Raw genomic sequence first — 144179 nt, 5'->3', positions numbered from 1 at the left:
TTAACAGGCAATTTATTGGTTACTGCAAACCTTAGCCTCTGCCTTTGTTTTCATCTTCTGAGTCTTCCAGCAAGCCCTGTGGCATTTCAGCAGTTTTAGAAGAAGTGGTGACGGGCTAAATCCAGAGAGAGCTTTCCCTGCCTTGAAGAATGGAAGAATGGAAAGCAAATCCTATCCCTGCAAGGCCCCTCTGTGCCAAACACATCTTCTGCTGGTGCCATTGGCTTCAGATGATCCTTCACACTGGGGTGACACTAATGTGGAATGTGCCATGCTGCATATTCAGGGGAACCTTTAGCTGCTCTGGACTGGCAGGGCTCAGCTGAGGATTTTTCCCAGCAAATATCTCAAGTATGAAAAATACATTCAATTAAATGGAGAGTAACTTACCAGCAAGGTGATATCTTAGTTAAAAATTGGGGTGATGAATAGATTGCTGCTTGAAAAAAATGTATCATATAATTAGGCCTTCTAAAAATCTAGAATGAAATAAAAAACCACAAGGTCAGAAATGAAAATACTATGTCATTCCTTTGTAATCAGAAAGGATATTTATAAATAAGAAAATTTTCCTAATCATTGCTCCAGCTGATGCAAAAAAAACCCGACCAAGAATTGTGATAGGAAGGTAATGCTGGACAAAAAATTATCTCCAAGAATACATAAATGTAAAAATATATTTCAGCCTTCTGCCATTTAAATTTCATTTTATTTCAGGAATGGATAAACAAGGCCAACACCCTAAACTCTGATTCTGGTTTCTTGGTCTCAAATAATCTTCAAAATAATTCCCTGCATTTTGGACTTGTGCAACATTTCTTTTAGTAATAGGAGACAATGGACAGCTCAGGTGATTACGTGATATGAGTTTTTTCAGTTATATAGGAAAATATAATTGTGATCATGAGAATGAGGTTGAGCACATAAATTGTTTTATTTCTTTTACTAAAGAAAGCTTTATGGTCCATTTCAGCCTTCAGGTGGCTAAAAAATCAAAGTATCTTCTTCAACCCTATCCAGCAGACCAGGCAAACACATGGTCTTAAAGTTCATTTGGCTTGTTTTTGATCAAAGATGGGAGAGTATTTTGGAGTCAGGGAAAACAGAAACCTCTTCCTTTGTCTTCCCTAATGATGTTAGTGCTGTGGGACCACAACAGAGATGAAGACAGTCCCTACTGAAAGGCAGAATATTTTTATCACCACTTGCATTTTTTTTAACTTCATTCTTTGTATTTCCAAATTATTCAGAACAGCTGAATCTATGCTACACTTGGGAATTAAAGCTAAAGGAAACAATAAAAATCAAACATGATGCTTCCAAATCCTGAAAGCTAAAAGAAGCTAAAAGAAAGATAGTGTGCTAGCAGGGGATTTGCACTTACAGAGCTAAAAGCCACGTGAGTGAAGAGAACATGGGCAGATTGGGGCTGGAGAGAAGAAGTTCTATTTCTGCATGGGTTTCTCTGCCACAAAAGGAGACATTGCACTATGCCACGTTGTGTGATGAATATGCATGTATATATACATAAGCAAATTAGTCACACATAAGTAAATTCATTCATATATCATGTTTGGCTGGTGAAGGAAGCTGAGGGAAAGCTTTGCATTAATGAAAGTCCATATTTTGCTTCTGAGCAGTTACCAGCTGGAAGCTGATGATCTCTGTAATATTTTGAACCAACTGCAAAAGACCCACGAAATTTCCCCTCAGGCCTTTTGAGATAGAATTTCAAGAGACAGGTTTTTCTTTTTGAAAAGTCTTAATGTTCCTTTTTTGACTGGTAAGAGGCAGAGTGAGTGAAAGGGCCCAAAATTCTTGCTCCTGAAGTGATCCATTTAGCTCAATACCCAGGCTCTCTATCCCTATAGTGAATTGTTGTTTAGAAAGGCACCTTTCAGCTGCTGCAGATGTGAGCTCTGTCAATTATCAGCCTTAAATGGTTGGGTTTACACATTTTTGTCTCCAGCAAATTCTACTATAAACTTCTTTACCTCTTCCTTAATGGCTTCCTAATGTATCTTAGTGAAAGATGGATATCCCATACTCTCTTTTAAACACCTCATTCCTTAGATATTTTATCTTGACAGTTCTGCCTTCCACAGCTGGCAATCTCCCAACCACAGAAGCACGTTTTTGTCTCCTGCAGGCCTACCATGAACTAAATGTTATCGTGGCAATTTTATACTCGGGGTTATCGTCGTGCGGCACCGCAACTGCCACTTGTCATCTTCCTCCACAGAGCACAGGGATGGCAGTAGAACAGAGAGATTTGTAATGCTGCTGCACAAGCCCCAAGACACTTGATACGAAGATGCTTGGATAGTCAGGATCAAATTAGCACACATTAAACAGCTCACCCCAGGCTGGCTCACTAACGTAAAGCAATGGCTGTCGGGTGCCAAGCCAGATGTTCCAGATGGGCACTCAGTGCAAGTGCACACACCACATCAGGAGCTTTTCAGTGCTCACAGAGGGGCTGGTAACCTCCATATTTACCTGCTTCCTGGGAGAAAATAGATTCTTGATTCAAGCAAAGCAGTAATTAAAGAAATGCTTCAAAAAAGATATGTAACACACTTAGCATTCAGAGTAGTAACACATCTCTCTGCCTATTCCATGTGGCTGAATTTGCTTTCATTTTGCAAAAATTAGAAGAGTGGTATGAAAATTTGCCTTCAGTTCCAGTTACCAGAGTTTTATAGAGAATAATTTCTGTACGTGCTTTAAATTGTGTGCTGAAAGCAATGCATGCTAGCATGCACTGTGTTGTGATGCCCAGTGTGACCTTATTGATGACATGCTAAAACTGAACATTTTAACTCAAGATTCACTAGATACTTGAAGAACAACTTGGTTTTGAGGTGTTTCTTGGTCTGTTTTTCTTTTTTAAATTTTCTAAGTGATTATGATGAAATCAATATTTTTAGTATTTTGAGAGTGATATATGGTACTTGCTGAAGCTGGGACTTCACCATTTCTCCCCCATACAGTGTGTCTCAGGTAGCACCTCAAAACAACTCTTTATCTCTATTTTTAAGTAAACCAAACAGAAGCAAAAATGTGTTTATGAAAAGTGTTATAAATGTACATTGCAAAATCCTATACTAGATGAAAAATAATATAAGAAAGGAAAACTGTGGAGCTACAAAAATGTAATTCACAACCATAATGGGTCTGCTGGCCCTGCTGGCCCCTAATAAAAGGTATGAGTCTAAGAGGGGGAGAACATTGAAATCAGTGCTGCTCAGGGAGATGTGCTTCAGCTCTGAAATGCTGACAGTTCAGAAAGACTTCATTTTTCCTCATCAGTGCCAAGCTTTAAAGTTTCCAATTTTGGTTTTATCAAGAAATCAAATCATCATCCATTTTTTTCCAAAAGGCCATCATTTCTGAAAAAGACCTCATGATTTTGTGTACTCCACTGGACAAAATACTAGAAATTTCTTGAGTTTATCTTTCCATGCCTCTTTGTTGAGAAGAGGGGTAATGCAGCCAGCTTATACCTATATGAGTAGCTCACACTATAATGATATGTTCATAAGGAAATTGAATCTCAGTAAGAATCCTCATCCTCTGACCATGCAGTTTGACAAAGGTGATCAGTTTCATAAACATGTACTAGCTGGATACATTACCAAGCTTAATGGAAATACACCCATATCTTATCTGCTGACAATTTGATATAAGCTTAAGGCAGTGCAAATGCTTGTCTTCCCCCAGAGAGAATAGATATAATTGCACCACTGGCAAAATTTAAAAAAATGCATCTTGTATGTATTTGTGTATATTTGAGAAAAGAAATGCTATTTTTCCCCTGAAGGAATGGGAAATAACCTGCCCTTCTAAAGGAAATAAATGCATTTTTTAATCTATGCTGTGTTAAGGTAGCTGGAAGTTTCACAAAGCTTATCTTTTTATAAAATCCAAAATCCTGAGCTTTCAGCATCAGGCACATGTGTTTTAGGCATTATTTAAGAACAGCCATTCTGCAGACTTTAAATCAGGTACAAAGATAAAGATAAAATTTTATCAGGTACAAAGATAAAGGCGATATTCCTGCTTTTGCAATATTTGTCACTTTCTCTGAGAAGCATGGCTGCAAATGACAGAGTCCAGTTTCATATGTCCTCATGCTGGGCATACCATTAAGGGTCTGGCTGCAGCCCCCAATTTGCATGTCAGAGCAATGGGAAAGCATGCCAAGCAGTTTGGTTTTAAAAAGCCAGATTACAGGCTGCTTGTGGAAAAAAACACCTCCCCCACCTTGCCAGAGAAAGAAATTCAGCAGCTTGGGGATGGAGAATGGATCAATTGCCAGAAATTAGGCTGCCAACTCGCTTCCCCATGTTCTTTCTCATTATTGCTCAAATAACCATTTGTACTCACACCAGATGCTTGTTAATCAAGGCCAATTAGTCTGTTTTGCTCAGAAAATTTCCAACCGGCAAGACAAATAGTTCAAATAGCACAGAGGTCAACCAAAGCAGGAGCACCGGTGACAGTTTCATATGTGCTTAGCCAAATAGAAAGCAGACATGGCAAGGGCATGCATGTACAGTTCCCACGTGGATTGCATTGTGTATTTACCCCAGGGTAACACGTGAGGCTTGCTCTGGTTAGGCAGAAAGCTCAGACAGCCATTCAGCTGCTTCAGGTGCTTGTCTGCATGTTGATTTAGACTAATATCCTATGCTGATTTCATAATCTAAGTTGCCCAAAATGTCAAGGTAAATAAGGCTTAAGGGCAATAATATTAAACAAGATCTTCAGGGGTCCTTTCCCAGCTGGGTATGCTGAGAGCCAGGTCAGCCCAGCCACTGCAGCCAGCCATCCATCTGCATCCTGCCTGGGGATTGCTCTCTCCCCCTCTCTGCAATCCCATGGCAACCATCCAACAACCTGACAGCTTTAAATCTTCTCTGGCATATGTCAAAGCAGGTTGAGGAGCCAGCAGGCTTGCTCTACAGCTCAGGCTTTCTAAAATTTGTTTTTTAAGTGACATATGGTAACAGAAAGTAATGTGATCAGGTGATATCGCTTTGCAGATCCATCATGGCAAGAGGGGGCAAGGAAACACAACAAGAATCCCCAACATCAGACAGGAGGGGAATGTAGTCTGGATTGTGCAAAGATGTGCAGCATGTCTCAAAATTTTCTATTTCCTAAATGCTCTCTCTTTCTGGAGTTCTAGATATGAGAAAAGGAAGGGTGGGGATTTACTACAGCATTTCTTGTTTCCTACCTGTTATAAGACTGTGGTACTGAAGTTTCTGTTGGGGGGAGCTTTGCAAACACAGACTTAAAACATATCCAACATTATTCCTGTTTTTATTTGAAATTGCCAATAATAAGAGTAATTTTCTCAGAATTTATCTATGAGTTTCAATTTCATACACTCACAATATATTCATGCTTGAAAATTATTTCTGACTGATAAAAGGATGTTAATACTTTATTTTATCACCCCATGCATTTTCTATTCTATTAAATCAGTAGAGCCATACATGGCAATCTCAGTTAATTCCAATATAACTCACAGGTATTTAGTAATTTCTTTTGGTTGATGTAAGCTCATTAATGCACCTTTGTTTTGGCCCATGGCTCTCTCTCTCACTTTGCAGAGAGATTGGATTCAGTGTTTATGTCTGTGTACTCTCATGCCCTTGTTTTCAACACAGCAAAAAATTTCTTTCCTAAGCAGACCAGGACCACCCAAAGTAATTTCATTCAAGAACTGGGCTGTCTTCAAACATCAGTGGCCTCTCAAGATAAAAGGTCAGCATGTTAATTCACCACAGCCCAGATTCCAAATCTTTCCCCTTCTAGAAATGAAAGGCATTTTTAAGAAGACCTCCTGTGCGTGAAGTTGTTTGCATTTTTGTCCAATGGGATTGTTTGGACAGGGCTGTCAGAGACTTACCGAGCACAGAGAACACAAAACAAAGACATGTTGCCCTGCTGCTCTCTGGGGCTGCCAGGGGTTTGCTCCTGCTCTGGTGCACACACAGGCACTGGATGTCATGTGGGGCACTCCAAGGGATGCAAAAGTGTCCAGGTGATTTGTTATCCCCACGTGGCTCCAACACTGGTGTTCCAAGGGCAGCTCCTGATGGCATTGCAGAGGGCCAGCCCCCAGGGAGGCCCTGTGGCTGGCTGCAGCAGGATCAACCTCAGCAGGGTGGTGGCACAGGGAGGAAGGGCTGTAGGTTGTGTGTTGCCATCTCCTCTCTGCCCTCATGGGGATGCCCCAGTGAAGTGCCCCAGGGATGTGAGAGATGCTGGCCATGGTGCAGGGCACGGGCTGGGAGCAAGGCACTGCTCCTCCCTCCTGCCCCTGTGCCACCCAAAGCCCAGCCCCACGTGCGGGCAGCAGCAAAACCGAGCAGATGGAGAGGAATAAAAATGTGTTGTGCCTATAATTCTGATTTATTTGTTTGTTCAAGGGAAAGGAATGAATATTCAGAAGTGGCTGGTAAAGGTGTTTGCCCTGTCACAATGCACGTACACCTTTGCACCAACCAGTATTTATGAATGGACTCGCCCCAGGGAAGCTGGTGGTGAAGCGACCCTGATGTCTCATTATGGGTGAAAAGTGAAGAATTTGTAGATTAGTTCATGAAATATATCTCATAAAGCATAGATATTCATGTCTACAAGAACTTTGTAAGAGATAAGAGTCCATATGTTGCAAGATGTAAATAATCCTTTCCAAAATTCAGCAACATGTATCGATGTAAAACATGAAGTTGAGTGCTCATTGAAGATGACTTTTAGAAGATTTATCCTAAGCTGCTATTTTTTTTCCTCATCAGACTCTTTGAGAGCTATAGCATTAAATCTTAAATTACTATGTGCAATGCAAAATTCTTGCAACCTTGGGGTTTTACTCCATTTCCCTTTTTCTTTTTAATTTTTGAGATTCCAGCTGTAAAAATCTTACATCTAATCAAGAGTGTATCATCATATGCTTCCCAGAAACTGGGCTGAGGCACAAATTAATTGCTCAGCATTGCAAGAAATGTGCCCTACTTAACTTTTTGCTGAATTCCCTTCTTACAGAATAAATGTGATTTTGCACCCCACTTTTCTAAAAGCTGATAGTTTAAATGTTTGTAAAATTAGTAAGTTCAAAAAGATAACATGTACAAAGAGATGTACTAGTTTCCAAGTCCATATAAGGACACATAAGACTTAAAATATCTACTTTATAATTTCCTGGGTATTTCATTTGTGAACTGCAGTTTTTCCATGAACTAAATGGAAAGCTTATTCATAGAATTAGAAATAATTGTAATCTTAGTGAGAGAGAGGAAGAGAGAAGTAAATTACATCCAAACTCCCTTAAAGGTTGGAAGACTGTAATTTAATCTTGTAATCTGATAAACCAAGACAAATGAGGCAATTGGCAAACAGGTATTTTAATCAAAATACCTCTAGAAAACCACACAAATAACAAACACATGCCAGATCTGAAAGACACATTAATTTCAAAGTGCTGATTTAAGAAAATCTGGCCAGTATGTGACTGACTGAATTACCTCCATATTTCTGTACTTCATGTGCATAGTATTTTCAATTTTAGATCAAGAACATCACCTTTAAAAATGGCAAAGGCAATATCCTAGCATAGTCACAGCAGAAAGACAGTCTCTGTTACATGCCAGAGTCATTAACCTAATAATTTTTTCATGGCTGTAAGTTAACCCCTGCAAGCTTTTGCTTTCAGCAGCTGCTGCATATTAAAACCTTCCTCGATTTGACTAAGCCTTTGAATAGTTTCATTCTGTAACGGGCAAATTTCTATACCGAGCTTGTAGTCAGCATTTTATGAAACAGTTCCTATTGTTATGAAAATGTTTCCCTGCCTTTTTGTTATGTGCTTTTCTTTCTAAAGCCGGCTGTTGCTGTCTTTGCATTTTTCTGTTCAAAGGTCAGGTCAAAGGTACTGAATGGTTGACCATGGCTATGTGGAGTGTAAGTGAACCCAAGAATGGCCTTTCTGATTGATCATCTATTGAAACAGTGAGAGTGTTATGCCTTTGGATTAAAACGTAACCCAGGGCACTGGAAAGCTGGAGCTACTGGCTGGTTGTGAAATATGCATAGAGAACTTTCTATTGCTTGCAGTGTTTGATGTGGATCTGAAATTCCATGTGAACCATCCAGGTCTTCTTCCCATAACCTCTGTGAATGGCTTTCCCTTTGCTTCACATCTCATTATAAAATGATGTCTGTAATGCACTACACTGGCAAGGAGTTACTGTATCTGCACAAAGAAGGAGTTACATGCGAAATGCTCTTTTCAACACTACCTCCTAATTTAAGGCAATTAAGAATAAAACCTGGCAACCTCAAGCCTTCCTCTTAACCAGGGCTTTTCTGAAGAGATTGGCTTAGAAGCTGGTTTGAGAGCTGACTACATTTTTGTAGTCATGACATGATATTCCTTTTAGAAACTTGTCCTTGTAAAAAATAAATCTATTTTGCATTTCATGCATGTGACAGTAGCTGCTCTTAATTTTTGCTCTTGAGTTTTAATGTAGTACATTGCAGCAGTTGTACAACAAAGAGAAAATTTGGTATAACCTGAGAACATGAAGCAGAATAAAGATCACTGCTAATGTTCACTCCCACCTTCTGCTGTGTCATTACTTCTGCAGTTAAGTAGTTGTAAAATAGCATCTGTGACACCAGTACCTGTGCTTGTGCATTACAATACCACTTAATGAGACCTTCTTTGGTGTAGCAACTGCTGTTTTGAACAGTTTCTTTTACTTTTGAAGACAGAGCAGGGACAGCATCAATTTCAAATTATTTATTTCAAATGCTTAAAGTGTCTCCAGCCAATTCCAAGCAGCTGGGTCTGGGACTCAGTGAGATAACAGGGCATTCCTCACAGAATCTGCTGACATTTCATTGTAACAGCCAAGATGACACCCCAAACCCCACATGCCATCTACTGAATATTAAAACAATATGGGATGGATCCCTGGAAAGCAAGGGGGCACTCTCTCTCCTCTTGAAGCCAAACTATGAAAAAATACTTGGTCTTTAATACTTTCATCTCATTGTCTAGATGCCAGCTTTACTGGTATGGGGCTTCAGAGTCATGGCTTGACAATCTCAGTTGCTGAGTCCAGTTATGCCACAGTAGGATTTTAGGACCTGCCTAAGCAGATGTCCAAACCCTCTGAAAAATTATTTTGGTAGCCTTTATTTATTGCATTGCAGACCCCTTGTAACAAGGCAAAAGGCACGACACCTCATTCTGGTTTATTGACATTTCAGATTGTGTCTTCTCCCTTAACAGGAGGATATATATAACAGAGAGCATTGTAGGGTTGGGCTGCATGTGTTTGTGAACAGCAGGAACATCTCTGGATGATAACCAGCATGATGAAAGCTTCATAATGACTTAAAGATGACTCTTCTACACAAGCAGGTCACAACCATACCTTGGAGTGGTCTCTACAAGTTACCACTTGCTTCCAATCAGATCCTGGCATCAGCTCCAACCAGCCAATTACTCCTTTTCCAAACAAGCTCTCTCAACAAAAAGCATTGGTGCCATTCATTGGTCCATGTGACAATTAGGAACCAGGAGGGCCTCAGTGACTCACAGTTCTGTAACTGAGTTCTTGGTACTCCAAGGACACAAAGGATGTCATTATGACAGTAAACAACACATTTCACTTCAGAAAGCCTTTGGATTAAGAACAAGCTGTGAATTTGGTGGTCATTACTTTTAGATCAGAACAGATCACTATGACTTGACCTTTGATTTTATCTGTGTTGCTGCAGCTGGGAGAAAAGTAACAATGCAGTTTTTAATTAGAAGACCATAATCAGAGAGAAAAGGACATTGCCAGCTGCAATCTATGCCTGTCAAGTAATCTGAGTTTGAAAAAGCCCATGAGTATGAGTGGTAGTGCCTGCAAGGGGTACAGCAAACAGAGTACATTATGCTATGCAGTTCCTTATCTGACATTCTTCTGGACAAACTGTGGCATAATTCTGTGCCTTAATGTTCTTAGTTTCTTGTGAAAAAAGGGCAAAGAAAAGCCTTTCTCAGCTTCCTTGAGGCAGACTGACTCGCAGCATTAGAGCCTCATTTGCCCTGGCCAAGCATAAATTGCCCCATTACACTGCACCTCCTCTGCCCTCTGGCAGTGGATTAAGCAACTTCAGCCAGGTTATGGCTCCAGTTACTCATGTGTGTGTCACAGCACAACACAAACAACATCCTTCTTACCCAGGCCCTGTGTGTGCATGGGCAGTTATTAGGGCAGGGCCGTGGCCCCATTATCTGGATGGTATCTGTGGACATTGTTAGAGACAGCCCCAACTAAGAGAGCCCTGCAGCCCTACCTGCGCCGAGTGAAACAGTTCAAGCAGCCCAATGTTTTCCCCAGATGTGCTCCCCTGGACCAGACACTGTGCAAAAGCCCTGCTCAGCCTGGGCTGTGCAGCCCTAGAGGGGACTAATGGCATGGTTTCAGTTAAGCATGTGCTCGAACACTTTCCTGGGCAGGGGCCAGAACTATCCATGTCCTGCTGGACTGACTTAAACCCACATGGCTCCAAAGACATTTGCAAGAGTTCTGCAGAGGTAAATCAAACCCCTAGACTTGGATACAAAGTGAGCTCCATTTTCCTCACACCATCCAGATGTATCCCATAGAAGAAATAGAAATTTACAGGATTTTCCACTGATGGCTTTTTGCCCAGCTCAGTCCTTCTGTGGCTGTGAGAGCTGTGGTTAGAGCTGGACCCCAAAACTCTGGCAGGCTGTCATTCCCTCAGAATGTGCAGCTTCATCAAATAAAAAATATTTCACAGAACTGATCTATTTTGGCCAAAATAAGGTTTTGGAGGAGAAATGGTAAATATTTGTTCCCTATGTTTTCAATATTTTAAATAATTTTATTTGATGTCTCAATTAAAAAAAAATTAAAATATGTGGGCTCTAAGTTATAAATATCACTCTTCAAAAGACAGGATGCTGATTTAATGATAAATACAGCCAGTTTGGGGTAAGAAGAGAATCTCTTTCAGCATGACAGATCCAGTCATCCAATTTACTATAGAAAATTGGCAGCATTTCATATAGGTATAACTTCATCATTTTGTTACATATATTCAGAGACCCTGAGAGAGAGAGAGAGTTGTCCTTCATACAGCCAACTCACTCACCCAGCATTGAGGGCTAGGTTGATTCCCTCTCACCTCTGTCTGGAGAAAACTCTTTCAGACACAAACCCTGGAAGTCCTGATAGTTCAAGAATAAACCAACAATTCAACAGTGTCCAATACTCAGTGCAGACCTGAAGGAGGATTCCTGGTGTCTCTAAAAAGGGATGAGCACCCCAAGGGCTCCTGTCCTGGATTGAAAGAAGCTGCAGAGCACGGGAACTCTGCAATTTGCTGACTGGAGTCAGCTTAAAAAGTAACACCAAGCCAGGGAAATGGAAGACTCAGTGTCCCATCAGCCATGCCAACAAGCGACACACAAACCAGGCAAACAGAGCCCACAGTGGAGTGTACTTTCCCAGTGACACCTGTTTGGGACACAGCTTGCTTCAACAAGCCTTGTGCTTCACCACAAAACTCTCACCTAGTGCTAACTACATCTCAAGAGAAGAAAAAAAGTAATTAAGATTATTAACATACTTGCAAGTATTGCTTTGTTTTGCTTTTCTCTTATTTCTAAGACAAGTGTTTGGGGGTAAAGGAGGAGGCAATTGCAATTTGAGCAGAAGATAAAGGTCAGAGTCTCAAAATCCTTTGCCAAATGGACCTGCTGCCCTGAACACAGCTTTAATCACAGTAGGACAATGTTCTCTATTGTACCTTAGTGGGAGATCTCTGTTGGCTCAAACAGAATGGATTCTCCTAAAAGAATGAAACGACGAGATGACAGTGTTGATATTGTCTTTGAATGACCTCCAAAAGAAAATCAGGAAGTGCATACCAAACTTGATTTGAAATGTACTTGTTGTACTGACTGTGGAAAAAAAATCATCAGATGAAATATCCTGATTATATAATTCACCAATATAGAGTGAAATGGGAAATAGGAAATACATACAAACATCCCTATCCACAGGTTTATATGGTCTTTTCAATTGTCATAAAGCATAGAAGACAATGAATAGCAGGGCATTTGAAGTATACAGAAATATTTCTGCAAATCTAGAAGCAGTGAAATGTTATAAAATCCCAATTTAATAGGGTGAGAATTGCTTTTCCTTTTCAAATTGGTGTGTATAATTTTTTTTGCGGTTACTTAATCATCTTCCCATGATTATTTTTAACTAGCATTTTGCTCTCAGACATTTGATTCTTTTATCTGTATTGAAATCTTTTCAGGCTATTACCTTTACCTTTATCCTATTATATCTGATTTTTTTTAAACAAGGGTCTTTAAAGGTTAGTGTTGCTGCATACTTTCCTTTTTCAAAGTCTAGCCAGATCTGGGCACTGATCAAATGGTTCAATAGTGTCTTCTCATGACTTTTCATTTCCCCCAAGGGAAAAATAAATTCTGCCTTTGGGAACAAAAGGACAGTTCATCAGAGCTGTGAACTCAAACACTATCCAGAAGCTTCAGGAATAAAATCACACTTTGTGAGATACATCTGTAAAAGCGTGAAACTTTTTTTTTTAATTGAACCCAAGGAATTCTTTCCTAAGAAAAGACTTTTTGACTGTCAAGTTTATCACTGCATTTTTTTTTCCGTTCTTGGATCATTTATATCACTACATGCCAGAAGGGCACAGGCTATTTTCAAACATAAGGCTTTCCTTCCCTTGACAACTCAGGTGTGAGACTACAGGGCAAAGGGCTGTTTCCCTTAGCAACTCCCAGCTAGAGAAATAATAAGAGGGATGATAAAGATAAGATGAGGTAAACTAAATATAATAGGTCTCCTGGATGAAAATTTCTGAAAATACAAATAAAAGGCAAAAAGCTATCTTTTAATTAGCAGGAAGGTACAAAATGTGGCTAATTTAATTTCCAGAATGCAATAGGAAATTACTGTACTCTGGCTGCTGCTCCATATACTGCTGAAATCAAACCTGATCTCAAGGGGCTGCCTGACAAGGTCCTTGCATTGTCACAGTTTTCATGACTGGATTCAGAGCAAGCCTGAATGGCAGGAAGGGATGCTCCCATCCACGTGTGCACACCATCAGCCCATGGCTCCCAGGCAGAGTGGAGGCAGGGCTGCACTGGGGTGCAGGGCTGCACCGGGAGGCAGAGGTGCAGTGGGAGGCAGAGCTCCTGGCTCTCCAACAGGCAATCATGTTTGCAGAGCTCTTGGAGGGTCCTGTCTTCCAGGTGTGCCCCCCTAAAGCCATGGACACCTTGAGCCCCTCTCCTGGTGCAAGGGCAGGAACCACCTCCCTGCCCCTCCACGCCAGTGTATGCCAGTATATGCCGTCTTATTATATATTGGTTTGCTGCATATCTGTAGAGAATTTCATTCTAGAACCATGCTATGCAAACAGCTGCTGCACAGGGAACTCTGACTCCTAATGGTCACAGCAGAGATCTGGGCATTCCCAGAGGTAGGGGAGTCACAACATTTGGGATGGGTGATTTATGCATGATTGTTTCTCCAAAGAGCAAATTCTTCTGCTTTACTCCCTGAGGATATGGTGGCAGAGATATTTTGCTACAGTTGCAGTCATATCCATCTGAGCTTTCCCTCAGAGTGGTCTTGACAGTCACTCCTGCTTGATCCAGCTCTAAGAGGCACCTAGTTAGTCAAGCTGAAAAGTCAAATGTATCCCAGCATGATTCCCACCTCATCAATCCAGTGTGACCCATTGGATCACATACACGCTGATGTGCCAGTAAAAGCCAGTAGAAGCACCAAGACAGAAAACAAAACACTTACTGTTATTACTCTATGAATTTGTACTTTTTGTGATCATTCACAAGCCAAATAAAGCACCATCACAAGGAATTCACATGCAAAGAAGAAACACTTGAGTAGATGAAAGCTTAGTCTGAGACAGTAAGGTGGGGAGGAATAACTGAATCTGCTTCTCCAGACTAGACAAGCTTGCTTGGAGAGTGGGATCATCATAAGGTGCCTACATCCACAGCTGTTGGTCTGAGGCATATGGGAGCACAGGCTGAGTCTGAGGGGAGCAGACCTACAGACCTCACATGCAGAGGACAGGAGCACTACATTCAAGTTCTTTCAATGGATGTTCTCCTCCTCACCCCTTTTAACTTCTGCTTCTGGGAGGGAAGAGATGACTTGGTGACTCAGTTACTGCCTAAAGCATGAGAAATACAGTGCTCAGTGTTAGTCTGTATTTTCTTGTCTATCAGCACCATTGGCAATATTTCTGCTATCAGAATGGATTTTATGTTATCTCTGTCCTGTTTGCTGACAGTACATATTCCTGTGTTTTCTCTATACTGTGGTGCCTAAATGGATTAGAACTTTGGGACACAAATTGATCAAGCCCTGCTGGAGCCCTGAGCATCTAATAATACCTCTCCTAAAGAATCCCATACACAAGTCATGCTGGAATCACATCACTCTGAACATGTAAGAGGTTCTTCAACAGAAAAATCATGATTTAGAACACAAACCTTTGTCTTTCTCTTGAATTTAAGTACACAGTTGCTGATTTTAAATAGTACTTGGATTGGTAATGAGATGAATGCTTCTAAGGTCTGATCAGGAAGGTTCAGGGTTAAAAGCTACAGCAAATAGAAATTGTGCAGGCTGCCAATTATTTCCAGCTGAGATTCCTGTGTCAGAGAAAAGGCAGGCTGGTACGCAAATAGGGATTGGTGTATTTGGAAGAGGGAGAAGGGTTTGGCTCCCAGGAGCTGGTGATTAGTCTAATATCTCTGTTTGGACTCAGGTTTGAGCTGAGTCTGCCAGAAAAAGGGGAAGACAGTTGGAGCAAATTATTTATCCTGAAACCCATCTCAGAGACCTTGGGGAATATTTTTCTGAGCTTTGTAGCAGTAGTATAGTGCTCTTGGGAGATTAGAGATTGGTTGAATAAGCTGCTCACATGTTAACTGAGAGCATTAGGCTGATTTGTCTGAAAGACCTTATAGACAGGGAAAATAAGAGAAATACTTGTCAAAGAACTGATGAAATTGGTCAATTCTGAGCCTAGTTTCAGCTGTTAAGACTATGTCATGACAGGGAAAACAGTTTCTGCAATGTCAAAGAAATACCTTGGTATTTTTATTATTTGTGAATATTTACTTGCTCTGTCCTTCAGTCTAGACTCTTTTGCTTGTGCCTCTTGTAGACACAGATTTAGGATCTTTCCAAGACTGTAAGAGGTAGAAATGAGCTCACTGCAGGGTTCACTGAACAATGGGAAAATGCTTCCCTGCCTTGCAGGATAGTAGAGGAATAATCACAGGTGCCAGATGCTACTGTGTTCACCATTTCTGTCCATAGAGCTTTCCCTCTTTCAGCTGGCACTGAATAAGCAGAAGGTGAGCAGCAGTGACCTTCAAAACCAGAGTTCCCATCCATCCTGTGGAAGTGTCCTACACTGGCACTTGCAAATCCCTACGTTTCTCAGATACAAGTCTTTACTCTCTCAGTAACATGACTGAAAATACAGTGGCCACATTTTCATATGTGCTCAATTTTAAGTGCAGTTTTTTCAATCATCTTCTCAGAATAAGTTCTCATCACATTATCATCCCATGAAAGCTCTCAGTGACACAAACCTCTCAAAAGCATACCTGTAGCTCACTTAATGTTGGCCTGGTGTAGAAGCACTCATGAGACAGGCCCAAAGCTGCAATTGCTCTAAGGAGAGGTGCTGCTGCTGCTATTCAGAGCAAACTGGTAAAGCTGATGTGTCATTTTCAAATCATTCTGGCTGACACAAGAAACTTCACAAAATAACGTTCTGAACACAGAAGTAAATTCAGTGTTATCCTTTAGGACTGCCCAGATTCATCAAAGGAACAAATGAAAATTATCACAATTGTCCTCTGATGATTTATATCTGTCCAGAGTGACATTTGCCATCTCATGGCAGCAAGATTCTGAACTGCTCCTCAGTCACGTCAAAGAGTTCTTCTCATCTGTGAAACACAGGTATGAGGATGGGAAAATGTCTCATGCATTTAAGTGCAGCATTAGTGAGTCACTGTGGTAGATTCAGGCACACTCAATAAATGGCACAGATTGCTGTTCCCATTACTTTTAAACCAGCTGACTTGTTAGAAAAAGCTGCTCCTTGGAGCTGCTTGGTCCTTTAATGTCTTCTTCCTTCCTTCTCCTCTTCACTGTAAACAAAAATAAAAATACTTCATTTACATTCTTGTAGTCTAAATTGGAAAATCCCATGCTGTAGCAAAGTAGAAAACCTGAATTTTGCAGGAAGTCCATTGTTTTAGTGGGTTGTTTTTGTGCATTGTTTCAGCAAGCCTCAAAGCACAGGAAAAGAAAGGAGCAAACAAAAAGAATGGATCTCTGGAGGTATCATGGAACTGAGCACAGAAATACAAATTCTTTCAATTCAGATTCAAGACTCTGGGACTGAAGCTGTATGTCATGTAGCTTGCCAGAATGGTGAATAATCTGAGATACTGGTAGGTGACCTGAAAGAAAAGGAAATCACTGAGGAAGTTTTGTTGCTGTTGGAATTTCTGAGAACCAGAGTCTCCACATACACATATATGTTACATAGTCCCGCTGAAATCAAATATTCGTGTGTTTGAAGTTAAAATAATGCTTTCCTGCCTTAGTGGATGGAGGCCAGTGAGCTCCACACTTTCCTAAACAATCTTGAGGCAGTTTTCTCCTCTAATTCAGTTCCCATGGCATAAGAAAAAGCTCTCATAGGTTGTCATCTCTGCTTAGCAGAGGCTTCTTTCATGGATAATGTGATGTTAAAGAAGAGATGAGTTGTCCTAGGAATACCTCAAAGCAATTAAGCTAATATGATGAGAGGAGACAGCCCTGATCTGAGGAGAGACACAACTCCCTCCACCCAGACTCTAGTGGCAAAAGAAGATAGTGTCTGTGTGTTAAGGGACATTAGACAATGAGTCATTCCTGGCAGAGAATTAAATTTCTTATTTTTGATCTACAAGGGCAAGAGCCCTCCAGGTCCAGAGGGCCTGGACAGAAAAGAAACAAGACTCGTGTCACTTAATTTTGTAGGCAGGGCAAAAAAGATTTTCCACAAATAGACTAAGATGAGGGATTTAGTCTGCAATGCTGCACACAGGAAATGGGTTCCCATACTTACTCAAAGCTGTTTCCTTATGTTATAGCAATTTTTAGGATTAATTGTTCACAACCCACAGGAAAGATGGAGAAAAATTATTCCAATAACACCAAAAAGAATTTTGAAGAAACCACACAGAAATGAAAGTCTAACCCATCCAAAGGCTGTCAGCCCATTACTGCCCATATTTGCTTTCCACTGCACCATTTAATGGATGGCAAAATACAGCATGAAGTCTGCCCTGGGACTGGAGTCACTGCAGGCAGGTCTAAGTGGGTTACTTGTCCATCCTCTCTGTGTTTCTGCTGCCCATCACAGCTGGGTTTCCATAATAACACCAGCATAGCTGCAGTACCTGCCTGTTTGCCTGATGCTGTCACTAGAAATGGAATTGTAACTGCAGTGTGAAAAGTAATCATTCTGTTCTCACCTCTGAAAGGGGTTTGCATATTAGCACGTCAGAGCCTTGCTCTTTTTGGGATCAGACTGTCAAGGAGTATCCTCCAGCTGACTGGGGAAAGCCAGGGGGGTTCTAAAGGAGCAGTCCCTGGTATGACCAGAGCTTGGTGTAATAGCAACTCCATCCCAGCTCCCCAAAACACTGGTTTAGAAGCAGCCCCTCTGATCTCACCTGATGTAGGAATCCTGCAGTACATAAAACATGTGTTGTTTTATTACTGTACACAGAAATTTATTCAGAGCTGGACTAGGCCCCATTCACTGAGGTTATCCTGCCACCAGCTTAATCTCCTCTGTAGCCCCTCTCAATTTTAATTGCTTCAACTGAATAGAACAAGAAAAGGGAAATTACAGTTCTGTTCTGCATTTGACTGGAGTGGTGACCATTACATTAAGAAAAAGGGAAATCCCACTTCTCAGTTTAGCTTTTCTTGTTCTCTTTGTGTCTTTGGTCTGTATGTGTTATATATACATATATATATACACATATATAAATACACATTATATAAATATACATATATACATATATATTTTTATATATGGGCTACTTTGTTACTTCTCAAGCAATCAGAACTGTGTCCAAATGTGTGGCAGAAAAAAAAGGCAAAGGAATTCTACCCAGAGGAGCATACTAATTTTATGTTGGCACAGCACATGCTGTGTGTGCCTGTTCACAGGGTTTTCATTACTTGTCCTACCTACCCAACTGCAAGTTTCTTTTCCCAAACCCTAGCCCTCAGAAAACCTGAGGAACAGAGTTAAGAAGTCAGATGCTAAAAATCCCAACCTAAATGTAAATCCAGTGTCTTACTGTAGATGCTTATAACAACATAAGAAAATCTCTCTCAGCCAGAAAAATTTACATTTTGTTCAGCTTCACTGCTTTTTATGCATAGGAGTTCTCTTAATGAATTCACAGTTTTGAAAAATGAGACTTTTCTTTCTCTGTGGTTGGATGGACTTTTCTCCAGAGTTAGCTAAGCAAAAAGCTTCAGATAACCAACTGAGTTTTCTTTTTCTACTTTCTAATGACTTTGGCCTGAAGTGCTTACAGGGAAAATAAAAATCTGTCAGGTGATAGTCTTAAATCAGGGAGAGGAGAAAACCAAGAGGAAGGAGCCATTAAAAAGCATGTGGGATCCACAGCAGCTTGTTCTGGTGAAGTGCAGCTGGCCATCACCTCAGAACCCACTGAGCCTCTCCTGGGCTCTAGTGCCTGCATTAATCATGTACTCGTGGTATAAAGCTTAAAACTGCATAGCATATTCCTTTTGTACCACCCAAGAGTAAATAAAGTAGGGCAAGCATATTCTAAATTTATTTGTGATCAGATTTTCTTACATAATTTTCCCATTTTTAAATACATTTAGCCTGATTCTGCTTCCCCTTCCCCTTGCTCAAAGCACAAGGGTGACATCAAAGGCCCTGAAGTTGCAAAGTCCAGTGCAACCAAGATGGAAACCATGCCTGTGCTCTCCTGGGATAAAATTTCAGTTCCAATGATGTCAGGACTTTGGGAGACAGAATTTACCATGCAGCCAATTTAAACCCCATTTCTTTCTCTGATGTAAATCCTGACTTATCCATATATAGAGCTGCTCATTCCATCACTGGATAATTTTTTTTCCAGGGTACTGTTCATAAGAAGAGTCTTAAGGAGATGAAAGAAAAAGGAAAGAGGAAGAAGTGTAGTTAAGAGGTTTCCTTCAGCTTTTTACTGGCAGATAAAAGTACAATCCTTGCTGAAACCAGCGATGATTTATTTATTGGCAAAAAAGGTCAATTAAACTTTATAGTCACTAGTATCCTGTTAAAAAAATAATAAAACTAACACATATATTAAATAATAGGTTAACATTAATGGCAAACAATGTTACCATCTGCCCTGTCAATCAAAGTGTATGCTGAAATTCTTCAGTGAACTGGAACCGCAGAAAGAAAAAGGGATACAGCATCATTATGGCAGCCCAGGCTATAAATTGCAGGCAGTAGATATATTGCTGTGAAAGCTATATCATTCCTTAGAATGAATTCAACCTTCTTGACCTACCCCTTTTCTTCAAAATTTCATCTCTCTATGTGACCACTTCTTGGACTGCTGGTACAGGTGCCTGAAGATTTTGCAGCATGTTTAAAAGGATGAGAAATGACAAATACTTTGACGAATTATCTCTCAAGCCTGGCCATTGCTGCAGCACTTCATGCATTCTGATCAGACCTCTCAGCTGTAATGAATTCGCCCTTGGAGGAGGCTGTGAGGGCAGTAAAAGTGGTTTTGCAATGGGGTGAAATCCAGTGATAGTGTTACAGCAGGCAGCACCCAAACCTTGCCTGCTTTTAGGCCCGAGCAGGAGGACCAGCAAGGAGGGAGAATGAACGACTGGGAGGACTCACAAGATCAAGGTTAACCAGACCTTTTCATGTATGGAGCTATTTTTTCTGGTTCCAAAAGAAAGAAAAAAAGCAAAAATATATATGCAAGTGAAATTCCATGTGCAATAGAAGTCTGATAAAATGTTACTTCAGGTCAATCAAAATTTTCCACTGTTATGAAATCAAAGCTCTTTGGTCCAAGTTTTCCCTTTGAAAGCTTGTCGATGTGTTTCTGTGCAAAAATAATAACAGTGGGAAAAAATCATTTCCAAATTAAAACTGAAAAGATTCCATTCCAAAAATGTTCACAAGGGCCACTTCAACCTTAAGGGAATGCTTTGTTTTGGGACAAGAAGTTCTGGAAACAAAATACTGCCAAAACTGACTTTTTTTTTTTTTTTTCTCAAAGCAGTGAATAAATGAGAAAAATAATAAAAGAGAAAAAAATGGCACTTTTCTGTTAGAAGAAACTTTGGTTTCAAAATAAATAGTTTGGCTGTGCTTTGCTGAGCTCCAGCATCATAGTCTGAACCTAAATGTCAGGAGACAACCCTCAGGTGGCATTAGCTGCTGCTAAGGTGACACTGGGGGAAGATCCTGGTCATTGCTGTTAGTTAAACTGCACTTACTGTTGAACTCAGAAATCTCATGTGGGATCAAAATGATATTTGCACCTTGGTGGATATTGCTCAGAAGGGCAATCCAAGCTGGAGCCTGTATCCTTTTCACCCTGTAGACATCCTGTCATTTGGATACGGACCCCATAAGTGATATGTGGATTTTATTTTAATTGGCCATCTTCAGTAGCAGAGAAGCAGATCTCTTTTTTGCAGGAGGCAGCTTTCTTTCCTTGTGGAGACCATGTTGAGGGTCAAATTCTGCCTATGAAAAAGCAGGTCATGATTTAAAAAAGAAGTGCTGTTTCCCTATATTTCCTGATACTCTTTTCAATATATTGATATCTAATCCTTTTCTATTTACTGGCCTGATCTGTCTAGGGAAAAGAGATGGAGCGTTATACGTGGCAGTGCCACACACAGATAGAGCATCCGATCAAGATAAATCTCCTAATTTAAGAATTATTTTGATGGGGTGGGAAAGGGCAGCTCAGTTTTGTCACCTCGGCCAGCACCCCCGACATGCACGGCTGCTCTCATTGTGGAGGAGAGCTGTGCCCATCAGCAGGGACATTACTGCCGGCGGAGCAGCTGCAGGAGCTTAGTGACCCCCTCCCACGCTTACACCGCCGGGCCATTTTAATTGCAACCCGCAGCTTAAAGTCTTCATTAAGTTTTCCCCGAGCCCTGCCTCCTGCTCTAAGATCAGCCGCTTGTCGCCCTGACCGCCGGAGCAGCGAGGAACATCTGCAGTTCAAACGTGATGCATATGCAACAGCGGGCTGCAGATTAAAGGTCAGCGGGCTCCTCCGACACCCGGGCCCGTCCCTCCCTTGCAGGGTGTCTGGTGTCCTTTGTTCGCAGCCCTAGACTTCCTGCCAGGCTTTCTGCCCGCTTGCTCAGCCCGGGTGCTGCAAGGCTGGCGGCACCTCCGGAGCTGCCCTGGCCCGGGGGCTGCCGCCGGCCAGCAATCGGGTCCTTCCCTCGGCTGCTTGTCGCAAAGCCCAGGGAGAGGATGACTGCAACAGCTGCAGTGCCGGCTCGTTCATGACAAATGGTCCTGTCACTCTTCTTATTGATTAGCAATGTTATGACATTTCCCTTCAAAAACACAGATGTGGCACGGGCAGCGACAGGAGCGCAGCTCTGGGAGGAACATAATGTTTGTGTTGTTCCCATTCTCCTCTCTGCATCTGTTCATATCCATGGCGATGCTTTCATGCACTGATTCTTTTATCAAGAAGAAGCAGTGCGGGAGAAGGTGAACCCTGTGCCTGGGTTAAAGGCAAATATGGCTTGTCACACCAGGGGACTTGAGAGTGCAGATGACAAGCGTGGCTCTTTCCCCGCTACAGCAGTGTGCAGGGAGACAGCTGGGGGCTCAGTCAGGCTGGGGACCTGGTCTAGCTGGTTTATTTAAAAGAGAGTGAAGGTGAGTTGAATCCATATGTGATTTCAGAATCTTTTTGAGAGGTCCTTGGGTCATTTTTTGTATCTTGGGATGTACTGGAAAAAAAATCATACTGATGCCTGTAAAAGGCCATTTGGAGGTACACTTACATGCAGCAGGCTATCCCAGGAGTACTGTGTCCTTTACAGACCACTATGCTTCACCTGAACACACAGCACTTTGTCCAGTCAACCTCATGGGCACACTGCTCCATGCAGAGCCCAGGCTCTGTGTCAAAGGAGGCTTACTCCTGGGATTGTTGTGGCATGCAAAGCCTGGAAGCATCTCAGCATGCCCCTCTGAAAGGCCACACCAGAGGCTGTCCATGAGCTATCCACTTTGTGGGCAGGGGAAGTTATCCAGGTGATAACTGGATATCTGTGTTTCACAGTCCTCCAGGGAAGCCATTCTTTTGTCACTTGGAGCCCCCAAAAGGGATGTTTGCGCATCAGCTGAGTTGTTCTCATGGGGGTAACCCCCAGCTGCACTCCACTTCCATGGAAATCCTTCTTCCTGCAGTAGAGAACAGTGACCGAATATCGCCAGGTGCCAGAGGCTTGGAAAGGGTAGCCAAGGAAGGAGAACACCAGGACTGAGCTTTGGCATGAGGAGGAGAGTCTCAGGCAGCAACAGTCTAAGCTAGGGCATTAGAAAGGTATAAAAGTAAATTATTTTTTAAAAAGGTGAAATATACTTTTATACCAAGTCTGAGATGTGCCATTCCACAAAGGGTTAAGCTGTGCATTTCTGGGAAATGCCTGCACTGGTGAGCTGAGGGCATCTCCATGTATCTCTGTTCCATGCTCAAATTTTCATTGTAAAGGCAAGTTCTGGTCACACTGCTCTGATCAGATTTCTCTGGAGAGAAATCCCAGCTGATATAGCAAAAAGCAATCTTTTCCTTAGTAAGGGCATAGCTGACCTCCTTGTATCTGATATTTATAGGCCAAAAGACAAGTAGAAGAGATTCTCTATTTCACTGGCATGAAAGACAGCAAGATTTTTTTTCTCTGAGCACAGAAAATATGCCCAGTTTAATCTTAAAATGGCTTAATGCTTTTCTTAATAGCCTGAAACATTTAATTCAGCTTGCAGCTTCACCTCCTTAACAGGGAAGCTAGTTAGAGGAAAAGCAGTTGCCTTCCAGCTCTAAAGGCTGTTCCTTGGAGGCCTGAATTAGGGCACCGTGCATGGTCTGCTTTAAGAGTCTTGGAAATACCTGATAAACTGACTCTATACACAGCAGTTAATGAGCTTGTTGTTGCATTTGAGGGATCTCTGTATCTTTGGAGTCAGAAAAAGCAAATTATTTCTAATAGAATTCCTTTCCTTGACCAAAACCTCTTGCAGTGCTAACACAGCTAAAATGGGCTGACCCACCAGCTTGATTTACATGAACTTGAGGCAAAGCACATTAGCATGATTGTGTAGGCATCACTGTACAGACCATGGTAATGAGAAGCATATTTGTGAATGTTCTTGTACAGCTTTCAGCACATTTTACAGCCAAAAAGAGATATAGTCTAGAGGGAAAAAAGAAAAAATCAACAAAAACATGGGTTTGACCCCCAGGCAACCTGATGTAGATTAATATGAGTTAAATGGAATGTGACCAATTTGCAAGGCATTTGGTTTGTATCTTGAGAAATTGAAGACAAGATCATTTTTCCCTGCAATCAGAGCAAGCCTTAGGCTATGAGCTCTTGTAGTCTCTACAATTGCCACAGGCTTCCTCTTTTAATATACTAGTATATCCTGGAATATTTTGTACAATTTTCATAGTCCAATGATGTGATAGATTTGCCAGTGTGATATTTCTGCTACCTTTCCTTGGGAAAACCTCCATTAGCTGTAATGTCTGCTTATAGCTTCTGTGAGTTTCATCAATTTTTGTGCAATATTTTGCCCACAGCTGTTCATTTATGCAAGAAAACAGTTGCAGTAATCGACGTCCTGTGTAGGCAGGGATTATACTGTGAGAAAAGCATTTTCCACCAAAAGGTCATAGTTGCTGAAGAAGATTGTTTCAGGCTGGTAAAATTTGGGTTCACTGTGGACCCACAGTTTTTTGTTCATATGAAAATTTTTACACATAACCAAAAAAAAAAATCTCAAAATGATGCTGTTCTCAAGGTTTTATCAATGATAAAAATTCTTTGATGTCTGAGATTTAGAGGTGGAAACTTTTCAATGCTTTACCAAACAGATTGGAAGACTATTCTCAGTGGAGTATCTGTCTCAGAGAGAGAGAGTAACTGAGGCCACAAGGAACTCAGTAGAAGTCTTCAAGTACAGCCCAGAAAGTATTCAAATACACCCCTTCCATACCCATGAAGCGAGCTGCACTTCCTCTAAAATTCATCTCCTCTATCACATCACACCACCTTCTCAGGCCAGCAGACAGCCAGGAGACCATCCCAAACATTTAAAGTTCATTTCAGTTTTCTACTCAACACTTTGCAGCTATAATTCAGGGAAAGATTTGCCTTTGATTTTCAAATGACCCAAAGAAAGTGCTCCAAAGGCACAAATCCAGCAACTAACTTCAGTATGCCCTTCAGCCTTCGATGCTTAAGAGAAAAAATATCCATGATATGTTTGGCAGTCTTCCACTTGAGTGTGTGGGCAATATCACTCAGGAACATTTGGTAGCTATAGATACAAGATGTTCTGTAATTGTTAAACTAATTTGTTTGAATAATGGGTTAGAAGGGACAAATAGAGGTTGCTTTTCACTTATTTATTATTTATTTAAGAATTAAGACACAAGGACTGAAAGATGGGCCATTCGGTAATCATGGTTTCAAGTGCAGAGGTTTGGGGCGAAGCAAATCCAAGACCAATTTGCACCTCCAGATGCCACCACCCAGCTGTCCAGTTCTGCAACCACTAACTCAGAGCAGAGAAGTAGCAGCCATGAGCCACCCTCTGCCCAGCAGTTAGCAGTAACAACCACCAGGACACTGTGCCTTGGTCTTGGCTCAGGTCCTGACTGGATGCCATGTCCCTTGCAGAGTTTTACATCACAAAATACAGAAATCTCTCCTTGGTTTTGCCGGCAGAAGAAGGGTGCGTTTCCAGTGATACTTTGAGCCATGCTTGTTGGAAAGAGGGATGTGGGATTGTGCTCTCAGCTACTGATGCCTTCTTAAATTCTGGATGCACAATGGGAGAGGAGGTTTAAGAATTTTGACTGTTCACTGCTATTGTGCCAGTGGTTATGGAGTGTGAGCCTCACAAGTAGGGCAAGGTGGCCTCAGTCTCCCTCTCTCTTCAGTGGTGCTTTTGAGAATAGGAGGAAGGTAGATTTATAATATATTCCTGTCTACAGATATAATGGAAAATGAATCTTTGTCCTTTTTAACATTCTTCACCAAGAATTTTATTGGTTTAAATATGGTTTCTTGGAAATGGATTTCCTCATGGGATCCCAGATAAGTTTGGAGGGAAAGGTGCTGTTGAAGACCATTTAGTTCAACCTCCTCTTCAAAGCAGGGTCAGATTGATAGCACAGGTTAGATGGGGCATTGTCCAGGTGAGTTTTGAAATCAGTTAGGTGGAAGAACCAGAATTTAAATAGACAAATCTTTAGATAGTGCCTTGTTCTTTATTTCTTGAGTGGCTCAAACTCAAGAAGATTCATACAACAGTATGTCGTGCTACAAGCTGCCCCTCCAACCACTTCCTCACTCGTATTTGGACTACCTGAAAGCATCTGAGTTGGAGGGGTGTATCTGACCTAATTCTCAAGGTCAGAGCCCTTTATATCATTGCTGGATTTGGGCATTCCCATCCCTCTCCTTTAGGCATTCAACCCTCTCCTTTCAAGACTTACTGCCCCTTTTTTCCCCTCCACTTTTCAGGTCACAGCCTTCAGTTCTTCAGGATAGCAGCCCTGCCCTGTGCCTGGGGAGGATGGCAGGCTGCTCATCAAGGGCATGGGTTAGGCAGGAATTTTCTTTCCCCTCCTGTTCTCTGCCCTGAGATAGTTGTGAAACTGATGGGCTATCTCTCCTCTAAGTTCAGCAACAAAGTCTCACAGCTTGTAAGAACAATTCAGCCACAATTAGTGTTGGTGTGAAGCCAGGGCCTCCCACAGATGAGTCTGCCTGGTCCAGTGCAGAAGCTACAATCCCTTTAATGATGGGAGGTTCAACTAAATTAAAGTTGACCCTCAGGCTTCTGGCAGCTAAATTCCAACAATAACCTTTCCTCCCACCCCTTCCTCTGGAAAAAAATCCTACCAAAAACAAACTACAAGTGAGATGGGGAGGAGACCTCACTGGTTTTAACCTTTAGAGGACAGTGGATGTGTCCAAATCAGACAAAAAACACGATGTCTCCTGGTGAAGTGCCATAAATAGTGCTATCTCCCAGTGTGATCTTTGAGAGAATCTGTTTTGGGGAAAGAACAGAAGAAGAGTCCTAAAAAGAGCGCGTGAAAAATGATGAAAGTTGCTTTGAAGTGAGTCTGAGAGCTGCAGTGCTTTCAGCAGCTTCCCCCTGGAAGCCCTTGAAATTCTATCTGCAATAAAAGGTACCAAAAGAAAACAGCTGGCAGGAGCTGTTAAAGTGGAAACAATACGCAGTTCAGAAGAGATAAACAGGATGGGCACAGAGCAGACTGAAAAACAAGGTATGGATCCATTCTGTGATGGAAACAGCCCTTCTGTCCTGGGTTGAGACAGTGTGACCAGGGAAAAACTGCTGGCTTTAGGAAAGTGGACTGGGAAAACCAGACTTACCACTTGGTTTTCATGGGATTGTGCATTTTGCTTTGCACTGAGGGACAGGAGCACCAGATCTGGTCCCTTGATTGTTTTTGAACAGTCCTAAACTTGCATTAAACAGATGAGGGTGTAGGGGGTGTTGTGATGAATGACACCACAAAGGTAAGGACCAGTCTCATATACTGCTAATTTTCTGGTACCAGAAAGAAGCACCAGCAGCTCAAGCAGGAGCCCCTTTCCAGTTTCAGGACACTGAGGCACTCCTCTTGCTAGCAGGGCAGGAATGCTTTGCTGCCAGCTGTAGAGATGGGTCCAGTCCTTGTGCAGCTCTGAAGGAATGCCAAGGCTGTAGCCAAACTCAAAGCCTGTAACAAAATATAAACCTTGCTTTTGTCCTCACTGATACCACTGTCTTTGGAGGCAGAAACTGGTGAACCACCAACATTGGGGTCCAAATATGATCCATCTTTTTGTGCAGTGCAAAGAGAGATTGCTAATGGACTGTACATGGACCTGAACCTGTTCTGATTTAGAGAAGTAAATCTTAGATATTGTTGTGGTTCCCAAATCAGATCTGTACAACTCTACTGAAGGGACTGAGAGCAAAATACAGATATGGACAAATAATGAGGAAGCCATGTGCAACCACATCTGTAAAAAAATCTCCCATGCTCTGATCCGCTATTCATTCTTCCCATGACATCACCCATGAAAGGTTTGCTTAGAGACCTCTGCTCACAGGGGAAGGAGTATTAATCAATACTTTTGTCCTGTCTTGCAAATGCACTTCAGATCAAACGCACTTCTAGGGGAAAACAGTAATTCAGAAATGTGGTGGGAGTGGAGCAGAGAGGAGCTGAGTCATATTTTCCATCTGCTTTGATTTTTGTTTTATGCAATTCTTATTCCCCTGTTCTAGTGTAATTATTTGTAACCATTAGATTGTCCCAGTATTAGGAAAGAAGCAGAACTGTATCCACACTGATTTTCCAGGCATGTGTTTTTTCAAGGAATATTAAAATACAAAAGAAGCAACCTCCAGTTAATTTTAGAAAGATGTGAAAATGTTGGCATCGGGTCATTGTGCAGATGACCTAAGAGATTGTGTCATGGTGTACTTACACTTTCCTCAAGAAGTCAACTTGGACAGGGCCATCCTGAAGAGAGGAAAGAACAGCCAGGATTTACATTTTCTAGATAGAAGTTAAATCTTCATTTGTAAAGGATCTGGTACCTTGCTTATGACTATAGGATAGGCAGAGAGAGAACTGTATCTGTGATAGTAAGTACCACTTTATCCTGTGGACAACTTATCTGCTTTCAGAAAGGTCCCAGATACTCAAAATGCTTTGTGGGTTTAAACCCTACAGAGGACCTGGGTCTAAAATGCCTATTTGGAAAAGATCTCACACAATTCCTGCAGCTCCAAGTACTTTTATACTCTGAGACTGCAAAAGTCTTTCCCACCTGCACCACTTTTATTCTGATTTGCAACTGATTTAGCTCCCCATAAAATCAGTGGTCATCCCTCTGCTTTCTCTGATAGATGTTGGATTGTGTGTTAAAGTAGAGAAATTCTGCCTATCTAACCCATAGGCACAGATACTGTTCAACTTGTTATTAGAAACAGAGCTTGGAATGGAAGAAAACAAAGGACTTAATATGTTCAGGAGTGGGGAGACAGAAGATGCCACCTGCAGTGAAAAGGTGATTCCAATATCTACAGGAGTACTGGGCTGGAGTACTAGACTGTATGCTATCCAATTCCATTTTCTCTTACAGCTAAATCCTGTGGAATGTAATAAAACATAACCTAATTCAATAAAATCCAAACTTAATCAAAAGGCCTTTGAGCAAGTGAATGAAATTTAATTGTGAATTACAATCTGACCATGCAGTTGTGGATCCAGTAAAGTTATAGAGATTATTCCCTGTTACATTCTGTAGGTTTTATAAGCAGGTGACTTAAGATAAGCTGCATTAGAGCACTGAGTTTCATCCTTTTCAAAATCTTCACAATTCTTTTAAGTTCTTCACTGAACTATGGACAATAATACATTTCTGCCTGAATACAGGAAGCCATCAATTTATTTGTATGCTGAAAATTAATTTTTTTTCTTTATCATGAATTTATAGCCTTCATAGAGAAACTGCATCCTTTTTACTGTTTGTGTAAGCATTTAATAATAAAAATTGTTAAGCTTTTGCATAAGGTCATGGGACATTAGAATTCTCAATAAGTTCAATATAGCAATTTTGGATTTCCTTTAACATTTCTGGAGTGTTAGTTAAGGTTTTCTTTGGTAAAAGTGCAAATTGGATTCTCACTTTAAAATTCTCATGTTCAAAATTAATTTTATATGTGATTCTGTGCTATAAGGATATGCAAATTATTTGTGTTTACATTAATGCATATGAATATTTGCTTGAAACCTGCAATACAAAGAGGAAAACAAGATGGTTCTTGACCCAATTTTCTCTATAGAAGTCTGCCTTGCTCTTCCTCACCTGCCTCTGAAGAAAATCCTTTTGTAAGTCCTTTAACTCCCATTTCAATTTTGCTTAACTGAGAAGTTCTATATTTCTGCTAACATACTTTTTCAAGACAGTGCAAGTCAAAGTGAATATAATTTACAGTGATAAATGTTATTTCAGTATAGAAAACACCATCTCTATCCTCTCTTCCACATCAGAACAAGATCTGGTTTGCACCAGAGCTGATCTCCACATCACTGCTGGTCTGTGTCAGATGTCCTTGAGACCTGGCTGTACATTGGATTTTCCATCCTTTCTGTATACAGAATCAATACTCACATGAAGAATCGAATGGTTAATTCTAACATGTGATTTTTTTTAATATTCCCCATTTGTCTACCCTGATTTTTTACTTCCCAAATATTGTTACTGTGGCCAGCCTAAAACTTAAGCCTGTGAGGGCTTCTTTTGCACACTGCAGAAATAAAATAAATGTGAGTTTCATGTGCTCAGCAAATTCTCTGCTTCTTGTGAGATGAAACTTAGTTTTCAATCTTTCTGACATTTTATTCAGGGCTCAGTAGCCTATTGAAGTTGCTGTTACTGCAAACCACAGGAACTTCATAACGCTGTTTAGAATAAGCCCCATCCTGTTCACCTCCCAGCAGATGTTGGTTTTCCATCATCTGTCACCAGGAGGGTTACCTGCAGTGCCTGAGGATAGGAGTGACCAGATCCCCACCAGCTATCCTGCAGCCACCCTATCCTGCACCGATCCCACACCTGTACTGCTCCCACCCACCCTCCCTTGAGCTGCTGCAGCACCAGGGTCTCAGGCAAAGGCAGCAAGATGGGTTTTTCTTGAATGGGAAATGATAGCATCACAGCCAAAAAGCTGTGGGAGAGTAAAAGGGGAGAACAAGGATGTGTGATCTTGTTATACTCCTGTCCTCACCTCCCTCCCTCTGATCAAATTTAGTTGGGTAAAATAATGCATGCAGTAACAGCCAAAGCTCAAGCCACACAGGGAATAACTGAGCAAATGCAAAATGATGGATTCAAAGCAGCACATAACATTTCTTAATGCAACATGCTTCCCTTTAAATCACCATTTGGGTCTTAACTCCTGGAGCAACTTCAACATACACTGCCTGTCTCCCCAGAAGTGCCCTCTGGCAGGGAACAGACTCTGTGAGCTGTGTCTTTGTCTAATTGCATTTCAGCACAGAACAGTGAGGAGAAAATAGAGAAAATGAACTAGTTAGTTCCATGGTATAAACCTGTCTGCTTTTGGAAAGAGGAGGAGAGGGAAATCCTTTCTGCTTTGCTGAACTGTCCTGTGTAGGATGTCAAACACTGCCATGCTGGCAGTGCTCAGTGAACATTGAAGGACAGGTCTCAGCTGCTCACATTTGTGCACATTCACAGGTAATGGTTAATGGGACTACAGTAATTGCATGGATATACTTGCTTGGTTTCCCCACACAGGCTGCTTGTTGATATACATTAATTGTGGGGACAAAGGAAACTATCCCAGGGCACAGGTACTTTATGCTGACTAGTTAGAAGCATTTCTTTCAAGCTGAAATTTTGCATGAATGTCCTTCGCCAATGTGTGATGAGGCTTTTCTATATCTCTGTATTTAAATTACTTTTCACACAAAAAGAAAAACACATTAAAAATCATCACGTTGAGTATCCCACTTTATGTCTTATGACATCCTGTGTCTTACCTCTCAATTACACCATCAGCTTATGGGGTTTTTTTACCTTACCTTGCAAAACATGCCCTACCCTCTGTGAGAGGCTAAAACAGCTGGGAGAGGTGGCTGCTCCACCAAAATATGCTCAGGAGGGGATTTAAGGAAAGGCACAATAATGAGAGGCAAAAGAAGCCTTTGGGAGGTGAAAATCTGCCTTGCCCAAGCAGAGTGCTTGAACTCTGTATGAGAATGAAACTGTTTTCTGAGACAAGGTTTTGCAGTAAGTACTGTTTAACAGACATGCTTAATGTGGTAGAAAAACATAGGATCATAATATTTTCTATAGAGGTGATAAAAAATAACCTTTTCTTCATCTCAGAAACAAGGACGTGCATGCAGATGAGCGTGGACTCTGGCTTCGAAAAGCATCTACCACCCTTTTTTAATCAGTGGGAGCATTCTTGAAAAAACAAAGATGGAACATGAAGCTAGCTTTATTTTTCACAATCTCCTACACTCCACTGTTCTAAATCAGAGCGGGCAAATGACAGTTGTATTAGGACTATCCTCACAAGGATGAAGGAATGGGAAGGTATCCAGCACAGCATTACTGCGACCCTGAGTCTCACAGCAATGCTCTGCTCTGCAGCTGAGCCTTGAAGTCGTCCGAGGAGAAGAGGAAGGGGGAGTGCAGTCCAGGGGGGGAAAGATGAATGATCTTGTAGCTGACCCATTCTTTGTTCATCTCTCTGGCACCACATCCTTTGCCACACAAGTCATAAAATTTCTTACCAGTAGCTGTTTTGACAGTGGCATAATAAAGCTCAGAAGGGAATGAAGAAACACATCCAGAAGTGTCAAAATAATGTAGCGTACTGTATTTGCACTAATGTTATTATATAGTGGATTATCAGTAGTTACACCAACACAAAAGAAAGTAAAACTGAAGGGTTGGGGTTTTTTTCAGAGGATCAGACATATTTTGCTTTTGCAAAGTACCTTCACGTACCTTGAGAAACAGTCTTTATTGCTAACCTAAGAAAGAATGATTTCCTTGGAAATGAACATGATTGCTATGAAAATCTCTGGCAGAATACAGGCAAGAAAAAATACAGTCTAGTATCAAAGTGGTCCGGAAAGACATGATTGAAATCATGGGTTTAATTTATTTTGAACAATTTCTCATCTGGTAACATTTTTCCATACTATTTTAATGGCTCTGATACTCTTACTCCATTCTAAAATTAACCTTCACCTTACATGAACTAAAGAAATTTCCTAACTGCATCTGCACGCAACATTGTACTGAATTGTTAGCTGCTGGTACTAATGGTATTAATTTCAAATATATTTCAATTTTCTTTGAAAAGCAACATAATGGAAACTGAAATTATATCAAATGCAATAATAATAAAGGTGAAAAAGTATGTATATGTAAATGTAGTAGTCAGAAAGTTCCCTGATATTGGTAGCAGTTGTGTCAAACTACGTAGGATCACCCTACACCCAGTAAAAGGCTATGTGCTGCTACATGACGTTGGTAGGAAACAGGAGAGGGATTGATGGTGACATGAAATGAAGTGACCTGACCAAGGCATGCTGTTAGGCGCCAGAGAGAGGAGCAGCAGAAAAAACACAGGACTTGGGAGTCCCCACTGGGTGACTTAACCATGAATGATGCTCCTTAAGCCTGCGTTCCACGCAGTCCTTCTTGTCCAGGGACACAGGACACCCGCACAGAGCTGGCAGGGTTTGAGCTCCAGCACCACGACAGCCACCCCACTGCAGCTCCAATGTGAGACCCATATTGCTCTCTCCAAGGGTAGTCAGGGTCAAGCCTTGCTGGAGCCAGGGGAGATTCATGGGAACAGCAGTGAGGATTTGCTCCAGCTCCAGGTGAGCACCAAGTACATTTGGTCAACAAGGTAACACCCAAAAAATTGCACTTGCTGCAATGTAGAGAGACCACGGCAGCAGAGTGCTTGTTGTGTCAAGCAGAAGATTGCAAGACCTGGACTCCTGGCCATCAGTGATGGCAAAATATTTTTAAATTGGCTATGGTGCCTTTGAAATGAAGGGTGTTTTCTGGAACGAAGGGACCAGGGAAGCCCTGGGAACTTGAGCAGAGATGAGTTATGAAACTCAGACACAATGGGGTTTGTGATGGAAAGAAAACAACCTGGTAGCTGCGACTCTTTCATCATTCTGTGGAAAAATAAATTCTAGAAATAAGCATAGAGTAGCCACTTTAAGGGATGGCATTTTTAAAGTTCATGTACAATTCATCCTCTGTGTCCCCAGATATCTGCCACAAGAAAATGATGGCTTCCTTGGATTTTTATTTTCCTAGTTTCTTTGAGGTTTTGGAGATTATTGGGAGAGGAGGAGGTTGGTTTTTTTAGTTGGCACTAATATCTGTTCATTTTTATACACATGGCAGAGAGCCTGAGGGGTAGGCAGACGTCTTTCAGATCATCTGTCCTATAAACTCACTGGAAATTACTCGGTCCTCCTTTGCCCAATTTTTTAATTCTCCAAATGTTGATACTAAAGGAAGACATGAAATTAGCTTCAGGGCAGGCTTAACCTTCTCAGTCCAAGAGCTCCAAAATGGATTTTTCAAGCCAAATACCCAAGTTTTATGACAAGAGATGTGCACCAGTTTGGGTTTGCCCATGTAGCTGCTCAGTCCCCGGCTGCTCGGCGGTGGTTTCCAGGGGCAGAGCCAAACCGTGCTAATTGCACAGCATTTATGGGTATGTGTGCGTGCAATGCAGAGCCCTGTGTCCTCCCCAGGCCATCACTCATGTCACACACACTACAGGCACACCCAACAGCTGTGAGGTGACCTGGAGATGGAAAGCTCACATCCCATCTCCAATCCCCAGAGCCAGATGGGCCCGTTCCCCAAATGACTTTATAAATTCTAATAACAGCTCTGGACAATGGCAGCAGGTCCCATAGGCTTTCCTGCTGACCCCAGGGAGCAGCCACAGGGATGAATACTTCAGCTGGTCCTCTGGAAAATCCCATGATACAGTGTTTGCCTCCACCCTATCCAGCTGCAGACGACATGCCAATAGGAACCTGGCAGAAGAGTGGCTGGATGGATGGGTCCCCACCCTCTGCTCCTGATGAGCAGGAGAGGACCTTTCTGACAAGTCACTGAGGGAAGGAAAATGGCCCCATTTTCCCAGGAAAGTTGCTGCCAGTCCCAGTGGGTGGCTGGTATGGCCCTTGAGGGCAGGACACCAGTGTTTCAAGTCTCCTGGTGCCCCAGGAGAGCTGTGTGTTTCCAGGTATTTGCTCACTCACACCCAGCTCCTCACTGCTCAGCTCTAATAAAAGTCACTCTTGCTCCTCTGTTTGTTTCATAAGTGTTTAAAACACAGCACCTAGTAAAAACCTGCACCCAGCTAAGCAGGACATTTGAACCTTGACCCATGTTTCTTAAAGATTTAATCTCTTTTTGGTTCACTAGCAAGGTCTGCATTAACTCAACATGATGATGTATCTGCTGCATGTTTCCAAGCACAAACCAGTAGCTGAGCTTTTTAAGACTAAAACTGAGGGAATTCACAGTGAGAGTAGCCAGCTTGCCATTTTCTTACTGTTGTTTCCTAGAATTCGTCAGAAATAAAATTATTTTGAGGAAAGAATTCTCTTCAAAAACATCCTGATATGGTGCATTTTAAATTATAATACATTATATATTTCCAGGGGTCTTAACACTTTTGTATAAAAAAAGAAAAGAAAACCAAATTATATCATCCTTATTGCACCAAAAATTTTAAGAGTGCTGCTGGGGAAAGTTCTGGTTCAGTATAAATGTTGTCATTACAAAAGGTATAAGAAATTGCTTACCACTGTGTCCTGCATGTAATTCATTATAGAGTTGCTGGCTAAAGAAGAGATAAATTGGTTTTTTTTTCTGGAAGGAAGAGAGGACACACATTGAAGAGCTGAGACATTTGCCTGGGAAAGGTTTGCAGAAAGCTGTGCACACTGACCTAAGCTTTGTAGTCAGGAAACACAGGATCTAGGATGTGATGGCAGAGGCATTGGGGGCTTTTTCTATGCTGTGGCTGATTATTTTATGCAGAGCTTCTGAAGCAAAACCTGCACAGTACTGTAATGTCACTGGCAATGAAGTAGCTCCACCATCTGGGGTTTTTTAGCATTGCCTTTCTTCCTCTATTTCTCTGGATTGTATACAGGTTTTTTGTTTTGTTTCACTTTTTTTTTGCTTGTTTGTTTGTTTCTTTCTTTTTAACAGGTAAGGCCACTTATTGGAAATAAAAGTAATTATAAGAGAAAAGTGTAAATGTGGGTAAGTGACAACATCCAGCCAGTCCTTGTGGTCTATCCAGCATAAACTTCTGCCTCTGAACTGATTTCAAAAAAAGGTTTTAAAAATCTTTGTTTTAAAAGTGTCCCACCATGTTTTTAAAACCAGTGTCTCAAGAGATATCAGTGAAGTGGAAGAAAGGATTTATTCTAAAAACGTATTTCTGAGACAATTATTGTTTACTTACATTAAGACCGAGTAGATTTATTCCTGAAATACAAGGCAGATCCAAGCAGAAAACTGAAATAATTTGGTGATAGAATTAATAAAATCACTGCCTTTGTAGCTAACAGTTGTTTTTATTATTAAGAACCTTGGCCTGAGCTCCTAACATTCTGGTTTCACATAACAATCAAGTATGTATGTGTAAATTTCAGGCAGAAGAAATTCAACTAAAATCAGCCTGGCAGCAGAAGAGTATAATCAAACCCAAACCTTGCCCACTGTGTGACTTTTTCCAGTCTCTCCCACATTAGTGTAGTTTGGGCTCATATGATGCCCCCCAAGTCTTTATTTTTTTCACATTTTCCAATCAGAGAAAACTGAGTGAAGACAAGAACTTCTCCGAGCTGATTGAGAGTTCCAAAGGCTTCTGCTGGAACTGTTTTGCCAGGCCTCTTTGCCCCTGCTGCACTGCCCAAGGCTGTGACAGAGAACTGAGCAAGGCAGGTCCAAGGGGCAGTGGCATCCCCTCTGCCATCTCCCCACAGTCCAGCTATCAGCCCTTGCACAGTTTAGGGTTAAGCAGCTTTTCCCAGTCCATCCTGCCCTTCAGTCAACATGGGCACTTCTTTACAGGGTCTGAAGTACAAAAGGTCACAAGCAGCCACTGACAGAAGGGTGAAATGTGTATGAGCAGCCTCAGACCTCTGGGGGCCTATACAGGGAGAAAGGGAGAGAGATGGTGGTGCCCTGAATGGCCTGTTTAATTTTTTTTTCACAGCAATTCCAGTTTTAAGTCCCTCTGGAGATAGAAAATGTTTATTCCTCTATCACATGAGGCTTTAAAAGAGCTTAGCTAGTACTACAGAGAGCTGGTGTTTGCTTTTTTTTTTAAATAAAACTACCAGCAGCAGCTAAAATCCTATACAGTGCCCATACCTGTTTTATAAGTGTTTTGCTGGGCTTAGCAGGAGATTTGGCATCAGAGCAGTGATGAAAGAAGTCAACATTCCTTGCTGATATCATGTCACATACAAACTCTTTCCATCCTTTCTTATATAGGAGATGTTGTAGGCATAGAGCCCCTGACAGTTCTGTTATTTTGTTATGTCTGTTCCTCCCCCAGCTCTTCTCACATATCTGCTTTCTTCTTTTATTGTTGTGGTTTTGGCACTCTTCAAGATGGGAAGAAAGCAATCCCAATAGAAAACAAAATAAAACCACTATCTTCATTTATAGGAATTGTACAAAAAGCAACAATATTCTCCATAGGACCACTTTGGAGTTTTGGGGACTTGGAGGCCTTTGTTTGCTGGTGAGGAAATGGATTTTTCACTGCAGACTGTAAGCAAGTGTCTCATTGCCTGCAGTCATAGGAATAACATGTCACAGAGCCCATGACCTCTGCACTGCTGCAGTGATCAGCTCACTGCTGTGATTGACTGAAGGACCAGGAAGCTGATGTCCTGAAATCAATGAAACTCCAGTCAGTGAGGGAAAAAAGCAGTCCAATAGCAGACACACCATTCATTCCTCTTGGATAGCAATGCCCCCTGTACTGCACCCGGTTTGGATGGAGGAGAGCAGATCCCTGCCTTCATCCACCAGCCACACTCGCTCCAAGTGAGCAGCTCTTTTTTTGCCAGAACAGAAGCATGGAGTCCAGGAAGCACCTACTTTGTCTACCAGTGTACTCTTCCCTAAGCATTTTTCTAGTCATAAGTGCTCTCAGACTCTGGTTTATATTGAGTCAACTTCCTCAAGGATTCTGGCTTATACTCAGCCAGCATCCAGCCCCAGACTCTGTCCCAGAGCAGAGGCTGCTGAAGCTCACAGAACCCAAGTCCCAAAGCCCACAGTCCCAGCCCAGCCTTCCCTGACCCCTGGCTATCAGCCACCAGGGCACTGTGAGCTTAGCCCATCAGAGGCTGCATCTACATCACCTGCAAAGGAGCCACCATCAGATCTCTTCTTCAGACACCCATTTAGCTCTGTTTCGAACCTGTCTGTAGTCCTAGCCTCCACAACAGCCCAGAGTTGTTTCATGGTTTAACTCTTTGTTGTGTGAAAATGCAGTTGTTATATTTTGTTTTAATCTTTCAACCTATTGGTGCTTTAAAAACAGGACAGAAAAAAAATCCCCGACCAACCAGTTCTTACTGCTCCTATGAAATCAAGTTGAAGAAAAGGAAGCAGCTTGATTTGAGATGAGATCAGGCTTCCAGAAGGACACTTTAAACCTTCCCAATTTAGTTTATTTAAACCCAGTGAAATGAGCTATGTAAAAATAAATTAACAAGTCTCAGCCTTTAAAGAACCAAAATTACCAGAAGCTTCTGCTACTAGAAAATTCCTCTATTACATATTTGGCAGCAAAGTGCCTGCATAGACAGATGACATGCCATTAGAGTCCATATAAGTAACCACTAGGGAAAGCACCTGCTGCAATACAGAAGATGTTGTTAGAAATGCAAAGATCTGATTGAAAAGCAATTTATATTCCAAGCAAATGCATAATAAGAGAAGACACACTACCCAGCATAGAGCTTCCTGCAGGGGAAAGTGACACACAATAGAAAGTAGTTAATCCTGTGGAAATAATTAAACAAGATCAAGGGGAAATATATTTCAGAATATGCAGTGCTTAGCCAAAACATGGCCGATTCAGCTTAATGAAAAGGCAGCTTTTCCTCTTGGTCACAGAATCCTGCAATCTAGAAAAAATCTTTAAATTGGGAAATAGAGAGAGGGATGCTGAGTCTAAATCAGCAATGATATCATGCTATTCCACTGGCTGCACCTGCCTATTGTTGAATAAAGGGAGCACTGAGAAGGAAATTCTGATTTTGTTTCAGAATAAATACCACTGCCTTCCTGTCCTAGACATCCCTGTTTCTGAGAGAAATGGAAACAGAGAGAGGAAAAGCTCTTCATTTCCTTTTTTTATACCAGTAAAAAATCCATGAAGTTGAAGTCAGCCTGTGCTTTCTGCCCTGTTTCTTTGCTGCAGTAGAAACAGTACTATTAAAATTGGCAGGAGACTGAGCCATACCCTGGAGTTGTATACAGAGAAGTGGAACAGTGATGAAGAGACCAGGTTAAGATTGCCTTATTTGTGCTTCTCTCTCTAGCCAACAGAGGGCAAAACCCAAGCTGTTAATGAACAGAGCTGAAATCTTATGAACTTTCACAAGTGGACCATTTTCTTTCTCCTGGTAGGAAAGAAATAATTGACAGCTGTGTTTAGTGATAAACCCCATGGAAAAGGAACAATTGAACTGATTCTGGGAAGATTGTGGGACTTCCTTGCATGAAGTATTGGTTGCCAATGGCTCATCCCTTTTCCTGCTCTGGAAGAGTTTTGCATCTGTGCCATATGTCCAGGGCACGTGGTCACACTGGCCTGGGATGAAACCATGTTTAATGTAAGGGGCAACTCTTGGTAGTGGTGGAGGCAGGAATAGACACAAAGATTCAAATATTGAAGCAGATACAGTTTGTTGGTGAATTCTGCACTGTACCTATGAACTAAGGCTTGAAGAAATATCGAGGTAAAGCAAGGAAACTGAGAAGTTTAATATAAAAATCTTTTTAAGGAATTTTTGTTCCCATAAATCTGCCTTTCCCTTCTTAGTCCATGCATGTTTATGTCATTTGGCAGTGTAGTCTCATGGCCAGTATTTTACTTATCCACCCCTGTCATGGAGTCCCTGAAGGGTGAAGCCACACAGCCTTGTCAGGGTGAAGCTCTGGGCCAGACTGCAGATCTGGCAAGGGAATATGTGATGTCCCCTGTGGTCCTGGGACCTAGAGCTGCACTGTGCCCTGTGAAAGCACACTGGCACAGGTGTATCTCCTTAGGAACTGAAAAGTCCCCAAGCCTGGGTGTCGGCTGAGCACAGCAGAGCAGAAGGGCTTGTGCCACGCTCAGCCCCCTGGCACTGCTCTGTGCTTGTCTGCAGGGGACTCACCTGGGCTTGTGGCTGTTTCCAAGGGCTCATGCACAGCTCACTACCACAATTCTGGAGGTCACTGGTAACATCCTGAATATTAGCTCAGAACTGAGTTTCCAATAAATGACTGCAGCTTCTTTACCTCTGAGCACTTCTGCAAACAGAAGTAAGAAATATGTTTCCAAAATGATAACAGCAAGAATCTGACTGCAATCTGCAAGTCAGATAGGAACACAAAGAGCATTTCATCTCCTCTGTGATTAAGAGTGAGCCTGACACATGGAAAACAACCAGACCACACAAACAAAGGAACGCTGGAAATAATAACCTTTAAAGAAGCACATCTGAAAAAAAAAACAACCCTCTTCCAATGTTTAAATTGGACTAGTGAGTACAGATGCCAAACGCATTTCAGGAATAGCTTGGCAATGACTGAGTACAACATTTAATTAAGTGATTATATAATCAACCCTCTGTTTTATGAAGCAATAATTCAATTCCCAAGTGAGTAAGCCATGAGGCTGAAGGTCGGGCACTTTATCACAATGAAGGAATCTAATTATTGCTGAGAAAAACATAAGGACAAAGATGTTATTGTTAAAATACTGTTTTAATTAATATAAAATTAATAACTCTTTTTAATAAGTCTTCATAGCAATGCATAGCCTGCCAGAAAGATAGCTTTCTCCATTTTCCATGTGGAAGTGGTAGTTATTTATGGCCACACAGAATGTGCTGGAAGTTAATGATGTCACACAGTCAATTTATTGGGAATAAAATTACAAGAGTCATTTTATCATGGAATTATATAGTTCTCCTCCTGGACTATAAGTAGACAAGAGACTACACTTGCACTGTAAAAGAGAGATCAGACAAGGTAACTACATTGCTGGAAAGCTTTACACTGGATTATTAACAATAATTCCACTAAACCAGACATTCTAGCCCCATTGAGCTGTGGCTTCACATATACACAATATATGATCAGGGAGATTTGATCCACAGTTGGTGAAAATACATATATTAACACTATATATAAAGTTGCAGCAGATACATGGTACAGAAAGTAAGAAATGCCCTGTACAAACAGGACACCAGAAGAAGGCAGGGTATGAATTAAATTAATTCATTCATGTTGGTGTTTTTTTACAGTTCTGTTTAGATTATTTTAGTAAAAAATTTCAGCAAATCAGAGTAGGAATTAAGCATAAAGGGCATTTTTGAAAGACATTCAGAGTAATATGGATGGAAACAATTATTACTACAAATAAAGCATCAGAACCACAGGAAAAGCAAAAGGAGAGAAGAGCAAAGGAGAATAAATTTGGGAAATCAGCTGGGTGTAGGGACAGGACAAGTTTAAAAGGAAAAGAGATGCAGTGACCAGGGTGATTAACATGTGCAATTGCAGTCTTCAGAGCTGAGTGAATAATGGCTTTAGGAGGGTGTGTAACCTCCTTTTCACTGCTATTATTGCATTTGCAATAACAATTGGTCAGGAAACCCACATGCAGACTCAGCATTTCTGGGAGGCAACAGAGAAGATATCCCACCTTCTTTGGGATCTCTGGATATAAAGGAAGAAAACTAAAAATCAAAAGAGTCAGAGCATTGAATTTAGCCCATTGCAGAAAATTCTACTTTCATTGTGGCACTAGGATATTAGGGGCTGTATTACCTGCTGGGTTCCCAGGATGGACAGCTCAGTGGAGTGCATGCCATGTAATCATTGATTCGGTGCCTTGAAATAGAGATTAAAGGGAAAGCTGCTGGGGAAAATAGCATTAATATGGACTGAGACTGGTTACTAAAATGAGGAGGAAAACTATTAGGCTGCAATAATTTCATAGGAAAGTGTTCTTAACTGAGGGAAAAAGAGTTTATGTTCCATGTAGAAGAATCCCTGCAGAACAGTTTCAGCTTATTAATACTAAATTAACCACAGCAAATGAGTACCACTATTGTCAATGACCTGGCATTTTATAAGCACATTGGGGCTCAGCTTTAAACTATTTCACACACATAAAGAAAGCAAGATGGAAGATGAAAGCCAGAAAATCCACGCAGCAGTCTCAGCTGCAGAGACTGCTGCAGAAGGGTGTTCTTAAGGCTGGGCACAGAAGTACAATGAGGTGTGCTTTGCTTCTGGAGTTTGACCACTGGAACTGAAATATGAGGCTTAAGGCAAGACAGCCCTTAACAGGGAAACCATTAGGACTATGTACAAATTGCTACACAAGGAGGAATATAATGCTTCTGAAAGAAAGGAGTCATGGAAGGCATGTAGAAGTGGGAAAGTAATAATAGAAACTGATGGTGGGGAATGACCTGGTGGATGGGACAGGTCCTTTAGAATCATACAAACAGAATCACTAAGTTTGGGCCAGAAAGATCGAGCTGTGCACCTAGCACCACTACCATGTTCACCACTAAACCATGTCCTCAAGAGCCATAGCCACACATTTTTAACTTTTGGGGATGTTGATTTAAACACTTCACTGGACAGCCTGTTTCAATGCTTCCTTCTGTGAAGAAAGTTATCCTAATATCTAATCTAAACCTCCTCTGGGGCAACTGGAGGCCATGTCCTCTCTCCCTGTCACTTTATGCCACAGCACAATGTAGGATTTCTCTGCGTTGTGTCCCAGAGAGATCTTACACAGAGCTGTCTCTGCTGTCCAAGCTGGGGCTACAGGACAAGTCCATGGGCTGGTCAGCTGGACCTTACTGGAAGTCAGGGGCATCCCAACTCCCATCACTCCAGATTTTGAAGCCATGCTGTGACTGAATTACTGTCCTGCAAGTCACAGCCTGTGGTGAGTGCTCTACCAACTTCTTCCATGCAAGTGGAGCAAGCCTGTTGGGTCACCTGGCAGGGTGATCCTACAGCCCATGGTCCAAACAGCCCATATGGTCCTGTCCCTCCATGTCTATCTGTAATGCCATATATATGTACCCTTCCTGAACCAGAGAGGTGGCTGGACAGCACGCTTCTTTTTCAGCAGAAGAACAGCTGTCACAAAAACAGCCTAGAAAAAGGTGGCAATTTATTTTCTACATGATGTGTTGTTGTAGCATTCTCTGGTGAGGCTTTCAGTGCTGAGCCAATACCCACAGCACAATCTTCTTCCTCTAGGGCCTGTTGCCACTGTTGATTAAACTCTGAGTTCAGTGAATCTAGGTCTGAAGTTCTGACATTCAAAGGATTTCAGATTTCAAACTGGCAGTCCAATAGCCAAAACAGAAATGGTAGGAGGCACAGGCAGCACAGCTGATGCTACAACTGATGCCAGTTTCCAAGGTATATTAACAAGGCAAATATTAATCCACCAAGACAAATATTAACCTACGATTCAGAGTATCAACCAACAAGCAAAGCTGTTGGTACACCAACATCAAATACCAAAGAGCATCAGATATACTTTTATGCACTTCTTTGAGTTTATTACACTGCAGCACTTTCCTTCTCAGAAGTTTTGCAGAAGTTCTGAGTTTTAACTTAGATTTTAAAATGCACTGAGCTTCCCAGATACGATGTCTAACGATGTTAACGACGGCTGGTTTCAGAAATCCCAGTAGAATTTGCATGCAATTAATGTTCTCCTCCTCTGAACAAAAACCTAGAGGTTTGCAAAACACACCATATGTTTGTCAGTTTGCCAATGAATCAAGATGTTTTTGCAGCCTTCTGAGTTTCAATAATTAATGGTAATGTCTAAAATCTAAATCACAGTCCAGGGGCACGGAACAGAACTTTTTCAATGTCCAGTGTTGTTCAGCATCATCAGAGTGAGACATTTCAGGTGAGAAACTAAAGATTTGTGCTAACTCCCATTTTTCCCTTCCCTCCCTGATCTCCCACTCCATCACCATTGCTCCTTCCAAGCATCTGACTGGATTTGTACAAAAGGTTTACTTACTATGAACAGTAATGCTATTACTGCAGCCCAGGCTTTGGTCTCAGTGTTCAGTGCTCCAGCATGATCTGCCTAGGTTGACTTGATCTTGGTGACTAAATGCTGTCTAATGATTTCCAGGTCTGAAAATATATTTTATTCTCATCAAGTAGCTTCTTATTTTCCTTAGCAGATTATTAGCAACTATTTAATAATAACAATAAATTTTGGCAAACAAAGCAAATCAGTTACACTTTACATTGTGTTCACAAGCAGGAGAGCTAATTTTTATGACCCATGTTTTTTCAACAATTTTTTTTAAATGTAACTGCTTGAAAGAGCAATATAGAAGAGAATGCTTAACATAAATTTCTCATATGCTTCTTTCTTTCACCCTTGGGTAATCTTCTGTGGTATCTTCTGCTTCCACACTTTTCCACGAGCACTCCTTCTTTGGCTGTGACTTTCCAAGTTTATTTTCTTTGAGGTGATGATTTTGTTTTTGCTGGGCTACTAAAAAATTTTTCCTTTATTGATTCCCAGCTGATCAGACCTATTCCAGTCTTTTTCCCCAGGCAGACCTAAATTTGCTGTTCAAAATGGCTAATAAAGAATCTGGAAATTCCTTAGCTATCTTTAAAATGCTGGACTGCTTCCCCTCCTTTTTCCCCTCCAGAACAGAAGTAATGCAGGAAGTATTCTAATAATAATTATAATGTCACCAGCTCTTCTACTTCAAAATGATAAACATCACTTGAATTGGGCTATTCTTAAACTTGGGTAGTATCATGCTCATTTTAATATCATGCATAAAATGGCTAATTTGTACGATAAATGGTTTTAATTTATATCTAGTGTGCCATATACATTAGCAGCTCCCAGGATCAGCATATTTTCAATTTGTTGATTTTTCTCAAGTGCACCACAATAATATTGGTGTTGTGTTGATAGGAGAGGACATGTGCTTTAGGACTTACTAGTTTTCCAGCTCTGTCCCTGCACAGAGCATGGAGTACATTAAAAATATTCAGAGTAATTCCATCAAGAATCAACATATTGCTTCTGCATGACAGAGGCATGGGATACCCCAGCACCATTTGGAACACCTTCATCCTGTTAATTTCTGGGGTAAAATCACTCCCTAACAGCATGATGTGCATAATGACATATAGAACAACATAGACTGGAACTGCCAGATTTTCTGGAAAACAGAAGGGTCCAAACCCTTCCGTGAGAACTGTGGCACAACACTAAGAGATCACAGGCATGTAATTATGTGGTCTCTCTTCCCTTTTAAAGATGACACTGTCAGCAGCAGCAATAAACATATCTGTCTTAAGCCATCTCTGCATATTTCTGGGTTTCCTATTAAATCAAGGATGGTTTGCTCGCAGTATGCCTTTTAATAAATTGATGCAGCAGCAATAACTGGAGTGCACAATACAAAAAAAAAAAGAATGTTAATGCTAGGTATGGCTTGCACCAATACAGTTTATTTCAGTTTGAAGCTGACAGCAGAAATCCTGGTACAGATAACACATAAATCTTATTAAGTCTCAATGTAAGACAATATTATTGACATACAACCTTGACTGTGGCAAACACAGGGGTTTCCTTTAAAGACTCAGTCTCTGTTTCATAAAATCTATATCCAGTCCACCTCCACGTGATCCTTTAAGCCAATTTTAGCACAAAAAGTTTAGTTTTTCTTTTTGACAGTTCACTTCCCCGCTTCATGAAAAATACCTCCCTTGCCTTAAGAAAATTATGAATTTTGAAAAAAACCAACCTACCCAACAATTACTTCTGAACTGACAAGTTTTTGTCTTTTACAAAAATGGAGCCCTTGACCAACAACTCTGTCTAGTACCCCAAATTATTTTATCTGGAAATGCTGGTGCAGTGAATCCCGAGTGCTGCAGGATAAACATCCTGTAACCCCAGGCCTCCATTTCCCATTAGAAAGCTCTCAGTTGGATGTTCCATTTCAACCTGAAAGATCAACTTCCTGCTCTTCTGCAATGCAGTGGGTCCACCAGACAGGAGACCTTGCTGTCCATGGGACTCTGGCTGGGTAGGTTGCCAGGCCTGCAGAGAAGGGTGGGGGCATGAAGAACTGGCATTAAAAGCCACAGGAAGAGCTGGGTGGAAAAATTTCAACAAAACCCATTTTCCATTGAAAATTGCTTGTTCAGGAAAAGGAATGATGATTTTGACTCACCCTGCAGGGGCTCCAGTGGAGCACCGTCTGCTTTCCTGTCAGCTCACCCCCTCCCCTCCTCTCTCTGCTAAACTTAGCAGTCATCAAAATCCTGCAGTTTGAAAAAATTTCAGTTTCCCAGACGGGGACCATGAGCTCAAAAACACTTCTGGCTACAGGTCATCAGCCAGGATTCATGGAGAGCAGATCTGGGTCCCACAGTAGGAAGCAGGGGAAGAGGTGCCTTGTGGATATCAGAGCTTGAGCTCCCCCAGTGATGCTGCCTTCTGAAAGCCTTGAAGTGAGATGTTTTTGATAGCTTTATAATTGCTTCCTTTAAGAAAATCCCTGCTGAGGGAATTTAATATGATGTTTGAGGGGTGTTTTTCAGTCTGAATTTCCCAGAGAATGGACAGTCTAGCTTTAGTCACTGGATTCAAACAGGAAAATATTTTTCAAAGTACTTTTTTTTTTTAAACTTAGTTAAGATTTATAATGTCAACCTTGTAATAATTCTCTTTCAATCACAACTGAAATTTTCCATGGGTGCAGGGAGAGAAAAAATACAAATGAATATAAAGACAAGAACTATGATAATTTCTCCTGTATGGAGAAATCTTTGGTGGTTGCCATCTGGACTTTTAGGCCATCCTTTTCTCAATCCTCTGTGCATGAGAACCACCCTTAGGATAAGGGAGCAAGACAAAACCTACATCAGAATATATGCTGGCACAAATATCCCTTGATGTCCTGGGTATCCACAAACATAACCCTGCTTTAAATTTATACTTAGATCTGACCCAGACCTTCATCTAGTTATAAAAGAAGTGAAAATAAGTGAGAAAGTTTGGAATTGCAGAAATAACCTGAGCATACTTTGGTGGCTGGTTCACAAGATCCATCTATCCACGTGCTTTGAATTCTGCAAACAACACCTCTCAAAACTTTTCCTTTATATGCCTATTGGTGTTTGAGAGTAATCAGGTACAGCTTAGCAATTTAAGCAGGAAACAAGGCAGTCTTGAGGGATAGCTGGCAGAATTAAGTGTACAACCCTTACTGACTCCCACTGCCTGATGAAGGCACAGAAATGGGCAACGGGAGGCGGATTTTCACATTGTCACGCTGAGAGGAATAGAAAACTTGCTCTCTGCACCTTAAAGGCTCAGAGAAATGTCATGACCCTGACATATGCTCTTATACATGCTAAGAACAATAACCTGTTTGTCAATGACACACACAGGACTGGACCAAGGGGCTGAGAAGTACCTCTGCACCTGGTGCTGTAAGAGGAGGCGATTGTGTCACTGTTGTGTGGTGCTGCCCATGATCAGTAAAATGGCCGTGCTGCTGCAGACACTCTCGGGAGAGGGGAGGCCAAGCTCTCTACAGGGGAGGCAGTGAAGGAATCTGTCACTGATTCATCCATGGGAGCAGCCTGATGCTCTGAGGGCAGTGAGAACAGCAGGTGAGGAGGAGGAGGCCCCCCAGAGCATCCTCCAACGGCAATGACTGCTGCCATGGCAACAGCAGCTATGTGGTAGAGGAGGAGACAGGCACCAGCTGTGGCTGGGTGATTGTTTTTTCCCTTATTTTCAGCAGAACTGCTCAGTACTGTGTGGCTAGGTTTGAAGGACAAAAGGGCAGATGCTCCTTTGCCAGCAGTGCCACCCCAGCAGCTCTTCCCACAGACTGCAGGTACCTGTACACCACTCTATGCACAGGGCAATCCCAGTCCCTATTAGACCCTGACCTCCCCTTCACTATTTTCACTCATGTAACAAAATTCCTCCTTGCTTTCTGTAGATGTGAGATAAAAAGAATCACTAAAGTGCCCCCACAGCTGTAATCAGCAGACTACAGGCACAGCATGCTCTCAGCTGCACCAGCACAGAACCCTGTATCTTCATCCCTACTCCAGATTTAGTTCCTTATAACCAAACCATTCTGCCCTGGAGATTCCTAGATCAAACCCTGCCCCTGGCATGACACCTCTGATCCTAGCTGTGATCGCCTAAGGAGTTCAGTGTGCAAGTCTCAACCAGGCTCCATCCAGTCTCAAAGACACCTGCAGAAGGTGAATTATCCACCAATAAGGGGACAACTCATATTCTGAAAATGCAAGCTCTTCGCATCAGATAGGATAAATTGCCCTCTGAGGGCAACAGAGAGACACTACTCAACCAAATTAAAGGGCAATATTCACAGCCTAATGTCTGATGGAGTGACTCTCATCTGCAGAGTAATGTTGTCTACAGACCTACTGAGTCTCATTCATCTCACACAATTTACTCCCATTTCTTGCTCCCTGCAGCTGAGTCAATGGCTCACATATTCAGGGCTGTGCTGCAGCCTCTTGTCTGCTTGGGGACCCCATACCAGCCACAACTAAATATGGCCCTGCCTCCCTGTTGCAAGATGCCAGCTTCAAAATATGTGTTTCTCCCAGACAGAAATTATCTGAGCAATGCCATTAGCAATTGTACCTATAGGGCACATTCTGAACTCCAGTTATGGTGTGATTGCCCAGAGAGTCCATTGAAACTCAAATAACCCATTTCAGTACATTTACCAATTATCATGCAAGGATGAGTAAGAAACAATTTGCTGTTTAAAATCAGCAAATGAAATCAAGACAACTTTCATCTTTATGAGTTTCATTCGATGCTCCTGTACTCCAGATGAACTCCCACCCCCAAACCAGAAGTCGTAAGTGATTAATATATATTTTTTACTGAAAGCCACCAAGGGCACTAAATTAAATCTGCAGTGCTCTCCCTCTCTCTACCACACACATAAATGGTCTGGAAGCCCGTGCAAGACCTCCTATTGGAGTGAGATTGCCAGCCAGCCTAAGAGCTATTAGTGCTGGTTAGAGAGTCGCAGAATGATTTAGCAGAATTTTAAATTATTGCTGCAGCAGCATGCTCCACACTGGAGGCTGGACACTGTTCTTGGAAGTGCATTTGGAAAAAGCTTATGATTTTAAAGTCATCTGACACATCTCTTGGTGTTTCACATTCCTTTAAGGATCCTACTCAGGCACACGCATGTTATCTTTTCAGGATTTACCACCAAACTCCTGTTTTAAATACCAAAATCATGTGTAACTCAAAGGCTGTTCATTTCAACCCTTCCTGTTGTCTGTCTATGCCAGTAGCTGCTGTGAATGTTTTCAGAAGAGTCACAGGGCTACCAGCATACCAAGACCCTTTCCAGTAATGAGTGATAGTTGTGCATCATGCAAATCACATTGACTTGCAGCCTGTGTCTGCCAAAAGTGCACACTTACTAAAAATCTATTATACTCAGGGAAGCAAACCATGAAATCTTCCAGGTCTCTCAGCATTAGCCTTTACGATAAAAAGAAAGCATATAAAATCACATAGATTTTTCTGTTCACATGGACAGTTTTTAAAGGATCATTCTCATCTGCCCAGTGGAAATTATAAATCCTGTCAGCATAGAAACTGCAGCTGCATTTGGGTCTTGAACCTTGAAATTCCTATTTTTTTCCCAGTGAAAAACAAGAGGTGTAAGAATTTGAGGGTCAGGGAGTGAGGGTGTGAGAAAAGGGACAGATGGTCATCTTTTAGATGTCTGCACAGCATAAAAACCATCTTTAAATGGAATCAGACATTTGTAGTTTCCTGTCCAAAATGGCAGATTGAAGTAAAGGCTATGAGAGATTAGGATTTTGCCCAATCCTACCAACATCAATCATCATCTTGACATGGACTTTACCTCATCTAGTAACTTAGGTTGAGAAAAAATCTTTTTTCTTTCGAATGATGAAAGAACCACCTCTTTTGGGAATGCCTTCTTATTTTCCAGAATGAATAGTAACCTCCACTTGGATTGTCTTTCAGCTTGTGCTAGAGAAAGCACTGCTAAAGGTTTTCTCTTCCTAAGCTTCAGTTTGGACAAATGTGAATCTGGGAATAAACAACAAAAGGGAAATATCAGAGTCACATGGAAGACTTATGGTTTGCCTGCAGGAACCCAGGCAGAGGTGAAAGAGAGCCTGTATACTAAAGAAAGATAATTTTTGTTCTCATTTGCCCTTGTGAGAAAATTTATATAGAACACTCCCATATCTATCTTGGTGCTTCCTTGCCTATTTTAGGACTAAATAAATGGCCAGGACTTGAAACCATAAAGTCAATTGACCAAGAACTAAAATGTCTCAAACAGACAGAAAGGCTGATGTAGATTCCTCTGATTCCATAAGCCTTGGACACTTAGTAAGGGCAAGTGGCTTTACTTGGAGTTCCTCCATGAAAATTCTGCAGACAGTAAGACCTATGCCACAAAACTTACGATTACTGAGGTTGTCACTCTGATGGAAATGAGTGTGTTTTCGGATGTCTGGTCTGGGTATTCTGTCCAACATTTGCTTTTATACCATTCCAATTCCTACCAGAACATGCCACTGTCAAATGGTGAGGTCCATTTTGTGGTCCTCTGCTGGTCCTTCTGGTGCCAGCCCATCCTCAAAGTACCTTCCACTCCTCTCTCCTGTTGTCACACCCCTGTCTCATTTCTCTACTTTGTCTTTCAGTGCTGAGGCTGTCCTTCCCTGTATGTGATCCATCAGGGTTGATCAAACACTGGCAGAATAATGATATTGGTAGGTTTGTTACAGGAAGAATAAGGAGACCAGTTTTTCAAATCTGTTTTTTCCCCCTAGCTTTATACAAAGCCCACAGGACCTGGATTGGCAGATGGTTTCCTCCTTTTTCAGTATGAAAAACCATGTGAGCTAGTCACCAACACAAATGAGCTGGGGGAGCATTTTCCTTGTGAAGTCCAGCCTCAGAGGGATGCTATGAGGTGTCACAACATCATTATGAAGTTCTTGGTAAAAGCCATATAAAAGACACTGTAAGCTGGAGCCACTGACCATTGCAGTCAACTGAAATGCTTCCAAGGGCTTTGGACCTTACAGAACACTAAGCATGGGAATACATAATTTCCCAATAAATCCCCAGTCTCTGAAAGGCATGGGATTTTTGGGAGGGAAAATTTAGAGAGTGTTATGATGAGCAGGGAGCAGTGATGTTACCTAAAGCTTCCCTGCGTGGAATCTTTAGATATCATCTGAATCATCTTTCACAGACATCAGGGTTGCACCAGAGCTTCCCCTTACCAGGTCATGCACCAAGCACAGTCTCCTCAGAGACTTTTTCAAGAGCAGAGAAGTTCCCTACATCCCAAAATCAAAGTCCTACCCTTTACTTCAAATGCACCAAAGATCCTGGCACTTGTCAGAATCATTCAAGTTCAATCCAAAATTCCATAAATTCTGCATAGTTTTTTTTTTTTCCCATTTTGGTTTCTAGTCTGGTTTGGGACTAATGTCTGGCATCCCTGCCCTGATCCAGAAAGGGTGCAAGCTTCCCTGGTCCAGTACTGCTGCACACCTGCTGACCCACAGCAGAAAACAGGCCAGGTGCCCCAGGGCTTTTCACAGTTCAAAATGTGTCTCAGGGCTGGCTTTGGCTTAGCTCCAACTTCACATTTTCTGGCTTGGCCAAGTAATTTCCTCCTTGTTCTCCTTGTTATTCTCTCCTCCTTTCCTTGATACCATGCCACAAAGTTCTTTGTCTCAAGGCCAAAGGCAACTACACAGACTCTTCTGATCCCTGACAGAAGGAATGTAATAGCCATCCCAGGGATCTCTCTGACATTAGTCAGAGGACTTACTTGTTAAAGCACACAAACATGGTTTTGGAGGAGCTGATGTGAACATGTGAACATATTTTAATCTCATGCATTAGTGAGAGTTTTGTTTTACGTTCCTGGGACTGTAGAGATGTGCCAACTTTAGGCAGGCCTGACCTAACAGTCAAAAAGAGGGGAAAATAAAAAAGTGCAACTAATTTATTTTCAAGAGGTAAGGATCAAACCTCCATAATTAAATTAACTGGCAGCTGGAAACAGGGCATAAACAGGGCTACTGTGTCTTAAAGGAGAGAATGTATTCTCTTGTGTGTCTGCTGTGGCCTATGAAGAAACTCTGCTTATATTTAACATTTTCTGAGTTAGGTTCCCTCAAATTTGAGAGGAAACAACAAGTCCTGGTCCAGGGCTCAAGATCCAGCAGGAAGATGGATGGATGAAGAAATGTGAAGAAAGGTCCATAATATAGAATACTGGGGTGGGGGGGGGGGGAATTAAAAAGAAGTCACAAGAACAAATCACCTCCAAGCTCTGAAGAAGTACTGATTTTGTAATCAGCTATAGAGAGACCAATTTCTGCCTCTCTATGCAATTGTGTTATACACACACACATATATAGATGCCAGACCATAAAAAGTGTTAATTCTGTTTCACCTAGGGCAGACTGTGTGTCTTTCAGTTAGAGACTGGATTCCACTTATGTGAAACACATAGGTACCATTTCAGTGTGTCTTTGTTCTCCCTTTCTCCATGCTTTTATTGCCAAGCACAACATCATATGGTACAGAATATCCCTTTGGCCACTTGGGGTCTGCTGTCCCAGCCGTGTCCCCTCCCAGCTCCTTGTGCCCCCAGCCCACTCTCTGGTGGGGTGCTGTGAGAAGCAGCAAGGGCCTTGAGGCTGTGCTGGCACTGCTCAGCAGCAGCTAAGTGACTTGGACACAGGACAGAAGGGGATACTCAGCAAGTTCACAGAGGATACAGAACAAGGAGGAGCTGTTCACTCCCTCCAAGGCAGAGAGACCTTGACAAATGAGAGGCCTGGGCAATCACCAACAGCATGAAGTGCAACAAGGGAAGTGCTGGATTCTGCACCTGGGATGGGGCAACCCTGGATGTTGGAAAGGGGAAGATGAAGAGCAGTGCTGTGGAAAGGGACCGGGGGTCCTGGTTGGTGGCAAGCTGAACATGACTCAGCAGTGCCCTGGCAGCCAGGAGGGCCAAGCCTGTCCTGGGGAGAGTCAGGTACAGCATCACCAGCTGGGCAAGGGTGGAGCTTGTCCTGCTCTGCCCTGCACTGGGTTGGTCTCACCTTGAATACTGTGCCCAGGTTTTGGCACCACAATATAAGAAAACTATTAGAGAGCATCCAAAGGACAGCTCTGAAGATGGTGAAGGGCCTCAATGGGAAGCTGTATGAGGAGCAGCTGAGATCGCTCTGTCTGTTCAGCCTGGAGGAGCCTGAGGGGAGACCTCACTGCAGTTACAACCTCCTTGTGAGGGGAAGAGGAGGGGCAGGCACTGATCCCTTCTCTGTGGAGACCAGTGAAGAACTCGAGGAATGGCCTGAAGTTGTGTCAGAGGAGGTTTAGGTTGGATATCAGGAAAAGGTTCTTCACCCAGAGAGTGGCTGGGCAATGGAACAGGCTCCCACATGGAAGTGATCTCAGCACTAAGCCTGACAGAGTTCAAGAAATGCTTGAACAATACTCTCAGGCACATGGTGTGACTCTTGGGGATGGTGCTGTGTGGGGCCAGGAGCTGGACTTGATGATCCTTGTGGGTCCCTTCCTGCTCACCTTATTCGGTGATTCTGTAAAACAGCCCTGTGTTGTCAACACTTTTTTTAAAATTATAAACATAAATCATAGTGCCAGACCAGCTACTGTGAAGAAAAGTAACTGTATCCCATCCAAAATCAGCACAACACAGTTCCTGAGCGAATAGAGTTTGTTTGTTTGGGTTGGGATTTTTTTTTGGAGGGGCATAACTGACTTTTACTGAGATTTTTCCTCCAGCCATACATTCGTTTTGCTTTTGTGAAACTCTTCCCCTTGATCCTCATGATTCTGTAGTCATCCAGTAATAGAAAACTGAGGTAATGTTATGTATGAGAAGAACAAAACAGTGGGAGTTTACCTGACCACTGCTCTTGAAAGTTTAAGTCAACTGTTGAAACTTTTTTCCAGTCTGGCACAATTATCATCAGCTTCTACCTCCAGCTTGTTAATATTGCATGGAACTGCTTGTGTTGCTGATACCAGCCAGCTCTGGTTCAAGCACATACAGTAGGAGGGAGGAAAGGACCAAACACAAAAGCCTTACACTCCTAGCAGTAATTTTACACCCCTCCTGAACGCCAGTGGGAAGCAGAGTCTGTGCTTCACTGCCCACCAAAGGAAGAGGGTTGTCAAGGTGAAGCCAGGTACCAGCACAGCCTCTTTCCAGGACTAGGAGAGGAAAGTCTCACAATACTGTATTTTTCTACAGAGACAGATACAAGAAGGTACAATAGATGGACCTACCACCCTCCACTTTCCCACTGAGCTACACATCCCCCAGCAGAGCTGATGGGAAATCCAGAGGGGCTACAGAGGGTTTCAGGTTGAAAAATATTTGAACAGGTATAAAATCTCTGAACTAATAAACCTGCAAAAACTGTTTCTTTTTCAGACCCTGGTCTCTTACCTCAGAAGAGTCCTTCTGAAAATCTCTTTGCTACTTTACACAGCCTGCTGCAAATATTAAGATTCTTTATTAATTTATGTATTTTTACCAGAGCACTATCAACTACAAAGCTGAGGTTTAGTTATCAGATTATTTTTTATGGGCAATGTAGTAGAGCTGTCAGCAAGAACAGGTGTGTGTGTAGGAGGATTGAAGAAAAGGCCAGGCATCTAATGCAAGAAATATTTAGGTTCTTTCCCATGAGTAAAGCCTGAAATCTCCTTGATACCTCTCAGGCAGTGCTGTTCACAAGAAACCATGTGCATACCAAACAGAGCAAAAGGCTTCAAAGGGTTGATCAGAGAGTGATGCAGCCACAGTAACTGCTGCTTACTTTTGTCTCATGCACAAATTCACAGTGGGGCTGGGAAGGGTACCTGAAAAACTGTTGCTGCTGCTCGTTTCATTAGCTAAAACATATCTCCCTTGGAAAAATAAAAAAAGGAATAGAAATGTCTTTTGCTGACATTGTCATTCCCTGCTGCCCAGTAAATAAACATAACATCTATTTGTCACCATGGAAACATCTTCCATGGTCCAAACTATGCAAAGGAGAGGTATTTGAGAAACTCAGAAGTCTGAGGAAACGAGCAAGTATCTAACCTAAAACTTCATGTAGTGTCTCTTTTCACTTTGCTAATTTTTTTTTTTCTCTCTAAGGTACAAGCATACGCATTTTAGAAGAAAGCAGTGTGTATCTTGGATATGAAGCTTAAACATTTGCTTAATACACTGCCCCTACTGTGCCACATTTCTCCCTCTTCCCTGCCAGAGAGGGAGTGTAAATAACTCCTTATTTGTAAATCTAAAAAGCACTTTTTTCTCCAGGGGCACTGCATTTTTTCTTCTCATATCATGCATCAAAGTTAGAAAGACACTGCCACAAGCAACATAAATGGTATATTTACATCAACAAAGCTTGTCTTCTGCCCACAGTGTGTAGGCAGTCAGCTGGAGATGTGACAAACATGCCTCCTCCTTCCTGGGGGACTCTGTGCCACTGACAAGAGTCTGACCACCCTGGGTCCAGATGCCCGCTGAGGTGGCACCATGCTGGCTCCCTAAGTCCCATAGAGACATGCCTTTCATTTGCACAATATTTGACTTACATAGGAGTGGATACTTCCTTTCATAATTCCCCTATAGCAACTGCTGCTAAATTAAGGTGAAAAAAAAAATCTTTCCTCCTGCAGTCTTTTATCATAAGGGTTGTGGCAACCTGCAGACATTGGAAGAACATCAAGGTGCATGTGTAAAGACATTCTTGTTTTTAGGACTCTAAACAGCTACAAACTTGGGAAGATGTATCTTCCTTATAATCCATACAACCTCCTGAGGCAAAGGAAATGAGGAAAGAAAACATTTGCCTTTATGAGTACATCTAGACAAAGCAACTTGTTATTTACCAGCTATCCAGCCATGTATAGGAACTCAACATCACACCCAAAGATCATGACCTTCACAAAACATGCATGTAAGAGACATCTTCAACATTTAATTTGGAAGAATTTGTGTTCCCTGGTAAAAGAGACAGTGCAGCTCAGGACACTGACAGTCAACCAGCAGGCTGACTCAAACAGCATTTGCATTTCTATCTACAGTCCAGCTCCAGAAGGCAATGGAGGTGTGAGGTCTGAGCTGCCAAGGAAACACAGGTATAAACAGAAAGCTGGAAACCAGCTTTAAAATGAAAATTATAAGAAAAGGGTGATTTGAGACCTAGAGGGGTCGTCAGTTCAAATGCCTTTGCCTATTCTTCCCTATGGAAACAGTAGAAGTGTGTGTATAAGCTGTGCATAGAAAACAACATCTAACCTGGATGATCTCAGATCCAAACTTGGGATTTTCTGTTCTGGGTGGTTTACATTGGTGAGAATCATTTTCCTTCCGTGGCGCAGCTCCTGGTATTCACTAGTGCCGTGGAGAGGAAGACTGATTTCTGCAGAACTTCACCTTTTTAGTTTTGATTTCTTTTCAGCCAAAGAAGTGACCTTAACGCTAAAAAGTGAATATGAACTAGTTTCACTCCTGCACCCCTCTTTTGAGCAGCACAGGGACAATATCTGATTCCTTTCATTTTTTTAGCAGCTTATTATTTCACGTTGGGATTACAAGAACTACTCTTAAACCTCACACATGGACACACAGATATCTCTCTTCCCTAGAAAACTGTTTTTCCACAGGTTTCCAGTGCTTGTCCCTCACAGCTGGGGGCCCCTTGCCTGCCTGAGATACAGCCCAACCCACGTTTCTGCAAATAAGCCAGAGCAAACCAGGCACAGGCTTTGGATGGTGCTGGTATGTGGAGTTTGGGTTCATGCTCAGCTTTAGCATTTCTGAGTTTCCGTCTTCCTGAATTTCTTTGGGGTTTTTAAAAGATTTTTTCTTTCCCTGTCATCTGTCTGACATCATACACTCTCCATTAATTCCTCTCTTTGTCTTCTTTCCACAGAGAGATATCTCTAACCAGCTTTCATATCTATTGTGCTACTCTTCCTTTCTTGCTTTAGCAGCATAATTTCTTCTCATGTCAAGTGACTTCTGCCTTTTCATCCACCCTATTTTTACTAGACTTGAGACTCTGCTCATACCAATGTCTAACTGTGTAACTATCCATCTTCTTTAGCTGAGTACTCTTGATTTATTCACTGTGAGAAAATCACTTGTCTACACTGCCTCCAGTACTAAGCATCAGCTATCACTTTTCTTCTCATGCCCATTGACACAACCATAGTACATGTCCTAATAATACCTTTCCAACCATTAATAATCACTTTTTTCCCAAATACCAAGAGTAGATGAAAGGTCCCTTTCAGAAACTTTTTTCAACAAATATTTCTCAATATGCTTCCTTTATTTAGGGTGCATAAATCCAAACAAGAAATGAGATCCCAGGGCACTGGCAATGGAAAAACATGGAAAAGACACAAAGTTATGTAGAGTGGTGTATTTTTGCACTGCCTTTCACTTTGGGGGGAAAAAAAGCCTGACTTGTAAAAACATCCCATTTCCGCCTACACATTGCAAATATAAATATGGATTTTTTTTTTCCAAATGATTTCTTGCTGATTTGACCTGGGAAGTCAAAGGTGGTAGTGGTCAGATGCAGCTATGCTGGCTGAACTTTAGCAAAAAGGTGGTGCAGCTTTTAATTTCACAGTACTCGGTATTGCAAAAAAGTCTTGGCTCCTCACTTCCAGGAACATTAAAATTCATTGAGTTCAACTATTTTTTTATTAAAAATGGAAAAATGACACAAGTTTAGCTTGTGATTAGGAAGAACTTGTTTATTTATAGACCCATTTGTTGCCTAAAAGCATTTCTTTTACATAATTGCTTCTTCAGACTGTTTGCTTATGTCGATCAGAAAATGTATTTTGGAAGATTAGGTCATTTGTACTTGTGCAAATCTGAGCAATAATTCATATAAAGCAAGGTCAGTTTAAATGAAAACCATATCTAGCAGAGGGATAAACCCATTAAATTAAAAACACTGACCATAGGACTGTTGATCATGTACTTACAGTGGAAAATATCAAATGAAGACACTTTCTATTTACTAATTTATGTCAATGCTACAAAGGTGGCATGAAATTCTCTTTAAAGTGTAAAGGTGGTTAATACATATCAGAAGGTCAAATAGGAATTGATTTACAGTTGGCAGTAAGTTAATGTTATTTCTATCAGTCACTGTAAATAGCTAAGGCTTGATTTTTAAAATCAAGAAAACCAAAGCTCCAAGAGGGGTAAACAGCCACAAAAGCCAACCAAAGATGCTAGGGTGATCTCGCTGTTATATTTTAAGAGTCTGAAGCAGAACAATTTCATTAGTAGCATCTATTAGTGGATTTTTGAAACAAGGTGGTAATTCTGTCCATAATATTGGAATTTCCATAGTTCAGGGAAAAAGCATAATTCCAGATGTATTCATCAGGCCTAAAAACTTTACACGGGTACTTAAATTTACACTTGAGAGTAGGTCTGCTGAATACAAACCTGTAGTTCTCTTGTGCCCACAAAATGAAATTGTTTTTTTTAATTTCTAATAGTCAGAATTTCTTGATAATCATTACACTGAATGAGTGATTTTCAGGTTATTTGCAAAATATTTGTGGTTAAAATTTAGATACCTAAATTACGCAGTACTGTCTGTGTTCCTCCCATGAATGAATAAAATGGGAACTTACTCCATGGAATTACATCCATTCTCTGTGTTTCAGGAAAAGAAAAAAGTGTACATACTTCAGCTACTCAAGGCTTTGCTGATTGAAACTCCAGTGAACAGAGGGGAGCTGCACAACGGTTATTTTGAAAAACATTCACCTCTGCTAAAACTGGAAATATATAAGAATTTTTCAATACGCACAGAAATATTCTTGAGCAGCTGAAGGCATTAACCAACAGGAAACCCAGGAATGAGAAGAAGCAGAACTGGGGACCAGCTGTATGAAGAGCTTCCAATGAGGCTTCCTACTCCTTGAAACCTTTGTGTGTGTGATGCAGGGACATGTTTGCAGTTGGTAGGCTTGTCATAAATCCTGGGGCAATTCCATGAGATATGAGTTCCTTGGTCTCTTGGGTAATGGAAAGGATCAAAGAAAGAAATGAGGCCACAGATCACATTTTTTGTGTGCATTTACATGTAGACAGAAATACATATGCATGTAGAAAAAAAATGTAGGCTGTGCCTGGATGGAGGATCCCTGTTGGTACCCCAGCCACAGGATATAAAATTCCTCTCCTGACAGGAACCATGCTGTCAAAATTGAGTTGCCCCATTTTTGATCCTCTTTTCCACCCTCTCAATGCTTGGAAAACACTTCCTGATGTGTTGCACTGCAGGCTGGTGAGCCCCCTCATGATGCAGCCAATTGACCACATGTACGTCACAGCACCTCTCCACCCGTTCTGATGGGCTGCATATGTACCCATCCCAATTCACCATGCATGTAATTTTCCTTGTGATGTGCTGGTTATCTTTTCACACAAACAGTCCTTCTGCCTCTCCTGAGGCCCAGTAAAACCTCACATTACTTAGGAGATGGTAGGGCTTCCAATGCCAAGAGGTATTTTGTCCACAGAGGGGCTGAGGATTTTCTACGTTTGGTTTATCAAGAAGGGTTAAGTCATAATTTGTAAACAAAATTGAGTCTAAATAAATTTTTGTGATGCATTCTAATTCAAGTATCCCCTAAAATGTATCACTTAAAGTTAGCATTAGAAGAAAATTCTATTAAGAGGGCATGAGGTAAACTCATTTAGTTGCTCAAATTGTATAACGCAATGAATTAATATGGTAATGCATCTTCAGAGACCAGAAGTAGATAATAGAGGTGAGCAGAGGTTTTCTAGCTTGGCTTCAGAAAGGCAAAAGTAATTTATCATTCTGTTTCAGTTTTGGAGGGTAGCATTTCTCATTTCTTCTGACTCTCCCTCTGAAATTCTTAGTTTCATTTTTTAAACATCGGTTTCTGAGATTTTGTGGTTTGGTTTGGTTTTTTTTTTTTTATTTTAGACAGAGCTCTGCTTGAATTTGGCCACACATAGTTTCCTTGGGAGATGCAGCAAGCACCAGACCCTTTTAGTTTCGACCTAGTGTTTACAGGCTTTAAGGGGCTGCAGCAACCTAGGACTTGCCTCTCAGACATTCAGCTCACTTCTCTAGCTCGTATAAGCAAGGCATGGAAAGGATAAAATTATACATTTTCTTTTTCTTGGTCAGTTTTCAGGGTCAGAGGGAGACTGCAGCTATGATTGGTGGTCATGAGTAACCTACTCCTTTATGGCCACACAAATAAGCATTATGTCTTTATTACTTACATGCATTGTCTTATATGAGCCTATTTTTAATTAATAGAAAACAAAGTCCTTTTGACCTTACCCACAGGAAATATTGCTTCTTTTATGCTAGCCATAAATTAGGCTAATACAGCCTGAGTGTCCAACATATTTCTCTCAGATAATATTCACTCAAATATTAAACAGGGAGAGAAAAGAAAGGAAAATGTACACCATTGGCATCAAGATGGACTCTGCAATCGTTAAAAGTTGTATCAGAGTGAGAGACTTTGTTTTGCCATAACAGTTGGTGGAAGTAGAGAAAAGTATCTGATACAATTGAAACAAAAGGAAATTTTTGCAATGCAAAATCTAGTTGCCCAGACAGGAATGTCATCTGATGCTCTACTGAGACAAATATCTTCAAAGGAATAAGCAGAGAACAAAAACCTTTGCAGTGAAGAATAAAAGATGCTGTGCTAATATATAATAATTAACCGTATTAATTTGGCTGCATAATTATAGTCTCTTTGTTTTTCCTTTTGCTGTTTTAACTTCAAGCAGTGCACAGCAGTAGCAATACAAAATATTTTGTTTTGCCTTGTGTGTATGCTCGGTGCTGGCAAACAGTAGATAGCTCCTCATAAATGAGCTGTCACAAATTACTCCTTGTTTGGTGGCAACATCCTTGGTCTACATCACAGCAACAGGAAGCCTAATCAATTATGCTCCTAAAATGAAATAAGAGCTCTATGGTGCCAGGGACATAGCTCATAAAATTAATTACAAGGCAAGTTTACATATTGAAGTACCAGTTTATGGAGGGACTAATAACTTTTGATGAAGACTTTGACAGGGTATTACTCACAAGAATTATGAAAACACAAAAATTTTTTTGCTACTGGCTACTCAGACCCTGGCTTGTGGCTCACAGCTGCACTTCCCAGCTGTCACCCAGGGTCTGCCCCCTTCCTTTGTCAAGTGCAGACAAAGATACCCAATGATATCACGATATCATTACCCATCTAGAGAGCAGAGAGCAGTCCCCATCAGCTGCCACATCCACCCAGACAACGTCTCATCTCTCTGCCTCTCCCTCCTACAACTCTATGTTACATCTGCCAGATTATGGCAGGACTACCATTAGTCCAGACAGGACTGATTTCTTTTTGGTTTTAAAAGACTGGGAAACCCCTGCTAAGAAAAAGACACGGGGTATTTTTAGTGGCTGCAGAGAGGGCAAGGCTACAGGGTGAGCCCTGAGGTCTCAGGGAATCCAGCCAGGGGCAAGACATCACAACTGCCTTGACCTCAGGGCACTTCCAAGGACTGATAATGGGAAATAGAGTTATTCAGGCGTTGGTGTTTGCTCAACTGTGGAGCATAAAAATGTAAAAGGTGAATCGTGACAGATGGCAGATCTTTGGGGGAAACAAGTAATTTTAGTGGTGAAAGCAAACAAAGCAAATTGTGGCATGGATTAATGTGGAGCCTTTCATGCAAAAATTGAAAACATGTTGCTAGTCAGCCCAGCAAATGGGTGAGAAGACAGGTAAATCCTGGTATGGCCATTACACCACTGGCTGAACTGAGGCACCAAAAGGACAAGCACCCTGCCAATATACTGCAGCCCTGGACAATAATGCAGGAATGCCATGGACAGCAGTGGGGTGTCAGCCACTGTTTTTCCCCAGCCCACTGAGTCACCTCTTGGTCTGGCAAAAGCTGTTTAATGAATTGCCTTTATGAAGCTTCAAGACATTGAGACCCACATAGGACATGGAATGATGAATAGCCTGCCTCAAAGATGCCATTCATAATCAAATTTTAAATGTAATTCAGCTGAATGGAATCATTGCTCTTGTGTGCATCATTTACAAGGCCGGATGCTGGTCTCTGAACTGGCACGGTACCTTCCCCTTAAAGACAGGCTGTGAGCTACCCTGCACAGGAACTCACTCTGTGCACAAAGCCACACAGACTCACTCTGCACAGAGTGAAATGAGATGTGTGAAACAGGGGTGTGAGTAGGTGTGAGCATGGCTGTGTTTGAGCACCTTAACTTTTCTATGCATTGCCCAGTTTGAAGCAGGCATGATACAGAGGCAGCAATCTGAGAGATGCTGCTGTTTTCCAGATGCTGAGTATAAGGAAAAGAGGTTGTTGAGCAAGCGAGAAAGGGACCCTTTCCATGACCTATTTGAGAAAATAAACTAAACAAAGACCCAAAGACATTGGTTAGAAAAGTTGAAAAGAAAGTTTTACAGCACTTTAAAGCGAATCTTTCAGTTCCCAAGCATAAAGGAGAAGTGTGTTCTTTAAATTGCCATTACAGAGTTCCTTCTTAGACTGGGCAAAAGATTTTTATTTAAATGGAGGTCTTCTCAGAAGTGCAAAGAGGCCTTTGGGGAGGTGCAGGGGAGGAAAAATGTAATTTTTCAGGCTCCAAGTGTTCTTTTGTGTTTTATAAACAGCTGAGTGACAGCCCAGTGATTAATAAGTTACATAAATAATTATAAGCGACATGTAGCTGAATCTAGTCCACATTCCAGACATGGTACATTAAATAAAGAGAATTCTGCTCTTCCCCCAGAAGAAAATTTATCTGGCAACAGCAGATAAATCAGAAATGATACTGTTAAAGTATATCCAGTTCTTTGGAGACACAGCTCATCAAAACCAGAAGTTTTTACTGCACTCACTTTCTCAAGCAAATTGTTTCATTTACTTCAGTCCTACCTGGTAGTCATTCAGTATGAAAAATTACTTTCTTCCTTTATTCATCCTCTCTGGTTGAGCTTATTATTTACCCAGAAATGCCCATGTGAAATGGAGCTTTGTGCCAGGACAGCCCCATCAATAGGAAGGTAAATGCTAGTTTGCAGTACCAACACTGGAGCTCGCAGGGAGGCTCACTGGATGTGTTTAATTGGTGATGTTTTACAGCACCACCAAGAAATTCAAGTTAAATTGGTCCCTCTCCCTTGGATTGGTACTGAAAGAAACAAACCTGAAGACACTGCCTGCCTGTGTTTTCTGTTGAAAAGACACATTTATAGCACATAGGGATTGAGCAGTAAGTTTGTAAGATGTTCCTGAGGTTTTTAGAGCATCTCTCTGTCTTCCCCAGAAAACCATAAAAGGATGTAATAGAAAAGAGCAGTCTGACCCAGTACAGTGCCTTAAGATTAGGAAACAACCTTGTTTGAAATCCAGCTGTGCCCCAAGGTCTCCTCATTGGGTGGAGGGTAAGGATGTGAACTCCAATTAGAAAGTTGTGTGATGGGAATGATTCCATTACTGAAAAAACAATTGAGTAGTACTTTGAAATGTGTCTAAGATTATTTAAAAGTACAAGCTAATGCTTAACACCTCTCTTACCCCTGTCCCAACCCCCAGCATTCTTTGTGCATGAGTTATTCTCATATTCTCATGAGTTATCTCTCCCTGTTTGTGACAGCTTCATATATTCCTTGTTCTTATGGGAAAAGGGAGTCACACAAAGACCTACTTTGCAAAGTTTTTCTTTTCATAATATATAATACTGAATGGTTTTCTATATTTTAGAGTTCCTGTGAGCTTGTGGAAACAATAAAAAAGAAGACTTCCGGTAAAGAACACTTCTTTTCACTAATTTCAGTAAAACACTGATCATCTGGTATATCATCTTAGCAGGTAGTAGCCACAATGCCAAGAAATGTGATTACTTCAATAATTAAAGTGTGTTTTTAATGACTTAGAGTGTGAAATGAGGCATCATTTCCTAGATTCACAGATTTAAGGCCAGAAGGGACTTGAAAGATCATCTGTTCCCAGTTCTCTTGTAAAAACACCACTATTTTTTCATTGCTGTTGCTGAAGCAAATGCATTCCTTCCTGTGAAGCTAAGCACAGCTTTTTCCAAAATGGATTTAATTGTAGTTTAGTGACAGAACTTAAACTTTCTATATTTACATTAAATTGCATCTTCATTCCTTTCTTGCACTTAGAACCATTTACCATTTTAAAGGCAGCTGGCTGACAGCAAGCAGAACACTAAGATTTGACTCCTAAAACCATAAATAGACACTTATTTACATTAAATTTCAGTAAAGCAAGCCCAGGACAGAAGTACTGCACTGTAACTTTCCTGTTACCACTCCTGGCCAGAACAGCAGTGATGCCGGTAGCATCATTAGCAGAGGCATCCACGAGCTCTTTCCATGCTCTGGACCATGAATCCCTTCAAAATGGATTGATTGCATGCTGGGATTAGCTCATCAGCTTTTCTGAGGATCAGCCAATATGTTCAGGGTCTCCTTTTTTTTTTTTTTAAGGTTTTCTCAGACAGGAAAGTTTCAGCTTAAGAACTCCTGCCTAGAATCTGAAGAAGCAGAGAACTTGCCAGCACATCTTACCCTTGTGCTGCCTACCCCTACTCCAGGGTACAAGAACAGGCACTTATTCAGTCCTTGCTTTCCAAGCTGTGGCCATGGACAGGGAAACCCCACTCACACCTATGAGATATTCTAAATATGAATTTTGTCTTCCTGACTTTCTTTTCTAACTAACCTTGATCTCTTTTTCCCCCAGTGTACCTAAAGGTCTTCTGGCAGAACTGTCAGTTTTAATCTGCTGTTTATACTTCTGTAGTAGACACTAAGGACCCCTATTTTATCTTGCAAACTTTGCCCTGACACAGCATCAGTTTAATTCCCTCATTGAGGTTCTAGCCAAGCAAAACTCACCTTGTTTTAATCTCTTGTTGTGATTCATTCAAAGCTCTTCCAAGTACATCCAAGATTTATTCTGTCATTTTAATCTGTTCTGGAGAAATAGATTATCCAAACAGATGCACACTTTATTTTTAGTTTCTGATTTGTAAGCTGCAGTAAAAGTGGAAAAAATGCAATCTTCAGTAATAACCAAAATTTTCAGAGAAATTCTGATCCATCTCAGTGACTGTATGAGAAATGCAATCAAACAAGGTAAGAGCTCAAAATATACTGGGGAGAGGTGGGTGAGAGGGGAACATTTGCTTGTTTATTATGGCACAGAATTGCTGTGCAGAACAACTGTCTATCTTCTGAGGCTTCGAGTTCACTGCAAAAATAAAATCCTCCAGCAACCAATGTAGGTGCTTTATAACCACATCAAATGTGCTCTGACTCCCTATGTGCTGTTTTTGTGGCTAGCTCAAAAATGAACCCAAGGATCAATTTCAAATGTTTCTTTTCTTGTCCTATCATATTCCACATCATACTATTGTTCTATTAGAAGAAACTTTTGAGAAAACCTCAAAAGTTAACATGCTGAAGATCATATGCAAATTATTATAACCACTTTAGTTGCATATTGCAATTTTCAAAGGTTTTAACTGTAGAGACAATGAATGGATCTCATCAAAATGAAAACCATAGAAATAAATCAAACATCAGTAATGAAAAAAAGAGAATGATATAATTTCTATTTGTCAAGGTATAATGATGTCACCACCCATTTATCCTCTGCACTTAAAGGTTGAAGCTGTTCAACAAATCTCTCCTGAGCCACATCCATCTGTTGCTTTAATGGTGCCTATAGAAAAGCTTTCTGATTAGTTAACACATCATTCATCAATTAGAACAGAAGGTAAAAGTTATTTCTCCCTACCCACAGTGCTTCATTAAAAAAAATAACCTTTAATGTAATGAATGACAGCTGAATCAAGAAATAAATAAGAGGAGAGATGGTGCCTGAGGAGGTCACTTTTTTGAAGAATTCCAACTTTTCCTAGAGCAAAGGAAAATGAGGAAATATGGGAAGAGATGTCTTAGCAGCTGCCCAAATACAGAGTTTTCTGTGGCTCAATGCAGTGGCTACTAGTGCATTGAGTATTTATCCTCAAAAGTCTTGCAAAGACAAATGAAGTATTTTAACCAATTCCAATAAGGAAGATGAGCAATTTGTCCATGTGAATCTTTATATGAATCTTTAGCTGAGAAATTTTGTTCTTATACAGTGCATGTATTGAAAGATGCCCCTCCAAATATATTAGCAAACAACTCCCTGGGTTTACAGGTAACGTATTCACCTAAAGATAAAAGACAAGGATCCTGTTTTCAACAGTTTATTCAAAGAGAGCAGCATCAACTAAGGACACCCATCACAAACCCCCTGTACCCCCAACTGCAGACAGACTTTTATCTCCATGTCTTAGCACTGCAGGTGGTGGAGCTTTCCTTGAGCACAGGACTGTGACTGCCTTCAGGGAGAGAGCAGATCTGAATCCAAATTCCCCATTTTAAATGTGTTCTAACCACTAGGCTACTGGGTAGTCAGCATGAATAGAGCCCAAGTCTTCCTCTTACAAGGGCCACAAAACAAACTACTTCAATTTTGTTAAGTTGTTCTTTTTGCATCTAAGGTTGTCCATTTTGTATTAAATGAATCTATTATATCAGGGCAGAGGTTGAAGTAGGATATTTATTTTGCCATTTAAAGTAATAACAGTAACCACTGATTCAATCCAAATTGAATTCTTCATTTGATTTGTCCAGCAAACCAAAACATCAGGCTCAAGTCAGGTATTTGTTAGAAGCAGCTGCTGCAATTACCAAGTTAGCTGCCCTGCCTATTGCATCAAACAAACAGGGTGGATAGCTGCAGGCACACCCAGATGGCAGGGGTCCTTGGAGTGATCAAAATGAACATGTTTCACTTACCTGGAGATGGACCCAAGGTGGCTCAGGGCCAATGACAACAGCCCACTTCAAGGGCAGTAACTCACTGTGAAAGGATGGGAACATGGAGAGCCTTGACTGCTTCTCAGGTGGATCCGCACTGCACCCTGAGCTGTTTGCAGTCTCCAGCTGCAGTTCCCCATTAGCTGCAGTGAGCACTGCTGGGAGCCATGTGCACTGATGACACACAATGCATTTTCATTTATGTCCCAACTTCTGGTGTCAGCTAGACCAGCTTTCCAGAGCATTGATTTCATCATCATCTTTCATTATCATCTTTCATCATCTGGCTCCTCATGGCTGTCCAGTCTGCAAGGCAGTTTTTCCTCACTCACAGTGCCACAGTAACATTAGCATAAACCCTGAACTCATTTTGTTTCCCGCTATTTCTTCATCGGTAACTATTTGAGACAAGAGGAGAGAAATCAAACAGAAGACTGACCCCACCATCTATTTAGTGGAAAAGTTCCAGTAGTGGAGTCTAAGCTGATGACTGCCAGGGCACATTCAGCCCAGAGGCAGCTCCTTTTCAGTAAGAGCAGCCATCATCTTTGGAACATGGCACTCATCTGCAGCCAGGAAACTCTTTCAGGCTTTTGCCAGCATGCCTGTGACTGACAGCCCTGGCATAGCCTCTGCATTGGCTTTGCAGAGCTACAGCAGCCTTGTAATGTGCACAAAATCTGTGCACACTGGGGGTGGATTTTCCACCATACCATTGGGCTTACATTGTTGTAAATTGATGGGAAGTTAGAGGCAGGGCATCTATTTCAATTGAAATGCAGGAGGCAGCAGGCTTGGTTTTCAGTCATTTTGAGAAACAGTCAGTAGAGTCAAACCAAGAGAGATTTTGGTCATATCTTTTGTTTATAGTCTTTTTTCAGATGGGAAGCACAGTTTATGATTGAAGTACCAGTCATGCTGACTGTACAGGTGTCAGCATTCAAAACCCTGTAACTGATTCAGTGCAGCTTCAGTTTTGCCACCCTTAAGAAAGGCTCCCAGGGAAACACTTGGTACATGTTGCCATGCTGTTCAATCACATTGGTCTGGTAGGGATGGGGTGGAGCAGAAGATGAGATGACCCCATTCACTCTCCATCTCAGACTGTCAGGCAAGAAAAGTATTTCTTCAAAAGAAGGAGCACAGCTGGATCCCTGCCTTGCTGCTCTGATGGGCTGCAAGAGGAGTGGGACCAATAGAGAGGATGTTTCTAGCACCATTTCCTGCATGGAGTGAGTAAGAGACCAATCTATGCCCCACAGACAGTATCAGCAGAGATTAACAAAGCCATCTACCAGTCACCTCCCCGAGATCTGTGGTTGCAAGCATTTGACAATGTCATCCAGTAACTGAAGATGTTTGAAGAGTCAAACAAATGCTGTGGATCTTTGCCTCCATTCCTCTGAGTGAAAAAATTTCTCAGGAACATTCGTGGTCACAGGAGATGGCCACAACTGCCTCTCTCTTCTGAAAAATGCAATGAAGGAAATCTGGCTCAGAATAGTCTCACAGTCTCTGGCTTTATGGAATGCATTAATTAATTTCACATTAGCAAGGGGATAAATTTCCTTCCATTGTGGTCATATTCTTCCATCCAGAATTTCTATTATTTTGAAAGCTACTTTAAAAAAAGCATTGTTTCCTATTGATCAGCTGGAATCCTCATTATGCCTGTGGGTTATGTATGCACACAAATGTGATATTCTGGTGCTGATTGCTCTTGCTTGGCTCCCATTTCTACCGATTGATTTTCAGGGCTTTGGTGTAACCCTGTGTGCAGTTAGTGAACCCCCACACACCCCAGTGAAATGACACAGGTTAAACTGTACAGTGTATTTGTGCCTGGATGAGCATTTGTGCAATCTGTGAATTTCAAGAGACATGAGCACAAGCTCGCCTGTACAAAATACACTTTAAGAGCTGACATTAAAGTTAATATGAAAGTTCAGAGGTGCAAAATAATTGAAATGCATAGAAGAGGTAGCAATAACATTTCTAAACTGAGGCAGTGAATTATGTATATAAGAAATATTAAAAATGCAAAGCTGACTCTATTTGCATCTGGAATGCCCCCTAGCTGTTACCAAAGAGGAGGAAATTGCTTTACGCAGAATTCAAGGACATAATACTTAGTGCTGTATTTAAGTCAAGAAGGAATATCAGTCATTTTTATTCTACCACTTAACTTGGGCTTATGTAATCTGCCTGAAAGCCAAGTCAGTTGTCTTATTTTCCATCATGGAGAGAGAATATATAATCCAATCATTAAACCTTTATATTCAGATAGTTCTGAGACCCCTCAGAACCACATTGCTGCATGTAAATCATGGGCTGTCATCAGTCCAAGTAGATGGAAATATCAGTGCTTTTGGGCAGATTACTTTTGGGTAATCAGAGGGTAAAATTAAACTTCTTCACCAGTTGGGGAATACATAGTTGATGTGGAACAATCAAATGATGCCTGATTTTTTGCAGTGGATATGGGTTAGGTATCACTTCAGAGCATCAGGGTCTAAAATGAGAAACCTGATTCATCTAACTGGATTTAAACTTTGTCTCGGTGGAAATGTGTGAATGAATTTTGCCTTTCTTGGCATCCAGGCTTGACAGCAGTGACTGTGGACTGGACATGAGCAAGTGTCATGAACAAGTGCATGAGAAAATGCTGCCAAAATGGCGAGGAGGCAAAGGTCTTAAGCCACAGGCAGCAAACACTCTGACTTCTAGGGTTGAAACCCCTGTGCTACAATCACCAAAGGATTTTTCTTTAGTCTTAACAGAAAGAGAACCAATGTAGAAATAATTTTACAAATTAGTAGTTCCTGTCTGTCTCTGATCATATTGTGTGATTTCTACTTCCATGATTTCCTCCATGAACACTAAAAACCAATCCAATTTTCACAGAGCTTTTATGTAACCTCAGCTTCACTTCCAAGATCTGCTATATAAGTGGCAGGAAAATATCACAAAACAGCTGCTTCCACCTATGACTTCATAAGGAGAATAAGCAGAGGACCAAAATGGAGTTTACACATCTATCATCCATAAGCCTTCAGCATGTTGATTCAGAGAAAACTACTTTTTGTGTTCAGAAAGCCAGCATTACTGACTAAGCCCAGATTTAAAATGTCTGATCAAATTAATCCCAGTTCACTGTGGTAAACAGAAGGAAATGCTAGCAAGGATAGACATATGCAAGGGCAAGATACGTTTAAGTACACAAGCAGGTTGCTAATTCATCTGTTTACTTCCATTTATATTATAGATCTATCACAATATTATCTTGTATTTTCAGCAGCCCTGATATTTAATGAAAAACTAAAATAAAAAACATTCAAAGTGTATCACATATCCCATGAGTCTTCCCATCCCAACAGCTGCGCAATACAGGATGAATACAAATTTTCCCAACTGCCACATCCTTACAATTAAAAGAAATGACCCTTTCCTCCTCACCCCTCCCAGAATAGTCTCTCAGAGAACAGTCTAGGAAGGGCTATTCAGGCTCTCTGTCAGATCAGTGTTGCCTCTATCTTTAATGCTAAGTAAGGATTTTGGCTTGGAGGGGGTATTGAGAGAAAAACTTACATACTGCTATCAGGATATTTTAGCTCACAATGGCAGTAAGTTGTCAAAACTGATGTCACTTGATGTCAGGACAGCTGTTTAAAGTGTTATTCTGGAGTTCTCATGGGACTGACTTTTTTTTCCAAATAGACCAGGTTCCTCCTGATGTCTCAGAACTCAAATATTACTGCATTATTTTGGTTCCTTTTTCAAACAAAGGGACAAAGGATGGTAGAAGAAGTACAGCTAAAGCCAAGAAGGAATATACTGGAGATTAAATTCAGATATGGCAATAAGAAAATTCAATTTAAAAAGACATTGATGTGAGTCTCTGAGTGTACCTCACTAAGGGACAAAGCAGAGCTGGAAAAGTGAATATCGTCTTAATGAATATCAGAAACATGGGGGCAGGAGACAGACAAATCAGGACACATGACAGAGGTCACATATTGTATCACTCATGTCAAAAAGAAGCCAGAAAATAAATGAGACTTGCAAGAATGGACAGAAGCCATTAGAACAGGGATGGCTGGGAAGGAAGGGCTGAGCACAGAGCTGCAGAGTGTCTGCAGAAAGAAATGAAGACTGGATTTTTCAGTCTTTGGCAATTACTGTAACAGAAGATTTGCAGCAGAAATGGCCTTAGTCTGTGTTGGGGAGAAAAAGAGTGGTGAGGGAATGACACTGTGCAGGGGCAGTGGAGGATAGCAGGAACATTGCTCCAGAAAAGTGGTGTTACAGGACAGAGGTCTGAAGCTTGCTCTCTGCCAGACATCTCTGCTTGGAAGAGCTGGAGGTAATATCCATGGAGAAACCTCCAGGAAGAATACTGTTAATGCTTTGATCTGACATATTTTGTTTAATATTAAAGGGCAAACTTATGCTGACTGTTAAATCGATATCAAATCAAGGCTGGAATCTGCTTTATGATCATGGACAGTGAACTCCTTACTGCTGGAGTCATAAATGATGTCACATTTCAGCAGTCCCGTGGCTGCCAATATTCAGTCCAGAAATTCTCATTTTAATTAAAAACTTCAATCTGAAAGGCAAAGTGTCACTTGCTGACGGTGAGAAGCATTACTTTGTGTTTCTCACATGCTCTTGAAGCTCTGTGTGGAGCAGAAGACAGCTTACGTCCTTCTCAGCATCATCCTGTCCCTCTGGCAAAGCCCTTTCTGAAGGCAAACCTACAATTTACACTGTGAAAGCAAGTTTGATGTGAGAGCTGAGGAGAGCACAGGCCTTGAGCTGGCGTTTGGGGACGAAGGAATGTCACTACTTGTGAACAGCACAAACCCAAAGTATCCTGTGCCCTTCAAACACAACTTCCCTGGGACTAGGAAGTTCCCTCTCTTGTGTCCCTCCCCCAAACCACTGAGCAACACAGCATGTGCTTTAAATCAGCAGTGCTTAGTCTGGCTTTCCAATTAATTTGGTTCGGCGTGGGCTGGACTCAGAATTCTCAAAAGACAGGTGCATTTCACATCTGAGTCTTTGAATTGGATCCCAGAGGATTCATTTTATCAAGAATGTCATATCCTAGAATGACTGAAATCAAGAGAGACCTTTGCCACTTTCTTATTTATGTTGCCCCACTTGGTGAATACATGCCAGTGACTGGGAAGGCTGCGCTGCAAGGTCATTTTTTATACCTTTCAAAGTGAAGCATTATTAAGGCACGTGTCAAAACTTTCACAGGTCTTAAGGATTAAACATAAACCACAGGTGTTTTCTCAGGGATGAAAAGGTTTACTGACATGGGGGATGTTGAAGCAATATGTCCCATAAATCCAAAGGCTGTCTGGAGGCCTGTGAAGAGGAATGTCAAGAACTGACTCCCTCTTGCTGTACTCCAAATTTGTGCTGTAGATCCATGAGGACACAGAAACATCAGGTTCTCATCACCATGAGGCACATTCCCAGGTCAGGATTCCCTGCGTGGCCCATGACTGATGACCAACTGCAGAAATCAACTCACCCTGCTCAGTAAAACCTTTCCAGGACAGTGACAACTATAAGCTCTAATGCTAGACCAGTCATCCTAGAGAGATAGCAAAATTGGAGACTTCATCAGACAGAAAGAATGTCAAGTCAGAAACTTTGCATTGCTCTAGTACAGTAAAACCCTCAAAATAGCTGAATGGGTTAGTTTTGCCACTGCAAAATACCCAGGAATTTATCCACCAAAGCAGCATGAATATGGGGGCTTTGCTTAGCACTTTGTCTTCTTCAAACAGACAAAAAATGAACTCTGTGAAAAATGAAGGTCTCCTTTTAAATTCTGAGGTTAGCTCTCTCCTTTGATTCTAAATTTGCCCCAGATCCATCAAAATTGGTTTCACAAGTGCAGGCTGACATGATGATAATCTGAAAAAGACAGTTTCTAATTGGACCAGGACATACCTACAGTCATGCCAATTTAGAAAGGAAAAGTAATGTTTTCTCATTCACGTGTATGATAATTCCCTATGAGAAATTATATTTCTTCTCCTTGAGCAGATTTTTGCCTATATGGTACAGATCTTCTCACAGAAAAGAACTGGGAATATTCTGGGAGTTTGCACAAAACGCTTTTGTGGAAGAGATTATGGTTACCATATTACACATGATCCATGGAAAGCATTCAACATCCACAGGAAAACATATCTGATATATAATTATCATCTTGTTTTACCTCTGCTTTTCAATTCAGAAAAACTGATGAAAGAACATTTATACAGAAAATACTTTCTACACATCTCACAAGTTAAGGAATAGAGTTCATTGCTTCGAAATTTAATTTTAAAAAAATCTTCCTTTTACTTCAGAGAGTTATTTTTTTCCTCTAGGCAGTCTTGTTCCATTTTGGCCTAGAGTAATTTCTACTAGATACTTTTTGATGAAGAACATTGAACAAAATAAGCTGACAATCCAATGGAGTGTGATCCTCCTTATCAGTAATATAAGAATATTACTTTTAATTGCTTTATTTGAAAATGGCAATAATAGCCTATTAACCTGGAAATTAACTCTGGACAACTGTTCCTGTGAGATAATATATGGATTTGATTTCAATGAAATCTCTGTCTTTATGTGAGTAGCTTTTAGCTAATTTTGTTGGCTGCAAATGGGCCTCCCTATTTCATTTAAATGGAGACAGAGGTAAAAGGAATGGAAAGTTTCCCAATGAGATTCAAGTCCTTGCTTTTTGTATCTATGAAAAATCCTTTCCCTCACTAAGTAAAGGTTACTCTGTAAATTATGGCGTAACTTTTCTCCAGAAAACTAACTTTGCTCTGCCTTTGCATCATTAGCTCCCTGGTTAGGCCAGGATGCAAGGACCATGAACGATGGGCAATGCCTTCATTGACTCAACCCAATTCTTGCAGATCTGCTCTGTTTTACAAATTCTTTGAGTTCATTCAATAGAAGCAGCCACAAGGTGTGTATTGATCTGGCAGTGCCAGCTTTGCCCTGACCTGGTGCTTGCTGCACCCTGACTTTTGTACAGGGGTGGAAGCTGCTCCTAGCTGTGAAGTACAGCCCAATAACTTCAGTGTTGCTTCTACCTCCAGAGTCCCCCAAATCTGAATTCTTTTTTTTTTTCTCCCTTATTTCCATTTCGACAAGCTTTTCTCATTGCCAGTGTAAGGTCAACTTTGACAAGTGACAGGAGTCATCATAAATTTTCTCTAGGGTCTGTCCTACAGGTGCCTGTACATGGTCCAAACAGTCCTTGGAGGACACACTGCTAGGTGGTGAGTGCAGTGAGGTGCACAAGGAGGGACCCTGTGCCTGCAGCCCTGCTCTCCTGCCCCTCTGCAGCATAATCCTTGGCAATTACACCAGCAAACACTCCAGCACAGGAACTAATGTTCTGTGAGCTCCATTCAACAAAATTCTTAAGTACCTGCTTAAGATGTATGCCTTGCTGCCTCTGGAGTCAAAAAGATTAGTCATATACTTGCAGTTAAACACATGCAGGAGTATTTAATGTGTTTTAATGGCTCTGTATATTCATTTGTCTGTTAAATGGCTGCAGTTCTGGACGTCCCCACTGGAAACAGGATGAAACTCATGCATCAGATGCCTTCAGCCCACCAGACTCTGTTTAATGGCTGGAGGGAGGGTACATAAGCAGAGATTTTGCATTATGCAACAATAGGTAGGTATTTTTTTGTGGATTGATACAAAATACTTGCATCTGTTGTTTGTCTGAAAGAATGCTTTGAGCAACTGCTGTGAAAGGGACTATAGGAGAACACAACTGTACTTTGAATGCTCTTTTCCTGCTCTCTTTATGTTGTGCAACAGAGCACAGATGTGCCCACTCACACAAATCAAGAGCTGTCAGGATGGACTTTTACCATACATTTTTATTTTCACCTTCTGGATCTTCTATATTTTTTTAGCTTAAACTATTAAACTCTTTTCATAGCATCAGCTATCTCTCTCATTTTACTTTGAGATTTACTCCGAGATTTTGCAAACAGCAAATAGTCTGCTTATCTTTGAGCTAAATTAATCCAATTTTCACAGAATCCTAGAATCATAGAATTATTTATATAGGAAGAAACCTTTAAGATCAAGTCCCACCTTTAGCCTAGCACTGCTGACTCCACCACTAAACCATTTTAGGTAAATGGTCTTTAACTGTTATTATAATTCACACTTAATTGCTGAACAGGACAGCAATCAAAACATTTGCTTCTATCAGAATAATTCTAATCAGTAGCAGCTTCACGTGTTATTATTCTTTAGGTTTCACCAGGTAGAAGACAACACTATTTCACATCAAGCTTGTCATTTCAATAAAGTGCTTGTCTGAACAACCTACATGTAGTGCAAGAGGTGGCTTCAGCAGGGCAGTCACTCAGTTGCTGTAAACCTGACTTAAGCAGCCACTTAAGGTGGGTTTATGACTGCTTTGCATTATTGAAGGGACAGGGGCAGCTAGAGCATACCAACCCGTCTGGCTCAGGATAGACTTCCATAAAGCACCATATGGTCATTTACAGATGTGGGTGCAAAGTCTACTGAGATTTTTGAGCAATTATCTTTTAGTGAAATGCTAAGCCAGAGCTGGATAGGGTGTTATTCTTTATTTTATAAGCAGAGAAGAACACTGCATCACCTTGAAGAGGACTGCAATAGATGATGGTTTCATGGCATAGCTAGGCCACTGAACTCTGATTCATGCCAAAATATTAACAAACACACGAGCTGAGACAATGATTTGGGAACCCTGTACTCTAAGGTTCCACTCAGAGGATGTCCGAGGCACATGTACACATTTAAGAATTGCAAGATGTTCTCCTTACATTATCTTCAGTGGATTTATTTGCATACTACTGGTTATACACATGCTGAAATACTTTGTTTTAGCTGAAACCTACTATGTGATGGGAACATCCTAATCTTTCTTTGCCATCATAATTAAACAATCATCACTTAAGCTCTCTGCCCCCCACTAGGTGAGCTTCAAAGCAAGAACTTTGTTCTGACTGACTCTACTTTCAGAAACCTGACCTCAGAGCCAGACAAGCCTCCACTGTTTATTTTCTTCATTATTGAATGAAGAAAAATATTTTAAAGCTTACAATGTCTGCTCAAAGAAGTGAAGGCTTTCCATACTGGATTTTTGCTATTGTGAATCCATGGTTGAATTACATTAAATTGAAGGCAGTGGTAAAGGTCCTATCATCTTCCATTAATGAAGAACTGGGACCCCAAGTCAGTCAGTGTTTCTGAAATATGTATACTCTTTGCCCTCTTGTTCCCCAGTATGAACTTAGGAGAAGTACTTCCTCATATTTCTCATGTTTGAATGTTACATCACTTAAGCCTGTGCAATAATGTTCTGAAAGTGGCTGGTTAACAACTGCCACAGCACAAGCAAGTAGTTTTGATCAATCTTAAATCCTCATCCCTTGACACTTTAATCAAAATAATTTAAAATTCTATTAAGCACAATATGCAGAGCATTAACACTCTGAACCACTAAGCAGTTGGAGTGGGGAGGCTGAGTGATATATCTGAATAACAGCCTTGTTAGAAAGGCTATCATGTTTTGCTCCTTGCTGAATCATCAGGACGATAGTGGTAATATCATTCTTTCATTGCTAATGTATGGCTCAAAGGATCTGACAAGGAGCTAAATGTTTGATTCCCTGGGAGAAGCTACTTTACTGAGGTGTAAGTAAAATTTTCCATTTTTTAAGACTTGCATGGATTCTGGAGATGACCCTCATCCAGGAGTCAGGTCAGGAGCCAACCATCTTTTCACTATTATTCCTCTGCTGTGCCTTCTCCAATCTCTTCAGTCTAGCTGCTACCTTTGCATTTAACCTGGATTTGCTGCTCTGTTTTGAGGATTCTTTTTCTCACTGTTTATTTCTCTATTGTTTTTTTAACATCACAAAGCTGTGTCCAGTGTCCCAAAGAAGGACACCAAGAGGCTCAGCCACCGTTCACTGGTCAGCTGCCACTTCCCAGCACAGTTACCTTTTAAGAATTGAAACCACTTGTCTGCCTTTCAAAACTTTGTACAGACTAAACGTACTCATACTGACCAATTTGCATAGAGGTTTGGGGGTTTTTTGGTAGTAATGCAGATGTCCATCTGAATAATGACAAAGGAGGGTAAATATTTTGGGATGATTTTGACTACACCCATATGGCAAAACCCCTCATGAGAAGTGTACACAGAAAGCACAAATACCCCTACAAGACTTCCTCCATTGCATTAAAGCTCTGTTTTATTTGTGCAATGCCTTAAGCACACAGATCTGAGGTAAAGTTAGTATTTCAGCAAATATGGGCATAGAAAACCTCATTTTTGTCTCCCTGTTTAAAATAGAATGGTGTGGATTTAGGTGGTATCTCCAGGCTCTTTCAGCCCAATTTTCTATAATACTACGAAACCAGATATACATGACACCTACCCAAAACCACAAACATGCTTCTCCTACTGTGTAATAAAAGGAGTAATACTTGCCTGTAGAATGGATTGTGAAGGGTAATAAAGAGGAATTTAAATTCAAGAAATGGAAGGAAAAGGAAAATTACAATAATTAACTAGTGAAGGTAGAAACTAGAATCATTCCTGAATGCTGTTTATGTAATGCAATCACTTGAAACAGAATACTACTATTTTTACTATCAAATGTCAAACATGGGCAATGTAGTTATCACAGTCCTGTGTGTATAAAATTTTTGAAAAGCTGAAAAAAGGCTAAGAAAACTTTGAAACCTTTCCTCCAAAAATGTCACACAAAAAGCCAAATTAGTTGCCCAACTAGCTCAACTGTTATAGTGCAGCCATGCCACTGGCATGTATAATAACAGTCTCCTGTGAATTACTTTAGTTGCAAAGACTGAGATCAGCAGTTGTGATTATCAAAATAAGACTCTATGAACACAGGGAGCTTTTTAGCATAGTAAGTGAAATCATTACTAATTCCCCACTGCCAAAACAAATACTTCAGCCTGAGTGTGAGCACAGTGTCCCAGGCAGTTTTTTCTTTCCCAGTAAGATCTGGTTAAAAGCTGCTTCACCAGATTTTAAAGCCCACTGGAGGTGCTGCACATTAGCTGAGAAGACTGATCAACCCATACAGTATTAAAAAGACATTTGTGGACTCATTTAATCAATAATGTACAGTATTAGTGTGCAATTTAGATCGAGAGAAGACAGCTGTAAGACTATGATACATCAGCTAATGAAAAAGCAGAGAGGGTGTGATTCAAATCAGTAGAGAGGCCAAGAGGCAGCTCCTTAGCTGCTGGGAGCAGGGATAGTAGCAGAATCTCCTGGGTCCCTGAGCCCATAACACAGTTGAGGATTTCTCCTAGAGCAAAGGACTGAGTGAATTCTTTCATGCAACATCCTTTCCATGGGCATGAACAGCAAAATTTCTGAGCCACAAAGGCACCAGGCTTTTAAGAATGTCAGATAAGATTATAAAATGGCCCAATGTGACCTTGAAATGTTCCAGATATAGCCTTGACACCTACCCAGGATATGTCGATAGATATGTATCAGCCTCTCTAATTTCAAGATGGTCTCAAGCAAGAAGGATTTCTGCAGGAAAATGATGAAGAATAGAAAATTTTTTACAGATCACACAGATTACCCTAAAGATATACAGCACACACATATGGTTTTAGTGCTATTCTACAGATACTGTTATCAAGTCCTAAGGGCTGGACCATCCTTTAAGATTTAGCCCTTTTTTGCTGCTAGAAAATGCACAGTTGCCTTTATGTCCCCAAAATGAGCAAAGTTGGCCTTATGCTCTCATTCCTAAACAAATTTGATGTAGTGAGGAAGTTGCCATACAGGAATTGGGAAAGTGTAGAAAAGCAATGGTTACCTGGGTCACCATCTCTAATGCACTGTGCCTTGGAATCAAAACCTGCTTTGTGCTGCCCAGGAGTTTCTGCCAGGACTGGGACCAGTAAAAGAAGCAGGATTGGATACCTACAGCTGTCTCTCCTTCCCATTCTCTTTCTTTACATCTCAGATACAAACCTCACAGCTTGTACTTCCAGCCATATATGGATTTCCATAGACATTCCCTGCCCAAGTGCTTGCTCCATTAATGAGGCAGATACATTCCAGCCTGCAGAACATGCCAGGCTCCTGGCAGTGACAATTGCTTCACGGATGCACCATCTGCTGCTCTCTCGGTGTGACTGGCTGCTTACTTTTCATGGTACATTTCTTCTTCCTGGCCAAATGGCTCCCAAATCCATGAGGTCCTCTTTGACAAAGCTGTGTAGCATCTCCTGATGTCAATACTTATGCAAACACATATTTCCATGAGAATAGCCTTGCTAATCTCTGTGTGCTCCTATGGAATTGTGATACTTTTCCTGGAGCTTTGCTAGCAGAAGTTTTTCCTCCTTTAGTTGGAAGAAACAGGAAAAAAACTGTTTTCTACCATCAACACTGAAGAAAGTAGCTGTGGTTGAAATACATGAACTGACAGAGATGTTTGGAAAAATGGGATGACTTTATGGATTTCTGTAGTCTCCTGCATAAATTACCACATACCTCATGTGCCTAACTACATGAAGGGCACCTTAAGGGGAGGTAGCAGGGAGAGATGGTCAGCAACAGTATATATTGGTTGCTTTGAGTTGCCCAGGATTTGCTGCAGACAATTAAAATTTCCTCTGCATGAAGAAGCAGGGATTTGGACTGTTATTAATAGGACTGTTAATTAATATTAATATTTTAAAAATAGAATTATAATAATTTATTAAAAATAATAATATAGTAATAATTTTAAATATATTTTAAAATATATTAGGAAGAAAGAAAGAAAGAAAGAAAGAAAGAAAGAAAGAAAGAAAGAAAGAAAGAAAGAAAGAAAGAAAGAAAGAAAGAAAGAAAGAAAGAAAACAACAAAAAACCAAACCACCCCACATTCATAAAATTTCAAGTTTTCAGACATTTTCTGTAATCACTAATTCTTGACAATGTTCACTGTCTTACTTTACATAAAACCACTGCTGATACAAGTTTAGTTTTATGTAATACTCCATATGGTAGATTCATAAAAACCTTCTAGTGGGAATACCACCATAAACTACTATTTTCTGCTATAAAAAATAACCATTAAAGTCCAGACATGCACAAACAAGGTAATCTGCCATAAATTTTGAAATGGTAAAATACTACAAATGTAAATGTATTCATGTCCCATTGCAATGCATGTAATTTCCATAGCTTTATTAGAAATCCTGCAGTTGGAGTGGTTTGGCGATAGGTGATAAATATAGTAGGAATGAGTCAGCATGCAAATCCCTTCTGTGGAAAACAATTTGAGAGATTTTATAGCCCAAAGCTGTTTATTATTTTGTAAGAACAATAATGCAAGTTCATGTTCAAAACCTGCTGAGAGAAGAATTTGCAAATATCCTATTATGGAACAGGCAGAAAAAAAGTAAAAGACCTATGTAATAGCACTGGGCTAGAACACTTTCACATCTCCCATTTAGATGATTCTTTCTTCCTCATGTACTTATTAGGATCCTTGTGAGATTATCACTATATCACTCTAATAAAATGAGAGCACAGCTGAGGTTTGAGATTTTATTTCCAAAGTCCTTAAAACCTGAGATGTATGGAACTAAAAAGGGCTTCTGGAAGCTTGGTGATATAGAAAAAAAAAAATTGCAATTAATTTTGAAAGTGAGATCTTGGGATTTTTAAGTAGTTATCTGTTCTGTAAATAGTACTGACGAGAGAATATGTTTCTGATGATTCCAAACCCCTTTATATCCATTTGACCCAAACATTTCTGTGTTTTGCATAATAGATTGCAATGAATAAATTCTATCAACATGATCTAATGATGTTGCCTAGGTATACTAGCAAGTGCAGAAAGCTATTTACTTTCAAGGCTGTCTCCATTATGCATGTCACACTGCAGAGGCAGTCTTGATGCCAATGAATAAACAATGAGTCAGGTTCTGCAACTGGGCTAGGGCTGGCAGGGGAGGCAGAAGGACATTTTCCAGCCCTCGGTGCCCTATGCCTGTGAAGACCTTCTCTGATGTGAGATCTGCTCAGGTTGGATAAAGGGCAAAGCTGGCCCAAGGCCATGGAGCCACCAGCCAGGCCAGCCCTGGCAAAGCCCTGCTGCACTTGGCCCTGCTGCATGACACCACTCACAAGCACAGAAATCTCAGCTACTCAGGCCTCTCTGACCTCCAACAAATCCAGGCAGAGTGCACATGTTCATTAAGTTTTGTGCATTAAATACAGCTGCCAGTGTAGATAAAAGGATTACATTTTTTTTTAACCAGGATCTTCAGATCCAGAGCCATAACATTGTTATTAGAAGTGAATTAGAGTTTTATCTGTTCATGAGAACATAAAAATCATGCCCAAATTTATTTTAATATTTCAACAACATTTTGATAGGAAAAAAATGCAAGCAAAGTTCATAGTTTGGCAAAGGCAGTTTGCATGGAATGATGTTGGGTTTGGGTTTTTTTCAAATCAAAAGAAAATATTTTGGATCAGTTTAAAAGAGAAGGGTTCAGGGTGCCCTAATTTTGGCCTCCCAGTATCTGAAGGGCACTTACAAGAAAAATGGACAGAGACTATTTACAAGAGCACATAGTGACAGGACAAGGAGGAATGGATTCAAGCTGAGGGATAGTAGGTTAAGACTAAGTATCAGGAAAAAATTCCTTACTGTGAGGGTGGTGAAGGACTGGCACAGGTTGCCAGGTTCACAGAGAAACTGTGAATGTCCCATCCCTGGAAGTGTTCCAGGACAAGTTGGACGGAGCCCTGAGCAACCTGGTCTAGTGCAAGGTGTCCCTGCCTATGGCAGGGAGGCTGGAATGAGAAGATCTTTAAGGTCCCTTCCAACCCTGACCATTCTATGGTTCTGTGAAATTAATGGGGGCTCAGATGATTGCTACAGTGCTGGATCAGAGCTCTCATTTGAGTTTTCCACGTTCTTTCTTCTCTGTGAAGGCTGGATACCTTTGCTAAATTATCTTTCCTGGGTAACCCTTCTACCTACTCATGGGCATCAAAGGATTCAGATGCCCCCAGTATATAATGACAGGTCTGACCTCACTCATAGATATCTACACCACAGCCCTGATGAAATGCTGAGTGAGATTTACAAGATGCCATGCAATGGAAACAGAAAAAAATCAGATGCAATCTGATTTAAAGGCAAAATCAAAATGTTGGGACACAGCAGTGCTCATTGTTTTGTTTTCATCAAATATAGTCTGATTTTGACACTTGGTGGCTATTTTAAACACTTTATTATTTTGAATTCTCAGACTGATTTGGGAGAAATAGTAGTATTTTTTGTAAACTGGGTGCACAACAAAATAAATTATTCACTTAGTTGAAACGAAGAATATAGCCTAAGTCAGCTAGACAGTGATAAGATATAAGAAATTACTATTAAGATGAAGACACTGATTTGGAACTCATGTATACAGCAGTCATAGATATAGAAAGATAACTAAGGCATAGAAAGATAACTAAGGCAAAACTGAAAAAAATAATTCCTATGGTGTACCTAATTGCCAGGGTTTTCATAAAAATTTTTTTCTTTTGCTTAAGAACTAGTAAGAAATTACTTTTTAAGGATTTTCACTTCTGATTTCTTCACTATCTCAGAAGTATCATAACCGTAAATCAAATCTAAATAATTATACTTGAGACTAAAAACAACAAGGGCCACATCTGTAGAACACATCCAAAATGAAAGGGACAGGAAGCCCCCATTTTCTACAAGCAGCTAACATTTCCCTGTCTAAATAACCAAACTCATTACTGTAATTTCCTTACCCAGTTTAAAAGGAAGTCATATTTCCATATGCATGACAGTGTAACTAGGATTTTTTCTATTAATAAGAATAACAGGTCCTGGGCTATTCCAGTCAAACTCTGATCCCACATTTAATTATCCTATTATTATTTTTCTAAGGAGCATACTTTCCCAAAAGTAGTCAGAGTTGCATGAAATTCTATTCTCCCTCATGGCTGCATGAACGCAGAATAACCCCATTGCTACTGACAGGACAGAGAAAGTGCAGTAGCAGAAATCTACATAAAGAGTTGGACATCACTAAAATCATTGCCACTCAGTTTCCCATTTAAGTCCCAGCTCCCAAATTCAATAAGATTTTTACCAATCTTAGTTTCATTATGCATTTCTGCACTTCGTTTATCACAGCCTTGGCATAAATAACCACATAAAATTCCTGTTCTCAGGTAGTAAAAGACATGTAGCTACAGAGAGCTGCAGGTTAAAAGAGTTCATGGATTACATTCTCCTCTAATTCCATATTTTCTTTCAGATAGCCAAACCCACAACAGCTATACATAAGGAATATCTCTTAGATGTTCAATGTCTAAATAAAGTCAGGGCATGTTGGTGCTGACAGCCAAAACTGCTACTTCATGAGCAAGGCTTGAACTCTTGTCACCAACATGAAAAACAGATTAATAGAATAGCAGAATTTCAGCTGTACCAGATATAAAACCAGATACATTTTTTTATTTATATTTGAAGTGTCATTTGAGGGTGAGTACACTACCTGTGTAAAACATTTTAAAAATATAAGGCATGTGGCTAAATTTTCCACTACAAGAAACCATGTCTTAGAAGAGCTCAAGACAACAGATAAGAAGGCATCTTTGAACCAGTTTGCAACTTCTAGTGCACTTCTTGTAACCACTGTTCTGCCTCCCTGCAGGAAGGCAGAAAGCAGAGAAGTGACACTGCTGCCCTTCTGTGACCTACACATCCTTCTGAACTGGAGCCCAAGATCTGAATTTTTGAAATTGTATCACAGGGTATGAGCATTTGCAGGAGGACCCACAAAGGTACCTTAGTTTTTGATCCACTCAACAGAAGAATGCCTAAAGGCTATGCACATGCACAGGGAAGCAAGATGCCTGAGGACAGCTCTGTTGCATAGGTGTAGGCAAGGTCGCCTAGAGGTCCCCAGCAGATGTGAGAGTGTCAAGACACTCTCAGAAGGGTATTTGGGGATTATCCTCTCACAGTCTGCTATCAGCTCTGCTATCTATTAATTCTGAATATTTCCACTTTGACAGACTAGCGGAAAGCAAGCATAGATAGACATGAATCTGGCCTTTAAAAATTTCCTCTCAGTTCTCTGAGCTGGGCTCCATGAGCCACAAAACTATGGCTTAGCAAACCAGCCTCTGAAATTGGCAGGTTTCCACCACCAGCTCAAATATGTGCAAGTGTTTTTTTAGGCTTGTTTAACAAAAGTTGTGATTTCTTATTTCATTCCTCTTCCACGGGATCATAATTTAAGACCTATCATTCAAGACTGCCTGATCTTGAGCCATGTCCATATATCAGTCAGAACATTAAAACCTGACCTTTATACACAGAATAATAAATACCTGTGAGTCACTTGCAAGGTAGTAACTCACTCTCACAGTTCAGCAGAGAGTAAGGGATGAATCTCAAGATGAAAAACTTCAGTTGTTGCTAAATATGAGTGGGCTTATAATAATACTTTCACATTGGGAAGTCTATAAAGAAGGTTAAGAGTATTTCAGAAGGATGATGATACATTAGCAAATAGAAATGAAACTGAGCAGTCACCAAAACAACTGAAAAATCCAAGCTGCTGTAATCCCCACCTGCATAATGCAAGGAATTACTGGATCTGTGCTAGAAGCCAGGAGCATCTCCAGTGAGCTGGGCTGGTCTGACTTCAGTACAACAGCCAGTGTGTCAGTCAACACAGTCACCTCCTTCTTCACCTTCACCACCTGATTCAGCAGCCTATGCAGGGATATTCCTGCTGTGGAATGGGGGGTTTGCAGGGCTTCTTGTCTCTCATGCTCTGCTCTTTGACACCTGAGCCCCCCCAGCTCTTCTGAGGGGGTGCCTGGTGGCTGGTGCATGGCTGGTGAGCAGTCAGAGGCAGTTACAGCCACCTCAATATCTGCAGATGTAGCCCTCAGAGTGGAAGGATGTGAGCCTTGCAGTTCTTAGGGCTTCCATGAGGCTGCAGTCTCTGTGTGGGCCAAGTGCAGGGCATAACCTTTAGAACACAGTGCAGGAGAAATATTATCATAATTTTAAGGGCTGACATCAAATTGCCAGGTCTCTTGAAACTCTCCTCTGCCTCTTGATAGCCATAGTTAATATTTACATAGTGAGCTCTTGAATCAAAGAAGAGGAAAGAAAAAATAAACCTTGATGATGCAATTTCAGCAACCAGGAACATCCAGTATAATACTTTGTGCATTCATCAGCACACAATTTCTATGTGACAATAATATCTTCTCCTTTGCATATTAAGGGGAACCAAGAAGCAAGAGGGCACAGACAGTTGCCTCTGCTCTCCAATGAATTTCCCACATTGGAAGCAAGGCAATGGCAACAATGGGTACATGCCTTCCTGACACCTGAACAAGCATCTTTTCTGTCTTGTTCTTTTCTGTCTTGTTCTTGTTCACGCCATGCAAATACAAGCTGAGATCACCAGCTATTCTCCCATCATTTTGGCAGGAAAGTAGTAGAGGGGGAGTAACTGCTGCTTGCCTAGCAGTGAATTATAGGTTTTTGTCTCATAATTTATGCTATCCTGAGAGGAAACTCAAGAAAAATTAATTTACACAGTCTAAAAAAAAGACTGCTAAGGAGCCCCTGTCATGGGTCATGTACTGATTTCATTTACATGGGCGTAAATCCTACATACCATGACCAAAATCAGTGGCATTATGAAAGGCTTATAAGTGAAAGAGGACTTTGATTCACAGCTCCTAAACACTAGCAGCAAACAAACTTGAAAGCCCAGGAGATTGTTATTTTCAGTATGGGAGTGAGGAAAAGGAATAATACAAAGTGAACAGGTGAACCCCTGAAGTGAAATAAAGGGAACCATGTTCAATGAGAAGGATCAATGAGGTATCAGAGTGACCTTTTGAGGCAGGAGACAAAACCACTTCTGCTTTGTTCCTTTCTTTGCTGGCCAGGGAACCTAGGAGATATCTAGAGATATTCAGAGAATTCAGTGTTGCCTAAGCCCCATGAGATGGGCCACAGTGCCAGCCTTCCTCCTGACTCACAGCAAAACACTTCCTGCCTGCTCTCAGGGGCACTTGAGGACCTTGCTCATAGCTGCCTCCTGATTGCTGTGCCGCAGGCAGCACACAGCTGGCACAGCATGCTGGCTCTCCTCACCTACAGGGTGTCAGGATAGAGCCCTCTGGAGGGGTCCTGTCTTCTCTTGGGCTGTTAATCTTGCCTTACTTTAGTGCAGAGCAAGATGGGCTGAGTCGCTATTAAGAGGTATTTTTTCACCCCATTCAGTTTATTTTCACCAGCCAGGTAAAAAGTGTACCTTTCCTTCCTGGAGTCTTGAGCTGATTATTTCCTTCTGTCAGTGCCTTTGCCTCCATTTTATCAACAGAGCAGGAGACTTTGGTCCAGGCAGGCATCATTTTGAGAAGACAGCCCCTAGCATTAGATTTTAAAGACATTTCAAAAACTAATGAAGAATTTTGCTTCATTAAGTAGCCCATAAAATGGGGAATAATTGAGCACCAGAGGGAAGGCACCATAATTAGTCAACATTATAAATGCCTGGTTTCACAAAGGAGCACATAAAGATTTTAATACAGCTCTACCTGCTGATCTGCTGGCAGATATCCCTGGATGTGAACTACTCTCACTTGAACAGGATCTTCATTCCTTTTAACACCACAGTAGCAAAACTCTGAATTAGAAAGGTTCTATCCTGGGTCTCAGTGCTAGTGCTGAACTTGTTAAACTGCAGTATAAGAAAGCCTTTGCCAAGCTGCTCCTGGACTCTACCAAGCTCCACCTCTACCAAAGTGTCACTCAAGGTACAGAAACTTTTACAGAAAGCCATACTTTGGACCTCCTGCCTTAAGATACTCCACAAAATCCAAAAATTTATAGAGTGCAATTTAATTCCCTTAGACTGAAAACTGAAACACTGCAAAATAGAATCAACCCACAAGTAAGACTATTATGCACATATTTTTCTGCCTGCAAACTCTTTCAGCGGTCCTGTAGACAGCTCTGCTTGATGCTCTCAGCAACACTGCTAAGGGAGAGACATGTATTTAATTAGGAAGAATATTCTTTTCTTTTTGGTGTCAGACAAATGACTAAGACTTTGCTTTACTTTACTAATAATTCAATAATAAAAAAATGTAAGTCCTAGTCTGCCCTACCAGAACAGATATACATGTACGTAATTCCATCCAATGCAACATAAAATAGCTTTTTTGAAACAACTGCAATATCTATTATACTTTTACGGACCATGCTCAGTACTTATATAGACAAAGCAAAAAATAATTACTGTTCATAATTCATTCTCATGTTTTCAAACTCTGTGGTAGTCTTGCTGGGCTACCATGTCTTTAGAATGACTCTTTTGTAAGCTGGAATGCTCTATCTGCTGGCACCCCTGCTTTCTTTCAAGCATCTAATGCAAAATAATAATGACCTTATGAACACAAATAACATTTACAGCATCAGAGAAATAGTTATAAAGCAGTTAAAGGAAAATACAGACATTTCTTTTCCAGGCATGTTAGCGCTTTCCTATTCTTCTCTTCATTCTGTAAATTAACATTTTTTTCAGATAAAAAAGACAAATTCATAAATTACTGCATTTGGCAGTGGAATGCAGCAATGGTGGCAAGGCACAGCTGGAGAGTTTGAAATGTGGCAGCTTTCTTCGAGGCCATCATTTTCCTGCTCCTTTGGGAATCACTGCTAAATGTGGCTACTGCTAATGTAATGAATATGAATCCATGTAAATCTCCAACGCGGAGCTGGGATCTGTCCCCTCCTGGGTAAAAAGGAATTTTTTTCTATGCAGATTTTTTGAGTGCCTATGTGTGCATAACTCTGACCTTACTTCAGCAGTTCACCTGCACTTAGGTACCCAGGTACTGCCAACCTTCTCATTTTTCATTCTGCAGAAAACTAACAATATGCGCTCCCTCGCTTTTGAAGATCCCTGGCAGAATAATACACCACCTGTTCAGCCCCCCTTCCCACCCCCCCTCTTTACTAATTAAGCTCTGAAAGTGTTTCCAAACAAAATTGGATTTCTTTTCTTCTGCTCCTCTCTCCTTCATTCCCTGACTGCACCTTTGTAAACATTTTTGATTGGGCGTGAAAGGCGCAGAAACAGCCACAAATAAGGGGACCTGTCACTTTTGCCAAAGCCATTAGTGCTGCATGGAGAAAACTGGCTGGGCTCATACTGAGTGACTGTGACGTGCCCAGGGATGGAGAGCAGCAGAGAGTGCCCTTAACCAGTGTCCAGAGGGGTCTCAGAAATTATGGGGTGTACAGGACAAATCTTCCTGGCTCCTCTTCTGCCCTGCAAGGGCTACTGGCTGACTGATTCATTTAACAAGTAGAGCATTTGAATAGCTGACAGACATTTTCCAAGGAGGAGGTGGCTGAGGGAGGTGTGCACATTCTGAGTTTTTTTCCACCATGGAACAGGCAGTTGGAATTTTAATCTGTGTAACTTTGGTCTCTGTGGTCGTACAGTGCCTCACACAATGGGTCTTTGTGTGCTGCCAGAGTACTACTGCAATACATACCATAAATAATAACTGTAATAACAGTTACAAAGCTAAGATTTTTTTAATGGTCTCTATGTCTGGAAGTCTTTTCTGGGCAATTGGCATTTTTAAAAATCAGGTCACTGAGTTAGGCTGCTTATTCTGTATGCAGAATCTTATTTCACCATTCATTTTCTTTAAAACATAAGCCTCCAACTTGGCTCATGTAGATAAATATTAAGTGAGGGGGAAGCAATGAAAACACTTGTCAAAATAAACCAAGAATAATTATTGGATTCCATTCACAAGTTTTTGGAGAGGAAAGATCAGGCCAACCATCAAATAACAGCTTCAGCCAAGATCTACAAGTAGAGGGCCATTGTTCTGCTTGACAGTTCTTCACTGAGGTGATTAACAAGCCTGGCTGATGACCCCTTGGGCTCAGATGTACAGTTGGGGTATCACACATCAGCTGAGCTATCAGCACACTTCCTATGTGCATGGCCATGCAAACATAAAATTCTGTGACTTGGCTTCACCCTCTTCACTGGGGCTAATCAAAGCCATGTTGTCTTACATTTGCCGTCACTTAAACCATTCATATAGATACCACAAGCTCAGTTGTGGCACTGAAAAACAACACTGGCAGCTATTTCAAGCAACAGATTGGTTGCAGCTGGGATTCATAGAACCAAAATTAGAGTTAGTCAGACAGTCTGAGTGCCATCCACCTTCTAAAATGCAAGTCTTGAAGTCAGAGGAATTGCACTTGAAAAGTGCATATTTTTCTCTCTGGCTCATAAAGGCAACCACCTCAGAAAGATAACTAGACTGGAAGAAAACAGTTTTCTCTGGTATGAGTCCTGTCCTGTGTGCCTGAGCTCTTAGACAACTTCTCTGTCTTCTAACCTGAAATTTCCAGTATGGGCTTCTATACACAGGTTAATATACAGCATTAGAGCAGCATATAAAAAAGTGTCATGGATGTCCTTGCTTCAGACCAAAAAGAAAGCACATACTGGGTTCAAACTCTTCCAAGGAACTCCAACTCACTTTTTTCTGGACAAGGCAGAATTTAACTACTGACCGAAGAAGAGGTCATGCAAAGGCAGTCTATTACAGTCATCCCCTCTAACATATTTCACAGGAAATTTTATAGCCTAGCTCTGCTGCATTTCCAAACACACTAAATCACAATTCTGCCACATCGTGATTCAGAAACCAATGCAATCAATTTCAGCTAATTATGCATCCAGCTTGAAAAGGAGCTGTACAAAGCTCACGTCACCACGTTTAGCTGAACCACTACTGGAAAGCAGGGTTTTGGCAGGGATATTTTGTGTGTGATAACATGGTTTTAAATTTATGAAAAAGGGTAAACACGTTTCAAAGCAGAATTTGGTTTTAGTATTTGTGTACCTGCTTCTGCTTCCACTGAAATTAATAGCAACCTGCCACTGACTTGAGCGGAAGAAGGTCTGAGGTCTCCATTCCATAGAAGCTCCAGCAGTAAAATCCAAGAAATTCATTTTAGCTATTATATTTTGGAAGGCTGACAACAGCTGCATGAAGAACTGAACCTGAATCTCCCAGGGAGACACGTAACACTTAAATCACGAAGTTATTCCATTTGATATGCATGCTGTATTATAAAATTAATCTTTTGTAGCAATTAATTAGAGCAGTTACGAGGAAAGTCATGCAGTCTGAGACTCACATTTATTGCACAGTGTGGCCTTGTTTGTTTAGTCAGATTCCCTTAAGCCATTAATAGAGCTTTATGTTAATTTCCTTAATGCTTCTGATCAGCATGTTCAGAGTTACAACTCCACTAGGGCTTCACAGATTACCCCAACATATAGTACAAGTAAACAATAGAAGCTACTTCCCTCCGTGTGTCATTCTCCAAGGATACCCTAATGAGATTACATCTATGCCAATCCAAAATGTTAACAAGAAGTATATGGAACTCTTTGGGCTGTGATTGAACTTTCTGACACATTCAGCCCTGAAGAGGTTAAAAATAAAAAGCTGACTGGGTTTGTTGCCGAAATTGTGAATAAGTAAAGGAAGCAAGTACATTCTTCAGCCAGATTTCTTTTCTCTGAAGGTATTTATCTGGAAATGCTTGAAAAGCTGGGTAAAGCACAATCCCAATTTTCTTGAAAGGAAGTGAGATAAGAGTAAATCTTGAAAATGCCAGATGTAAATGCTGAACTGGTATTTATTCAAATGCCTTTCATGTCTAATGCATAAAGCCTGGTTATTCCATCAGTCCCTTTGAATCAAGCCTAGGTGCTTAAACATGTGAAAAACCCTAAGCTCATGTAGGAGATTTTATGTATGTAACTTAACAACTGGTCCAAATCTCTCACTGGTTTCAGATTTCGTTAGTGATATGGAAACAGCCAGGCACTTGTCTCAGGACACCAGAGAATAATCACTACATCTGTTACACTTTCCTAAAGAAGTCATCCAATGGAAAAGTTACACACTACTGTGCTAAAAAGAAATTATTGCACCCCTTAAACACAATCAAACAAACAAAAATCCCCAGTCCAAAATGAGTGGCAACCCCTACAGTGGCTGCTTAACGCACTTGGTATGTATGTTTTCTCTTCAGACTCTAGAGCAGCCTCTCACAGCTTTAAGACTGGAGGAATGATTCTTGTGTCCTTCATTTGCAGCCATGACTTCTAAAAATGGCAGTTTGTGGCTGCTTCAAAAAATCAGGAAGCCCTTGGAGCAGCATGGGCATGGCTGTTTGAAGGCTGCAAATCTCACATACAGAGACCAGGTGCTCCATCCCACAGGAGGCAGAAGCTGCTGGTGTGGACAACAGATCAGGCTATGGCAGGCCAAGCCTTTGAGGTACAGCACACACAGGGTCATGGATCCCAGCATAGACCAAGTGACCTGCTCATCTAAGGAGAGATTAGATCTATTTGTCTCTTCCCTTCTCCTCAAAACCTGCAAGTCATCCACATCTGAACAATCTCATTGACCACTGACACATTTGTCACAGACAGTTACAGTGTGGGCATGTCAGCATCACTTGTGAAAAGAGCTTTTATCCTGAAATATCTCTCTTCACCGAGCACAGGACCAGCTCTTTTAACACTTTTCTGTCCTGGCCCTGATTTGAAAAACCAATCATAAGTCTGTGTCTCCATTTATATGCTGCCTTCTATTCCTATTTACAACAGTGAGTCGGATTTTTTTCATCAATGTAAAAATATTTTTTTACAGCCTCATTTCATTTTTCTTCCATTTTTTCCTGAAAACCTGAGCTTCCTGCTTAAGATCAAGCCTTATCCTCTGCAGATATCCACATTCATTGTAGTTCAAAGGCACTGCTTTCCTATCAACTTTTAGAAATAGTCTGCACTATATAAAATAACTGTGGGATGCAGAAGCTACTATTGAGTAGTTCATTGAACTCTGAGATCTTTGCTCTAGAGATGAACCTGAAGAAAAAAGATGAGACATATATTCAGAAAGAAATGGATATGTGCATGTCAGTGGTATATCAGTTTCTAATCAATATTAAACCTCTAACTGCCAAGATCAATAACAGCTGCAAGGTCATAGCTGTCGCATAGTTTCTCAAAAGTATCAGCTAATAATGATTTTTGCTTTGTGCTTTTTATGACTGGTGGATGAGGAATCTCTACTTTCATCTTTAATATTTTCAATATTGAAATTCATATTATGCTCTTATTATCAGGTATCAGGACCTGAGTAAGCTTACCCTCTAGCTTAACAAACAATAAACACTCCACAAAGATCCTCCAATCTTTCCAAAATGTACTTCTGGAATGCTGAGGTAATTTGGAGTCAGAGACTTTTCAGCATTGCTGTGGTCAATACCTTTTGGTTTGTCTGCACCCAAAACAATGCTGCAACAGCTCAGCATGATACTTAAATGGGAATTGTTCTCTATTACATTGCTTGCTGCACCTTGGAGAATAGCTGGCAAATTGTCAGTGCCCAGAGGAATATGAGAGCTGCATGTTTTGATAGTATCTGATTGAGTCACCTACTTAAGAATATTTTTCACCAATGATTTTTCATGAGGGATGTTCACTCCCACCATCTCACAGACAAGGGAAGAAGTTGCATTTTCTGGTGAAGTTGTAGCTTTGTTATAGTTGCAAAGGTAAAGAATTGAGCAGGGTCTAAGCAAAAGCATAATATAATTTATGAGATTAATAGTTGTGGTAGGGAAAAAAATTGACACATTTTTGGGTACATATTTTTTCAAACATGAAGTTTAACTGGATAATTTTAATTGTTAGACTGTCTGAGAGGAAAAGCTCCACTGGAAAAAGGATGGATTACAAAGCATAAAGTTTTTCATCTGTAGAAAGCTGGACTATCTACCCAGGATATTTTAAGTGCTCTTTAGGTATAATATTAATGGTCTGTTATTGTAATTATTACTGTTCCTTTTCTTTTTGGTTGTAATATTTCTTGTAGTCTCAGTATAGGAACATGGAGTTGCAGTGCACCCTGAGGGAGAAGTGACAGGAGTTTTTGTAGTGCCCCTGAACCAGAAAAGGAAATTAATTGTATGCATTTCTTTCCTGTCTCCTCTCTAATTCCAATAACAGTGTGGCTGTGAGGCTGTGTCCATTGACTGTGTAAAATCCACATTAACACAGGAGCGTGTGAAAAAGTCCCATACAGTAAGAGCTCTTTGCCAAGTTATTACCCTCAATGCCAAATGCTGCACAATGGTAAAGATAAGATTTTCTTTATTCTGCTGTGTCCTAACATGAAGGAAGGGCACAGATTTTGTTTAAAGTAATCACACTAAAATGCTATGATGCGTGCTTCTATTATTTCAATCAATAAATATATTACAGGATGATCAAATAACAAATATATTACAGACATGATCACCCCAAAAAGCAAGCAAGTTATCTATAATTGAAGAGCTCAATTTTTAATGTGATCCCCCTCTCCTCCTCTCTTATCTGTGAGTTTGTGTGAAAACCGAAGGTTACAGGAATGTCTGTAAGACATTGTTTTTGTTCAGTTTCACAAGTGTTTTGCTTTGTTGGCATTCAGTGGTTTTAACAAGAGAAAATAATGAAAGCACATAAAACCTGTAGCCATCTCCAGTGGGACAGAAGTCAAACAAGAGAAAGCCGATGTCTTTGAGCTGACTGAGCCACAATAGACAGGTCTTAACACAGTAAAGAATTCCACAGATTGTGTTAAAGACTGTCAAACCTACCTCACTAACACCAATTAACTGGGAGATATGGGGATCTTAGACTTTGGATGAAAGCCTTTCTTGTCCAGATGAAAGATCACATCAGCTTTGAAAGAAAGCTACAGATGTCTGTGGGAAAAAAAAAATCCCTCATCCATTCAGCTTGTTTTTCAGTGAATTTTGAATTGCTTTGTCAAGAAGAACAAAATGACATCCCAGCTGGAAAATGTGTCAGATGTTTCATTAAAAACAACTTGAAGTCAGGAAGGTGGTAACCAGCTTAGAGGGACTGTTTGATCATTTCCCAAGACTATGTTGCTTTTGAGGAAAAGCAGTATTAAATCATTCTCTCTAATCAGTTCTCGATTTAAAAACAAGCAATCTTTAACAAAAAAACCCACAAACAAAACCAACTAACTGTGCTCTCCTGCTTCATACAAGGACATCATGGCATCAGCACATAGTGCATGATACAGCAAACCACATCCAGGAATAGTGACCTCACTGTGCTGTAACTTACTAAAAAGGTTACAGTGGTTATCAACCAAATTGGCTTAATAGTGTTCCATAAAAAGTTATGTGAATAGTAAATTTAAATATATTTGATGCATTAGTGGAGCAGAAAAGCTTACTGGAAAACAGCATCTGACACCACGTTCATTGCCTCATTCATTTTAGAGCAGAGATGAGCTGATAGCTTTAGAGATTAATACACACAAGTGCTGCATTGCTAGCAAGGAGCAGACATTTTAGGGAACATAAAAGAAATGCAGTCAAACCTACTATGGGCTGGTTTGGGGACAGAAAGGGCACAGTTAGTGTCAGTCAGTGTCACATTTTGCCAGGGTAGGGGTGCAATGTGGACTCATCCTCTGCTTGTCACAGTTCCTCTCATGTGCTTGTGTTTTAACTCTGAGAACACAGCCAAGAGACATGAGAGCTCCTTTGATATACAAGTGGATCAGCAAGATCAAGTTATTTCAGCAGTTTCTGGGAAGGATTTTTAGGCAAGCTTCTACAGAGCACTTAAAAATGCAAGATGTCAAGATTAAACTGCTGGAGCAAACGGAATGGATCCAAGCCCAGACATTGACATAAGGAGGTTTTATAGCTTAGGAAAAGGTACCCAACAGCTGTAGTCTGCTAGAATAAATTCTGCTGTGCTGTACAACCTACATTATCATCAGAAATAGTTTTGCCTCTGTCTTCTGACTCTGGACAATATTTAGACTTTCTGTAGAAATATATTTTCCACAAAGATGGGTTTATACAAAGCTAAGGAAAATAAGCACTCCAAGTTTTGGTGAAGTATGAATTGAATTCAGGGTCCTTTTCTCAGTTTCTCTCCTCTCTCCTCTCAGACTTGGAATTCACCTGTGTGCAGCAATCTTGTTTTAGACAGACATCAATATGTCAAAGGCACATACTGAATACTGCAGAATGGAAAGCACAAAATGGCTCAAAAATACAAGACCTAGATTTATGGCTCCTTTGACCTGTGTGAGAATTAAATATCTGCATCAGAAATGTGCAGAACAAAATCCTGATTTTCTACTTGTTTTGAAAAGAAACAAGCTTTCAGGTACTGTGAGCACGTGCTTATACAGTGTTACTGCTGCTCATTTTTGCTTTGATTTAAGACTACAAGAGCAGAAGCAAAAATATTCCAGCCTTTTAAATACCAATAAAATGTGTGAATTTTCTTATAAATTAAAAAAATCCATTAAAACACAGTCTTGGAATTAGACATATAAATATTCTGCTGTAAACAAGCCAGTTGACTGAGCAAAATAAATTTATAAATTTAGGGGAGAAAAGCAGCAGAAAACAATAAGCATTCATTGCCTTCAGAAACCAAAGTGGATAAATAGGTTTAGTCATGTCTGTCCCAAGAGAGTCTCAAAGCATGCATTTTTTTTTCAATGTAAAGTGCAAAGAATTGCATTGCATTTTGAATTCCATTTTAAAACTAATTAAAGGTTTGATTGTACTACTTCTTCTGTGCTGGAATGCATGTCAATACATATTCAGCTTAAGGCATGTGCTCAAGGAGAACTATCCAAGCACTTAACATCATTAGCTGTGATTTCATGAGCTTTGCTGGATCTGGGCTGTAATGTATAGAGCACAGTACTCATCTTGCAAATGAATGACAAAAATTAATGTCATCTAGGCAATTAATGAAATGGATTTACTCCAGATGTAAGTTGCTATATTTCAGAGCAGCTTCCTTCTCATTTAATATGAATATTGAGGCTATTTAAGTCAGATATGCAGTGTTACATGGAAGATTTCCGATTTTGCTCACAGAGGCCCCAGAATAGCATCATAAAAATATATTTAGAGGCCAGCTTGACTAATGGGGATATTTAAAATCTGTTTTGATATTCTTTCCTGTCCATGCTATATTTTTGTTTGCTACTATATTTTAGGTTAATGTCATTTGCAATAACAGTTTGTTAGGTATTTTGATGGAAAGCAAAGATCTGAAAAAGCAAGTGACAATTTTGATTCCAGTTTACCAGGCAGGCTTCCTTTCCTCATATTTCCCAGTTATATGCCTAAAAAGCTCTCTTAAATAAATATCTCATGCCCCCATGTGGTTAAATGGAAACACTACTGAATAAATCCTTTGGCCTTTCCCTCTATTTGCACACAGCAGTGCATGCCCAATGGAAGAAGGTGGACAAACTGTGTAAGAGCCTAATTTAGATATTATACCGATAATAAATGTATACAAATAAACAAAATATAGAAAATTCTGAGCTGTTGTAGGAACTACCATAGACTAACCTATGATAGACTGTATTAAAAGCTTACTAAAAATGCCTCACCTGAAATTGCAGCATATATTGCACTGACCAGTGCTTGGAGGGCACCAGCTGCAATCCACTTCTTAATGTCTAGGTATCTTAGGGTTTTTTATCTATAGTTTAATTAAAATATGCCCTAAAAATAACAGCTTATGTTCTGAATCAGTAGATTCTGTGGCAAGGAGGTGGATGTGTCAGCTTTTTCCCAAAGCAAATGTCCAATCTTAGGGGTCTTGGCAAAGCAGATATCAAAATAGATTTTTTGGTATACTTCTTCACATCCCAGACTCAAGAAAAAGAATTATTATCATGTGTCACATCCAGCACTTTGTTGTTTACAACAAAAAGAAACAAAGAAGTCTCCACGTGTAACTGATCCTATGACACTACAATGCTAATTTTCTAGATTAGAATTAGTGGTAATTCAGTATTTGTAATGGAACACCTTTTCAAAAATTCATATTCATCTGAAATTGCAGTCCTGCAGACATGTCTATTATACACCCCTTAGTCTGCGTGTGGAGACGGGTTTGGTTCCTTTTGGCCACACACATGCTTTTTGACATGCCAGAGAATCACTGAAAGTTGTACTGAAAGATGTTAATAGAGACACTGAGTTTTTCTAAATGCCAAGGTCAGTACTTCCATCAAAATCAAAAGCTTCTGGGTATCCCCTACCTCTCTATTCAAACACTTAGCCCTCCTAAGCAGCTCCCCAGAACTGTTGCCATATTTGTGGTGCCTTCTCTCTCAGTACTCAGGGTACAATGGCTTGATTGGCCAACTGTGCTGATTGTTAAATGCTTCTATTCATTTATGTGCACTAAGTAATTGGCACCATCACCTGTGGAGCAGAATATGGCTGTGATGCTACAGCAGACAAGCATATGACCCTTCAATTACCTGCCTACTGTGCCCATCCCCTTTTGCTGTGACTGCCTCTCTTCCACACTCACAGCTAATCAAATTAGCAGTTATGTCCATCTGCTCTGGACCAAAATCCATGGCATGGTGCTAGGGTGGGATCAAGCCCAAGAACTGTTTCTTCCTCAGTGCTGGCAACCACCTGTGGTGATCCACACTGACCTCCCCTCAGCCCTCCATTATGGTCACATCCTGTGTAAGGGGCTAGTGGGATGAGCTTTAATTGAGAAATTAATATACAGCAGGAGGGCAAGAAAGAGAAAGAAAAATATGCAGGAGTTTTACAGCTGTTTGTCACACAGAGATGTGAAATTCGTAGTCATTATGTTCTCCTGCATCCAGACAAATAGTTGTTAAATTAAACAATCTTTAAAGAGATAAAGAGGTAGAAAATGAGCTTCCTTCCTCTGTGCCCAGCCTGTCAGCCTGCTCCTAAGGAACAATTTTAATTTTTGCTTCAAAAACAAATGCAAGAGTATCAGGGACTATATGCTAGGACTAGGTGACCATTACCAAGTTCTCCAATGATGTACTGTCATAAACAGGAAAATAAGCAGCTCTCTACTGTAAAAAATTACAGGCCTGTAATTCCACCAGGGGATTGTGGTGAAATCATAAACTATAAGAGGAGAGCTCAAGTGGCCTTATACAGTCACCACAATGCAGCAATGGAATTATAGCCCTATAACTCAAAATTTACTTAGTTCTTATACTCAAGAGCCAGGAACTAAGCTTTAGGTCGACATCCTGCACAGACTGTCCAGATTTGCTCTTCTCCTCCTGTGCTTTCTGCCTCTGATTCTTTTGCTGCCCTGGCACCACACATAGCTCTCATTTCTCTTAGCACTTCTCTTACAATGCAGCAATCACCACCAGAACTTTTGCTTTTAGGACTAAAACTCCTTGGTTTTGTCTTTTTAGAAAATCAGTGCAAGGTTCAGGGAACTGAGTATCAAATGAACTGACTTGGCATTTGATAAGGATTTTGAGGAACAGCATTCTATTTAAAGCTCCTGATGCCCAAGCTGATACGTCAAGAATTTAAGAGTGACAGTTCCAGGCCATTGTCAGCCCATCCCAGAAATGTTGGACCTCACTGATAACTCTAGAAGGACCAATAAATGGTTTTTACTCACAAAGGTTTAGACAATGCTCTCAGACTCATGGTGTGAATCTTAGTGTGTCCTCCACAGGGCCAGGAGCTGGACTCAGTGATCCTGATGGGTCTCTTCCAACTCATCAGATTATATAATAAATTAGACACCCCAGTGTAACAGTTTTAAGGCGTTCTCCTTCAAAGCAGAGTGAGGTTGAACACAGCTGTTTCAGTACACATGGGCCCCAAACTAGCACATCAATTAAACCTGAGTAATCCTGGTGTTTTCCTCTAGATCCTTTTATTTGAAAATGGCACATCCCATCCTGTATTCAGGTTCTAGATTTATCCTCTCAGTGCTTTTTTTTCCCCTTATTTATTTCTTCAAGGGCTTTCCTCATTCAACTGCCCTGAGATATCACAGATGAGTGCTAGAACATCCAGTACTGGCTTGCACCTTACCATCCCCAGCCTTCCCCCAGAAACTTTCTGAGTCACACCATAAGGATCAGATCTTCACAAGAATCTGTCCTCTGCATTTCAGATGAAGAGGGAAGCACAATTAAAAAAAAAGACTGAGAGGGAGAGAAAGTAGGGGAGAAAAGTCACTTTCTTCTTTGTTTCACAGGGCCATAAGAATTTCAGTGCTAAAGCAGCCAAACTGTCCAGCAATATCCAGTAAAAGTGCCAAAGAAAGCTGCACAAAACTGGCAATATTTGGGCCACTGTCTGCACTGTTAATCTTGCCTCTTTTCCATCAAGTTGGTACCTCCCTTCCCCAGCCCTATTTCAAGCAGCTGAGAAGCTCCTGACCCTCTTCCTGGGAGGTGGCCCTGGCAGGAGGCTTGCTTAAATAAGCTGGACCTGCTTCTCCAGCTTTGTCAGTAAAGGGCTTGTAGTCTTTGTCTTACTCCACAAAACACAGGTGTTCTACCTTAATACCTTTCCTCTCCTAAATTGTTTATGTTTTTCCCTAGAGTGAAAATCAGTCCCTGCAACCCCCAATTCAGCTAATACATAATTTAATCTTCAAACTCCTATGTTTATATACAAGACACAGGGGAACTATTCAAAGAGAATAATATTTCTGAGAAAAAAAAAACATTCTGAAAAAGGGGAGAACAAGGAATGAAGGTATTTGTATCTATAACTAGCACAAGTTCCAAACTGAAAAAGTGAAGGGAAAACATGGAATAATGAATCTATTAGGAGGCCCTTGGTTAATTGTTAACTTGAATAAAATCTACTAATGATTTTTTAAAGTCCTGAAGGAGTTTTTAAGGCATAATTTAATGTTGCATTTTTTCTCATGCACTTTCCATTGCTGCCTGTGGACTCTATATTTAATCAGATTTCTTGTTCTTGTAAGACTTTATGAAGTCCTTCTTGATTTGCAGCCAACCAAAGCACTTTTAATAATGTATGGTAAAAGAGTTAAATTTTTAATAGACAAGAATGGGCAAGAGTGCTACAAGCTACAGTAGATTGGTAAGTATGGTATTACACTCTGCAGAGTAGTTAGTAAAAAGGAAGATATTTATGTCTCAAATGTATTGAAAACATGTTTATTTTATTACTAACACAAATGTATAATTGAAGAACCTGTCTAATCTGGAATTATTGTTCACACCTTATTTACCAAGAAGACAAAGTTGTTTTCAGCTTGTTACCATAACAGCTCAAGCCTCTCATTGTCTCTCATGCTGTCCTGCTGCTCCAAAAGCTCAAGGAAAAAAAAAAATAAATGTAAAATTACACATCTATAGCCTGTATGCAGGGAATCAAGGGGAGGAAATATCTTCTAACAGTGGTGATTAATTCATAGGAGTTAACCTAAAAATGAGATTACTTGTACCTTTATATTTTTATGCATTTGTCCTTAGTTTACTACCACCCAACTAACAGGAAAGCTCAGGTACGGGAAAATGTGGTTTAAAACTGAAGGTCTGATTCTGCAAATCAGAGAGAGCTGTTTTATGAATGTTATTTTTTCATACCAAGCTACAGTACACAAAGAATGGGGCTTTCACTGTGGAGTAAGTTCTCCTTTCACAGTAGAGTAGGTTCTCCTATTCTGCCAAACCCCAGAAGATGCCTCATTAATAAAGATCAAAATTATCACTGTGTCCACAGTAAATTTGCAGATGTTGAGGCTTTATACCTGTTGTATTTCAGCAGAGCCATTCCTGATTTGGTTCTGGTTTTCTAACAAAATGTGGCAAGTCTGTTTCTCAGTGCATAAGTGTGTGTCTGTCAGTCACCTTTGATAACTTTCAAGTCTAGCAGTCAAGTTCAGTCAAATTTGGCAGGGAAAAATCTCTCTGAAATAACAGGCACAGCAAGAGAGGATAGAGACATTGCTCACAGGGACATCCTACAGTAAGGTTAATCCTTCCTGGACCTCAGAGATTACCCACTGTCATTTAATATTCAATCAATAAGCTATGGGAAAGCAAGCTTCACTGGCTCCCCTGATCACTGAAACATTTATTATCAGTATGAGAGGGACACCAGGCCTACATCTGCATACAGAGCCAGGGTACTGAGTGGAGTGGAGATATATCTATCTACTTAGGGTCATACATATTCCAGGCAAATACTCCTTGCATTGTACACCAGAACTGAAGCACAGCACAGCAAAGCAAACACAGCCCCCTGCATGCCACAGGAACAGGTGAAAAATGAACAGAATTGCTTGCCAATGATAAGAGTTGCAAATTTTTAAATCTTCTTACTTCAAAATGAGCCATAGAATAGGTCATATAATATATAATGGCAAAATGAATACATTATGAATGATTTATCATTATGGAAATGCACAGATGCTTATTGGTGTCATGAGTCAAATAACATGCAATTTTCACACAATATGCTGTTAATAATGGATAAGAATTTATAAGTATATTCTCATATGAAAAAAGAGCAATATTAAAACTTGTTCTTTCACTGGAATCAAATAACTGTGCATGGAGTTGCTTATGAAATTGAGCTACTTTTGCCATTACTACTAGTTATATATTAATGTCAATTTTTTTAAGTAGATATCCATCAACTTGTCACAGATCAGATCCACATTACTCTTATACCACTAAGCCAAAATGCTCTTACTTATGTGCCAAAATGTGCCTACCTACTTAAAATGAAGGGAAAACCAGAAGCAAACACTACCTTGCCCTAGTCTCTAGTATACACCAATGGGTACACTTAAATTGTCACTGCCTGTGAGGCTTGTTTCACATGTAGATGGCACTGCTCATTCCTATTGAACTGGGGAATTTTAAAAACAGAAGTCCAGTTATGTTAAAGTCCTCTGAATAGCTTGGCTGACTAGTGATGTAAGATGGAAAGAAAAACAAGCGTAGGACCAGAGGCAAAGAACTCAAAAATTATTTTCAACAACACCCAGAGCTGTTTCCCCTCCATGTGCCTTGATCCCTTTGTGCATCAAGCACAAGCAATTACAGAATAAACACCCCACTTCTACAACCTAATGTATCACCAACAAATGTGTCTTCTCTCGGCCAATAAATAATTTTAATTGATCGTGACAGGATGCCTCAGCTGCCTCAGTTGAAAGTCAGCTGGGCCAGCTAATGCTGCTGCTGAAGTCATGATCACATTGATGAAGAGCACTCACGTTATCCATTCTGGTACTTGAGCAGTAGGGTCTAACCAGTCCTTCCTCAGGAAGGTAATGAACAATCACTGTAATTTCTTGACTTGAAATTTCCAAGGAGTTCCTGCTGTAGAGCCATCAAAGGCAAATTAATTCATTAGAAAGTACAAAGACACACAAATCCCTGACTGCCTGGCCTACAAAACACCTGAAAACCTCACTTTATGTTGATTAGAAAATCAACATACATAGGAGACAAGCTGAATGTCAAGAAAGCCTGATTTGGCATGGACAACAGGAATACATTTTCTTTTTCTGCCCAGAGAAAGCACAATTTGTATTCATGCCAAACAATGTAAGAGAGAACTTTTGGATCTTGCAAATACTATTTAATTTAGAAGGCAAATATTTTCACAGAGTTAATTGCAAGATCATTGATCAAGAGAGGTTCATAGACCAGCAGCTAGATAAAAGGAAGGCCCAGTGGTAAATGACCACATTAGATGGATATTAGAGTATGAATTGGGTTCTTTATTGTTATTGTATGTCCTTATTGTTACCATAAAGTAAAGGAACTTGGAAAATCTCTCTACTCCCACAGATTGAAGCCCCCTGACATGAGGCTCCAGAGAGACAGGAATCCACATTCAGCCCTTGGTGAAAAGAGACAGTTCCTGCCCCTGACCTGCCAGAGCACTAGGAGGACATGGGCTCCTTCTAGAGGTCTTCTCCAGTGCTGTTTTATTCCCTCTGTTTTCCAAAGAATTTGACTCAGATTTGCAAATACCAAAATTTTGGTATCCCCAGAATTCTATTTCCCTGCCATGAATATTATTTAAAAACAGAAGACAAGTCACCTACTCTGAGAAAAGGACTCATACCAAGGCACTCTGGGAACAAATGCATCATCATGGATTCTTACATCCCTGCATGCATGGTTTATGTGTGCTCATACAAGCCCTCTTCATGAATCACTACTGGTACAGTATCTTTTCCCTCCCTATCTACCACATCCCACTCTAAAGCACCTTGTAGAACAGTCTCAGAGAATGCAAGGGGAACCATTGCCCCTTGAGATGACACAGAACTGTGCTTACTCTCATCACATGAGCCAGAAAAGGGATCTTGCAGCCCAGAAAGCCAACCATAACCTGGGCTGCATCAAAAGAAGTGGGGCCAGAAGGTGAGGGAGGTGACTCTGCCCCCGACTCCACTCTCATGAGATCCCACCTGAATTATGGCATCCAGCTCTGGGCCACTGACATAATATGGACATGGACCTCTTGGAGTGAGTCCAGAGGAGAGCAATGAAGGTGATCAGAGAGTTGGAGACCCTTTCCTATGAAGACAGGCTGAGAGAGTTGGGGTTGTTCAGCCTGGAAAAGGGAAGGCTCCAGGGAGACCTTAACCACCTTTCAGTACTAAAGGGAGCCTACAAGAAAGCTGGAGAGAGACTTTTTACAAGGGCCTGCAGTGAAAGGACAAGGGGAAATAGCTTTAGACTTAAATAGAGTGGATTTGGATTAGATATGGGGAAAAAATTCTTCATTGTGAGGGTGGTGAGACACTGGAACACGTTGCCAAGAAAAATTGTGGATGTCCCATCCCTGGAAGTGGATGGCCAGCTTGGATGGGGCTCAGAGCAACCTGATCTAGGGGAAAGCACCCTCAACTATGGCATGGGGGGTTGGAACTAGATGATCTTTAAGGTCCCTTCCAACTCAAAACCATCTATGCTTCTATGGTCTTTGAACCCAACCTTTTATGCTATCAGACACGGCCAGAAGGATTGCACACCACAAAGAAACAAGGAGTGCAAAAATGTAAATGTAAAAAGGTAAATGTAAATGTAACAGTACAACAGCAAAGGAAAGTGACATACAAAAGCCAGTAAATCATTAAAATACACTCTTTTCTCACAGGAGCTCCTAATTATCTTACTGATACCATACTCATCTACTTTAGCAATTTGATGGTCTCTGTCACATAAAAAAGGAGCAGAACCTTAGACCCCCTCTCCATCTGGGGAAGTTCATCTAAGAGAAACTGTCCCCTTTTCACTTCCAGCTCTGTCAATGGGATTTCCTCCTGAAGGCTACTTATGGCTTTCAGGATCTCAGTTTCAGAGAGGTAGAAATGACTGCAGGCATGCACTTATCAAAACAGCCATTTTTAAATTAAAAACTGAGGTTAGCTGCAAATCTTTCAGCTTCACTGTGCAGCAAAGACAGTAACACACTGTCAACAGATAAACAGTCCATACTATCCATACTGCCCACAGCATAAAAAACGTTCTCTTGGGACTACATTGCTAGTGCTGTGATGGAATGGACATTTTACAACTCTGCTGCTGAATTGCAAAGTAACATGCCTAGAGTCCAATTTTCAGTGTGAGCACTTAATGCAAGCAATCAAATTTCCTCCATATGGGGTTGATTTTAAGCACTAATTTAAAGCAGTTCAAGAATTTAGGAATAACAAGTGGAAGAACAACACAATATGTTTTTTTCTAATATTAGCCTGGTTCACCAGCCTCTCTAGCAACCAATTCAATGTGTGCTTTAAGGGTAGGTTTAGTCTGCATCCTGAATCTCCTTCTGGGACAGAACATGCACGGGCAGTCCAGCGCTTTCACTGTGTTCAGCTAAGTGGCAAATTAAAAACCACTGCTGGAAATTTGGCCTGAAAAATATAGATACAACATAACCTTTGGAATTTCTAAAAATTTACCTTATGGTTAGGGTTTTAAAAGCATGTACCTAACCCATTCTGAATGCAAATTAATATGTCAAATTTAGAGCATAGGCATTATGTACATCAATAGATGATGTTGATGCATAACATCTCTTAGGATCTGATCAACAACTCCAATACACAGCACTTGATTTTAATGGGACAAATGTTTCTAGGTGTACATAAGTATAAACAAGCATTCTGTGGTCCAAAACGATTGTTTAAGCAGAAGAATGCTTACATGGGGAAAGCTTCCTTTCATAGTTCTTCTGAGGACACCGATACAAAAGAAAGAAACAAGGTGATTTTGTCTACTAGTGATGGAGCATTGTGGCTATTGTACATCTCTACTCTTGTGGCTCTCAAAATTAGCTAATTAAGACATACTTCACCAGAACAAAATATTTGTAAAGTCAGCGTGTCCCTAACAAGGAGTTATGTTGTCTAAGAAGCTTCACAAAAGAAATTCCCAACATTCTTCCAATATATTAAAATTACTTCCCTAATTAATACTGGGAATTGGAGCTTTAGAGACTGATGTCATGGTGAAAAAAAATTTGTTTTGTTTTCTGATTATATAAAAAGATGGCAGTTTTATTTTCTGTACAGATTCTGAGCTCTCTAAGTAAGCTTAACTTGAGAAAAATGAAAGTCATTTCAACCAAGTTTATTCTGTTTGCTTTAGCTACAGTGGTCTTTCTCACATCAAACAGTATGTGCCTAAACGAACCAATGAAGTCCAGGCTGCAGAGCAGAGAAGACAGTGATGATAAAGATTATGAGGTAAGATCTGTATTACTGTGACACTGTTTGGGGGAACTGCGGGTGAGATCTTGAGCACACTGGATTTTTTTGGCACCGGCTGTCCTAAACTCATTCCACAGCATTCAGCATTACAGCACTAGCAGTATGAAAAAAGCTTGTCAAAAGAATTTTCAAGAAATTCCTTTTCTCAAACACATGAGTTGATTGTGTAAATCAACTCATGTTCCAATTTTTTTGCAGTACAGCTTTATGATTAGGCTGCAACTTTTTCTGAAAAGTTTCTTACTTACACAGTGAGTCCTCAATTAACATTCCTGTCAGGTGTTTTATGTACCTAATATAACAGATTATTAATCCAAAATGAATAAAGGCATGCTTGTAATACTCAAAGAATAATGATAAACAGAGAACATTTTAAATCTAATATACTTAATGGCCTTAAAATTTTACTCTGGAAATTGCCTATAAAAATTTCTTTGCAGGGTTGCACATTTATTATGTCTCAATAGGTGCCAAATGAAATTTGCACGCTTCATCTGTATTATTTTTCATGTTTTCCCTGCAAATGCTCCCTAGGAAATGGGAGCCAACCCCTCTTTTTGACTTATCATCATTGGTATAATAAACATCCTTCAAAACAAAATACAAATTCAATTATGTTAGTCAAATCCTCTGGACTTAGCTCACTATCTTTTATATTCTTCAAGAAGCAGTGTGCAGGTGCAATCAGAGGGATAGTTTATTTAAAGTTTTAACCATGAAGTATGAACTAGAATGGCTCATTCCTGTTCTCTGCCAGTAACTGGAGAAGCTCAAAGGAAAGACAAATAGGGACAAGGAAGTGAAATTATGATTAGGAGCGTTTGTGTCTTTGACTGAAATTTAAATCCATATTTTTACATACTTGCAGTTAAGTCCTGGAAACTTATTTTTGTCACAAAAGTAAGTTGTTCTCAATATGCCAAGGGAAGAACACTGCTCTATAAGAAGGGTCATACTGATAAAGCTCTTTTTCAGGCAACAGCTGCCCTCAGCATCATGACACAGGTAATACACTAGGCTCAGTTCTTCACTGTATGACAGCATAGATACAGAAAGTGTGTTTTCTGTTTGTTGCACAAAAAATTGAGAGCCCAGGGCAACTTCTATGCTCAAGGCCAAAACAGGCATGATGTGAACTTGACCCAAAAGCTTTCCATTCACTTCCCTGCCCGATGGCCTGGATGGATATTGTGTCCAAAGCATCCACCCAGGGCTGAGGAAGAAATGAACTATACCTTCAGGTAGCTTGGTCCATCCTCCTGTTCATCCAGACCAGATGAGTACGAGTCTGGGTCTGTGTGAAGTCACAAAATATGTTCAGCATCTTCCACTCCATAGGATTTCAGGTGGTGATACTAGCAAATGTGACCCTGACAGCAGGTGCTGTCCTATCTTAACTGACTGCACAGGATCTGACTCCTGGGCTCAGAGTCAGATTGACACCATTTGAGCTGAACCATTTGCTGACATTGATATGGAAATATGCCCTTGTGGTCAGAGCTCTGAAAAGGTAAGCAGGACAATGTCAGCATATGAAGTAATCCATATGAAGGAGCTCATGTTACAATGGAGTTTAGCAAATAGATCTAAAAAACATTACATATTCAAAAAAATAAGAGCCCAGCAGCTTTCTAAGGAGGTATGAAATAGAATACTTTGTGTCATTGGTAGCTGGAGTAATGCCCAATAAAATGATTATATCTTTTTTTAAATTATTTTTCTTTAGATTACAGATAATATTTTGGAAGAAAAGCAGAGGAGTCTCAATTTTGAAGAAATGGAAGACTGGGGATCAAAAGATATCATCAAAATGAACCCTTTTACAGCAAGCAAGATGCCAAATTCAGTTGCTAATTTACCTCTTAGATTTGGAAGAAATTATCCAGAAGAAAGAAGCATTAAGCCATTTTCAAATTTGCCCCTGAGATTTGGAAGAGCTTTTGGAGAGAACATACTTAATCATGCTCCAAGGGTATCACACAGGCTTGAGAGATCTCCACTTGTTAAAGGTTTCAGTCAATCACTTCTAAATTTGCCACAGAGATTCGGGAAGTCACTGGCTGTCAATCTGCCTCGAGACATTCAGGAATCTGAACCAGGTAATGCTACACAAGTGTTCAAGCCCCATATTAAAATGCATATTAAATCATAGGTTAGCAATGATTAAATACAGCTAGAATTCCTCTAGGAATATTCCTAAGCATTGCAATATGAGTTCAATTTGCCAAAAGAAAGATTGCAGTTCATCAAATCAAAAAGCCTCGTAAAAAAGCAGTAGAGAATCTTTTTATAAAACCTTTTTTAATGAGAAGGTGCCAAACAGCCAAATTTTAAAATGTTCATATGACAGGATTAGATTTGATGCTTTTTTAGATCAGGTTTCATTTTGAAAAATCATATCTTTGGTGAAGAAGTTTCAGAATCATTAAAATATCCCATTTCAGCACTATAAAATTACAAACTTACCGATAAATTACTCCTCAATTTTCTAAATTTATGCAAATTAGAGTTAAAAAAGACAAAATTCCAAGCCGAATAGCAGCATTCTGAAAATTACTTTTTCTCATCCAGTTCTATTTTTTTCATATTTTCTTACTGAGACAATGTTTGAGATTTTGATTTTTCATTCCACGTTATCATGGAAAAATTTTTATGACATCTCAGAATTATTTTCAGCATAGAAAAACTATTTCCTGCTATTACTAAGAATAATTTAAACCAGCTCTTCAACAACAGTCCTTCTTATCATAACTGCTGCCATACTGGAACTGCCCATTTGTCTTGTTACCAAGATTCAGGTGGCTACCCCTGACCTCCATCTGACACATGAATAAAGTAGAAGTTCAGGCCAGAAATGATAACAGATATATTAGAAGCCAAGGTTCGCTCTCATTTAATTTGATTCCTTTCATTCCTTTCTCACTGTCTCACCTAATTATAACAGCTTTTGTTTTATTTGTCTGGTACTTTTAGGGATATGAATTCTAACAGTTACGTTAATACTGGAATGAAATGATGAAGACAGAATCTGAAAGACTTGGAAAAGCTGCAATGTGCTTTCAAAACTAAAGGTCATCCAAAGGAAATGTGTGAATTGAAATGCAAACCTGCCTTCATGTATGCATAATGTCTTTTTTTTGCAAAAACCCTTGACATATAAGGCAATGATAATTGTAGTGATTGTTGTGGTAGTTTGCTTCCGTGGTGGTCTAGTATAAATTCTATTTATTTCTATGCTACTTATGTCCTGTTGGCTGTAAAACTGAATTTCAGAACAATGGCTGTGTAATTTACAGCATTTAAAGCAGAATTTTAAAAAGCATAAAATTAATAAAGGCGCATGGTTCAAATAAAAAGAAGCCTATGATGTGAATAATAACATTGAGAAGCAGGATCAAAACTGCTGATAGCCTTTGTGTCATGAGCAGCTAAAGAAAATCAAGTGTTGAGAAAAAGCTTTTCCTGGTTTTTATGGGTCATCTTGGATATAAATATGAAAGGCAACTTGTCTCTCTGGCAGCTGGCTCCTACACCTCTTCTTCTGCTCACAGCTAGTCCAGCTTAAAACTGACATTAGAATCACACATACAAATGGGTGCCTTCAGCAGCAGCCCTTTGATGCTCAGTCTATTCAATAGCTTGGAACCAGACAATCTGTCTCCAGCTCCTGGCTCTCAGACCTGCAGGTCCCTTTGACTCCTCAGTTTCTGGCAACCAGATCACTCATTCTGCTGTCTAGCCTTGTTTAAGAGGTGCTATCAGATCACACAGTGTCCATGCACAGTGTCCATTCAGTGCCTGCCTTCTCAAGGCATTGAGTGGTTCTGTTCGAGTCCCATCAAGTGGTCTGGTAGTTCTGCTCTTTGCTACTGTCCTGTTGCCTCCTCTTACTCAGGGTTTGGATATCTGAGAGTTTATTACTTCTTCTGTCTCTTGTCTTAGTCTTTATGCTGAAAAAACAGTAACCAGATGTCCTTACATTCCACATATCTTTACAAGAACCTGGAAAAAAACCCTATCAAATTGATCAGATCAATTAATAGATGGGACAGAGGCTGAGTTGCCATTCCTCCACAAAATTAATGAGGCTACAGGAAACACAACACTATTCAGCCTGTACCTGGTGAATCTAATTCAATCCAAAGGAATCAGACTATAGTCCTGAGAATATCTAGTCTCCTACTCACTCATACCTGAAATAACAAAGAGATAAGAAATTCTAAACAGATAAAAACCAGCGAGGTTACACTTTCTGAATGTAAGCGTCCCAAACCAATCTTCGTGTTTTTCTCTAAGCCTCAGAAAACATTTTACCTAACAAGTGCTGTTGAAAGACCTGTTTTGCAGTATAACACTTGGGTACAGCAGACAAGTCCATGCTGAAGGACACTGGTCAACAAATTGTGTGTGGGGAAAGTCAAAGATCCAGGCTATGAAGCAGAAGTCTTGCCATTGCCTACCACCAGATCAGGTGCCATTTATTCCTCAGTCAGGAAAACCAGGATCTTTAAGTGATTTACAATCAAATGGGCAGCAGAAGGAAATGCCCTGAGCTGTGTTTCTGGTCCTGCAAACCTCACTGCACGACATGTGAACCAAAAGGAAACAAGATTTGTGAGAATCCCTGAGCAGCAATAGAAGCTGCCTTTTTAAGGCACATATCACCTAGCAACAGGGAAAGGGTACACATCCATTGGCATTAATGATAGCTGCTGTGGGAGGAAAGCAGAAGCCCAAACACTGGCCCAGCAGCAGGTACAATTAAGTTGTCCTCTTATGGCAAGCTTCATAGCATGGATACAGGAGGTGGCTATTGATTTATTTTCCCTTAGTACAGGAACTGCTAGCTGAAATGTACATAAAGTAGGAATTATGCTATGCTGTGCAAAATTTCTGTTTGGCTTGAGAGCACATGAGCCAAGAAAACAATCACAGGATAGTGCAACAGGAGGAGAAGGGGCACCACAGGCAACATACATTGCTCTAGCTATCACTCACTGGATTATTTATTATCCACATACAGATATTATTCATGAATTGGGAAAAAGCAAGGAGAGGACACACGTAAATCAATTGACAGACTATTGGGACTTCCTGGCATGAATTCTTGAAGGGTTCAGGAGCTACCAGCCTTCCTTGCCGTACAAGTAATATTTATGCCTGTTATTAAAGTCTCCATGCAAAAAACACCAGGTTTGTTTTAGGTTCTGACTTAAGCTTATAGAGAAGACAGCTGACAATGTACTGATTAATTTATAAGTCCAAAGGCTCATCATGGGGTTGATTTCAATATATCATTTAGACAGATTTCGTGGAGTGTAAAGTGACACTTTGGTCTACCCTCAGAAACAACCAGACTTTGGAATCGTATTTGAAATCTGTCAGTCTTAGATTCTTTTCAATTGCTTTTGCAACTGCCTTTTGCATTTTTTTAAATAAGAAAACTGGGGTATCCTTAGTAATGACAGACCACTCGAAATTTCCAAACTTTTATCAAGACATTTTAAAAATTTCTTCAAGTTTAAGAGCACCTGTTAGCAGGAATTGGAAATGCTTTCATTAGTGCACCCACAAAAGTTCATCTGGCACAGATACCTTGACAGCCATAGATGTCTGATTTGCATTTGTGCTGCTCTCCTGGTGACATAACGTAGAAGGGCCTCAGCTAGTGCCACTCAGATCTTTTGTAGACCAGAGTTTGGATGAGAAAAATTTGTGCTACTAGGAAAGAAAAAAGCAGCTTACAGTATCTTTATGTGTATTTTATCTGATGAAAAATTAATAGGGCAAAATACATTTTTTCATCTCTTCATATCTGTGCACAATGTATTCTATGCAGTGATTAGCCAGAAGGTCAGTCCTGTGGCCTTACTCAGAACTGTATCCAATTAAAATTTTAGAAAAAAAAGAAAGGGTTTCTCCTACAGTTGCCATACAAATTATCCACTTATATCCCCAGAGTTAACTGGTAGAAGAAATATTCTAGATTGGTTTTCAGAAAACTCAGACATCTCTGTAGGCTACCATTGTACTTGAAATACTGAAAAAAAAGTATATGGTTATGACAGATTTCTAAACCCAGAACTTATTAAAGTTCATTCCATCCTTTTATTACCATCCTCCAACATGCTGATAATGCATAAAGTGAAATGAAAAACAGAAGGGTATTTCCATTGTTTGCAGGTCTTAAAAAAAGGAGTCAGGTGATTAAGACAGACATAGGTCAGAAAAACCTTGCACAGGAAAATTCATTTCGCTACATCCCAAATTTTCAGAGGCATCCGAGTACTGTTTTGTCTCACACAGCAATACCTCAGGAGAAAATTATTTCTTTTCAGACTATGCTTTCAACAGGAGGCTGGATCACATGATCTCCTTTCTCCTCACATGTATTTGATACCTCAGCCACACTGAAAGAAATGTTTGAATAATAGAAACTGGAGCTAAACCTCACATGCTGCATACTGTAGCACAAATGCAGAGACAAGCAGCAATGCAATATGAGTGTTGTAGGGCACACAGAGCCATGTAGCTGTCTTTGCAAATTTGGGCATATACAGGTTACAAGTAATAGATGAAAAGTGGTTCAAAACCAGAAGCAACTATTAGGAATGCTGCAAACCAAAACTTTGCTTGGGTTTTGACCCTTAGTTCCTAAAGCTGCCCCACCTCACATGAAAGAAAACATTAAATCAGTTTGCATCACTGAGGTTCAAAGTACTTCATAAATCTCTGAGGAGCTTTATATCAAAGTTATCAGTTGAAAACAGATGTACACTTTGTGGAGATGCTTGTGGTGGTTGATGCAGGGTGGACAAAAGGAGCCTACAAAATCACCGCATCACTTCCATCTTCAGCTGGACAGTTAAGAAAAAGTATAACAAAAGTCTCATGGATGAAGACAAGGAAGATCACTCCCAAATTCTCTGCCTCTCTGCAGTGCTGGGAATGGGGATTGGGGATTGGGGTCAGTAAACCAAGTGATGTTTCTGCCATTCCTTCCTCCTCAGGGGGAGGACTTCTCACACTATTCCTCTGCTCCAATGTGGAGTCCCTCTTCCTGGAGACACTCCTCCATGGGCTTCTCCAGTATGAGTCCTTTCCATGGGCTGCACATCTTCACAAAGTGCCACAGTGAGTCCCTGCCATGAGGTGCTGTCCCTCGGGAACACTGTCCAGTGTGGGTCCCCTGCAGGGTCACAAGTCCTGCCAGCAAACCCACTCTAGCACAGGCTTCCCACATGGGTCACAGCATCTTTCTGGCCTGGCATGGGGTCCTCCATGGGGTGTAGGGGGACAGGCTGCCTCACCTGGGCCTGCAGGATACAGGGGGATCTCTGCTCCAAGACCTGGAGCACTGTCCTGGATTGTCAAGCAAATTGTATTCTATTTGTCATCTGTACGACAGTTGTCTTCTGTTAAGTGGGCAGTTTTCCTTATCTCTTCCAAAACTGGGGAGACATCTGCTGATAACAGGCTATTGAATGTCACTGCATGACTGATAAGAACTATAGCATCCCTTGTGAGATGCTCTGCCCAGAGGGAAGAGCCAAGCATTCTACCCAGATATAATCTTGAGATTCTGGAACACCAGCACAGCTTCTCCACTGGATTTCTCAGAGGAACAGCTGCCTCTTCTTCCAGTGGATCTTCAGAGGAAGACTACACCCTTTACTACAGGATCTCTGCTCCAGCAGAACCACACCTGACACTCCAGGAGGGCTGCAGCCACAATTCCAATTGGACTGCTACAAACACCCTGACCCACAGGGTGTCAGGTTGTGTTCTGACTCAGTCAGTGTTGTTCTACTGTACTGCATTGTTTATTTTATCTTTTTATTTTCTTCCCTATTTAAGAACTGTTATTTCCTGCTCCCATATTTTTTGCCTGAGAGTCCCTTAATTTAAAATTTATAGCAATTCAGAGGTGGGGGGTTTACATTTTCCATTTCAGAGGAGGCTCCTGCCTTCCTTAGCAGACACCTGTCTTTCCAAACCAAGACAAGCACTTCTTATTTAGATGAATTAGTGAAGGAGAACAGAGGGAAGCTTTTAAAAATCATCTGCTTCTCTTAGCTGCTTAACTCTGCAGGTACTTAAAATACATCCACATCTTGGGGCAATAAATATTTGGAATTTATTCTATGGCAAATATGGAGAAATTTATTTGTAAAAGAATGGAGACAAACTTTCTTTGAACTCTGCTGTTGAAGAGAGTGGCTCAAGAAAAACATAAAAGCACATGTTTGGTGTTGAGCTTGTCTTTGAGTGCAGTTACCATTTTGACTGAGTACCTATTTGCCTTTAGAGACCATCATAAATTCTGAGAGGTACAGGTTTGCCTGTCCCTCAAGACATATTTCAAACTAAAATGTACAGCCCAATTCAGCAGCTGATTTCTTTTGGCAGCTATGAAAGAAAAGTCAGAAGTTTAATTAAGATTCCTGGGAAGAAATTAAATACCAGTGGAGGTACTGCAGAGCAGCCTACAGTGTAGTTATACTGGGATCACATATGGCTTATGGACTCTTGAAAGAAGTGTGAACCCAGGTGATTCTGAATTGCTCTTGATGTGCCAGTCTGAGGAAAGAGCAGGGGAGGGGAAAAGAGCAGACATTTTTCAGAAGGTTCTTCCTGTGTCTGCTCAGCCTCCACTGCATGTTTCTGGAAGTTCTGTATTTCAAGACATTTCCTACCAGATATGTTCTTGCACACATTTTTACTGCATATGATTTTATGAATCCAGGGGGGCCCTGGAGGATTTCAGAGCCCACCCCCATCTCAAATGTGTAACTAGTGATAAATTCTTTCTGGGTCTTATTTCCCTCTGCTGCTAAGTGCAGATGATGCACAGTTTTGCACTAGCACAATATGTGCAACAGTGATTTTCTCAGTTAACCTAGAAATCACCAAGATGAGGATACAGTAACTTGGGCTGACTGAAAAGGAGCACAGAGGAAAAAAGTTTGCAGGTAATGTATAAAGTCATGAGGTTTTTTCCCCATTTTCCAGGATGTAACAGAAAAATATTCTCATTTGTTAGTATTATTTGACAGTGAATAATCTATTCTTGCTTTCTATGATACTTTTCTCTTAAATCACTATTGCATTATATGCTCTTACATGCGTGCTACAAAAATTATTGTTCGGACTGTTTCTTGTAACATGCAAGTGACAGGTTCATATTCTGGGTTATGACATAAACTAGAAGATTTTTAAGTAATTAATTTGATAATCAACTATTATATTCAAATGAAAGATATACATAAATACATTTTATACAGGAAAATTGACTCGGAGATACAAAACATATGTCTCTTCTCTAAAGTAAGAGCAATTTGCAGTTATGGAAATGAGATTCAAGTCTGGAATTCTCATCGATGCAAAACTGCAAAATGGCTCGTGGCCACGAGAGGGCAGAAATAACATTCCTTGTAAAGCCTGATTTTGGGGAGAATCGTGTATTCCCTTATAGAACCTGGGATGTAAATTAGCACGGCAAACTCCTGGAGGAGTTAGAAAAAGGAAACTAAAGCATTAGCTTTACAAAATCTATCTCATGAACTTTAAACCTTAACAAGTCTGGTCATGTCAATTTTCTGTCTTTTAATAACCATTCCTAGAACAAATAATTTTTTTTAAAAAGAAATTACAGTGGCATTTGACATAAAGCATGAAGAGATAATTTGTTGCAGTGTGTCTTAATCTGCCTATCAATTCTTTATAACTTTTGCCATTTAACACCAGCTTAAGGATAAGAATATGTATAATTTCTCACTTCAACAAACAGCTTGCTTTGGCTCTTTTTGGATCTGTGAAAGGCCACTAAGCTAATGAAGGGTCTAGAACATTTCTCATATGATGGAAGGCTGAGCAGGAATGGTGCAGCCTGGAGAAGAAAAGGCTCAGGGAGGATCTCATCAATGCGTACAAACACTGAAGGGAGGCTGCAGGAGAAGAGGGAGCCAGGCTCTTTTCATTTGTGCCCAGTGAGAAGACTGAAACATCTGAACATAAGGAAGCACTTAGCCTGTGAGGGTGGCTGAGCCCAGAGAAGGTGTGATAGATCCCTCCTTGGAAACATGGTCATAGGCAGCCTGATTTAGGTGGCCTTGCCAGGTGACCATCAGAAGTCCCCTCCCACCTCAAGCATTCTGTGATTTTATGATATCCATCTTTCCCTTGCTTCAGCAGCACAGGACATCCACTGTAGCCTGGTAAGGGAGCTATACAGAGATGTATCAAGGAACTTCATCCTCCCAATTAGTTTTTTGCCAAAGAAATTCAGTAATGTGGAGATACAGGTGGCAGTGAAACACACAACTAAGGTACTGACAGATTTACACATGGGGGATGACCTTTTTGTGTAAAGATTCAGAGTCTAGAACTGATGTCCTAAGCCTTTTTCTTCCAGTCAGCACACCCTCTGTAATAACAGCTGAGGTTACTCATTCCCATTGTGTCCTAAAATCACAACTCTAATTCTTCCATAGTATATTTTTGGAAGGAAATAACAGACATTTTTCAACAGTTGAGTAATTAATGCAATGAAGGAAAATATTCAGCTGAGCCCTTCCAAACATTCAGCTCTAGAGTAAGATAGAGCGTGAAAAAGACATACTGAAATAATTATTTTTTTAGAATATATTAAACTTGTGAACTCTGGAAATCACTGATATAGCTGTACACTTGCACATGGCACAAGCATTAAAGCTCAGTTCACTTTAATATGATGGCCAAGTTATCCAGGTTAAAAACAAATCAGTGGTTCAAAATCATAATAAACCAATTACTGGCTCAACTGGTTATTAATAACACAATAGTGCATTTAAGACATATTCAAAAAAGCTATTTATGTTCTATCACTTGCCAAAAGACATGCTTCCAGCTTTTTTCACACTGCTTTTTCCAAGAAAAGTAGGACCTCCAGCTAGTTTTGCTCTCACTGGTGAGAAAAAACAACAGAAAAAACCACTCTTTTCAAATGCATCCATTTGTTTTGCTGCCAATTCAAGCCAAACAAAAAAAAAAAAACCATACTGAGAGAAAAGGTCAGCAGAAGGAAGTAAAACAGATCAAAGTCTATCACCATGTCTGTCAAACACGGGAAGGCAAAAACATCCAGCAAGCCAACTTAACCAGAATCCAAACTCCACCAGTGGTGGCCAGCTCCAACTGTTTTGAAGGACGGTGTGAACATCCCACAAGATCTTAGCAAAGAATATTGGTATCTCCAGGAATAGGAATAAAAAACTGGCACTTCATGGAAGTCTTGCTGCTGTGCTGCCTGCATTACTTGAAATCCACTAGGCTCAGCTAATTTGTCAAGAATTGAACCAACATCCACATGACTTCATTAAATTCTTCCCAATCAAATTTTCTGTAACAAACTGTCTTGGTTTGTGGCTGTATTTATTGCTTTATTCAGGAGAGGTAATACTGCACATGACCTACATGTGTGTGGGATCCCAGCTCCCAGGTGTGCTCTAACATCCTTCCACCCCATTCAACAGTTAAACCCCTGCTGGCATCACCAGCTGCCTCATCCTGTGTGCTGCTCCCCAACACCTTCTTGCTGTGATGTCAAACACTGCCAGAACACAGACCAAAGCATAGTCACTGTGCACTGAATAAGAAGGTAAGCTTATTTCAGAGTTCAGCCCTACAGTTTCCTATTAATGCTTTTCTTCCAAAGAGACAGACAATAATGGTTGGGAAGAGAGGGGCTGATCTCCAAATACTGTCTCCTGTGTTGGAATAGTATTTCTTTAGGGTTCTGTAAGCACAATATTTGTTACATTTAGAAATCAATTTTTACTTCAGTGTCATTTCTCAAAATAATCATGTATCATTTTCCTATACCTTCCTACTTCCTCCCACTGGGAGTTTTTCCTCAGCAAAGCCTCCCAGTGGGATAATTTGTTCTCTTGATCATGGATTTCTGAAAGCTCTGGGGCTGAAATGTGTATGATGGGGGCTCCTGCTTTGGAGAGATATCATCCTGGAAACTTCTGATTTCCTTTGTGGGTGATTTCCCCTGGATCAATAAGGACTTTTGACTTTGGTCACTGAGGTAAAATCCCCTTGGATTCTTCTGCCAAGGAATTGGGCCCATTTGCCAGGGAACAGAGCTGGACAGACAGTAGGGGCTCCTCTGCATGCATTGGACTGTGTCCAGAGAGCGCAGCACTATTCTTAGGGATGTCCTGACCCTTGATCTGGGTCCTGCTCCTAAAGGGAGGTGTCAGTGACTACAAACTTGAGGTCCCCGAGCCAGCCGCCTGAAAGTGCTGTGCAAGGAACTAATTTTCTGGAGCTGAAGGCAAATTTTAGGATTTGAGTGGTGCTTTTGGACTGGTGCAGCTGCAGGGACATAGTATATGTATGTCCTATATGAACCCTTTTGATGAGGGAGGGTGGATTGTGGTGAATCAGTGGTCCTGGTGCTGGTGTGCTGGGTAAGACTGCAGATAGGTTTAAGTCTGTATGCATAATGTGGATTTGAAGCTGAGTGCAGTCAAATCATGACCTGGTGCTATGGATGATGGCTGAATGCTAGGAGACTGATGAAGTAAAATCGATGACACAGATCCCTGCCTCAATGGGCAGCTGCTGTCATGGAGTTGCAAAGAGAACCCATGAAATGTGGTACCTCCCTCTATGTGCAACAGGCAGGGCGCAAAAAATCTGCTAGTCACAGGCTCCATCTGTAATTCTGGCAGCCAGAAATAAGTTTCTGAGACAGGCTAATAAAGCTGGATAGAAAGGAAATTCCACTGGGGTCGGAACAATGTGGACTCAGAAGTGCATTGCATTGCAAGTTCTAGCAGAACCACAGCAGTTCTGCTAGAAGGAAAGTCTGATTTCTGTTTCTTGCCCACTTGCAGATTATGGATCAACAACTCAGAACATTTTTCTCATTGCAAGCCAGTTGTACTTGAATGTGAGTCATCGATGTAAGATTCCCATAGTGTTCATATAGATACCATATTAGACCTACCCAATACTCTATAAACTGCCAGCATGATAGAATTAGCTTAGGTTTTTTCACTTGATATGCTACATCAACTTCTTTCCTTCAAAAACATATGGCTGAAACTTCCAGACATCCTGGAAGAATAACATATTTCAAATATTTTCAAATTAGTTCCCTATTTTAATAAGGCAAAGCAAAATCCTTTGCATTTTACTGACATATGCTAGAGAAGAAGAGGACTTGTTTAAAACATCCTTTCTGTCAAAGCTTTGCCAAAGTCAGGATAGCAAACCTACCAGTCTGATGAATATAAATTGCTCCTTTCTCCTTGAGACTCTTCTCAGACTCTTCTTCCCATTTTAAGGTCCATATCCAAAAGCTAGCAGATCATTAAGTGCAGAGCAACACAGAAGTCTTAAAAGTACAGCTCAAAATGTAAGGATGTAAAACCAAGGCCTCTCAGCCTTCTTCACATGATGAGCCATTGTTTTTTAGTCAAAAGGAGTCTTGTCACAGTGTGTGGAAAGCAGAGTGAATACAGTGCTTCCCTTTGTGAACTTACCTAGCCATTATTCCACACTGTGCTCAGTCATGGAACAAACAGCTCCTGAGGGCTTCCCCAGGACTGTCCCAGAAGAAGCAGGCACAGATACAAGGGAATGCTCTGCTGGCTCTTGGTGGATGGAAAAGGAAGCAGTAGTGCTTATTTGTCTACTTTGTCTAAGAAGCTGATGGTGGTCTTTTGTCTTTTTGTCTTCTCTTTGGAGAAGACTCTTTGTCACTGTGAACCAAAGCTTCATCTGAGAGAAAGTAAAAGTCCTGGTGCTTTTGTCATGCACAAGAGAGCAGCTCAAAGCAGAGGCACCTTGTTTAGATATAAATGCCTGCATGAAGTTCTGGAGAGTTCGGGGGTTTACACTGACTTAGTACAGCTCTTCTCTCACAAACAGCTGATCGACCAGCGTTGAAATACAAATTTGTTCAAGTGAAAGGAGGACTGAATCATTTCCCCTAAGCACAGATGTAGAGACGAAAACCATGGCAGTTAAGGAAAAAGATATTTTCTATTAAAAGTATCATGGATTTAAAGTCCTTTTCAGAGTGGGACTGGAACTTCACAGTGAAACTGAATTCACCAAGTGAGACTTTCTGTGCAGAAGTCCTTTTCTGTGCAAGTCCAAACTTTATGCTCTTACTTGAAAGTTTATTTCCAGCTTCTGTTCATCAGTAACACAAAGCAATAGTATCACACCTCTTTAATCTGCTTCTTTTCATTTTGTTTTTATGTTTGTTTTATTTTTTAACCTGGTACAAATAACCAGTAGCAGTAGTAAAAGCAACCACTGTTTCCTATAGACACTTGCCAGAATTAGGCAGAACTCATCTGTTTTCTCCTTAGTATTCAGATGCAGTAACAAATTCTCTGGTATTTGGTATTTTATCCTGCATCTTCCCCTAAAAGTTCAAATATTAAACATGATAACCTGCTACTGCATAACCTGCCCCAACACTACCAAGAAAATGAGGGATCTGAAGTCCTATCAAGAACATTCAATCTGCATGTAGCACTAACTCCATTTCAAATTCCTTGCTTGTCCGACCGTCTCAAAAGACAGGTAAGAGCAGAACTTGTAAAGGAAAATTATTCCATTAGAAGTATTTGATATCAATTTACTGTTACTGAAAGCATTTTTTCATGGTTATGTTTTTCTGGCAAGACACAATTTTTTCTTTTTGCTTTAATGAAACAGAGTATCTTCTACTTTGTGCAACAGTCTGTCAGTCTCCCAGGAAATATGTTCATTACTGCTGAAAAGGTGACTGCTAAAATAAATTATACTGTGGTTTTGGCATTCGAAATCTCCTGAAATGATTTTCATAAAGAATAAAATGAACACATATATTGCATTTATTTCTAAGTTGAAAAAAAAGAGCATATTTGACAAATCAATCACCAACATTTATCATGGTATCTACTCCTGTTTTAAACCTTTTTTTTCCAAGATCACAGTTTGACCTAGAATTACTGAAATAAACATTTAAATTAAAATTTAAAATTAAAGGAAGCTTGCAGTTAGCTTTTGTAATCATCAGCATGTAATCAGGAAGTTTCAGGAATCAATGTGTTTTGACTGTATTTTACAGGCTCAATTATACTAATAGCTGGGGGGCAGGATGTGGCAGAATTCCTGCTATTTTAAAGGTCTGGAAAGCTGAACTTCCATGCTGCTTGGCACTCATGACTTTTTTTTTTTCAATCTAAATTTGTATTTTTTCCATACATAATGGATTCCAGAGTGAGCCTCAAGTCCTCCAACATTCTTTCATACAAGATTTTATCTCTGTTGTTAGCAAAATCAGGTCCTAGTTTCCATCTTTCTGTCAGGCTTCTGGTTTACTACACTTGATAAATTCTTTCATTATCTGTAATGTCTCCTATTCGACATCTGAATTTCAGTCAGAATACTTTGATATTATTGAATTATCATGCCTGTCCAACTGTGTCTTGATGCCTCCCACTTACATATGTGCCCTGAGGCAAGTTTTTGTGGTATTCCTTGCATTGCAGGAATTTGGTGAATTTCCATCTGCACTCTTTTAACTATTAATAGGCTTGGAAGGTTACTGAATTACAGGCCTGATTTAAATTTTAATGAATATCCAGGAAAGAATCATGTTAGCTACACAGGATACCCAGAGAAAGGAAAAATTAATCAATGCAACAGCAAGGCACCTTTCAGATGACAACTATGTTAGACCCAGTTCTGAAACACAAACATTAAATACACATAGCAAGGTTGTAACATTCTTTTCTCTGTGACCATGAAAATCTGTATTGTAACACAGATCATAAACTACATTTTTCTGCTACTGTAAACACACACATAAACTCCCCAATTCATACCTGAACAGATGGCTGCATGTTTTACAATATCATATGTTTTTAAAATGTTACACTTTTTCTTAGTCACATAAATACAAATAAATAAATCAATAAATAAATAGAACAGTTGTTCTCAACTTTTAAAAAGAATTCATCCATTAATTTTATTACATTATTTTCTTGGAATGGAGATTTGCTACCAATATTTGCATGGCTAGACTATCTGTGAATAACCAGAAGCATGTACATATATTTGAATAATGCTAGGTTGCATATATATACAAAGAAGGTATCCTATGCATTTTACCCTATCATCAGATAGTCAGATTCAGTGTTGATATCCTAAGATTATGTGCATAGTTATTTATAGGTTTATTGGGAAACTGTTAATAAAAACAAATCCAGACCATCCCACACTAAAAAAAATTCAATTAATTCCAATTCTGTATGTTGCTCAGTGACTGTGTCACTTGGCATGTATTGTGGACTACAGGAGAAGATGTGTAGTGTGAAACAGTGAGGATCTGAGGTGCCGAAAAAATAAATTTCAGATGACCTTTACTTTGGATTAAGGGTCCATTTGTGGCTGTGGAACCCTCCTGGAATATTTCTGGAACACGGCTTTCAGATAATTACATCCATAAGGAACCCAGTTCATGTACTCCAAGACCAAGGTACTGCAAAACGGAGACCATTGGGAGGTTCATGTCAAAAGTAGAGTCCTGAATTAAAATGCCAGTATGAATAAGAACTCTCCTTCCAAGACCTGCTGGAAGCTGTTGGCAGCACATACCCTCAGATGTGTTGGCTTCACATACTGATCAAAACAATTACTGGAAGCCTTCACAAGCTCATAATTTAAGACACTGTATTCTTACACTCTGGTTTGACATCCACATGACATACAAAACAAACCTGAAGGGAAAAATCCAACTTTTTAATAATAAAGAAGGCACTAGGAAACTGATGTTCTGATCCCAGGACATTATATTTTTGGTGGTGTGGGTTTTTTCTCAGAAGAAAAGAGCCAGAAAGCTGGAAGTTGTCTGTCAGAATTCAGAATAAACCTACTATTGTGGAAGTTTAAAATCCTAATAGCTTCTATTAAATCATTGTCTATAGTGCTGAGACTCTTAAGGGGTTGTTCATGATAGACACTTTAAAAATATGTTTACCTTAGCCCTTTTTTGATAATCTCTGGACTGAGACACTTTTTAATGTGTGTTGAGATCTCAAATGTCACTGGATCAACATGGGCTATAAATGTTTCTTTGGGAGAAGGAGACTTCTAAATATTTTAAGTTTAACACAGTCCTGTTTGGACTGACTAGATGATCAGACCTGTGTATGCAATGCTTCTCTTTTATGTCCAAGGTAAAGTGGTTGCTCTGCAGCTTGGTAGCCAATAGAGAGCAGCCACCAGGAATGGTTTATTAATGTTTCCAGTGAGAGCTGGCCTAATGAATACAAACAACACAGCCACACAGGTGACGACATCTGCCTGACTACTTTTCAGACTGGGGGCAAAATCGTAGACAGAACTTGTAAGTGAATGCTTGACTTCCTGCAGAAACTGAGAAACAGAAAAGTTTTCTGATACTCTATGGCACATCAGATTCTTATTTTGGTTCATCATACACATCAAACTGCTCAATGTCAAATGACACCAATGTATGGAAATGTGCAGAGTATCCTCAGGCTCTAGCACATCCATGTGAGTGCCTAACACAGCATTCCTTCAGTCTAAACTACAGCTACTAAACAGTAACATTTCTCACTCCTCTCTAGAGATGGAGAGGGGAAGTTTTCAAGGCATAAATTACAAATTCTGAAATCAGTGGGAATTAGATGCTAAAGCTTCCATCTGTGCTATTGCATATATTTGCTGTCCATATGCTACTGAGAGTGCAGGTATGCATGTGCTGGCAGCTGATACTCAGTAACACTGCAAGATGCACATGCTGCACACATCTATCACCTTCTTTCTTCCTCTCACTGAGCACAACATCATTGACTTGACCCAACCTTCATTAAACAATTGCCAATGGCTGTTGTATTAACTTCTTCTAGTGACAGTTCATCCTAATGGCATTAGCCAGAATAAGCTGAGTAAGTCAGTCATTGTTTAAAAGACTTCAGGTAACCATCACTGTTGCTGCCATCAAAAGATGTTTTGGTTTTGTTTGTTTGTTTTTTTTTCTTTCAGATATAAAGAGTTCAGGAAATTCCTCCATTGCTGCAAGCTTCCCTGAGGAGCAGAAAGGAAGCACAGAGGACTTGCTCTACATGTACTGCCAGAAGACAACTGAGCAAGGGAAAAGGATCTCCATGTACATTTGTTAATGGATGTACACCTTATGGTAGTGGAAAAGACCCTCAGCCAATGTAGACTAGACATATACTTCTCACAGTCAAAATGTTTTAGTGAAGTGCTTTCACCAAGAGAAGCACCAGGCAGCAAAATGCTTGAACAGCAATTTAGACTGAGATGTACAAATATCTGCATGGGCACTTTAAGCTTTTATTTTTTTCACAATGCCCTAAATATTAATGTGGAAATATATTGGTACTCACAAATCTCTACACAATATTTTGCTGAAACACTTGAAGTTCCCAATTTCTGTATTTATTTTTTGCCCATCATTTGATAACTATTTACTGTTTATTATAACAAACTGTTGGATGTTGTCCCAAACACCCTTTCTGAACTTAAAGATTTCACTTTTGGCCTAATTTACAGCATCTCTGAATACCATAGGCATAAGCATGAAAAGTCAGTGCTCAGCTTTTTCAGAAAGCTGTTGTAAAAGAAGAGATATGTCTAGGAACAACAGCTGAGGAGCTGTTGGGGAATGCTGGGCAAATGATGATGTCAAATCTGTGTTGTTCAGACACTCATGTAGGATTCAGATCACCATTACTGACTTACAGGAAAGCTTTGAAAGCAGAGCACGCTGCTTAAGGCTGACTCAGAAAAGTCCAAGGATAGCCTTCAGTCCTGCAGCTTTTCCAACAGGAATGGAAGATGCAGACTAGAATGTCAAAGAGTTAAAACATGACTCAAAAACTGGAAACTTGCCTTCCTGTCCTTGTTCTCCTCTTTGATATCATGAACTAACCTTTACGTGAAATGATCACAGAATATCTCAGTTTGGAAGGGACCCATATGGATCACCAAGTCCAACTTCCTGCTCCTCACACAACTATGTAACACTAAACCATGACCAAGAGCACTGTCCAGATCCCCCTTGGACTATGACAGATTGGTGCCAGATTACTCCCCCGGGGTGTCTGTTCCAGTGACTGGACACCCACAGAGTGGAGAACCTTCTCCAAATATCCATCCTGAACTTTCCCCGATGGACCTTCATGCTATTCTCACACATCCTATCATTTCTGGTCACCAGAGAGAGGAGATCAGCACCTCTGTGTCCCTTGAGGAAGGTGTAGACTTTGTGGAGGTCACCCCTTCTCTTCTCCCAGCTGAGCAAACCAAGTGATCTCAGCTGTTCCTTGTACATCTTGCCCTTGAGACCTTTCACCATCTTGGTCCCCTCCTCTGGACTCACTCTAACAGTTTGATGTGCTTCTTCCACTAAGGCACCCAAACCAGCTCAGAGTGCTCGAGGTGAGGCTGCACCAGTGCAGAGCAGAGCAGAGCAGTCACTTCCCAGTCACTTCCCTCACCTGGCTCACTTGCTCTGCTGGATGCACCCCAGGGTACAGCTGGCCCTTTTGGCTGCCAGGGCACACTGTTGACTTATCTTCAGCTTGCCATCAACCCAAACACCAGATCTCTTTCCCCAGAGCTGCTCTCCAGCCTCTCATCACCCAATCTGTTCCTATAACCAGGGTTACCCCATCCCAGGGGGTATGCATTTGTTAAATGATGCTGATGGGACTTCCATCCCAGAACCATGGCAAAGTGCTGTGATGCCACAGTGATAGGACAGCTGCAAGAATGCCTAATGAGCTTGAAACAAGAATTTTCATTGCTCTTGTGTTTGTCTTTTCTGAATATGCAATCCCTTGGATTATTTGTTGTCCAGGCACACTAGCGTAGAGCCCCTAATCAATCAAAGTGAATCCCACTCTGGAGAAAAAAAGAGGTCCAGAAACAAACCCTCCCTATTCCACAAGGTGGAAATTGCCCAGGTGGCATGTAGTCTATGCCCAGGTGGCATGTAGTCTACATTCTCTACAGTACACTCACACTGCAAGCCAGGAGATTTTGGCTAACTTAGGCATAGTACCTCATGAGAAAGCAGATGAGTCATAGCAACTACTTGTCCCATCTCAGAAAACCAGTGTAGTAGTCAGAAAGGGAGAAGAGGTTAGCAAGCTACTTCATAAACTTATGTTAATGACATTCATTTGCTATTTTCTGGACAGTTCTCACAGTAAAATGTTACTGCAGGAGAGTTGCTCAAGGTACTGAAGGTGCTACTCAGGGGCCAAGGACTGTAGCCTTTCCTCCACACTAAGTTTATGTAAAACACAGAAAACAGGCAAGCAACAGAGCTACAGTAACCCCAATAGTATCAGTTTCACTGATCTCCAAACATACCAGAGATACAGGCTAGATATTAATTAAAAGCTTAGTCTAGTGCAAATAATTACAGAGTAAAAAGCTGAAGTGGGCAAGATTCAAATGAAATATTTTCGTGTTGGTGCCTCTGATAGTACTGGCACAAATTTCAGTGGAGAAAGTATAAGAAGTTTAAATATACTTATGCTTATAATAGAATGTATATATATATATATATATATAAATAAAATTTGTAAATAGAACTTCAAGAAGTATCCACAGTGAGAATTAATTAAAATGTAAGGCTTTTTCTAATACCAGGAAAATCTTACTGATTATGGCTGATCTTTCCACCTGCATTTCCGTCATTTTCATACTCTCATTTGCTCTCTGTTGTTGGTTTTGTTTTTTGGTGTGGAGCTGTTTTCAGATTCTTGTCAGTGAAAAGCACCATGAAGTCTGGCTGGATTCTGTGAGCCCTTTGGCATCAGGAGGAGCTGAAAGTGATCCCCAGAGTGTAGAAATAACTCATTTTAGGGTAAAAAGTTGGAGCCTGTACCTATTTGAGGCATTCCCATAAGTCCTGTTGAATGTTAGGTGTGTGTGGTAAGGAACTGTAAGAGCCAGGTTTTCACAGGGGGAAATTCTCAGCATTCTCAGGAACTTTAAAGTCAGGCATGGGTGCTCAGCACTTATCAAAATCCAGCCCTACATGATGTAGATTTTGAAACACAGGATAATTTCCACACTGGCAGTGTGGAAATGAGTTTTGATATTAGCAGTCCCCTGAGAAATCAAGACAAAAACATACCAATTTATTTGGATTTTTACAAGGAAATAGAGCATAAGCTTTATAAATTTATGTGTTTCCTTAGCACAGAGGCCTTCCTACTGAACAATACTATGATGTCGCTCAGCTGGTAAAAAAAAAAAAAAGTGATGTGCGTATGAATGATGTACTTTAAATTTTTAGTTAACTAGATTGCAAAGTTAGAGAATACAGCAGCAAACTGAATATTCATTCTACTCTGATGATATGAAGTGCAACTATGATATGAAATCAAAGGGCCATGTTCTGTAAAAAGAGATTAGCTAGTAGCAGAGGACAACAAACACAGAAATTCAAAATACAGGATTGTGCCACTTCAGCTCAAGTAGCTCTTCAACAAGGATCTCTGAGTTTGCTTTATAGGTTGCCTATATTTATCAACTAGTAATACTCAAAAATATTAGCCTTTCCACTTGTTAAAATCCAGATCAAACTGAAGTACCTGAAGTAATCATGACACCATATGTATTTCAGTCCATTTTTCTCATACATATTTATACATATGTATTTTTGGAGGAGGCTTGTCAGGGATTATTTTCCTCATTGTTGCTGCTTAAGAGGTATTTGAGTCAATTTGGGTGCTGTGGGACTTTTGCAATCCAATATTTTGCCACTTGATGGCACCAGCAAAACACTTGATCAAACTACGAGGATTTTAGATTAAGGCAGTTTGAAGCATAGATGTAAATTCTTCAAAAAGAGAAAATAAACAACCTCTTACATCAGCATAGATAAGTATATTAGAAACCTGAGAATAATTCTGTGGTGATTTCACAGTTAAATGTACAGGGCTGTGAGGTGCATTCCTCGTGACAGGTGCTCACCTGAATGGGTCATCCAGGTACACAGGCTGAGGAAGAGATCACAGCACCTTTCTAGGGATTTCCTTCCTCAACAGGAAGCAACCAGGGACTGCTGTGACTCTGTGCCCTTGTGTCAGCTATATAAGGAGGAAGGAGATTTTACAGGAGTAGGTCAAATTCTGCCCCCGTACACACTGAAAAGCACATAACCTTGGACTCTGAATGTTTGATCAGCAGATCATTAAAATCTTTTCTCTGTTTTTATGCAATCACATCTTAACCTGAAATATGCTGGGTCTCTGAAAATATTTTCATTTGTCCTCGTTTAAGCATTTTATTTCCCTATAATATTCTATTTTCTTGGTCTTTAAAATACCTTTAAATTGAAGGAAAGAATATATCCTTTAAAGCAAAAAGTAAAACCCACACACAAAAACTCTTCCACATTCATAGTCCAAGGTCTTTCAGAGCAAATAATCTTCCTGCCATTAGGAACTATTAAATGGTGACAGCCACATGGAACCTTTCCTGAAAAATGCACTCTGAGTGGTGCTAGGCAGACCTACCTGGGAGCTAATAACACTCAGTTTATTTACCTTATAGCCTGTGAGGGCTCCTTTGAGCCATTACTGTCTTTTGTGGGAAATGAATTACAAGGGATTTGCAATAACTCTTTACACTTTCATGGGCCAACAATGCCCTTGCCTTAAAGATGAGCACTATCTACCCTTGTGCAGTTTTGCACACTGGAATCAGTCACTGACTGGCTGCAGATGGGCTTTGCTCAGTGCACTGGCAGTGGGTCACACACATATGCCCTCCCAGTAAAGGTACTGGAGAAAAGTAGTTGCCTCCTCACTTCTATAGGTGTAATGGGTCCTCAGGTTCACATCAAACAAGACCACAAAAGTTGGGAAAGGTGTTGAAAAACACCTTTTAGCCACTGTCAAGAGCCTTAGTTATACACACATATCAGGATAGAGCATTGGCAGCTGTCCTCCCACAGTCAAGCCATACCAATGAGGCTTCCAGTAGGTTTAGTGACAGCATACAATGAATGAAAACTGTTTTGTTAAGTTTTTTGGGTTGGTAGCTGGTTTTGGGGGTTTTTTGGTGGTTTTTTTTTTTTTTTTTGTTTTGTTTTTTTGGTTTTTTTTTTTTTTGCCTTGTGGGTCAGGATTTAAGGCTAGGCTAAGATAAGTGGTTGCCTCCCTTTGCAAGAATAAAAGGCTGTAGAGAAAGTCAATTTATACATTTGAAACAATTTATTCTCTAGTTGTAATTTCCTTTCTGTGAAAATTGGCAGGAGTGATACATCTGATTCTCTTAATAATTTACAGAATACATGGGAAAGTAACAGGAAAGAGAAGCAAAATGTTCTCTGGCCTGATCTAGAAAAGAAGGTGAAGGTCATGAGGCGCCCCGGGCTGCATCCCTTTCAGGCCAAAACCACACTTGAGAAAAGAAAGAGATCTTTAGAGACCCCTAGCATGTGTCAGAGAGTAGGAAAGTAGCTCTAAGTGGGAGACCCTCATGAAGGTCACACAGGTTCCAATGTGTCTCTTATTACTATCACTGAACAAGTGCATCTCTCCACTTAATGCTCTGCCATCACAAGGGAAGCTGCAGAACTACTGCACAGAAGCCAGAGTGTCCATAAGGATATTCTCCCTCATGTGAAACTTGATTTATGCCTGTTTTATCAAAAAGTGATGGAAGAGTGCCCATAGTCCACTCATTGCTAGGGAAATGGGATGGTGCTCATCTGCACAACTCCCTGGATTTTTTCCGGGCCTTTCCAAACTGGAAGCATAAATCCCTCCACCACAAGCCTTGACTTCTTTTCAGTAGACAAACTCCATATGCTCTGTGGACTGAACATAAAGGGGCAGATGATATAATACTGAGCAACTGTTTCTTGTGTGATACTAGCAGACTCCAGCAAAAGTCTAATAGAACTCCAGTGAAAACAGTGCCAAATTTTAAAAAATTGCTAATATCTTACTTCATTTCTAGAAAAGGCTCTACCTTTCTTCTTTCTCTTCTGTCTTCCATTCTGGGTGGCTTCAGGCTTGATTAAACAGTATGAGTTTTAAAAATATAGCAAATATTCTAAGCAACCACCCTTAAAAATGCAAAACTTTGCTGGCTGTTACAACCTGAACTCAGAAACCTTCTCTAAATCATGGCAGTCATGAAAATGCACGTTCATCCTTATTTTATTGCTGTCTTAAGTTTAGATGTTAAAATGAAAAGTGATACACAATGGTAGTTAAGTAGTTGTGCCATGCCAGAGCTCAAAGCAAATTGACTGTCCTTATTTATGTGTATGTGTATCAGCAGTATGTCCAATTATTGCAGTGAAAAATGTAGCAAGTCACACTATAACACAACAAAACGGAAATTGAAAACACTTCTAACACAACAAAACGGAAATTGAAAACACTTCTTAGTATTTCTTTTCAATTCACATTCTGTTACAATAATACAGCTGTAACAGAATGTGAATTGAATAGAAATACTAAGAAGTATTCTACATATCTACAGCACTGGTAGTTCTAACAGTAGAAATAAATGGAAAATCAACTGGAATTATCTATGGAATAAACTTTCAGAGACTGCTGGTCTACATGGCATTTCTATAAAGTATGGCATTTCTGTAAAGGCTTCCCATTATGAAGACAGATGTGAACTTTGAATCAGAGTCCCAGTTTGTTATAAATGCAACAATATACAAATGGTTGCCATAATTCAACACTTCAAGTCCTGGTATCTTTGTAGCATCACACATTAAAAATAGATCTTTTGTTCAGCTCAGCTGAAGCATGAGTTGTGCTGGCACAGCAATTTGTGAGATATCACACCTCATGTTGATTGCAGTGAGTCCCATAGCATCACAGCACAGATTTCACAATGAAGTGCATGACTTGTGTATCTTGTATCAGAATGTGTGAATAAAATTGATCTGGCAGTTGAAATTTATCTTTAAAACACCCGTGTTAGTATGGAAAGAAATAAGCACACGACTGTATTTAAACTCTTTTTTGTGAAGGGACTTATCTCCTCTTTGTAACTGCAACATCTATCTTTACATCTATCTTTTACAATTCAATGATGGAGTGGCCCAGCTGCACCCTGAGTCACAGATGACTTGGAGAGAGCTTGGGTGCAGCTCCATGTCAGAACTATGTCATTAACCAAGCTACTGAACAAACCCCAGCCATGGGAGGAATAGAGCTCCTGTAGGAACTGCTAAGGCTGAAATGAAGGAATCCCTGCAGGGCCTATTAACATCCCAACAATTCTATGTCCTCCATCTGAGCAAGTGGAGGAGTCCTAAGAAGTTACCATCATCTCCTGCTTGGAAATGAATCTGGGACATCACTCTTCCCATTGAGGAAAACAAGGGGTTTTGGCAATATGCAGGTTTTGGTATACAGCTTTTAAGAAACATTGTGTGACAATGTACAAATAATAAAGCTTAAAAAAGGGCTCTCATCTGACAACATCTCCTACCCATTTACAATAAAGACCCTTTGAAGCAAGGGGTCAGATAAGCCTTTCTGGTAGATAAGCCTTTCTTATGAAATACACAAAATTCTGGAGTCTACGTAAACTACTTAGATTAGCCCAGTAATACTTCAAGCATGTGTTTTATTTTTTATTATACCAAAAAGAACTATTAAGCAAATAATTACTTTTTCAACCTTAGATATTTTTCTGACTTGGTAAAATTGTCAAGAGACTCTTAGCTAGGCTTAGTGATTAAATTCTTGCCCTTTAAAGTTAGTGGGTTTTTTTGCTTGCTTTGAAATAATTAAGTCTCCAAGGTAAAATATAAATAATGTATTAGCATGATATGAAGAGGTAATTTCTCTGCAAGTATAAAGAGGGTATGTTTTTTGTTTTGCATTACTGATAAAAGGAATTTTTTTAATTTCTTTTTTGTACTAATAGTACATACGATTGTTAACTAATATAGACCTTATTACACAAAAGTCTAAGGAGATAGATTTTTTTTCCTTCACTCTGTTTCAGAAAGACATTCCACACATCGCGTGTTCTTGATGTCTTTTCAGTCTTTGGCACCTGGCAACACAAAACATTCCTCATGTAATGAGTGGTGTCAGTAAGAGCACTGCCTGCACTGCTTATACATTTTTTCCCTAATATATATTGATTGCACTAATTCAGATAAAGGGTGGGAGATGCAAATGAGAGTGGGTCACTTCAGCTAAGCTGTTACATTTCTTCCCTAACATAGGCTTCCCAAACCACCAGACACTTTGCCTAGGTACATTTCACCTGTATCTTACCTTTCCTTAATGAAATAAAAGGGCAAGTTGTTCTTCTCTCAGTCAGAATTGCACAGTGCAGGCTCCTTGGCAATAAGCAGCAGCAACACTATGAGGCACAAAAATCTCTCTATTGAACAAAGCATGCAAAGATTAGGTCTAAAAGATTAGCAGTGTTTACTTAGCATACACACTCTCCTAACAAATACTGATCTTGCTGACTTGCCTATGGGCTAATTGGGTTTTCTTGGCTGTGTTATTCATGGCCTCTTTACCTAATGTGAAGTGTCTAAGAGCAACTACAAAGCACAACTTCTCTCTCATAAAGCAGATTTATGAGAGAGAAGCCTCAGAAAAGTCCAGCTTGGTAAGACCTCGTTATGTCATGACACACAGCTCCAGGAACTGAATTAATCTGGCTCCTGGACAAGACATGACTTTGCTTTACACAGCAGCTGGGGGGAGGTGTTTGCTCTCAGCAAGCTGCTGTATGCAGTGGTGCTAAAGTTAAATGAATCCAAACAGGGATTCATTTAACAGGCTGGTATTTCTTACTGGAATAAACCACCACGTTAGTTTTCCTCCAATTTCATGATTCTCCTGATTTTATTAAGTCTTAAATTACCCTATCATTAAAAATTTATAGCTGAAAAGAACAGCCACAGGAACATGGGCACTCCATGAAATGCCAGTTCTCAGTATCCCATAAAATCTCCAGTTTAGCTTTATCCTCCTTCCTCACAGAAATAAATGTCATCTTAGAGACAAATTTTGATTACACAAGCACAAACTCAGTTACTATTAATTGAAGCTGTGCAAGAATCTTAAATTCCCTTAAGCCACATAAAAGTAAATGAGAATCAGTATGATTGATCATGTAAAAAAGCTGGAAGGGCAGCATCATTGGAAATTCTTGCTTGCAGGGTGCAAGCAAAAGGGGATTAAAAAACTAAGATATCACCTTTTTGATTCTCACATCTCTCCCCGTTCTTGCAAAGTGTTATATTTAATCCAAAGCTGAGTGAAATGTGAAATGTGAAATAAGGAAATTTTCTTTCTTTCTGTCCTTCTTCCTGAAAATTTAAACCAACCCAAGATCATTGTGCCTGCCATTTTCCCCCTCTTATCCCTACCCTACACACATTTCTAGGTACACCATGCTCCCAAACTTCACATCACTTGAGGGTTGAGACACTGGAATCAATTCAAGCAGTCATCAACCTTTCCATCCCAGTATCTCTAGCAAGACTTTTGACATGGTTGTTCTGAGGAAGACCAGAGGTAAGAGAGAACTCTGCTGGCTTACCCTTTATTCTTGAAACTTACTTAAAACCACTATGGCAGCTGTGACTCTTTTCTGCTGAAGTTTAACAGAATCTGACTACACCAGTGATCAAGGGAAGCACCTTGGCTTAAACTAACAGCACCTGTATGTGCTGTTAGTTGCAGTCTCATGGAGGATGTCTCAGCACTGAGAATAAAGCAATCTGTGGCCCCCTTGTAGCCTCAGAAGCCAAGAGAGCTATTAGCACAGCTGCCATTCCCCACATAAGTTCATGGATCACTTAGTGTGTCTGATATCTTCTGCCAGACAACTAATTCTCTACAGTTCAAAACAGGGAAAGAAAAATAAAAAAAAAAAAATAAAATCAGTGGGACCCAAAAGTAGCATTTTTTGAGCCAAAGTCATGCCTGCCACCTGCACTGGGGTCAACAGAAATACCCATGGAATAAGAGCTGAATGATTTAAAACATTTTATCACTACACAAGTAGTAGAACAAGATCCAGAGAGAAAAAACAATTCTTCATATCCTTTATGAAGCCTGAGATGAAACCCTAGACATTCACCATTTGCAGAACATTATGTAAGCCATCATGAGGTATTTGTTTTTAACCCCTGCAGCATCTTACCCTGAGAGTGTTTTACATCAAATATTAGAGGAAAAGGGCATGAAATTATTGTTCTTAACTGACAGGAACTATGTTTCAGAAGACTTCAAAGATCATCTTTGTGAACTGATGAGGAGCACTTGGCAGCTACTGACTGCACAGGGTTAGGGGGAATTTGGGACAGGAAAAACCAAGCATGTCTGTGTGCCACGGCAGTGCTTATAAGGAAAGGTTTGGCTGCAATGGTTTGGAACAGAAAAAGCACATGCTGGTGTGGATAAGAAGCTTTTCAGGAAAGTAAAAGCTGATAATGTTAAGTGGGAGGTCAATTTGCATTAATTAGCTGCCATTCTCAGTCACTACAATGCTGTACTGTTATTTATATAATTAGGTACATGAGTGATTTTTAGTGAAGTATTTGTCCATCCAAAACCAAAATCCTTCCACAGAATATGTAGTGCTAGTAGTAGTAATTTTTAGTCAGTTTTCACTGATCAGTGGTCAATTTAAGAAACACTAATCATGTGTGGAGGTGGATTAACAAAGCCTATTTTTGCACAACAGGAGGATCACCAGAGACCAAAATCTATTTCCAGCAACATTTAACAGGTTCAGAATTATCAGCTAAGGGGACAGTTACCATAGGCACTTAGGAAATACTTTAATTTCATTTGCTGTTCCCTCCATATGTTTTGACTTTCTCAGAGACTGGGACACTCCAGTTCTCATGGCTGAAGGAGAAATCCCTGGTTAAATACAGATAACCCAGACTACAGCCCACTGACTTTTACCAACAGAAAATTGTACTTAAAAGCTTTGTGTCTTTTCCACATGTCTCCTTTACAAAACTCATAATATCTCTTATGTAATTAATGCTGGCAGCATCATTGTGAGGTAAATAAGGAAACAAGAGGCAGAAAGACTGGAGAGAGAAAAAGTGGTGACAGAAACAGGGTTGGAACTAATTCCACTGCAGTTTTATTTTTAAAAGACATCTAGAAAAACTTAGTTATTCCTGATGGTGACATTAGGGGTTCAGAACAAGCTTCACAATTCAATAAGTTTTAGAGTCTGCTGTTCCTGTTTGTAAAATCATGCACAGAAAATGAAATAAGAACCTTCCCTGCTGGTGTCTGAATCATTCCAGAACTCCTGCAGTTGGCAATGGCAAGGTGGCCTTCTGCAAAGGCAGCTTTTTTCTGATATAAGATTGAGCTCTCTGCTGCCTGTCACCACCTCTTTGCCTGAGACAATTAGATTTCCAGATTTAGTGGCGCAGATGATCATGTAGAGTACTTCCACTAAGACTTTATCACTTATCACTGGGTTAATTTATGATGATAAAAAAGCTGATCTGGTCTAATCTTGCTGATTTTGTACCAAAAGAGTGAGTTCTGTTTGCACATCCATCAGACCAGTTTCCAAAGGCAAAACAGACATTAGCAACAGCTCACAGAAAGCACCTCTCCCACCATCACAGCTGTCTTTATAGTGAGCGTTCATCTACAGCTAAAAATGCAGATCCATCTGTCATTCTGATCCATGCACACACTGTTTACAGATGTGGCAATGGAAACAATAACAAGCAGTTTATTTTAAGGCAGTTTATAATCGTAACTACTACCAAAAAAAGCTTACAAAGCTTTCCCTGCCTGCCATATGTGACTACCATGAGAACTTGATTCCAAGTTATTTGACCCAAGTTCAGCATAAGTACATACCTGTTGAAACTTCCACTTGAGTACTAATAGTGCAGCAAATATATTTTCCCACCAGATTTAAATTTTATTATCATTTGCTAAATTGATAACTGAGGGAGAGGAGGGTAATCACATGTTATTTCAAGTATTTAAAATAGTCTTCCTATACAGCACACATATTTGTTTTATACTTTACCTGTTTCTTCTTGTCCTTCAGCTTTCCAAGCTTGTTGAAGAAAATGGTCAAATATATTTTTCAAATCCACCAAGGACAGTGGTACCCAACCCCGTTTAAAGAGCTCGAATATAACTTTTCTCCAGTAATAATCAATATGCTACAAAACACTGAAAGGGCTCTGGAGATCACAACATACAGTCAGGTCTTCACAGGTAAGCAACTTTTATTAAATTAATTTAGTTGGGATAGCAATGTGAGACCACAGATTGTTAGGCCCTAAATTACTCAGAGACACCGATTTTTTTTGTCATTTAGTAACAAAGGACACATAAACTGTAGATTTTCTGAGGTTTTTCAGGGGGATTGTGGATTACTCTGATTTTCCTAACCCATAAAAATGTGTGACAATAAAGCATGTCTCTGTTTAGGAAGAGTTCCAATATACTGCCTTATATAAAAGCAGTTTGCAGATTGACTGGACAACTAGGTGGAGACACAGAACTAATAAATACTGGATTTACTAAGAATCTCACACTTCCACCATAAGTAATACTGGCAAGAGTATTATCAGAATCAGCTGGCAGAATTAAGCCTTCTCTTTGACAATACTTAAGCAGGCAAAGCTCACTCTAAAGCAGAGGCAAAAGTTCAGAATACTAAATCAGTCCTGACACAGCAGGTTGACAGAATGGATTAATGGCTTCTTTGGGGTTTGCAGAAGGGGAAGTTACTGTGATTATCTGCTTACTTTTTATCTTACTCTTTTAACTCAGCACCAACACACAACAGAAATTCAAAAGACCTTTAGCCTTGAGCAGTATGTGTAACAGTGTCTATAAAATGAGTTGGCAGCTGTCATGTGAATGGGGACAATCAGGACAGTCTGACTGAACTCACCAATTTACTGTCCTTATTGCATTATGTGTTTGATAAGTGACTTATTACCATTGCAGAATACTGCTTCCTTACTAACCACAGCAGTTTAAGTTTGGCAGAGTTTCTATGATTTATAATCTTCCACTGGCATGAGTGACTTGTCTTTCTTCCTCCAGGGTGCATAAATAACACTGGCAAATTCTATTTTAATGCCAAGATTTACTCTTAAGGATTTATAAAACTATATTGAAAAGCTCTGTGTTTGTTGTCTTCAACACTTTTTATATTCTCTGTGACCTGTTTAAAAGTGAAAAGATATTATCTGCATTAAATGCTACTCATGCAAGCAGAGCATAATGTGGTATATAAGCAGAGCAAATCAAGTGGAGAGTTGTGTTTTGCTAATGCCTCATTACTTGTGATGGCTTTATATACACAGTTCTGATTGATTGCAACTCTAAGCAATTGTAACTGACTAAGCAATTCTGCAGGTAAAACAGAAGGAGCACATTCCTGCTCTGCTGGCTTTATAGCACTTTGTCCTAGGGTGACTACACCAGAACACACTTCCAGATTCAAACTGCATGGACTTAAATAAAGCAGGGCAACTAAGTAAGATGCTGTCATTTTTTTAGTTATAGTCCCAAGTGGCCCTGGATAAGAAGTCCCCAGATTGTCCTGCTTTTCTTCTATTGGATTAAAACAAATCCAGGTAAGGAAATCCCTTCTGATTTACATTTTACATTTTCTGATGCATTTATAAATTTCTGAAAATTGAATCTCTGTATCTGAAATGGAAAAGCTGTCTAACTTTTTTTTTCCAATGTGATGAAGGAAAAAAAAATGGTTTGCTTTATGATAATGAACACTTCAAAGAACATTTTCAACAGTTTGTCTCTGGAAATGAAAATCCAGACCAGCACCTCACATAATTCAAAACTGAGCAGTTTTATTGCCCTCTGGCTTCCAAAGTGTGATTGGCAGAGGCGTATCCTGGGCCATGGTGATTTACCTGAACAACACTCATCCACTTACAGCATACATATGTTGAATATCAAACACAGAGATTGTTCAGCACAGTAACTGCTGAAGTTCATTCTTTGGCTATGGGGCTTAAATGTACTTTATGTTTGAACAGTTCCTTTGGCTCTGCACCAGCATCTAAAGCCTAAACAATGTAACAGATTGATAAAGGTTAACAGTATGTGAGCAGTGGATCAAACTGTGGTTGAGAAAGCTAGAAAGTCACATGCAAGTGAGCATCCTAAAACCACCTGCAACTGTTCCTAAAAGAAGTTAAAAACACACTAATTTAAGTCACCATTTACACTATCACTCATATGAGAAGAAAGATGCTTATAGAAGAAAGAAAAAAGCACAAGACATCTATACCCATTTATATCTTATGCACCAGGGTAGAACAGAATATTTAGTTCTCCAAAGCATAAAGAGTGACTCTGAGCTCCCTATATGACAGGGCAGTAGTGAAGGTCTGGGCTGTTTCTCTTAACTGAGTGACCTCTAACTGCGCCTTTTCAGGGCAGTCAGGGTCAATGGTCTGCTAAAATAAGCAGTCCCTGCCAAGAGACATAGATGGCAGTATAAATCCTGCTACGTTCTTCATACAGAAACACTTCTGCTGGTCTGTCAAAAGTGACACCTCCAGAAGGGTGCACTGCATACTTACTTCAAGGTGAATATCCCCATGAATCAATTCTGCAAAAGCAATACTCCTTCAGAAGCCTTCACCTGTACTCAGCATTCCCACTGTTGTCACCAGCTGCTAAGGCACAATGCTGAGTGAAATAAAAAGAGCAGCCAGCCTAGGTCAGCAGTGCAAAGTGACAGAAAGCACAGACCACAAATGGGATGTCAGCCACAAGCAGGACACTCTGTCTCAGACATGCTACCAGAAAGTTCCTTATCTTGATTCAAGCCCCACAATAAACAACCTTCTGAAAATCACTGACATGTTGCAAAAAAAAGCATTGTAGAAGTGGTAGCTTTCGGGAAGACCCAAATTTGAACACCTTCCAAAATCTGCATGTTCACTTTCCTACGAAGACTTCAACCCAGATATTTGGATCAACATACAATATTGAAAAACCCAGTTAGGCTAAGTAAGCCAAGCTTACCACTGGCTGTAAAGCATGAAGAAAGTGGAATTTTTTTTTTTCACAGACTTTGCCATCAAGAAACATGTCTGCCTGCATGGAGACCAGAGGATGGGCAAGGAGAGATAACACGGCCTGAATGGATCCCCAGCTGTGAAGTTCCTCAGCTCCAGACAGGACCGATGGAGCTGCAACACTCCTTCTCTATGACAGCAGCACAAAAACAGGTACATGATTCTGTAAAAGGAGAGAGAAAAAATCCTCACAGATAACAGTACTGAAAGAGACACAAGAGCTATGGTTTCAATGATTTTTTTATTTCTTTAACTGATGCATTTTTTAAAAAAATGGAGTAACAAATAAAAAGAACTTCAATACAAATTGTCTGGCCTTTCCCAGGGGAACCATAATAAATTCAAACAGTAAAGAGAAGAGCAATTAGAGTAGCCCAGGACATTTTAGAACACTAGAAAAGCTTGAGCTAGAGGCCATGAAAACATGACTACTCTAGAGAAACACATTAGTGGGATAAACACTGGTTTGGAAAGAGTTGGTTCATTAAAGGCCAAATGGATTAATAAATGAGCATTACAGTCTGACTGGGAATAAACTTAGGGTGGGTATGGCAAGATGATTTTTAATGTTCATAGCAGGGAGCTTCAGGAATAGCTGAGGATCAGAAGAGGCTGAAAGAAGAGGATCAGAATAGAGGCTACTTCCATTTATGAAAGGAGCCATGACACAGTTGCCAACAACAGCTGGGGACCAGCGTTACAGGCCCAGTAAGGCTCTTTGCAGGTCCTCCCTAACACCAAACTTCCATGTCAAAAGGATCTTGTGCTACTCTGCAGGGGGTCAAATGCCAACAGAGACAGCACTGCTGCACACACATGGGGACAAACATGATTCTTATGGGCCATGGTGTCTCTTTGTGCACAGAACATTCCCAAAGTCTCCATGCTCTAAGGCTGACTGGCCTCTGCAAACACATTCCTATGTCAGACTATTGTGGCATGTGTTTCACACTCTTCTCTCTCCTTTTTTCACTCATTGTCTGAGACAGGAATGTTTCAGAGAACTGGAAAGGCCACAGAGACTGTTCAAACTGAAGGGAAGTCTGGTAGAGGGAGAACGAGATTTAATAGTCCCTCCAGGGATTTGAAGAACCTTTAGGATGAAGCAGGAAAGCTACCAAAAACATGTAATCTGTTATTAGGAGTCAGGCCTAAATGGCTGAAAGTGATAAATATAGTAGCCAGAGATTAATAATGAGCATTAACTTGGGGGTTATAAAAAAAATTAAGATCAAGAGATAAGGAAAGAACAGTCCTGCTGCCATGTTGTGGTCACAGAGCTGTTCTAGACTCCTGAGAAGTGTGAACAAAAATCAACTAAACAAAACAGTCCCCAGATACAATAGATTTAAGTATCTTGAGTAATTTTGTAAAGATTTTTGAGAATAAGGAAACTTTTGTGGAAAGCTATCTCAGAATGCAAAGAATACACTTAAATTGCTATTTTCTGTGTGCTGACAGATTTATGATGCCGCTATTTAGATTTCAGGGACATAATATTGGAGCAGCTTTTTCAGGAACAGCTCATATTGGTTCAATGCATATCTTCAGAAGCTGCTGCCACGTGGGGATTAGAGAAGCAGAAACAGCATGCAGACATTCATTAGGGGCTTTTTAAACTCTCAAATAAAAGAGGAATTATTCAGTTGTTTCCTAAAGAGAACCTGAGGAGGGAACAAAATACCATTGTGCTTTTCATTGAGAATTTTTTCATTGCATTCTTCTAAGCTGTCCCATCAAGGAATTAGATATATTCCCCTCTCCCTTCAAGCAAATCACCAGAGTTCAGGAGACTGGCAGGATCTTACCCTGAATGCAAGGCTCAAACAGAACCTTGCTTCCAGCTAATCCTTATCAACAAAAAGCAAAAAAGTTTGGGAATATGATGAAGGCAAAAGGATTGACATAATTTTTTAAAAGCCTTAGAGATGTGTCCTAACAGCATAAGAAAAACATCATCCACACTAGCAGTTTGGATTAAGTGTTCTCAGAGCTCTGAAACTCCATGCTTTAGGATTATGAACTCATCCTGGGTAGTTTTTTGTGTCTGCAAAACATCCAGCATTCATCACTGTCAGAAACAGCACTAAACCCCTAATCTGGTCTGATAGAACACTTGACACATACCTGAAGTCTGATGTAAAAAGAAGCAATGAAGCTGGGCTATTAAAATCTGATTCTAAAACTACCAGCCAGGTGATTACATGGTGACCAAAGTCATGAAAACTTGGCACAACAGGCAGCAAAACAAGCATAAGATCCTTACAGGGAGGAAACCCACCTCTCCACTGACAGAAACACCCCATGTGTTCCACCACCTGCAGGAGTGACTTCCTCTCTAGGAAGAAGACAATCCATGAATGTGCTGTCTTGGGACTTGGTCAGGCTTCACATTCCACAGCTCCTGCTGCTGCTGTACACAGAGGCCGCACAGCTCTGCAGAGAGCTGGGTTTACACTTACAAGAATTAAGCCTGCCAAAGCACACCGATTCCCTTTCTGTCAGAGAGTGGATAGAAAATCACCACTTTATGGCCTTATCTCTATTTATGTTATAAAAGGTTTCTCCTTTGAAAATTCTAAGGCGAGCAAAGCTTTTCTTTTTAAGATTCTCATGTGACTCTTGGGACCACACTAGTGCTCATATTTCAAGCAATGTTTTCCTGTCTGGCCTATACCTTAGACACAAGAACTGCAAAGGCTTTAGTAGGTTACATTAAATTAGCACATCATCATTACATAACGAGAGCTAACCATACAAATCTCCTTACGAAAGGACTCTTAAAATTAAGCTTTTCTTGGGGCTAAGTTGATGCTTTGGAGACTAATCTCAGAATACCTGAATTTAGGCTGTTGCAGAGGTGCTTCTCACTCTACAGCTTGGATTAATCAGAAGACTATATCCTAGCTGATCATGTGAGAGGACAGTAATCATTGGCTCCTACAGATACACAAAGCAAATGTGTTATCAATGTAACTAATTGTCATCCCCTCCAAAGAGGATATTCCAGAAACTTTTTCCAACTGTTTGATTCATTACAAAGAAAAAAAATATATGGAAAATGGGGTAGTTTTGACCAACTACTTGCCATCCAAAAGTTGAAATTGAGGCCAGTAAAAATTACTGTTACTGTAGCATGTTTTTTGTCAGATGCAATTAGACAATGTTCAAGGACAATAATTATACCTCTATTATTTTAAGCTTTCCAGTAAGCTATGGCAGGCTCCACAACAGCATAAGACTAACTCTAGAGTTAAAAACATAATGGACTTGATAAAACAATATCCTTTCATTTGCCTTTCAGTTCTTGAAGCCCTAAAGTTAATTCTGAAGTTCTTTTCCAAAAGAAACAGTTATGTCTTTAAGAAAAGCTGAACTTCTGAAAAATTGCTGGGTCCTGAATCTTTCAAATGTGAACGTCCTTCTTGGTGAACTTAATTAACTTTGCCCTTGAACTAAAAAAGTTTGTTTTTTTTTTTTTTTCCTAAATTGCTATCTTGAATCACCTCTCTTTTTAACCTGCTTTCATTATGGGAACTGGATTACAAGGATTCAGAATGATTTATGATTTTTCTGTTAGTAAACCAGAAGTTGATGCAGTCCCATCCTAGGACAAGTCTTGCATTCAGTCCTTTCTTGCTATTCCATGCTTCAGTGCAAATTACCCCAACTTCATGCACTCACTTCATGCACTTCATGCACTCACTACTCCTCTGTACTCATGCAAACAAGATGCCTTTGTTGTGACACTTGAATCAAATCATCATCTCATTACAGAGCAGTTGTATCCCACCACAACTTTTGAGGCCCAAGGTTATTTTTCTGTGAGCCCACAGATAAGAAGGCATCTATCAGTCTGCAGGGAGCTACTGGGGCAAGTGCTTGAGCAGGGCAACCCTGTATCTCCACACAGTGAAGGCAGGTATTGAGTCAATGTGCTCAGTTTTGGGTCTGTGTTTGTTGTAAGTGGCAAAGAGTGACTCTGAACCCTGGATCTCCTTATCTACCAGGCCAGATGAATGACAGAGACTTCTACCTACCCCAGTCCTGGGGACACTTTATCATACAATAAATGGCTGCTGAATAAATCTTCATGCCTGAGGCTTAGAACCACAGCATCACAGAATGGTCAAAGTACTTTGCTATTTTCACACCTGTTAAACTCATCAGTAAATTTATTACTCAGTAAGCCATGGTATTATAATGGTTGTGCAATTGATTCAGCTAGGAAAGCTTGGCAATCTCCCAAGCTTCCCACTCTGCTTCCCACTCTGGCTGGATTGGCTGCTGTCTCTCCCTGTGCCTCCTGTGATTTTTTTTACAGCTCATCATGATGCTGAGCAGCATTGCCTCACCCTGTGCCTAAGTGGAACCTACAACATCCTGGCCAGGCAATTCTCATTACTTGGCACTTAAGAGACATTCTTATGTCCCTTAGTGCCAAGTAGTTGTTTTCACAGTTTCACAAAACTCACTCTCCAAAAACACAGGAACAGCAGAAAGAATTCCAAGTTCTGCCTTCCTCTGTCAAGATCAGTTCTTTCAACTGCCACTCTATACATTGGCTGTGGAAAATATTTTTATGTCCCGCTCCCAAATAATTTGTCTTTATAACATAGGAATGGGATAATACATCATCAGTTCTTTTAAATGTGGGAATAGCTTTTTCCTTTTCAATAATGGCAATTAAGCATTGAATGCAATCCAGATACTCAAGTCAATGTAACACTTGTCATTAAAAAAAAAAAAACACAATATTGTCAGAGATGACTGCACAAAAAATAAATACACTGCCACAAGAAATTATTAAAAGCAGTCCTTAAAATAAAATCAAGAATTGTTGGGTAAAATATTACACAAAAGTAGATGTTAGGCCAATATTTAGCTTTGTCCTAAGAAGGAATACAGTCACCTTTAGGAACTGCAGCATCTCAGAGACTGCCCTTGCAACTGTTTAAAGCAGTAGCAAAATTGGCTTCTCTGTTTTAGACTGTATAAAACACAATAAGCAGTAGAGATTAGAGGCACACCATTCATCAGGCATTTTTGTTTCCTTTTGAGTCTCTAATGCTTTTCAACTTTGTTCCCTGTCTGTTTGGGTGTGCAGGTTCCTGTCTTCCCCCAGAATAGCCTGTAAAAGACATAATAAAGATAAGGCCAGCAGCATATTCCAAGTGACAGGACTTGTACCATAGAAGTGTTGGAAAGTAACCCTAAACCCATACGTTTGCCACTGTGGAATATTCCTTTCTGAAGGATACTAGCATAAAAAACTTTTCAAGCTCAGCCCAGAATAACTCTTTTATCTTTTTAAACTGGGCTATGAAAAACCTGGGAAGAGATATACCTTTCTCCCAAACAATTCCAAAGGCAAATCAGAAGAAAGAAGAAAAAAAAAAACAAACCTGCAGGTTTTCTGAACTGCTTCAGTACAATTTAGAAATCATAATGGTGTAAATCAGTCAGTACTTCTTTGTGATGGGGTAAGATTTATAACTCGGGTCATAACTCCAACTCTTTCTTAAAACCAGCTCACACCACAATGACTCCAGCACAAATCACACACTCCCCAGTGCTGGCACAGTTTGCTGATAACCAGCAACAGCTCAGGGTTGTCCCACTTCCACATGGTAAGGAGAAGAAAACAAGGTAGTCAAGCTGCTCAGGGATG

General features: G+C 40.4%; 2 protein-coding genes across 2 annotated transcripts; both read left to right on the top strand.

Moving 5' to 3' along the window:
* The first annotated feature begins 105175 nt into the window (after positions 1 to 105175).
* NPVF (neuropeptide VF precursor) lies at positions 105176 to 108719 on the top strand. The gene is made up of 3 exons (XM_036406477.2): positions 105176 to 105336; positions 107087 to 107459; positions 108334 to 108719. The coding sequence occupies exons 1-3, from the start codon at positions 105199 to 105201 to the stop codon at positions 108339 to 108341; spliced, it is 519 nt and encodes a 172-aa protein (XP_036262370.1). The 5' UTR covers positions 105176 to 105198; the 3' UTR covers positions 108342 to 108719.
* A 9034-nt stretch (positions 108720 to 117753) lies between these two features.
* C1H7orf31 (chromosome 1 C7orf31 homolog) lies at positions 117754 to 138706 on the top strand. Its single transcript, XM_036396438.1, is given in 15 exon segments — positions 117754 to 117818; positions 119799 to 119925; positions 119927 to 119952; positions 123427 to 123541; positions 123544 to 123605; positions 126629 to 126704; positions 128721 to 128890; positions 132772 to 132956; positions 134131 to 134201; positions 135484 to 135557; positions 135559 to 135656; positions 137860 to 137863; positions 137949 to 138108; positions 138324 to 138384; positions 138387 to 138706. Coding segments are annotated over 15 exon segments (1614 nt in total).
* The last annotated feature ends 5473 nt before the right edge of the window (positions 138707 to 144179 follow it).

Source organism: Molothrus ater, chromosome 1, assembly GCF_012460135.2.
Source record: "Molothrus ater isolate BHLD 08-10-18 breed brown headed cowbird chromosome 1, BPBGC_Mater_1.1, whole genome shotgun sequence".
Classification (NCBI taxonomy): domain Eukaryota; kingdom Metazoa; phylum Chordata; class Aves; order Passeriformes; family Icteridae; genus Molothrus; species Molothrus ater.
Note: the sequence above shows the minus strand (reverse complement) of the source record. Positions and strands in the feature narration are given on the sequence as shown.

Bases quoted from the DNA above. Each gene is read 5' to 3' on its own strand.
- NPVF (XM_036406477.2), top strand. From the start codon at position 105,199: ATGAAAGTCATTTCAACCAAGTTTATTCTGTTTGCTTTAGCTACAGTG. The intron at 105,337-107,086 runs GTAAGATCTGTA...ATTTTTCTTTAG, and splicing joins GTGATGATAAAGATTATGAG to ATTACAGATAATATTTTGGA.